The sequence below is a fragment of the Vulpes lagopus genome, chromosome 6, assembly GCF_018345385.1.
Source record: "Vulpes lagopus strain Blue_001 chromosome 6, ASM1834538v1, whole genome shotgun sequence".
Taxonomy (NCBI): Eukaryota; Metazoa; Chordata; class Mammalia; order Carnivora; family Canidae; genus Vulpes; species Vulpes lagopus.
In genome coordinates, this window is record NC_054829.1 from 100,272,924 (window position 1) to 100,386,798 (window position 113,875).

General features: G+C 37.7%; 2 protein-coding genes across 4 annotated transcripts; both read right to left on the minus strand.

Annotated features, from left to right (window-relative positions):
- Window positions 1-22,681: 22,681 nt before the first annotated feature.
- Window positions 22,682-81,341, minus strand: SLC9B2 (solute carrier family 9 member B2). Its single transcript, XM_041757653.1, has 13 exons — window positions 81,186-81,341; window positions 80,404-80,474; window positions 69,698-69,832; window positions 68,854-69,034; window positions 63,966-64,136; window positions 60,191-60,333; window positions 59,137-59,264; window positions 57,207-57,382; window positions 49,585-49,691; window positions 45,429-45,578; window positions 33,156-33,264; window positions 30,098-30,234; window positions 22,682-26,726 (listed from the first exon to the last, which is right to left on the minus strand). Exons 3-13 carry the CDS (start codon window positions 69,785-69,787, stop codon window positions 26,505-26,507), a joined length of 1,614 nt encoding a protein of 537 aa, XP_041613587.1. The 5' UTR covers window positions 69,788-69,832; window positions 80,404-80,474; window positions 81,186-81,341; the 3' UTR covers window positions 22,682-26,504.
- Window positions 81,342-82,523: 1,182 nt separating this feature from the next.
- On the minus strand, window positions 82,524-110,337 carry BDH2 (3-hydroxybutyrate dehydrogenase 2). 3 transcript variants are annotated; one of them, XM_041757656.1, is made up of 10 exons: window positions 110,238-110,337; window positions 107,238-107,329; window positions 106,290-106,368; window positions 104,389-104,485; window positions 102,533-102,641; window positions 91,404-91,464; window positions 90,097-90,210; window positions 87,130-87,188; window positions 86,483-86,575; window positions 82,524-84,481 (listed from the first exon to the last, which is right to left on the minus strand). In XM_041757656.1, exons 2-10 carry the CDS (start codon window positions 107,307-107,309, stop codon window positions 84,428-84,430), a joined length of 738 nt encoding a protein of 245 aa, XP_041613590.1. In that variant the 5' UTR covers window positions 107,310-107,329; window positions 110,238-110,337; the 3' UTR covers window positions 82,524-84,427. The 3 variants fall into 3 exon arrangements, with proteins under 3 accessions (XP_041613590.1, XP_041613591.1, XP_041613589.1); XM_041757657.1 differs by lacking the exon at window positions 110,238-110,337 and adding an exon at window positions 109,411-109,597; XM_041757655.1 differs by lacking the exon at window positions 110,238-110,337 and having other exon boundaries at window positions 107,238-107,339.
- Window positions 110,338-113,875: the final 3,538 nt, after the last annotated feature.

Genomic DNA, 113,875 nt, shown 5'->3' on the forward strand with positions numbered 1-113,875 from the left:
ACCAAACCCCACAGTATTTAAAGTATCTATATTTTTTAAAAGGCAAGCAATTTTAGTAATGAAAATTTTTAATGAAAAGGAGCATTAATATTTGAGTACCTACCACATATGCTAGGTGCTTTACATATATTGCCTCATTTTAATGGAATAAAATATTAGTGTGTAAAAATCTTATAAGGGATAACTAATTTATGACATTAAAACAGAAAATAACATTTACTTTTAAAATGTGATGAAAAAATTAGATCTCTAAGTCCCTTTAAAGTAAAATTCCATTTTAATGAAAGGGAATATAAAAACTACCTGGTCATTAGAATGACAACCTGTCATTAACTGTTAGACTAGAAGCTAAATGTGAGTAAGTTCCAAGTACAAAGAGGGTGGGTAAATCACCTAAGCTGTGTCAAGTTCTGAAAGGACAGACTGAGGGTTAGAATCATTAAAAAAATTAAGCTGGAGTGCATAAGAGTTGTGAGGTCAGGTCACAAAGTCCATCCACACAGTGATTATTGAATGTCTATTCTTTTGGGCTCTGAAGATAAAGCAGCAAAACAAAATAAAACAAATGTAGGTTTCTGCTCTCATGGATCTTATATTCTTGTTGGAAGAGGAAAACAATAAATAGTATTTTCAGATTGTTTTGAAGTACTGGAGAAAATAAACCCGGATGATATTACAGTGATCAAGGTGACATCTGAGCTGTGACCTAAATAAGGAGAAACTATGAGTCATAACTAGGCAGATGGACAAGAATAGGCAAACATAATATCAAGAATCATACAAAAAGCCAGGCAGCATATTTTAAAGTCTACAGCTATGTTGGGGACACATAGGTGGCTCAGTGGGTTGAGCGTCTGTCTGACTCTCGGTTTCCACTCAGGTTGTGATCTCAGAGTTGTGAAATTGAGTCCCAAGTCTGGCTCCGGACTTAGCGCAGAGTTTGCTTAAGATGGTCTCTCCCTCCCCGTCTGCCTTTCTCCCTCCTCCTCCTTTCTCTTTCTCTAAAAAATCAATAAAGTAATCTTTTAAAAAATCTATAGCTATGTCATGGTTAGGATAAGAGGACTGAAATTCAGGCAAGCAGACCATGCAGTAGAACTTCAAATCCTAGATAAGGAGTCTGAACAACAAATGTACATGTTAGCAGCTATAAGAGAAGATTGATGCTGTGTCAAGTAATATTCATGCCTGGCAACTACTCAATATTCTCTTTACATATCTGCCAAGACAGGAATTGGTAGGTAGTTGTAGGCTTGGTAACTAAGAGCAAGGAGTTTGGAGCTGAGATAGAAATGTGTTTCACTCTTCCCTTTATCTTTTAATAACTGTGAGAAGTGATTTATCTCCCTAGGCCTCAACTTCCTTATCTGTAATGATATAATATTGCTAAATTTATTGGTTATTGTGAGGATTAAATGATATAATAGCTTATACAAGCTGGATTATGTTAAGCACTTGACATGAATCATTACATTAGATTTCCACAACACTATGAACTATTTGTTATTCTCATTTTATAGGTGTTGACACTAAGACCCAGGAAGGTTTTCCCAAAGTCACACAGCTAGCAAGTGGCATAGTTGGAATTTGAACCAAATACTCTTTAATACTATTCAAGTCCTTATTAACCTTGGTATCTTCTTTTTCCTTTTAGTTATTCTGGTGATGTTACATTGTGGATTTAAGTTGCATTTTCGTGGTGACTAACATATTTTCACACATTTATTGGCTATTTGAATATTTTCTTTAGTAAAGTGTTCAAATCTCTTGCCCATTTAAAAAATGTATTGGCTATTACTGATTTTTTTGAGTTCTTTATGTATTCCAGAAACAAATCTTTTATTAGGTATATAAATAGCTAATACTGTCTTCTACTCCGTGGCATGCCTTTTTAAAAATTAATTTTTAATAAATTTATTTTTTATTGGTGTTCAATTTGTCAACATATAGAATAACATCCAGTGCTCATCCCGTCAAGTGTGTGGCATGCCTTTTCACTGATGTCTTTGAATGAACAGAGTTTTTATTTTAATTTAGTCTAATTAATCTTCTTTATAATTAGAGCTTTTATTGTTTTATGAGTCTTTGCCAATCTGAAATCATAAAAGTATTCTCCTATATATTCTTCTAGGAGCATTAATGTTTTGCCTTTTACATCTAGGTCTATGATCCATCTGGAATTGATTTTTATGTATGGTGTGAGAAGAGATACAAATTCATTTTTTCCCATATCAATATCAAATTGACTCAGTATCATTTATTAAAAAGATCATCCTTTACCCATTGCATTCCAGCATCACCTTTGTTGTAAATCAGGTGACTACATATATGCTAATTTATTTTTGGATTTTCTTATGTTCCACTGGCCTATTTTTCTTTTTTTAAAGATTTTATTTATTTATTCATGAGAGACACAGAGAGGCAGAGACACAGGCAGAGGGAGAAGCAGGCTCCATGCAGGGAGCCCAATGTGGGACTTGATCCCAGGTCTCCAGGATCACGCCCGGGGCTGCCCTTATTTTTCTATCCTTATACCAACACTACACTAGTACTTATATAATAGAAATTGTTACCTGGTGCTGTAAGTTTTCTAGTTTTGTTCTCCTTCAGAGTAGGATTGTCTCTTTGTATTTCCACATACATTTTAGAATAAAGTTGTTCATTCATACGCACACTCTCTCTCCCTGGTAGTATTTTGACTGAAATTGCACTGAATCTGTAGATTAATTTGGGGGAGAACTGACCATCTTAACAGTACTGAGTCTTTTAATCCTTGAACATTGTATGTATCTCTCCATGTACTTAGATTTTCTTTAGTTTATTTAATAGTATTTATAGTTTTCAGTGTAGATGTCTTATATATCTTTCATTAGACTTATTTCTAGATAGGCTTATTTCTAGGTATTGATGTTTTTCGGGATGTGTCAAACAGTATCATCTTAAAAAGTTTATTACTTGTTTTTTGCTGATAGACAAAAATACAACTAATTTTTATTTATTTACTTCACATCTAGGCCTTGATAAATTCACTTTATTCTAATAGATTCTTTTGGATTTTCTAAGTACCAAGCATGTGGTCAGCAAATATGTTTTATTTCTTCCTTTCTAAATTTTATATATTTTATCTTTTTCTTTCTTTATTGTACTAGTTGTAACCTGTCTTTACAGTTTTTTAATATCCCTGCTGATCTTGGTATTGTCTGTCTTCAGTATTTAATACAGATCTGTTGGCAATAAATTCCTTCATTATTTGTTTGCCTTAAATGTCTTTATTTCACCTTCACTTTTGAAAGAGATTCTCATTGAATACAGAATTCCATATTACAAGTTATTTTAAGGATTTTTTAAAATTTTATTTATTTGATAGAGACAGAGAGCACAAGCAGGGTAAGTGGTGGAGGAAGAGGGAGAAGCAGGCTCCCCGCCAAGCAGGGACCCAAAGCAGGGCTCAATTCCAGGACCCCGGGATCATGATTTGAGCCAAAGGCAGAGGCTTAACCAATTGAGCCACCCAGGCACCCCTATTTCCTTTAAGAATTTTAAAGATGTTCCATTGTATTCTGAGTATATACACAGAAGGAAAGCTTCTGGATCACATGGTAACTGTTTCATTTTAGAGGAAATGACATACTGTTTTCCACAGTGACTATGGCTATATCATCTTATATTCATACCAGTAATGCACAAGGGTTCTGATTTCTCTATATACTTGTCAGCACCTGTTATTTTGTTTTCCATAATAGCCAGCCTAATGAAGTGGTATCTCATTGTGGTTTTCATTTCGATTTTCCTAATGATTATTGAGCATCTTTCATGTCCTTACCGGTAATTTGTATATATTCTTCAGAAAAATGTATATTTTAGTCCTTTGCCCAGTTTTTAGTTGGGTTATTTATTTTTTGTTTTCAAGTTGTAAGAGTTCTTTATATATTCTGGATATTAATCACTTACCTGATATATTATTTGCAAATATTTTCTCATTCTGTGGGTTGCCTTTTCTTTTTCTTGATGGTGTTTTTCAACACACAAACATTTTTAATTTTGATGTAGCCCAATTTATCTATTTCTTTTATGTCTGTGTTTTAGCTATCTAATCAAAGAAATAATTGCCAAATCTAGTATCATGAAACTTCCCTCCATATTTTCTTACAAGAGTTTTATAGTTTTAGTTCTTACAGTCATAGTCATTTTAACATTTTTGTCTTCTAACTCTAACTAAAAATTCTCGGTCACCTTTGAGTCTGCTCCTATTTTCAATTTTCTCTCTTGGCTTGTAGTCATACAGTTTTATCTAATAGCTAGCATGGCTAATAATTTTTAAAAATATTTTATTTATTTATTCACGAGAGACACACAGAGAGAGGCAGGGACATAGGCAGAGGGAGAAGCAGGCTCCTTATGGGGGCAGGACTCCATTCCAGGACCTGGGGATCATGACCTAAGCCAAAGGCAGATGCTCAGCGACTGAGACACCCAGGCGCCCCTCATGGTTAATAATTTTTATTGAAAGCTTGACACCGTGTACAAAAATTTATAGTCTCTAGATAATACCTTCCAGAGAAATATTGGAGTGGGGGAGGGAGAGAGTGTTAATCACTAAGCAAATCAGAGACTGAGGTTGGTTGATACAGCTTTACGGCACTCAGTTTTACCTCAATTTGCCCCAGCTCCTAGGGAATAGTTTTCTAAGTATTTGCCTTGAATGATACTCCCCCCCCCCCCAATTATGGTAGCCTCATTTGTTTTTCACAGATCAGTATACTTTACCACTTCCCCTTGGTTCACTCCTTTTGTCCATGCTTTACTATCCTGGAATAGTTGAATTAACTTCTCCAGGGTGACAGTATAAATAAAGGAGTTGGGTGGGGCCAGAATCAGGCAGTCTGGTTCCAGAGCCTACACTCTTAAAACTAAAGGGCCTATAATATGTCAGAGACTGTGCCACATATAGACTAAATCTTTCACAACGGTTTAGATGCTAACATTTAGGAAATGGCCATAATAAATCTATTTTGAAAAAGAAGAAAAATCTATGAGATATCTAACTTTTTGGCTTTTCCATTTTAGAAAAGAAACTATTAAAAGTAAGGGTTTTAGAACTTCAAAATAAAGTATAAATAACAAGGGGCACCTGTGTGGCTCAGTTGATTAAGCATCTGACTCTTGATTTCAGCTCAGGTAATGATCTCAGGGTCCTGGGATCAGCCCCGTGTCAGGCTCCACACTCAGTATGGAATCTGCCTGAGGATTCTCTCTTCCTCTCTCTCTGCCCCTGCTTTCACTCTTTCTCTTTAAAATACATAAGTAAATCTATTTAAAAAAGTATAAATGATAAGTTATAGAAGGCTAACATCATTTAGAAATAGCTCATTGGAAGTCAATTATAAAGTGTTAAGATCCCTAGCCATCATTTCATCGCCTGTGATTCAGCCTTCTACATGCCCCTCATCCATCAACCCCTTTGAGTACTCCAGAACTTCTGATAGACTATTATCAAACTCTTGGTTTCTTACATTCTCAACCCATTTTCAAAGCATTCTCTTAAATTCTGTGTTCTGAAACCAATTCCTTCTCTTAAGGACACTGTTTCCCCTATAGTTCTTACATACTACCTGTTTATTTGCTAGCATTCCTTCTGACACCCTACTGCTATTTCTAAACATTATTTAAAAAAAACAACCTTGCTTCTTTGAGCTTATATGATTTGACAATACCACTTTCTCTCTCTTCTAGTCACTGTCATTTACTGACCTCATCTTGGTCCCTTTCCATTACTCACCAAAGGCATGATGAGCACCTGACACCGAATTTGTAATGCTTGTGAGTCTTAAACATATACTTGGATAATTCATCTGCTACCTTGGTTCCTCAGTTCTTTACTTCCTTTCTAATAAAGTAAAGGCCATGCTAGACCCTTCCATCATCTGAAATGTTCTATAATCAATAATCACGAATTCAAACATCTACCTCTAAAAATACTACTTTATCTTCCTTTAGTTTGCTTGTTCAGTTACCTTTGCTTCATCCCTTCCAATTATTCTTCAACCTCATCAGGATGTGTAGTGAAATGATACCTTTGGTTCAAGCCTTTAGCCCTTGCCCTCATTATTTCCTTTTGTATTCAATGTGTGATCTGTCATCTCCAAAATATTACCAATATCCTATACTCTCCTGAAATGTTTACTCATTGCACCTTTCTAGAAAAAAATTGATTGATCCTGAACCAACCTATTTTTTTCATTCACTTAACTGAGCAACTGAATACTGCCATAAAAAGCTACACTGGAGTAACCTGGCATCACTATAAATTCATAACCAACAGCCTTCAGTGAGCTTTTAAAATGTACCAATACTAAAAAATATATTCTCTGTCACTTTCCCCAATAACTATTCCAACCCTTTTCCACTCTTCTCAAACCACAGATCCTTCACATATTCCCCTTCTTTCTCAGTTGATAACCTTACCTCCCATTTCCACATACAAATCTATTTTCCTCTCTTTTCTCTCTTCTTACATTGAAGGAAGTGTCCTTCCTCCTATTTAAGGCAATCAAAGCACTTGTATTTTGGATTATATTCCTTTCTATAGTCTCAAGAATTTTATACTATCAAGGATCCTTCTCTGCCTGTACCAACTATTCCTCCCCTCACACTTCCTTTTAACTAGATCCTTCCCAATGACTTTTAAATGAGTTCATCTTAATAAAAGTTTCCCAGAAACCCAACGGCTCATCCAGTGATTGCCCCATCCATCTGTTCCTTTACCAATAACTTTTCAAAGAGTTGATAGTTCTCATAGTCTCTTTTTTTCTCATAAACTTCTCACCCCTCATTGTTTTCTAGTTGAAAATTCTACTCCTTTCACTCAAAAAAAAAAAAAAAAAGTTCTGGCAAAGGTCATAAGGAATCTCCAAGTGACCATATGGTGTGGTGAAACATTTTTCTTTTAGCTCTTGTTAAATAACTCTCTCATACCCATCTGCTCCCTATCTTTCTTCTTATTTCTTCTCTGTCTCTTTACAGGCTCAAGCTTCTCAATTACTATACGCCGGGTATCCTAAACGTTTCATTTTTCAATCCTCCACCAGTTCACTGGTTGAGTGCCCTAATAATCCTCACTGGCTTTAGGATAAATAAAGACAAAGATATTTAACATGATTGTCCTCGTTCAGATTGCCATAACAAAGTACCACAAACTGAGTGGCTTATAAACAGAAATTTATTCCTCACAATTCTGGAGGCTGCATATCCAAACTCAGGGTCTCAGCAAGTAGGCTTGAAAGTCTTCTTCCGGGTTACAAACTGCCAACTTCTTGTATTCTCACATGGCAAAAAAAGAGTAGAGAGCTCCCTGGGATTGCTTTTATTAGGGTACTAATCCTAATAAAGAGATAACCCCACAGGGGTTTATAAGAGATAAACCCACAGGGACCTTCCAAAGGTCCCACCTCCTAATACCATCCCATTGGGGGTTAAGATTTCAATATATAAATTCGTGGGGGGCACAAACATTCAGTCCATTGCAATGACCTACAGGATTCTACATAGTGTGGTCCCAGGCCCCTTCTCTAGCCTAATTTCATACCATTCCCCATCCATTTTTTCCCCACTGTTAGTAACTCCGATGTTCTTTCAGTTCCTTGAAAGTGCGAAGTTCCTTCTGCAGGGTTTAACATTTGCTTTTCTCTCTAATTTGAAACACTCTCCACCACCACTCTCCCCTATTTTGGTTAACTCCTTTTCATCCCTCAGCTCAAGGGCCATATCCTCATAGAAAGATTTGTAACATCACCTCTACCCTTAGGCTAAGTCAGGTCCAGTTTTTATATGCAGTTATAGAATCTTGATCATTTTCTTTAGAACATTTGTCTCAGTTTGTAATTATATATCCATTAGAGTGATTGTTCAGTGTGTTAGTCAGTAGACTCCCTAACAGTGTCCCACAGATTCTTGAGGCTATGTTCATTTTATTTTTCCATCTTTTATTTCATTCTTTTCTTCCTATCAGACAATTTTCAACTCTATTGATTTTCTTTTCTTATAAGACATTCATTTCCTAGTTCTTTGGTTTGTTTTTTTTAAATATTTTATTTATTTATTCATGAGAGACACAGAGAGAAAGGCTGAGAGACATAGGCAGAGGGAGAAGAAGGCTCCATGCCTTGAGCCGGATGTGGGACTTGATCACCAGACCTGGGGATCACACCCTGAGCCGAAGGCAGAAGCTCAACCACTGAGGCACCCAGGCGTCCCCCTAGTTCTTTGTATGTCAAGTACTTTTGGAGTATATCTTTAATATTTTGTTGCATAGACTCTGGGTCCTATTAAAATCTTATGAAGAATATTTAAATTTTTTGTTTCTTTCAGTAGGTAATCAACTTGGTTAGATGCAGAGCATAAGTTCTCTCTTACCTTCTGAGAGCACTGGTTCCAATGTCAATTGTTTACAAAGCCTTTGCTATGCTGTCTTTGGTCTGTCCCATACATGAGCCACTCAGGGGTTAGTCTATGATTTGGGCAGTGTTTCCCTCCCATTTAATTTAAAATTTTTAATCTTTAGTTCTTCAAGCTGTTATGCTGCTTTAGGCCTGTCTCATGCATGAACAGTTGGAGGTAACCCAAGGCACCTGGGTGGGTTCATAAACAGAACTAAGGAACCTCATTCTCCACCTTTTTCCTTTCCCGAATCTGCACCCTGCTATATCTCTCCAGGTCTTCTTTTCTGGTTTCTCTGGTCAGAAGATGGGGATTTTCTCTGATTTTTAGCTGCCCAAAACATTATAAATAGGACCTGCCCTGGAGGAAAAAACCACGAAAGGAAAACAACAATAACAAGGATTCCTCACACTCTTATTAAACTATGGAGTCCATTTTACCAATTATTAGGCCCCCAAATATATTTTTTTATTGTAGTTTTGGCCTCCTGTGCTGTCTTTGCATAGTTTTATGACTGGAGTCTGTCTTCAGGTCAAAGCTGCAAGAGCAAGAGAAATTCACTCTTGTAGTTTTGACCTTCCTTCACAATCCACTTGCTTTTGTTTACTTTTCAATCTTCAGGTAGTTGCTCTTCATAATTTGTCCAGTTTTTGACTGTGAGCAGTAAAAAAGAGGTTGCAGTGGACTTATCACATCTTGGAGGGAACTGGAAGGCTGTTTATTCCACAAGAGGAGGAGGTGGTAATCCAGGTGTCTAAGGGTTACAGTGACTGTATCCTGTTAGGAGTCCTCTCATTATATGTCTGGATGGCTGGCACAATGTCCAGTTTTACCTTTGATTTACATAGTACCTACCACATGGTGAGCACTCAATAAATATTTGTGGAATAAATATAGAGTGAACTGAGGATTTTAAAATGCCAGATACTCAAGATGACAACAAAAACAAAAACATTTCTGCACGTTAACAAGAAAGGAATCTTTCGTTGAAGAGTAAAATATTCCAAAGCCAAGAATAGGCTTTACAAATACATTAAGAAAAAGGAAGCAAATTATAGAATGAATAAGATCTTTAATGATTATGCTGCAAAGACAAACAAGAAATCAACAGGACAAATTAGAAAAAGGTTCCACATCTATAGAAAAAAAATCAATAGTGGAAGTTTTAAAGAACTAGGACTAATGTAGATTTTTGATACAAAAATGGAGGAAGATAAAGAGAAAAATACAGATAACTGAGTAATGTAAGGATCAGAAGCAGGCTAGGCAGGCTATATGAGCCTTAGCTCTCTCCCCATTGCCCCTTTTTCTCTTTTTTAATACTGTGCCTATCTGCTTTCCTCTTTGCTCTGAGTATCTCCTATTTTCCTTTGGACTTCTCACTTCCCCTGGAGACATCTTTCTCTTTTATAATCAATTTTTCAAATGGTCATTTCCTTAATACAAATTTTGTAATTTAAAATGTAGATAAACTCATAAAATTTATCTTTCTTTTAATAAATTTTTAGGAGTAAATTTCTTGACAGAATAAATCTTGTCAACAGCTCAATTATTTAAAAATAAATTTGATATAAGCAAAAGCCTACCTGTATAAATCAGAATTGTGGTAATCCAGGTGTCTAAGGGTTACAGTGACTGTATCCTATTAGGAATCCTCTCATTATATGTCTGGATGGCTGGCATAATGGAAAGAATGAGGGTTCTGAAATCAGAAATATACTAGTTGTATGATCTTGGTAAAATTATAGTATCTTGTCATCTTTTAGTGAACATAATACTATCTACTTTTCTTCCTTTTTTCTCACAGCTAGAGAAAGCAGGACAAAATTTGAGACTAGCCAATTAAATTTGATTTTACTAGACATTAGGGCATGATTTTCATATATTAACAAAAAGAAGACTTCATAGTAGTTTATATTCTAGTATCTTATATTTATGATCACCAGTTTTAAAATTTTTATTATATATTTATTTCAATAAGATTCTTTTTTAAAAAATATTTACTTATTTATTTGTGAGAGAGAGAGAGAGAGAGAGAGAGAAAGAGAGTGGGGGAGAGGGGCAGAGAATCCCAAGCCAACTCCATGCTGAGTGCGGAGCACAGTGAGAGGCTCAATCTCACAACTCTGAGATATCTGACCCGAGCTCAAATCAAGAGTGGGATACTTAACCAACTGTGCCACCCAAGTGCCCCTCAATAAGCTTCTTAAAAATCCTTTTTGGAACAAAACATAATAAATAAATACATATTACATATCTTACTATTATGCGGATAAAGTAAGATGTTTGTACATACAGTTCATAGCAAAAGCTATGGTATTCAACTGATAATTTTTATTAAAAATAGGTAATTTTATATTGTTAAACTTTTTTTTGTTGTTAAACTTATTTTTAAATAGTGGAAATTTTTGATGGATTTAAGAGGTTCTGGTTTTATTAGAATGTCTATTTCAGGGGCACCTGGGTGGCTCAGTGGTTGAGCATCTGCCTTCTGCTCAGAGCATGATCCCTGAGTCCTGGATTGAGTCCCACATCGGGTTCCCCATGGGGGAGCCTACTTCTCCCTCTGCCTGTGTCTCTGTCTCTCTCTGTGTATCTCATGAATAAATAAAATCTTAAAAGAATGTCAATTTCACTGTGAATATTAATAACAGACACAGTGTGGTATCACAAAGAGTTGGGAAATCTAAGCTTTCTGTTTTTAATCTGCTATAGAGTATTGAGTAAATTTCTTACTTCACCTCCCTGTACCTCAATTCCAAACTTATAAAATGAGGTAGAGAGGGGGGTGGTTAGATGAGCTAAGGTTCTTATCAGTTTTAATCTATGGTTCTTTCTATTCACTTATGGAACTACCAAGAAACAGCATATGAGAATACCAACACATGTTGCTTGGGAACTACCTACACATATTATATAAATATCATTATATATATGTGTATATGTATGTATATCACATAAGAGAAACAACTTCCTTGGTATGTGTTCTTGTACTATATACTGTGCTTTTGCGTTTATCATTTTGAAGCAATGTTGTGCAATGGTGACATCTAGTGACTGTATCACCCATCATTCAGCAAAATTTCTGGCCAATTCTTAGTTCTCTAAATATGGATGATTCACTCTGTAGTTCAGCTAAATACTTTAAAATCATCCCTTATTTTTCTTCTTTAAAGATTTTTAAAATATCAATTAAGTTTGACAGCAGCAATAATAATTGGGATACATAATAACTGAAATTTCTTTCAAAAAATCATAATACTTAGAGTTAAGTATAAATTATTCTAAGCGAGATTGCAATTCTTTTTCTTCCAATGCAAGCAGAACTGAGATTTGAATTCAGGTGTGTTTCAATATGTAGTTCATGCCCTGAGCCACCAGGCATTACTGACACATAATGGCCATTTAACATATATTTATTGAATGAATATTAGAAAGCATATGCATCAATATCTATTTTTTTCATCAATATCTATTTATATGTATTGCTTTAGGATCTTTGGAACTAATGTTGTCTTTCATATAAAGAAGTCTTTTTGAGTGTACATCAAAGATCATCAAGTAAAAACTACAGTATAAGCCTTTCCAAACAAATGAATTTGAGAGCTACATTCACAAAGAGAATATTCTTTATACAGAGAATTCAAATTAGAACAGGAATTTTTGTTTTGTTTTGCTTTTGTTTTAAGATGATGACTAGTTGGCATTATTATTATTTAATCGGGACAATACAAATCTGGGCTAAACTAGTGTTCCAATTCAAGTTGACTTTGCCACTGTTAAAAATTCCTATAGTATTTAGTGTTCATTCTCCTTAAACAGATATTATCTCGAATGTTTATTCTTTTCAGGAACCTAGATCTTGTTTCCACAATAAAATTACAGGGTTCAGAGCATGTTTTATATCCCTGTATTTCCCAATGGTTTGTCTCACCAAATAATAAAGTTACCAACAACTTACCCAGAATCCACGGTTTTCCACGATATGGCATCAAACTATCACGGCTTTCTCTCTAGTTCTCTTGACTCTACTTTTCAGTTATGTTAAACTGTTAATTATTCTCCCATGCATTTTTATTTTCATTGCTTGTAATACTTTACCATTGCATCTTTTCTTTGTAAATGAAATCTATTGCTTAAGGGACATTCCAATAGAACTTCCTGCAAGTCACAGCACAAAAGTAGAAGTCGCCTTCCCTTTTTGAATTCTCACATCACTTTATCACTTGGCGTACCTTCATTCTATCTCTCTGGTTGTCTTTTCTTGGTCTTCTTTTCCTCTATCCATCCTTCGAATGTTGGGGTTCCTCGGCATTCTTCCCTATGCCCTCTTCCTTCTTACTCTACATATATTTCTTAAGAAATTTATTATATTCTCATGGCTTCAATTATGACCAATATGCTGATGAGTCTGGCCTAGGAAGCGCTGTTGAGATTTTTAAGTAGTGTATTTAAGTACTTATTGGATATCTCTACTTCATTCTCTTTACAAGCATCTTAAACTCAATATATGCACAACTGGAATCAAGACCTTCCCCCACTAAATCTATTCCTTCTTCAGAGAATTTCCTATCTCAGAGAATGAAGCCACTATATACCCAGTTGCTAAAATTAGAAACTGAGGAGTCATTCCTTCTCCTTTCCTGCTGATATCCAGTGAGTTACTAAATCATGTTAATACAAGCTACTAAATAATTGAAAATTTTGTTCCCTTCTCTCATTATAAATTGCCACTGCTCCAGTCCAGGCCATAAGCACCTTTCCCCATAAGCTCTCTAATGGCCTTCCAACTGTTCTCCCTACCTCCAGTCTTGGTCCTCCCCTTGTAATCTCCACAATGCAGCAGAATCTAAAATGTAGCATGATTATGGCAACTTCCTGCTTAATATTCGTCAGTGGCTTCTCACAGAAGAAAAATGATCAAACTCCTTAATCCCAGTTTATGGAACTCACTTTAATAAGGGCTAACCCCTTCCCTGCTTATCTAATTTTTTTTTTTTGCTTATTTAATTTTTAACTTGGCTTTTTAAACTTCAACTAAACTATATTTTAGTTATTTAAACTTGCCAAGCCTCATATCTCTGAGACTTTATACATTCTGTGGGCTGTCTTCCAATCCTAAACCCCTGTTTTTTTGCACAACTAACTCTATAACAGTTTGAGGCCCTTCCTTTAGAAGTTCTCTACAGGATGCATCTTTTAATAGCGTCCATCCCTTATCACAGCAATTCATCCTGCTATTACAATCGCTTTTAACTAACATCATTCTATTATTTGACAAATATTCAGCAATAGCCCACTATATAACTGGTACTGTATTCATTCTCCTTTATATATAGGTTTACTTGATACAGGGTACTGTGGAAGCACATACAGTATGTGGGAGAGGGCCCAAGAAATGCTATTAGTGATTTGCATTTCCATCCACTTCCCTACTAGATTAAATCAGTGCTGATTTCATAATCATTTCTGAGTTCTTTGAATTACCTAACATAGTAGATGGTTGGTAATTATCTAATCCCATTAACTGTTGAGTTTTAAACATATAAAAAAAAGTTTTTGAATTGTAAAAGCCTCTGGCCAGCCATTACTTTCTAGCTAGCAGTTTTTCTTTGATATCACTTTGGATATAATAGAGTGTAAAAAGCAAAGAGGCAAACTACTACAGTAAAAAATATGGGACCTATTGTCAGAACACTGTGGTTAATAATTCTGCCATTTACTAGGTATGTGTCCTTGGTCAAGACCCTTAACCTCTCTGAGCCTCAGTTTCTTCATCTGAAAAAGGTAGTTATTAAATGAGAGAGAGAAAATAAAGCATAGCACAAAATGTAAAAGGCTACCCCAATGCTGTCTATTATTATTATTATTATTATTATTATATATTATTTTTATTATTAGAATAAATACAGATCATGTCTCCCTATTATGATCATCCCACCTCTACCAGCAACTGGATTTTCAAATTTTGTCCTTTATCTCCACTTTACCATTTAAGAGATAGGGTTTTGCAATTTAATAAACACATATTGATGGAAGTGGTTTAAAAAAAAAAACCCACAAGGAAAACAAACCAAAAAATTTAACAAGCAAATATTAAAGGGATAAGAGAGACAAAGCAGCAGTCTATGAAAATCTAGAATTTGGATATATGGATAAAAAAAATCAAGCCACATTTTTTTTTTAATGTCAACTGGAAGGGTAGGTGGCACAAAAGAGTACTGCTGTGACCCCTTTCTTAGTAAAATGGTAACCTATTGAGCTGGGAAGCCAGGCTATCTGGGTTTAAGAACTCACTCAGCCACAAATTTACCAGTAATAACTAGTAAACAGGTAGCCAACCCTTCCAACAGTCTGGTCTTATGGCTCATTGGCTCCGATGATCTTTTCTGCCACCTTATCTCAACTACCCACTCACAAGGCCACAAATCTCAAACAGGCACTTGATCCTGTTCAGCTATGCTACTATACTTCTCTAATATTGCTATAGACTGAATATTTGTGTCCCCTCAAAATGAGTATATTGAAATCCTAACCCCTAATGTGATAGTTTTAGGAGGTGGGGGGTCTCTGGTTTATGATTAGGTCAGGAGGCCAAAGCCCTCCTGAATGGGGTTAGTGACCTTAATATGAGTTCCTGAGAGCTCCCTAATCCCTTTTGGCTATCTGGGAGCCAGGAATAGGGCTCTCACCAGTCACTGAATCTGCCATCTCTTATCCCTTTAATATTTGCTTGTTAAATTTTTTGGTTTGTTTTCCTTGTGGGTTTTTTTTAACCACTTCCATCAATATGTGTTTATTAAATTGCAAAACCCTATCTCTTAAATGGTAAAGTGGAGATAAAGGACGAAATTTGAAAATCCTGTTGCTGGAGGGGTGAGATGATCATAATAGGGAGACCTGATCTGTATTTATTCTAATAATAAAAGTAATATATAATGATAATAATAGACAGCATTGAGGTAGCCTTTTACATTTTGTGCTATGCTTTATTTTCTCTTGACCTTGGACTTCACAGCCTCTAGAACTATGAGAAATAAAATTGTTTATAAGCTATTATAGCAGCCTATTTTTAAAAATTATTTTCAGGCAGCCCTGGTGGCTTAGCGGTTTGGCGCAGCGTTCAGCCCAGGGCATGATCCTGGAGACCCAGGATCGAGTCCCACATCGGGCTCCCTGCATGGAGCCTGCTTCTCCCTCTGCCTGTGTCTTTGTTTCTCTCTCTCTCTGTCTCAAATAAATAAAATATTTTCAAAAAATAAATAAAATTTTTTAAAAAATAAAAATTATTTTCATTTTATTGTATATAAATTTTTAAAATTCAATTATTAACATATAATGTATTACTGGTTTCAGAGGTAGAGGTCGTGATTCATCAGTCTTATAGAACACCCAGTGCTCATGGCATCACATGCCCTCCTTCATGTGCATCACCCAGTTACCCAATCCCCCCATCCTCCTCCCCTCCAGCAATCTTCAGTTTGTTTCCTATGTTTAAGGGTCTCTTGTGGTTTGTCTCTCTCTCTGATTTTATCTGGTTTTATTTTTTCCTCTCTCCTCCTATCCTCTGTTTTGCTATAGCAGCCTAAACAGATTAAGACAAGTATGACAGCCTTCTGCCCTCTAAAATGACTGTTTTATGCCTTCTTTTCAGTCCTTAAGCCTCCTACCCAAACATTCTTCTTCTCTCTCCTTACTGATCTTGCCTCAGACCTTCTAGTTTATTGAGAAAAAGAGAATCAGTCTCAGGCAGAAACTCTCTCCTGAAATCACTGAATCTATTCATCTATCTGCATCTATACCACTGTCTTTCATTACTATAAATTTTATGTTCATGTTCATGAGCCAACACTTCTACCTATTACCTGGATTCCATTCCCTTTTGTTTTCTAAAAGACTTGACTCCTAAAATATACACATTCTCTCATACTATACCTTTTTCTCTTCTCTACTGGATAATTCTCATTAACCTAGACATACACTTCAGTATTTCCATCTTTGAGAATTCTACTTTGACCCCACATATTCCTCTATAACCAACATTTTTCAGCTCTTCTTCATGAAATATTTTGAGATATCTATAGTGCTATGTCTATTTCTCCTTACATTTTCTCCTCATTGTGCTTGTCAAGGCACGTAACTACTACATGTTGCCAAAATCCAATGGTCAGATCTCTTTATTTTATTTGACTTTTCAGCATGTTTCAGTAGTACTGGCTGTGCTTTGTTGTCTTGGCTTTTAAGTCACCACACTCTTTATCGGTTTTCTTCCTACCTCACTGGCTACTCCTTTTCCAACTCCTTTGCTTGCTTCTTTTCCTCTGCTTTCTCTCTAAATCATTGGAATGCACTCTATAAATACATTTTCTCCAAGTAGTTTTTCCTACATGCTGATGATTCTCAACTTTGTATCTTTGGTTCCTTACACAGAACACATATGCATGCACATTTTCTTTTTTAGTCTTTTTCATTTGGTAAATAGCACAATCATTCACTCAAATTCAAGAGAAAAACCTAGGGGCTTCTCTTTTTTCTCACCCCTATATTTGTAACATCACCAAGTTTGTAGGTTCTGCCTCCAAAAAATCTCATATCTATCCAGTTTTATACCACTTTAGCCCAAATTATTGTCATTCCTTCCTGGATCCCAATTGTCTTCTGCTACTAATCTTGTTCCCCAATCCCTATGATCCATTAACCATATAATAGGCCGAACACATCTTTTTTTTCAGGGTAAATCAGATATTACTCTTTTCCAGAAGAACTCCCTGCTGGTTTATCATCACATTTTAAATGAATTCCTCCATGACTTGTTCAAAGCCCTATATGATTTGGCCCCTACCTATCTCTTCAAGGTCATATTATACCACTTCATCCATATTCCAGCTGTAGCAGTCTTTATGGTGTTTCTTGAAAAAGCCAAGTTCTTTCCTACTGTAGGATTTTTGCAATTGGAGTTTCCTTTAACTACAATACTCTGATCCTAAGTATTTCTATGGTTGGCTTTTTAAAATCACTGAGGTCTCAGCACAAATGTTAGCTCTTCAGAGAGCCCTTCCTTAACCAATCAATCTAAAGCAACTTCTTCCCCAGTATCTCTCTTATGTCATATTGCTTACTTCTTCACTACACTTAACATCATTCAAAACTTCCCTGTTCATATCTTCTTCTTTCACTAAATTTTAAGTTCCATGAGAACAGGAATCTTGCCATTGTTTCTTACCACTGTATTCTGAATAAAGGCAAGACAGTAGATTCCTTAAAGATCATTATCGGATGTCTGTTCCTGAGTCACTCAACCTCTCTCACATTTGCAAATTTACTAGTACTAAACTTAGCTCTGCATCCAGGCCATACAAAGGCGAAGAAGGCATGGCTCCTTGAGGATCTCATCCATTCATCCCTTCAACAAATCTTTACTGAATGTATATACTAATATACATATTATATACAGTTCCAGGTACTGTTTAATTTATGTCTAGTTCTCTCCTCAGTAAAATGGAGCTTTGTTAACCAACTCCAACTCACATAAGTGTATAAACAGGATGAGTATGAAAATAATGTTCAAAATGAGATGAAGCATATACATGTCATTTATATAGTACTGTTAGTGCGCTTGCCTCTTTCCTTTTGTCTGGTAATGGGCAGGAGCTCATGGCAAGAAACAGCCAACTGATAAAAACCGCTATATAAATTTTGTTACTCACAGAAGGCAATAAATATGAATGCCCTTTTCACAGGCACATAGTGACTAAACCATTTGGGGTCATGAATTCTTTAGCTGTGATAGAAACAAGTGTTAATTTTTCACAGTGTTGTTGCACAAGTAATCATTCTATTTACCCTTAAGGAAAATTAGGGAGTACTCAGGTCAATTGCTCCTTTCTATCATACCATCTAATTTTTCATAGGCCCTAAGGCACACAGAGAGGGGTGTCAGGGACCTGATATGGGCCAGCAGAGCTCTTATAACTCCTGAATGATGTACTGGACACATGGTACCTGTGCAATAACCGTCCTTAATCCTTCAAAAGCACTGATCGAAAAGGCTTTCCCTTTGTGATAAAGCTAACAGAAATCGTCCGGGGACCAAGGATCTGAGAGGTGGGTAGGTTAGGGAGGAAAGCCTTCCCGGGATAAGCAACTAGTCCTGGAACACACCTCCAGTCCCAGGAGCACGTGAAGGTTCATGTGCAGATATTCACGATTTGTACAACGGTGTGCTTTTAATAAAATTAATTTTGCGGTCAGTCTTGAGTGACCGACCTCTTTTTTCTTACTTGCGAGTTACCTGTAAAGTGAGAAAAACAGAGGAGGAAGGAAAATAAAGGGAAAATAAATAAGAGATGTGGGATGAGGAAGTAAAGAAACGAGTCAGGGGGAGGAGAGAAGAAGGTGTGTGGCTGCTTCCCCAGCCTCTGGCAAAGGAGCCCCTGTAGGCTCCCGAAGCAGGAGGAAAGGGGTTCCTTGAGCCTACAGGAAGGGAAGGACTGCGCGAGGCGAGGGGCCAGGAGTGCCCAAGGGCCTGGAAAGGGAGAAAGTTGAGAAAAATGGACCGTACCTACAATTCCTTCAGCATCCCTTGCTCCCCCGGGAGTGGCCCTGCCGCCCAGCAACCGCCGCGTGGACCACGCGCCGCGCCGCGTGGAGGACAGCGGCGGGGACCAGGCTCCGGTCAGGGCGGCAGGGCGGGGGCCTGGGCGGGGGCCTGGGCGGGGCTATCAACGTGGGCGGGGCCTGGCGTCGGGGGCGGGGCGTAGGCGGGCCCGACAGCGTGGGCGGGGTCTGGCGGCGGGGGCGGGGCTAGTGGCGCTGGCGCCTGTAAGTGCCCTGGGGGGCGCTCTGGCCAGCGGAGGGGAGGGTTTGGGGGTTCCCCGGGACCGACTGGTGTGCTTTCCCTCTGTTCGACCCTTTCCTTTTCACGTCGCTTGTGAACATTGACCTGTTGGGTTGTCGAAGTCCAGGGACAGAGTTGACATCACAGGGCCCTTCAGCCAAAAAGCACCGCCAGGGGCTGCACCTGCCAGAAGTGACTTGTCACAACTCGCATCATGTTTCCCCTTAAGTCAGCTTAAATATAGTGCGACTGTAAAAGAGAATAGTCCCTGGGGTTAATTAAGACTGTCTGGGCTCAAATTTCAGCACTGCCACTTTATAGATATGGAACGACAGACAAATACATAATAGGCTCTCTGGGCTTCAGTTTTCTCTTTTGCAAAGGATGTGGTTGGTGGTGGTGTGAGAAAAATTAATTGATACAAGTGTCTGGAACAGGACTTGTACAAAGCAAATACTCACTGTCCTGTTAGTATAAAACAGGTTAGTATAACCCCGCCCCTTTTTTTTCCTCCACATGAAATCTTATGTGGAGAGACCTTCATAATAAATGAAAGCAGAGCTACTCCAGTTGAGGGTGGGGGCTCCTAGAAGCTTTGCGTTCTTAGTCCTAAGCCTCCTCTAATGGAATCTCCAAGTGTCCTAAAAGAGGAAAACAGTTATTGGAGAGAGTCCAAACTGTTTATAAAAACAAACTGCTTTTTTCTAACTTTGCTCCTGATACTCCAAACTTCAACTCCCCATACTCTATCCCTTTTTTGCCTACCTTTTTTTTAAAGTACTTCTTCTTCTTCCTTTTTTTTTGGGGGGGGGGGCGCAGAGAGAGCACATGTGAGAGGGAATGGAAGTGTGCCAGAGGGAGAGGGAGAGAGAATTCCAAGCAGGCTCCAGGCCCAGCAGGTGCCCTAGGAGGAGCTTGATTCCCATGACCTTGAGATCATGACCTCACCTGAAATCAAGAGCAGGTCATATAATGGATTGAGCCTCCCAGGAGCCCCTAAAGTTATTCTATCAAAAGTATTCTTGGGGCTCCTGGGTGGCTTAGTGGTTGAGCCTCTGCCTTTGGCTCAGGGTGTGATCCTGGGGTTGAGTCCTGCATCAGGCTCCCTACCGGGAGTCTGCTTCTCCTTCTGCCTATGTCTCAGTTTCTCTCCTCTGTGTCTCTCATGAATAGATAAATAAAATCTTTTTTTTTTTAAGCGTTCTCTTTCCCCTTTTCTTATTTGTCCCTTAAAATCTGACTTAAGTTACAACTCTTTTTTGGGTGATCAAATACAAAAATTCTCCTTCATCTTCAGCATGGTATAGGCATCTCAACAAGGATTGGAAGTCATTTTCTTCCTTGTTTTAGGAGAGTAGACAAGATTTTTTGTGATTATAGAGTTAGGGAAATGCTTTGTTCTCATGGTAGGGAAGGGAAAAGCAGGGTACTGGTGTCAGCACAAATGGTAGAACTGGGAAGGAAGGCTTTTGAGAGGAGTCTGATGGCCTCCAGCACACTGCTCTGTGTTCCAGATGCAAGAAACTACTGGATAGTTTAGTGCTTTAGGGCACATCAACAAGTGGTGTTTTGGAATTCTCATCAGAACAGAAGGCTCAAGGCAGATTTAATTTGGGTTCATCAACTAAAACCTGTATTACTTGCTCCTAAAATAGTGCAAAACAATTCTCACCTGTTACAAAGAACCACATAAATTATTCATACAGAAATAGAACATTCTGAAACATTTCAAAAATGTCCTTTATTTAAAGATAACAGTGATGAAAATTTAATAAGGGTTTAAAAAACATCAATGTCGTTTCTTATAAAAACTCAATAGTAACTTAAAAATTATTAAGTTGATTATATTTGCAACCATTTAACTGAAAGCAAAACACTTTTGACGAATGAGAACCTTATTAATGACAGCATTTTTCACTAAGTTTGACATGATGAAATAACTTTAAAAATCCTCTATATAAATGACTGTACTTTGGGAAGCAATAAATTGCTATTGCTAGTAATAAAAATAGAAATGTGGTCAATGATCTACTTAGTACAATTTAACTGCAATTTTCTTTTCCAGTCCTATCACTAATTCTCTTTATCATCCTTAAGTGCCAATTATTTACTATATTCCAGGCTTTTCTATTTCAAACTTTTCTAATATGCCCGCCCTCGATCTAGTTGTTTCCTTTTTCACCTTACTCTCTAATATTAATCCATCAATTCAAATTGAAGGTCCAATTCAAGTTTTGCCTCCTTCAGGAAATTTTGCTCACTTAGAACACTTTTGAATCATTCATTTGGATTACAGCTGTTTGTACATACCTTGTTTCCATTTAAGACTCTTGAAGGCAAGTATCATATTTCATTCATATCTGTATTCTTCACAGTCTCAGTTTCCCACTAGAATTCAAGTTCCATTAAACAGAGCCCTCAAACATCTTGGTTATCACTGTATTCCTCAGCATTTAGCATAATGGCTGGCACACAGTAAGCATATTATAAGTGCATTTTGAGTGAGTGACTAAATGGATTTTAAAACATAAGCTCCATGAAGGCAAGGATTTGTCTGTTTTATTACCAGGTGAATGAATGATTATTTGGAAGGCTCGGTATTCTTTATATACAACAAAAGTACTTCAATATGTATATCTTCACAGAAGTCAAATACAAAGTATTTATGTTGCCTTTCACCTAATTCAGTGGTTGATGTATCTTTCTGAAAATAAGACATCCCCTAAAACTGTAAGAGCAAAATATAAACCAAAATAAAATGGTTATGGTTGTTTACATTAAGAGAAGTTTCAGTTTTGTTCCTTGTACTTTTCTGTGTTCTAAATTTTCTGCAATGAAAATGTCTTATTTTTGCAATCAGGAAAAAATAATACTATTTTTAAAGAATGGAAAGGATGAGATCATCTGCAAATGTGTGGCTGAGGAAACTTTAAGGACACCCGAGTCCAAACAAGGTTATTTGGAGTAAATACCAGAGAAAAAAATATTGGAATGTGAAAATAACTTAGAGCTGAAATCTCATCAGCTTGCCAAAATAAAATAAAATAAGATAAAATAAAAAATAAAATAAAATCCTCACAGGGAGAGATGGATGGCACTGACCATAGGAAAAAAAGGACACTGTAGAACAAGTGCTTATAGTGATTTTTTTTTTTTTTTAGCAGTGTCCTTAGTAGTGTGACATTCTTGCTGTGAACTGTTTTCCCCCAAATTCATATGTTGAAGCCCTAATCCCCACTGTGATCTTATGTGGAGATGGGGCCTTTGGAGGTAATTAGGTTTAGATGAGGTCATGAGGGTGAGGCCTTCATGATGGGATTAGTGTCTTTGTAAGAAAAGATACCAGAAAAAAAAACAGAAAAAAAAAAAAAAAAAAAAAAAAAAAAAAAAAAAAAAGAAAAGATACCAGAGAATTTACATACACCGCACCACCACCCTGGACCCCATTCTCATCTCTTTCCCTACTATGTGAGGACATAACAAGAAGGAGGCCAAAGCAAACTAGGAAGAGAGCCCTTATCAGAATCTGATTATGCTAGTACCCTCATGTTGGCCTTCCATCCTTCAGAACTATGAGAAAAAAATGTCTGTGTTTAAGTCACTTAGTTTATGGTACTTTGTTAGAGCTGCCCAAGCAGACTAAGACAGAACAAGTAGACTAAGATCTGAACTGTTATATGGCAAGTAGTTTTCTTTTTTTTTTTATTCTTTTTTTAAAAGATTTTATTTTTTCATAGAGAGAGAGAGAGAGAGAGAGAGAGAGAGGCAGAGACACAGGCAGAGGGAGAAGCAGGCTCCACACAGGGAGCCTGACGTGGGACTTGATCCCGGGTCTCCAGGATCACATCCCGGGCTGCAAGAGGCGCTAAACCGCTGCATCACCGGATCTGCCCGGCAAGTAGTTTTCTGTACTGGAAGAGGATCCCCTCAGTGATTCAGTCAATAAATGTTTATTAAATGCCTATTGTGTTTCATGCCCCGTGCAAAGTACTGAGGACAAAGATTATCAAGACAAGGCTCTCACCCCTAAGGAGCTGACTTCATAGGAAACAAGCATATAAACAAATTGAAAAAGGGCTATAAGTGCTTTGACAGAAGTATATATGGAGTACATACATCCCTTTTTCAGAGACTCAGAGGTTGGAGTAATTGTTCCTATCTGTGGTTGAGTTGGGGAAGTTTGGTTGGCTTGAGTCAACACTGTATCATGCTAACTCTGAGTTCGTCAACCAAGTCAACAGCTGTGGCTCACAATGTGGTGATAAACCAGAGACTTCAATGGTGAGCTCTGCACAGGCCCTTATGGGACAGCTACAGAGATTTAGATGGTGGCCACCTACCGAGGAAAGGGAGAACAGAACTTGCTGCATACTCTCCACAATGAAACAGGCTATTGGCAGCAGCTGAATGGCCTCTTCCACCACTTCTACACTGTGAATTTCCACTTCTCATTCTTCTTTGGGGTCTTGAATACTTATAGCAACATTCTCATTTACCTATATTAACTGTATTTTGTATAAGTTAACAAGCATTCAAAGCCTGTTTCTTTGACAAAAACTACTAGAAAATGTGGGACCTAGCATTAAGTGCAGCACCCTTCTGTGTTGCATGGGTTTTTCTGTCTCAGTCTTCATCATCCCTCACATCCTAGCCAAGACCCTACTTTCTCTGGAAACTGCACCACCCCTGGATTGGGTGGGTATTCCTGTTATGAGCCCCCTAACACTCCTGTATTTCCTGTATCATAGAACTTAATTATACTGTTTTGAAATGTCTTATTTAATTGTCTCCTCTATCAGACTGTCATATCCTTAAGGACAGAAACAGTAACAGTTCTGAGGATGAGCCTAGGTATTCCTAAGCTTTCACTAAGTATTTGTTGAATGAATCTGGTTTTAAAGCCTATAAAAGGAGAGGACCAGATGAGCATTAGGTTTATGTTGCTACCACCAAGGTGCACCTAACCAATTAAGTTTAGTTTGAAATATCCATCTGATTTTTGGTATAAATTAACCCAATCCAAATAAAGAGCATATACTATAAGGAGGGCATTCGATGCAATGAGCACTGAATGTTATACTATATGTTGACAAATTGAATTTAAATTTTTTTAAAAAGGGAAAAAAATAAAGAGCATAAACTAGAAGAAAGCGTAGTACCAAAGCATAACTAAAGTCAAGTTAATGTAAAAATTAAGCTGTTATATAGCTTCATATTATGTTAGCTTAATAAAAATTAAGCTGGTTTTGAACAGAGGTGAAAGTCATGGAGAAAGGGTCTGGAAGGTAGTCTAAGGTCAAGAGAGGAATGTACAGGCTTCATGCAGATCAGCTTAGTAGGATCAGAATATTTAGAATCGATTCATTTAACACATATATTTAATGTTTACTTCAAGATTAGACTCAACTTTGGAATCTAGATTAAAGAGTTTAGATGAGATATGAGTAATAAATGCTTCAGGTATACATACACCATGAGAAAAGTTGTGTACTATATTCAAACATGATTATTCTAGCAACTGGGCAGGAGTCGCCTTAGTGTCAAGAAGAACTTAAATGTGATGCACAAAAGCAGAGACGGTCTGTTGAATAAGTGGGATAAAATGTGATCTATGTAGAGAAGTCTTTTCTTTTTTTAATATTTTTATTTATTTATTCATGAGAGACCAGAGGGAGAGAGAGGCAGGGATATAGGCAGAGGGAGAAGCAGGCAGCTCCCTGTGGGGAGCCTGATGTGGGACTCGATCCTGGGATTCTAGAATCACACCCTGAGCGGGAGGCAAACACTGAACCACTGAGCCACCCAGGCATCCCATAAGTCTTTCTTTACTATCTTCTCACAGGCATGCCACAGTGTCTTGCCACAGAAATCACTCTTTGAGTTTAAGGTACAATCTGTAGAAAGCCTCTTAACATGCAAGATTATGCTACTAAGTGATGGTAACACTCAATACAGTGGTACTCCTATCTCCCAAATCTGATCTTTCCTTCCTCCTAGGAATCTCCCTAAAAAATGGTTAGTAGGAGGCAATACTCTGAGACTTCCTCAGAGCTGGGTGTTGTCATCACTAGTAGAATGCAAGAGGAGAGATGTGGCCAAATTCCACATCACTGCCTCAAAAATGAATTGCTTGCCTTGGATTGCCCCCTCCACTTCCTGAAGTCTAGAAAGGAGATATGGGAGAGATTCACCTTTAACCTACATCTTAAACTAGGGCTTACTGCATGTCAGAGCCTCAAGACAGAAGGACATGGATCTCTGAGCAGACACATGAGTCAAGTAATCCCATCAGCATCAACCAGTCAGTCAGTTTCATGAGAGGGAAATAAATTTCTATTGTGAGTACTGTATTTTTTCTTTCTTCATTATAGCAGCTTGCCGTACCCTAATTAATATTATGTTGATAAGTCTAGCATAGATTTGTAAATTAACTATCTCTTACAAAGACAAGAGGAAGAGCCCAAAGATGTGGTTCACAAGAAACAAGTAAGAAAGGGCTGAATCAGGGCACTCCTTAGGGGAAGGCAAACTCAGATGAACTACTAAAATGGGAGACTCTTGTGTTGCCACCTCAGAGAGAGGGTAAGGTCTTTTGATATCTAGATATGTGCAAGAGGAAGAACCAATGAAGACACTTCGCATACTTGAAAATTTTGGTGGGACAGTTACGATAATTCACAGAAAGGTAGCAAGAAAGGTAGAAATGGAGAAGAGACTGACTGGGACAGGAAGTAGGGGTAGAAACTGATGATGGGTTGCGTTATGGTATTTAAAAAGAAAAACAAGGAGCCAAAAACATTTCAAGGCATGACTAGTCAGGTGACCATTAATCATGAAACTATGACAATAACAGTAAGTTAGAACAAGCTATTGGCTAGTAGAACAGGACACTGAACTTGATCTTTTCCATGTTGATTTTAAATTGCGGTAGTACATTTTAGTGTATATGTCCCTAAACAAATTAAGATACATGATGAAGACATGTATTTGGGGGAAAAAAAAACGGTCAAGAAACCAGGTTGGAGATGTAGAATATTACCATCCACATAGAAAGGATAATGGCTAAAAACGCTCCTTAAAGAAACAGCCACACTTTTGGTTCTATTACATTTAAACTGTGAATATTACATATCTCAATATGCATCTAGATTACATAGCCTCTGCTAATTGGTAAAAGTAGCTGCTAGAAGCTTTCTGATCATTATATATTCAACATTCTCCCTTTTCACCTCTAAACTTGTATAGAAGTCTCTTCGTGAACTTCTTCACCATTATTTCGATGTTCAGCTTTCTGGAGAAGCCTGGGGCCCAGCAAACCAATGAGTAGACTTCCAATTGGGGCTGTGATGATGATGGACAAAAATGCCACTGTCAACACATCCATTCCGTATTCTTCTAACTGTCTTTCTCCATGTGATCTTGCTGTGTCCAAAGCCACAGATCCTATGGCAGCCTATAAAAGTTTAAAGGTAACATTGTAAACATAAGACAAGTGCATGGAGAAAAGGTGAATTATTTTGTCATTGCAAAAACAAATTGCTTATTCTTTTGCTCAGCTAAGTTACACTAGTCTTCTTTCAAAGTATACTGCAGTGAGTTTTGATTGTCTGAAAATGCTCCCTGCCCTTGCTTGGGGGAAAGCATAATGATTCATATGTACCTATTTGCATAAGGCAGAGTTACAAAAATATCAGGAAAATATAATTCAAAACACAAGGCAAATATAGACTTATGATATTAATTAACTATGACATGATCCCATTTACTAAATTCCCCCTGAGTAAAGATGAAAGCTACTAAAGCTACTAGTCATCTCATTCTTTCATCTTTGGTAATTTCAAAGTAAGAAAATATAAGATGAAAAAATTCAGTAATACTGAAAGATGGTGAAGTGCTGAATGTAAAAAAACAAAAACAAAAACAAAAAGACCCATAAGAATATGTACTGCTTTTAGAGACTGTTTTTTTAAAAAAATATTTATTTATTCATGAGACACACACACACACAGAGAGAGAGAGAGAGAGAGAGAGAGAGAGGCAGAGACATAGGCAGAAGGAGAAGCAGGCTCCTGAGCCAAAGGCAGATGCTCAACCACTGAGCCACTCAGGCGTCCCTAGAGACTAATTGTTAAACATTACGGAACTTGAAAATGTGAGGTATCTTCAAAAGTTGAAGTTAATCTTATTAGGTATTTGGTTAATTTTTGCCTCAGGAGTTGGCAAAACGTTTTATTTATGATTTATCTTTTAGAAAGTCTCATGGAAACTTGTTTTCTTTTATAGGCAAAACGCAATATTATCAGTGCACATGGAAAAATAATATAGTAAACAATCTGATTATTCCCTTATTCTACAGAACACAACAATGTTAGCCTCTAGAACAATGAAACAGGAAAGAAAATATCATGTGCATGAGACGCATGGCAGAGACTACTAATTGCCCACAAGTATCTGAATATACTCTTCTATAATAGAACTCTTCAGTTTCAGCTGGTCACATTGCTGTACAAATATAGAGTTTTTTAAGCCTTCTTTACAACTAGCTGAAGCTATGTATCTAAGTTCTTGCCACTGAGAGGTGAGAAGAAGTGATAAATGCTACTAGTAGCCTGTTCTGAAAAGAAATCGACACGTGAACTTTTTTCTCCCCACCCCTCTGGATAAGAAATGGTGAAAGGTGGACTCATGGATGGAAGACACACACTGAGGGTAATGGTCACCCTGCCAGCTCTGGAATGCCCAGAGAATTTATTGAGGACTCTCAGTTATAGCAGGTTACCTTGTACCATAGCTAATACAACATTTCAAGAATTCTTGGCAGGAATTGCACATATTATGATGTGTATTTGTATGCATGTATGTTTTGGGGTTTGTATGCATGCTGAGTTGTGATTTTAAAAATATTTTAAAATATTTTATTCATTCATTAGAAAGAAAGAGAGAGACAGAGAGAGGGCATGAGCAGGGGAGGCAGAGAGAGAAACAGACTCCCCACTGAGAGAGGAGCCCAAGTTGGTGCTTGATCCCAGGACCCCGAGATCATGATCTGAGCCAAAGGCAGACACTTAATGGATTGAGTCACCTGATGTCCCAATATATTTCTTATAGTATTACATGATTTAAAAAGTTTGAAAAACACTAAAGTAGAATAAGTATGTAAGAAAGTTTTGTTTCTTGTGCAGTGACAAAAAGAGAAAAAAAAAGTACAATACTTCACAGTACATACATTATTCAACACATTCTAGATAATGTTTTCTTATTTTAAATTGGCTTTGATAGCAGGAGAGTGCCACCTCTCAAATTTTAATGTTTCAAAACACATTTTTCATACTAAAGCTATTAGAGTGATTATTTTGATATTTACCCACTAAGGTTACCAAAGGTAGTGAAGGCACTCCGAGGGAGAAACTCTTCTACTTATTGTACTACTAACCTCACGGTATTCTTATCCAGTGTCTCAGACTTCTTTGAAAGTCTGTTGGAAATGGAAACAACTCGGAATAATGCCATAGCCCACAGCCATACAAAATCTGGCATATAGTTACAGAGCATAAATATCCCTAAACCTTCCTAAGTTAAAAACATCTGATTTGGGGGTGCTTGGGTGGCTTAGTTGGTTAAGCATCCAATTCTTGATTTCAGCTCAGGTCGTGATCTCAGGGTCATAAGACTGAGCTCCATCTTGGGCTCTGCACTCAGTGGGGAGTCTGCTTGAGATTTTCTTTCTCCCTCTCCTTTTGCCTCTGCCACCCCCAAAATAAATAAATCTTTAAATAAAAATCTGATTTTCATTTCATGAAACAGAGATTTGCATGTTTAAACAATTGCAAAATAATCAGGGAGGAGACCGTTAAATCTTGTTTGCTATAATTAGTTTGAAAATAAAGAATATAATCAGAAATATACTAAATTTACAACAAATAATAATCTATATAGTTTTAATTTCATTAGTAATGAAATTCTACCAAATACATGATTAATAATTTCAAGCACATATCTGTTCATGCTTAATCATTATAGTGAACAATTTTGGGGTCAATGTATGTGATTGATACATTTGACAATAGGTTTAGCTAGTTTGAAAAATTTATTATCAACCAATAATCTAGGAAATCAATAATATATTTCCTCAGGGTTTTTTTTTTAAGATTTTATTTATTTATTCATGAGAGATACACACAGAGAGAGGCAGAGACATAGGCAGAGGGAGAAGCAGGCTCCCCAGAGGGAGCCTGATGTGGGACTTGATCTCAGGGTCATGGGATCACTACCTAAGCCAAAGGCAGACACTCAACCACTGAGCCACCCAGGTGTCCCTCCCTGGTTTTTAAAAAATCTTTCTCCTTTATATATAAAGGCTGTAGTCAAGCATAACAGATTATCTATCATTCATTGAAATATCTCCAAATACTAAGATGGTCCATGCTATTTCTGTTTCACTCTCTTTTTGGAAGATACTATAATGAAAAGAGTTAACAGCTATTTCTCTGGGTGATTTAAAGGGCTCTGACTGATGAAAATTCCAAACTCTTCCTGTGACTACTGATTTCTAGTAGTGTAGGGAATTCTCAGATTTTTAGTTGACTTCAATAAAGCTGATGATCTAGATAAATTTAAATAAGCCATCATATTTAGGAAATCAATATGCCCAAAATAAAACTTTTAAAGAGTAGATTAGTATAAACCTTTTCATAAATCAAACTTTGATTAAATTTTCCCTAATGTAATCATTAGGAAAAAATTTGAATAAGCCCTCTTATTCAAAATTTCAAGGTATCATATAGACATAGGAGTTAAAATGCTAAGCCATCCTATCATCTTTACCTGGACTGTGGCCTTCGGAAGCCATGCAAAAGAAATAAATATCTTTTCCTTTATATTAAAGCCAGCAAAACACACCATCAGAAAGGTAGTCAAAATTCGTATCAATACTGCAATGCCCAGGACGCCAACACAAAGGCCTGCAAGAAATGCTTTCTTTTTAGACATAATAAAATAGTGAGAGAGAAACTGAATTTCATGGTTATTGATTCAAAATACTATCAATTGCAATTATCTAAATATATCAAAAAATTAAGAAGACAAAAATAGGCATAATTTATCAAAATGGCAATATCAATCAAACTATTTGTTTAAAAGAAGGTATTTTTCCTAGATTAAATCAGAAACTAATTAAACATATTTGATATATATTATAAAGGAGATTTGAATGTTATTTCTCTTATGCTTTACAGCAAGAACCAAACTTTTTTCTGTGTGTTAATTCAACATGAATTTATTAAATAACTATGCATGACAGGATTTGGACTAGATATTGGGTATACAAAAATGTATAATGTACAGACTTTGTTTGCCTCTGTAAACTTCAAAGCTGGAGGAAAAAAATAAATATAAACAATGAATACTATAGTACTATAGGGTAAGTGCAGTATGAACATACTGATAAGAGGTCACAGAAGAGGAAAAAGTTGGTATTTTCATCAAAATGGTTGAGAATTCTTTACAGAGTATAAACCCGAGGTGATATGAAAAATATTTATTAGCCAGTATGGAAGCAATTAGCCAGAACTGGCGAGGGACTGACCAATCAGAATAGACACTGGCAGTCTACACCTGTTTCACCATATTGGTGTATACACTGACTGCCCATTAGCCAGGTTGACACAGCTACTTTATTCCATCCTTTAGAATCCTTTGCTGAGAAAGATCAGTTCATCTTGATTGGCAGAATAAGGACTGACTAGAATACTGAACCTGAGAATGGCACAGCTAAGGTGACTGCTAAGGAATAGGGTGATTTTCTAAGAAGTAATTATTTGTTAAATGTTTACTGTGTGCCAGGTTCTGTATTAAGCTTTAAGTGAATTCATTAATCTTTTAACCCTTACAATCTGTCGGGTAATTTTTCTTATTTAACAGTTGAAAAAAGTGAAGTTTAAAAAGGATAAATGGCTTTCTTAAGCTCAAAAGGCTAGTCAAACAACAGATAGACACTGCTGGAGGATTTATTGTGAACCTGCAATATAGCTTCTTTACAGAAGAGTGTTGTGTTTTTTATTGAAGGATATTGCACCTAGGATGGACATTTCAAAAGTATTTGTTGCCTGAAGTATAAGAAACAAAAGAGATGATACCATTCTCAGGAGGGAGCATTGAAGGTTTGGGGAGAAGATGATTTACAAGTTTGGAACATATTGAGTTTGACGTTTTGTGAGATTTACAACTGGTCATGTTCAATCAGCAATTAGGTACATAGATTTAGAAATAAAAATTTTGGAATTATGTAGTTTATAATCAAAGCTACTAAGTGTAGATGAGCTCTGAAAAATAACATAGAGTGAGAAGCATTGAAGGCTTTGAAGAACTTAGATGAAGAACTATATGTAGTGTAAGTGAGGACTCAAAGTGCACTGAAAAATATGAAGTTTCAGAATTCAATGTAAAATGTGTTTTAAAGAGGTCAATAGTATCAAATGCTGCTGGGTGATCAAGTAAAAAAAAAAAGAGACTGATAAGTATTCATTGTATTTAACAATATAACCTTGGTGAGAGCAGGGTCAATTGTGTGATGGGCAGAGGCTAGGCTGAAATGTATTGAAGAAGAGAGTGAGAGTTGAAATGGAAAAGGGAGATATAAATACCTTTTTGGAAAAGTTTGAACAGGGGAGTAAAGAGGAAGTGTGGCAGGTGAGGGGGTAAGTTAAATGGAAAAAAGGAGATTTTATATACTTATATATATACACATATAAAATCATGGTAAAATATACACAACAAAATTTACCATCTTAACCATTTTTAAGTGTACACTTTAGTAGCATTAACTTAAACATTCACATTTTTGTGTAAACAAACTCCAGATTTTTTCATCTTGCAAAACTGATCTATTAAAGAACTCTCCCAAGTCCCGGGCAACCACCATTCTACTTTCTGTCTCTATGATTTGACTACCCTGGATACCTCATATAGATGGAATCATACAGTATTTGTCTTTTGGTGACAAATTTCCTCCAGGTGCATCCATGTTGTAGCATGTGTTGGAGTGGAAAGAAATTATTTTTTTATTTTTATTTTTTAAAGGATTTTATTTATTCATGATAGACAGAGAGAGAGAGAGAGAGGCAGAGACACAGGCAGAGGAAGAAGCAGGCCCCATGCAGGGAGCCCGATGTGGGACCTGATCCCAGGATCCTGGAATGAAGGCAGGCACTTAAACCACTTAAGCCACCCAGGCTGCCCGGAAAGAAATTATTTTAAGACAGGAGAGATTAGAGTTTGCTTAAATTCCAAAGAGGAGAAAACTGTCACATGGATATCTGAAGATACATGAGGACAGGGGAAGAATCTATGTGTGAGATCAAGAAGGAGATAGCAGAAGATGGGATTCCCAGTAAAGATGGACAAAAATGGAATGAGTGGAAAGGAGAAAATAACAAGTACATGAACACAAAAAAATTTTTAAGTGCAGTGTTATGAAATCAAAAGTTTTAATATGATTGCTTTTGAATGTATGAATACATAAATGCATGAATGAAAAAAGAAACATTTTTGTTCCATGGGTGTATATTATAGAACTGACGGGTTATCTTTACAATTCTTGCCCTTCATCAGAACAAGTCTAATTGAATATTTTTATCCTTGAAAAAATCTTTTAAGACCTGCATTTTTTGGATAGTAGTTAGCAGTGTTACTTTTCTTTACAATGAATAATATTAATGGTATAAAATTTATGCCTGAGATTGACAAATATTATTTTCTGACCTACTACTCTAAGACACTTAGATTATTATTAGCTTTTTATATAATTGTGACAAATACCTACCAAAGGTATTCCAAAGGTATTAACAAAAGTTAATTTTAGCAAGTGCTACTTGGAAATTCTTACCTACAGTTTCTGGTCTGAGAGATGCAATAGATACTTCTGCTCCGATCAGTCCAAAGAGAAGGGGCTGAAAGATGTACCAGGCACCTGCGATAATTTTTTCAACCTCTGCCTAAGGGAAACACACATATACATACCCCACACAGATTTTTATTATATGAAGTTACAAGTTCTAAGAATTTTACTCATTTGAAATTTGAGTCAATTTGACCTGAGCCAGGCTTTATTTCTGTGACATCGATAAATAAGAGGTTGGCTAAAATAAAACAAAAAATTATATAAAGATATTTCCAACATAGTTATTTTATGAGGTGCTTTAGAGTTGTTTGCAAATAGATGATAATGATAAAGAGTCTAGTAATTCTGTTAGACTCCTCTTAGGAGGACTTCTACTTGTGAATATACAATATGTATGTGTATACATATGTAATACTTAGTATTATTTTATAGCTTAAAATGTTAATTTTCATTCAACAATATGATTTAGACATCTTATAATAGTAAATATATCTAGATATATATCTAATTATCGCTATATAGTAATCTATGGTATAGAATTTTCAGTATATTCAATAATTTCTTTATTGATGGCCCTTTAAGTTGTTTCCAATTTTATCTTTTTATTTTATTTATTATTTTTTAATTTTTAAATTGGAATTCAATTTGCCAACATATAGCATAACACCCAGTGCTCGTCCCGTCAAGTGCCCCCCTCTCCAATTTTATCTTTATAAAAAACAGTTTAAGGTGACCTCAAACCATGCACAAAAATATAATTCAGGTATAGTAAAGTGCTGTGTTTATTAATTTATTACCCCTTGTTGGCTCTGCAGAAAATGAAACTGAGCCCTTTAAATATTTCTCCTTTGCTACCTGGCATTATATTAAATTTTGTCAGTAGAGGGTGCTGAAGAGATATTGCAAGGAAGATGCTCTTCCGGATTTTCAGGGCTCCTCACAGCAGGATCCTGTAGCACACTTGGGTTTCTTCAGTACACAGGTGGCTTCTGCCGTGCTGGGCTCCTATAGTGCACGGCAGACAGCACCACCAAGTGGCCAGAAGCTGCCCCCAGCTTACTGCAAGGGAGTTTCATAGCCAACCCAAGGGAGTTGGATTGCACCCTAGAGGGTGAATTTCCTGCACAGTGGAGTATAGATTTCCAGCAAATTGTCCAAGCCAGGCACCATAGGGGTCTTTTCTACCATCCAGTGAACAAAGGCTTTCTAACAAGATCTGGAATCAGGCCTGGGGGTGGGAGTAGGTGGGTGGAGTGGAGAGATGCCAGGGCATGGCTCAATCTCAGCCCTAGGAGTTTATAGTTGCTATTTCTATATTCCTCAGGGGTCTTTTACATCTTACAAGCCAATCCCTGGTTATCTAATCCCCTGGCATGGTTAATAATAAATTTTCCCTATTCCAGTTACTAGGTGATTTCCCTTTCCCCATAAGATCCTAACTAATACAAGTACTAACTTTATAACACATACTGAGAAATCCCTAAAAAAAAGATAGACACAATTAGGGTAGCACGACTAGAATGTCGTGTGGCAAAAGAAACCATAAGCAAACAAAGAACAATAAGATGACAAACCAGGAGAAAATATCTGCACTGTGTATAACAGAATAAGGAGCAATATCCAAGCAATAACAAAAAGGCATAGAACCTAATAGAAAAATGGGCAATGCATACCTACAAGTAATTTACAACTGAAAAAACACAAATCACCAAAAAATATAAAATGCTAAAATTCAGCAATCAATGAAACAAATTAAAATGATATGCCACATTTTTTTTTGGGGGGGGACACCATATTAGAAAAAATACTAAAAATTTTTATAATGTTAAATACCTGCAACTGTAAGGAAACTCACTAATTCTTAGAACAAATTAATGGTGCTTTTTTTGGAAGGCAATTTAGCAGTACTCATTACAGTATCTAAAATTTTATACTAAACAAATTTTTCTAATCAATTAATAAGAATCTGTATTTTTGGACAACACTTTTGCATTTATAATTACACGTCTTTGAGAATCTGGTTTTCCATATCTATTTTTCAGCAGTTTAACAAAAGACGATTACATTGTGTCTCTATTTTCTTTTTTTTTCTTATTAATTCTGGTATGTTTATTCAGATAAAGATTCTATTTCCTCTTGGCTTATAAATGTTGAGTGCATATGTGAAGGGGTTGGTTGATTTACTTATATTGTTCTATTCTTAGATCATGTAAAGAATTACATTTTTACATCATAAGGAATCAGATAATAACTTAGGTTCAAATTCTGCCACCTGCTTTTCTCTCAGCATCTTATTTTTTCTCATCTGTAAAATCAGAGGTTTATATTAGATAACATCCAAGATCCTTTATCATTTACTGCCAATGACTAGTTCTACCAAAACTGGGGTCCAGTGAACACCTTTCTACAAATATTTAAATTTTACTTTTTAACTTGGCTTTTAGAGTACACTGTAGATAAAACTCAGACTTTAGTTGATATCCACGTTAGTGTAGAATAAAAATCAGCTCTATTATTCCTAGGTTACTGAGCCTTTTGTTGCCATGACTAATTATTTAAGGGAAGGCCTCAAAAATATTTCACGTACTCAGAACTTCAATGAAAGCAGATGGCCTAAAAAGTTTTCTCTATCAAATAGTTCTTATCTCTAAACTGTAGACAAAAGTCACCATTTGTTTCTTGATTGTAACACTTTAGACTGGTTGAACATCAGACATGGACTTATATACTGTAAAACTTAATAATGGGTTGAGTCAAAATGTATCTTCTTAATGCTTTTTCATAACATCAAAAATAAAATGAATGTGCTTCATTCATTTTATGAATGGAGTCATCGAATAGGCTAAGTGTAAAAGAGAGAGGGGAATGAAGACTATGTTGCCCACACTGAATGTTAGGGCTACTTTACACATTTGTTTACACTAGTAGTAAGAATCTTCAAAAACATAAATCACTTTTAGGGATAGACAAAAGAAGAAAATGATCAGAAACAGAGGTTTTATCATGACTTCAATATGTACTTAAGCTGATACTTCCCTTCTCAGAGAGAAGAACATTTCAAAATTCAGAAGGTTCAAAATATGTCAGGAAAACCATCCCACAACTACAAAGGTCATAGCAGCAGCACTGGATTTTAAAATAGATAAAACAATATGACAAAGGCTTTCAAAAAGTGAGTATATTTGAGATAAATATGAAAAAATTGTTCTTAGTTCTTTCACTGAGTTGTGGTATTACACTGACCTAATAATCAGTTGGACTGCAGGCAATTCTGGCAAAATTATGACAAATGCAGAGGAACCAAATGCTATGTTTTGGTTTATAAACAATCTTTTTTATAACCCATATTATAGTTTTTCAAAGACTAGTGTGAATGGAAGTCATCAAAGTTTCCCTTTCCCTGCCTGTAGCTAATGTGCACTCACCATAGGCAATAGCCTCTCCCTTGATTTCCCTATTGCTAAAACTACTCTTTTTAAAAATATTTTATTTGTTTGAGAGAGAGAGAGCCACAGAGAGAGCACAAGCAGGGGGAACAACAGAGGGAGAAGGAGTAGCAGACTCCCCACTGAGCAGGGAGCCCTGACCTGGGGCTTGATCCCAGGACCCCGAGATCATGACCTGAGCTGAAGGCATATGCTTAACTGACTGAGTCACCACATGCCCCTAAAACTACTCTTTTATGCTCTATTCCAAATGCTGTGGTTCCCTTTAATTATTTGTTTTTTTATCCTATCATTTATGAATTTAGAGACTAATTTTAAAATAATGAAGCACAGCAGTATGTTTTTAATATACTTGGTATATGTTATTCAAATAGATGTCAAAAATATAAAAATGTGCCCTGCCCAATAATGCTATAGTTGTATTACAGATTAGTATACTTGGGAGTCAGGTAAGCCTGAGCTTAAATCACAGTGCCACTTTCTAATTTTGTGACTTTGGACATGTTATTTGTGTCTTTCTGATTTATAGTCTCTATAAAGTGGAAACGGTAATACTTTTTAAGGCTTTTGTGTGTGTGTGTGTGTGTGTGAACATAAATGAGAATATCCACGTAGTGCCTAGTGTAGAACCAACCATAAAGACTGGCAAAAAAATTATCAAAAAATGGGCAGAAGACATGAATAGACATTTTTCCAAAGAAGACATACAGATGGCCAACAGACACATGAAAAGATGTTCAATGTCATTGATTATCAGGGAAATACAAATCAAAACTATAATAAAATATCACCTCACACCTGTCAAAATGGCAAAGATTAACAATACAAGAAACAACAGATGTTGGCAAGGATGTGGAGAAAGGGGAACCCTCCTGCACTGTTGCTGTGTATGTAAACTGGCACAGCCACTCTGGAAAACAGTATGGAGGTTCCTCAAGAAGTTAAAAATAGTATTACCCTATGTCTCCAGCAATTGCACTATTAGGTGTTTACTCAAAGGATACAAAAATACTGATTTTAAGGGATAAATGCACCCCAGTATTTATAGAAGAATTATCAACAATAGCCAAATTATGGAAATAACCCAAAATTCTATTGACTGATGAGTGGATAAGGAAGATGTGGTATATAAAGTATTACTCAGTCACGAAAAAGAATGAAATCTTGCTATTTGCAATGACGGGATGGAGCTAGAGAGTATAATGCTAAGCTAGATAAGTTGTCAGAGAAAGATAAATACCATATGATTTTATTTATATGTGGAATTTAAGAAACAAAAGAACAAAGAGGAAAAAAAGGAGAGGGAGGTAAACGAAGAAACAGTCTGTTAACTATAGAGAACAAATAGGTGATTACCAGAGGGAAGGTGGGTGGAGAGGATGGTTGAAATAGGTGATGGGGATTATGGAAGACTCTTGTGATGAGCACCAGGTTATGTATAAAAATGCTGAATCACTATATTGTACACCTGAAAATAATATTATACTATATGTTAACTAACTGGAATTTAAATAAAATCTTTAAAAAATCTAATTACCAAAATCTGATTAGAAAAAGAAAGATTAAAAAAAGTTATTAGTTCCCTTCCCTCTTTACCCATTACAGTATAAAATAATGAGTTGATTGTGATTTTTGAGGATTTTAAGAGAGGTGACAACAGAAAAACATTTACCTGTAAAGTTCAATTTGAAAAATCTTATTATAAGCATTTTTGAGTTTTTCTGTTGAATAAATGAAAATATTTAAATAGTTTACAGAACTGTTGGTTTCAGGTGAAGGAATTGCAAATGATTTCTTTCCTTTTTTTAAAATTTCAAGAAGGCTCCACACCCAGCATGGAACCTAATGTGGGGCTTGAACTCATGACCCAGAGATTAAGACCTGAGCTGAGATCAAGAGTCAGATGCTCAACCTACTGAGCCACCCAGGTGCCCCTGTTTCCTTTCAGACTTTTTCCCCTCCAAAGTTTAAAAATGAGCATATATCACCTTCATACTCAAAAATAAAATTAATTTTCTTTTAAAAATTATTGTTGTGGTAATTTACTTTTCTAATGCTGAAAAAAGGGCAGCCCGGTGGCTCAGCGGTTTAGCGCCGCCTACAGCCCAGGGCGTGATCCTGGAGACCCTGGATCGAGTCCCACGTCGGGCTCCCTGCATGGAGCCTGTTTCTCCCTCTGCCTGTGTCTCTGCCTCTGTCTCTCTCTCTCTCTCTCTCTCTCTCTCTCTCTCGATTAAATAAATAAAACCTTTAAAAAAAATAATGCTGAAAAAAAGTTGTTACCATTAAGAAGTGAACAGTTTGTAAAATGCCAATGCCAGGCAAACTTCCCAAGTGTTGGACAAGGGTTCACAACTTGAATGTAGCAGCATCCTTCACTAAAGTAAAACTGTGACCTTGGTCCTGGAGCAGACAATAGTTTTGAGTGCTTCAAAGAGCTGGGCACAGTTGTCAGCAGCCCAGGAGAGGACTGAAGACAGACAGCAGTGAGTCCACAGAGAGAAGTGAAGGAGGAAGCACAGTCCTTCAGTCCAGAGCTGAGATTACACAGAAGACTGACCAGGGATAGGTGATAACTGTGCTTCAGCTCACAAGTAAAGTGAAGCCATGGGAAACAAATGTTTTGATAAGATCAAATGCTTAAAAGAAATGAGGGATGATGAGTACCCAACTTATAACTAGGAAGTTAGTTGACTCTATAGCTCTGCCCTTGTTAAATGTTAGGTTACCTGAAATCAAAAAGTAAAATTGAATAACATAGGTGCGGCTAGGAAAGAAAAAAGACTTGAAATAAGCCTTATAACCAAACCTCTTGTAAGACAGCAAACCCAGGTGTGCATCTAATAGATAGAGCAGGGTTTGAAAGGGACTTTCTCTTTTCCTTCAAAGCCCAATACATCTAGGCTCACTTCCTGTGTCCTCTATACCCTTCTCTAAACAATGCTCCAGGCAGCTCTTACTATCCCTCTTCTCTCCTCTGAAGCAAGACAATTCACTTTTACTTGTCTTAACTTAGTAATCACATCCTTATAGGGAGCCTCTCATCTGAGTGTTCTTTATTCACAAGAAAATTCTGTCTCTAGGATACCTCTGCAGAGATTCACTCAACTGAATTTAATTATATACTTGACCTCAAGCTTCATAACCGTCATTTATTTTTCCATATGGCATTATTTTAAGCATAATTATTTTGAGTAGTTGTTTCCAGGTTGTCTAAAATGATATATCTGCATTTAGTTAGGTCAGCTACAGATAATTTCTTCATTAAACAGAATAGCATGTGCTCCTGTCAAGTTCAAATTTATAAAGATGTAACTTGAAATTAAAGTTAGTAAATGGCCACCAACTGATTTCCATCATACATATCGAGAAATAAATAATTCAATAACCTTGAAAATCAGTAAGAAAAACCAAAACAATCTTTTAAAAAATGGGCACAAGCTTTTGAATGGTTTAGCAGGCATAGGAAAAGATGATTAGCCTCACTCATAAAGAAATGCTTTTCACCCATCATATTTGCAAAATATCTGACATTTTTAAAAAGATTTTATTTATTTATTCATGAGATACACACACACACACACACAGACAGAGACACAGGCAGAGGGAGAAGCAGGCTCCATGCAGGGAGCCCGATGCGGGACTCAATCCCGGGTCTCCAGGATCACGCCTGAAGACGGCGCTAAACCGCTGAGCCACCCAGACTGCCCCAAATATCTGATTTTTAATGATTTCTTCAGAAAAACATCCCAGGCAGAGGAGCAGGAGACCTTAGTTTTGTCTGGTCTCAGGCATTCAGCTAGATAGCTATCAAATCATTCTGAACACCTGTGAACTCAACAAGCAATCTAAGAAAAGACTTGCTGTAATTCTACAAAAAGCAAAGTAACCACTTTCTGCAAGGTAGGAGGTGCTGAGAAATTAATCCCAGGCAATATATGGGAAAGATAAATAAACTGCAGGGGGAGGGAGCCTCTGTAAACTGCTACTGGAAAGTGATAGAGCAGAGCACAAAATTGGAACTTTTACAAGTGTGCTCTGGTGAGGGACATCCCCACCTGAAAGGTGCTCAGGTGGCCAAGAGGGGTGGAATGCTAGGTGAGACAGAATCCCTGGGTCACAAAAAGAATAGGCTTGCCTGAGTTCAGCAGAGTTCTGGAAGCCTGCTACAATTAGCCCAGGGATGGGCTTTCTGCTAGGGGTTGCCATAAACCACAAATCATAGCACCACTGGGTGACTGCTCTCTAAGCAGGGCCTCAGCAAGTGGCAGAACTGCAGCGAGACCCCCCTGCTACCCTACCTCCACCACCCCCAGGACACTCCCTCCCCACCCCCCACCAAGGGGGAGGAGTGTGTGAGTGTGCTCTGCAGGAGTCTGCAAAGTTTGGAGACTCCAAATGGAGTTGCTGCCTGAAAAAAAAATGCTCAGTCACAGGCTAGATGAACACAGAGAGCAGACAGGAGCCAGGGAGATGAGAGTGATTGACTGCTTTTCCTTGAGGGTGCACTGAAGAGTGGGGGAGGGGGGCGTGAGTGAGCTTTCAGGTCTGGGGCTGGAGACTGGGAGGCTACCATTTTCATTCTCATCCTCTAAAGCTGTATGGAAAGCCTTCAGGGAACAAAAGCCACATGGCGCAATCCCAAGCTGCTTACTTAGACTGGCCACCTGACAAGGGTCGTATAATTCCAACCAGGGCAAAGACACATGAGAATCAGTACAACAGGCCCCTCTCTGAGAAGATGCAGCTCAGACCAAGTATAAGGATCACACAGACCTGCAAAACTCCAGGCTAGGGGGAAATAATATATAGAATTCATGTTTTTTTTTTTTTCTCAAGATTCTTTAATCTTTCTATCTTAATTTTTTTCCTTTTCCACCAATTTCTTATTTTATCAACTCTTTTTGTAAGTCTTATTTAATTTTCATTTTTACAGTTACATTCTATCCTTTCATTGTATTTAATTTTATTTTTGTATATATATATATATATATATATGTAAGTTTTTCTTTCTTTACAATTTTGGGATGTAGTTTCTTCTAACAAATAGACCCAAATATACCTAGAATCTAGTGTATTGCTCTCTTCTGTTCACCTATCTGATTATATTCTCTCTCTCTCTCTCTCTTTTTTAATTTTAATTTCTTTTTTTTCAGTTCAAGTCTCTTCTGATTTGTTTAGTGTCTATCTCTCTGGTATCATTGTTGCTATTTTAGTATTTTGTTCTTTCATTCATCTATTCTTCTCTGGACATAATGACAAGATGGAAAAATTCACCTCAAAAAAGAGAACAAGAGACAGTACTGCCTCCCAGGGATCTAATCAGTATGGATTAAGTAAGATGTCCTAATAAATAAGATGTTGGAAATATTTAGAATAACAATTATAAAGATATTAGCTGGGCTTGTAGAAAGCATACAAGACACTAGAGAATCCCTTTTTGGAGAAATAAAAGAACTAAAACCTAATCAAGTTGAAATAAAAAAGGCTATTAATGAGATACAAAAAAAATGGAGGCTTTAGCTGTTAGGATAAATGAGGCAGAGAGAGAATTAGTGATACAGAAGATAAAATTATGGAGAATAAAGAAGCTGAGAAAAAGATAACTACTGGATGGAATATTTGAGAGATAAGTGATACCATAAAGCAAAACAATATTAGAATAATTGGGATCCCAGAAGAAGAGGAAAGAGAGGGAGGGGCAGAAGGTATATTGGAGCAAATTATAGATGAGAACATCTCTAATCTGGGGAAGGAAACAGGCACTCAAGTCCAGGAGGCGCAGGGAATACCCTTCAAAATCAATAAAAATAGGTCAACACCTCAATATATAACACTGAAGCTTGCAAATTTCAGAGACAAAGAAAATCCTGAAAGCAGCTTGGGACAAGAGGTCCTTAACATAAAAGGGGAAAAGATTAGACTGGCAGCAGACCTATCCACAGAGACCTGGCTGTCCAGAAAGGACTGGCATAATATATTCAGGGCACTAAATGAGAAAAATATGCAGCCAAGAATGTTTTATCCAGCAAAGCTGTCATTCAAATAGAAAGAGAGATAAAAAGCTTCTAGGACAAGCAGAAACTAAAAGAATTTGTGAACATTAAACCAGCCCTGCAAGAAGTACTAAAGGATATGTTTTTAGCAAATGGAGAGCTCCAAAATAATATAGACCAGAAAGGAACTGAGACAATCTACAGAAACAATGACTTTATATGTAACATAATGGCACTAAATACATATCTTTCAATAGTTACTCTGAATGTAAATAAGCTAAATGCCCCAATCAAAAGACACAGGGTATCAGATTGGATAAAAAAGCAAGACCCGTCAATATGTACCTGTAAGAGACTTATTTGAGACTCAAAGACACCTCCAGATTGAAAGTGAGAGCTGGAAAACCATTTATCATGCTAACGGACATCAAAACAAAGATGGAGTAGTGATCCTTATATCAGACAAATTAGATTTTAAACGAAAGACTGTAATAAAAGATGAGGAAGCACACTATGTTATAATTGAAGGGTCTATTCAACTGTAAATATTTACAATTACATGGGAGCAGCCAATTATACAAACCAATTAAAAACAAAATTAAAGAAACACATTGATAATAATACAATAATAGTAGGGGACACCCTACTCACTGCAATGGACAGATCATCTAAGCAGAAGATCAACAAGGAAACAAGGGTTTCTTTCAAGATGGACTCCACAGATCTATTCAGAGTACTCCATCCTAAAGCAACAGAATACACATTCTTCTTGAGTGCACATGGAACATTCTCCCAAATGGATCACATATTGGGTCACAAATCAGGTCTCAACTGGTATCAAAAGACTGGGATAATTTCCTACATATTGTCAGACCACAATACTCTGAAACTGGGACTCAATCATAAGAGGAAATTTGGAAAGAACTCAAATTCACGGAGGCTAAAGAGCATCTTACTAAAGAGCAAATGAGTTAACTAGGAAATTAGTGAAGAATTTTAAAAATTCGTGGAAATAAATGAAAATGAAAACACAACTGTTCAAAACCTTTGGGATGCAGCAAAGGGAGTCTTAAGAGAGACGTATATAACAATACAAGCCTTTCTCAAGAAACAAGAAAGATCTCAAATACACAGCCTAACCTTACATGTAAAGGAGCTAGAGAAAGAACAGCAAATAAAGACTGAACCCAGCAGGAAAAGAGAATTCATAAAGATTAGAGCAGAAATCAATGAAATAGAAACCAAAAGAACATTTCTCCAAAGAAGATATACGAATGGTCATCAGACACATGAAAATATTCTCCACATCACTCAGCATCAGGAAAATACAAATCAAAACCACAGTGAGACACCACCTCACACCAGTCAGTCAGAACAGCTAAAATGAACAAGTCAGAAAATAACATGTTGGCAAGGATGCAGAGAAAGGGGAACCTTCTTATACTGTTGGTGGGAACACAAGCTGGTGAGGCCACTGTGGAAAACAGTATGGAGATTACTCAAAAAGGTGAAAATAGAGCTACCCTATGACTCAGCAATTGCACAACTGGGTATTTACCCCAACGATACAAATGTAGTGATCCAAAGGGGCACGTGCACCCCAATGTTTATAGCAGTGAGGTCCACAATAGGCAAACTATGGAGAAAGCCCAGATATCCATAAACAGATGAATGGATAAAGAGGTGGTATATATATATATATATATATAAATAATGGACTACCACTCAACCATCAAAAAAATGAAATCTTACTGTTTGCAATGACATGGATGAAACTGGAGGGTATTACGCTAAGCCAAATAAGTCAATCAGAGAAAGACAATTATCATATGATCTCACTCATATGTGGAATTTAAGAAACAAAACAGAATCATAGGTAAGGGAGGAAAAAAAAATAAAACACAATGAAATCAGAGAGGGAGACAAACCATCTGATTCCTTAATCATAGGAATCAAACTGAGGGCTGCTGAAGGAGAGGGGCCTGGGAGGATGGAATAACTGGGTGATGGACATTAAGGAGAGTATATTATGGGTATTATATAAAACAGATGAATCACTGACCTCTACCTCTGAAACCAATAATTTATTATATGTTAATTAATTGAATTTAAATTTTAAAAATTAAAGAAAAAGAAAAACAGATTACCTTCTCATACTGTTAGTGAGAATACAAACCGGTGCAGTCTTTTAAAGGGGTAAGCTGATATTATCAAAAGTATCAGTGTACATATTCTTTCATAGAGGAACTGTACTTCTAGAAATTTATCCTACAGGTAAACTCAAAGTATATTATATTTTGTTGACTCTTTTTCACATTTTCTCATTTCTGAAATTAGGATGTCATATCATAGTTTAATTGGCAGCATGGATTTTCTTTCTTGGTGGCATGTAAAATAATAGTGATCTTAGACTCGATAATGTCTTAGAGTTTATGAAATATGGCATTTGTAGGATATTTTATTGAAAGTTTTTGTCTTAGTAGAAAACCAGAAACAATCTAAATGTCTGTTAGTAGGAGAGTGGTTAAATATAGTACCACATACAATGCAATACTCTGTAGCCCTTACAAAGAATAAGGAAGGCAGCATGGAAATATAACTATGATGTATTTTAAGTAAAGACATCAAATTATAGATTGTTATATAAAGGGGAAGAGGACGCATGTGTATACAGTTTGGCATACGTTTACATATGCATATAAAATAGCTTTCATTTTAAATAATTTTAATAATTTGATATTAAGAAAGTATCTGGAAAGAAAAAATTTATCTGATCAGAAAGAACGTAAATGAGTAGAACTTCAAATGAAATTTACCTTTTCGCCGGCCCATTTCAAGCTTGCAAGGAAGGACATGACCAATGTGCATAGTCCTCCTGACCCAGGGAAACCAAAATACACACTACTGAACACAGCTAGCACAGACAGCCCCAAAACAAGAAATGCTCTCTTCCACACAAGTTTGTCCTTGAGGAGAGAAAAAAAGTTGATTAGGTCAATTATTTCATATAGCTGACTTTTATATTTTTATATTTTATTTATTTTTAAATATTTTAATTATTTATTCATGAGAGACAGAGAGAGAGAGAGAGAGAGAGAGAGAGAGAGAGAGAGAGAGGCAGAGAGAGAAGCAGGGTCTCTGCAGGAAGCCTGATGTGGGACTCGATCCCGGGGCTCCAGGATCTCGCCCTGAGCTAAAGGCAGATGCTTAACCGCGGAGCCACCCAGGTGTCCCAATATATAGCTGATTTTTAAAGATTGGTTTTTCTATATTCAGGATTTTAGTGGAAAATAAAAATGTCTGTCTCTGCTCATAAATGCACGCCATAATACTTTCTTTTCCTTAATAAAAGTAGAGTCAGCACATGTACAGATGCCAGCTCCTCTTTCAGGAACTCTAGTTACTTTCCTCTGCAGTTATCAAAGTGGAATTTCACAGGGCTGAATGCAACAGTAAAAAAAAGTGCATGGGCTTTGGAGCCAACAGACCAGAGTTAAAATTCTAACTCTTATTTACCCCTGGAATATGTAGTGGTCACATTATTTAGCTTCTAGTGGTCACATTATTTAGCTTCTTCAGGCTTTGTTTTCTCCTCCCTGAAAGCAGTTATGTTATAGGGTTTTTGTGAAGGTTAAAGATGTGATATCTCTATAATTTTCAGGCTATTTTCTCTTTAATGTAACACTCCCTTGGTTTTTCTTTCTAAACCCTTGAAGATTGGGACACGTGCGTGGCTCAGCAGTTGAGCATCTACCGTTGGCTCAGGTCGTGATGCCGGGGTCCTGGAATTGAGTCCCGCTTCGAGCTCCCTGTAGGGAGCCTGCTTCTCCCTCTGCCTATGTCTCTGTCTCTCTCTCTGTGTCTCTCATGAATAAATACATAAACTCTTTAAACAAAAAAATCTTGATAACTGAGATGCTTTAAGAGCCTATAGACTGAGAGTAGTTTTTTGTTGCTGCTGGTTTTTAAAGTCTAGGAAATGTGCACCTTTCTCCCTTTACTTTTTCTTCTTCAACTTTTTAAACTTCTTGATCACTTTTTAAAATTTTTATTTTTAATTTTTTTGTGCATAGTTGACACACAATGTTGTATTAGTTTCATTTGTACAACACAGTGATTCACTTCTCTATGTTATGCCATGATCACCACAAGTGTAGCTCTATCATCTGTCACCATACAACACTATTATAATACCACTGACTATATTCTGTGTTGTGTCTTTTATTCCCATGACTTACTCCATAACTGAAGGCCTATACCTCCCACTCCCCTTCATCCATTTTGTCCATCCCCCTCCTCTCTCTCCTCCAGCAATCATAAGTTTGTTATAGGCTTTATTCTGCTTTTTGTTTGTTTATTCGTTTTGGTTTTAGATTCCACATGTGAGTGAAATCATATGCTGTTTGTCTTTCTCAGTCTGACTTATTTCACTTGGCATAATACCCTCTAGATCTATCCATGTTGTTGCAAGTGGCAATATCTCATCCTTTTTTATGGCTGCTCAATATTCCATGTATATACTGTACCTTTTTTATCCATTCATCTATTAATGGACACTAATGTTGCTTTCATATCCTGGCTATTGTAAATAATGCTGCAATAAACATAGGGGTGCATAATCATTTCAAATTAGTATTTTCTTTGAGTAAATACCCCGTACTGGAATTACTGGGTCATATGGTATTTCTATTTTTAATTTTTTGAGGAACCTCCATACAATTTTCCACAGTTGCACCAATTTACATTCCCATCAAGAGTTCACAAGTGTTCCTTTTTCTCTACATCCTCGTCAACACTCATTATTTCTTGTCTTTTTTATTTTAGCCATTTTGACAGGTGTAAGGTAATGTCTCATTGTGGTTTGCATTTCTCTAATGGTGAGTTATGACAAGAATCTTTTCATGTGTCTGTTGTCCATTTGTATACCTTCTTTGAAAAACTATTCAGATACTCTGTCCATTTTTAATTGAATTATTTGTTTTTTTTGATGTTGAGTTGTAGAAGTTCTTTATATATTTTGGATATTAAGTCCTATTGGATATATCATTTATAAATATCTTCTCCGATTTAGTAGGCTGTCTTACAGTTTTGTTGATGGTTTCCTTCATTGTGCAAAAGCTTTTTATTTTGATATAGTCCCAATAGCTTATTTTTGCTTTTGTTTCCCTCGTCTTAGGAGACATATTTAGAAAAATGTTGTCATGGCCCAAACTTTATGATCAGTTTAGAAGGCAAGCAAGTACTTCTTTAGAAGTTCTTGATTTGGAGGCATGCAGGCTCTAGTGGTAGATTACCAGAGTTCATTCCCAGCTCTGCTGCTTTCCAGCTATGTGAACTTGTTCAAGTCACTTCTCCATAAATTTCAATTTCCTCATCAATAAAAAAGATTATATTAATAGTACTCTCTTCATGGGTCTTTTTCATGGTTTACACTAGACTACATAGATTTATATGATTGCTTTAGATCAGTGCTTTCCAAAAGAACATTCAGGGATGTTGGAAATTTCTGTATCTTGCCATTAAAATGTTCTCTATCTGCTATAGCCATATGTAGCTAGCTAGTGGCTTCCATATTAAATGGAGTGTCACTTTACTGTACTTACCACATCATTTTTATATATAGTAAGCAACAAAATGTAGGCCATAATTTTTCTCTTTATTTTGTTGTAATTAGAAAATCTCACAATTTTATTTTATGATTCATAAAATCTTTTATAATTTTTGTTGGAGTTTTTAAAAGCATTGTAAAAATTCAAATGAATATACCTTCTGGCAATGGAAATATTAATTTTCTTAAAATTCTACTTTAGTTGAGTTTCTAATTCCATTCAAAATGCCCTGAAATCTCAAAATAATACCAGTTCTTATAGAAAAGAAAGACTTTTATATGTTTATCTATCCCAAGGGACTTAGGAGGGTAAAACAAAACTAAACAAACTCTGTGAATATTAAGAAATCAGTGTGCATAATAAAGAACTTTGAAAAAAAAATAAAGAACTTTGATCTCCTTGGTAAGAAATATTAGATGATGTTATAATAAGATATTAAAGTTTAGGTATTTGATAAAATTAGAATCTAAGATATGCTGATACTAAAAAAAGAAGTCTAAAAGCTATTTTATATCTTGATTTAGCTGAACATTATGAATAATAGTAAAATAAAAAAAATAATAAAAAAGGCTTATGTATTTGGAATTGATGTTATTTATTTCTTGGTAAAATTTGAAGTTTACATAATATAAATTAGAGAAAAAATTCTAGGGTTGGGGATGCCTGGGTGGCTCAGTGGTTGAGCGTCTGCCTTTGCCTCAGGGTATGATCCCAGGTCTGGGGATCCAGTCCCACATCGGGCTTCCTGCAAGGAGCCAGCTTCTCCCTCTATGTCTCTGTCTCTCTCTGTGTGTCTCTCATGAATAAATAAAATCTTTCAAAAAGAATTCTAGGGTTGTATTAAAATCTTACACAGTTGACCCTTAACAACATAGATTTGAGCTGCACAGGTCTACTTATATGCCAATTTTTTTTGATAAATACAGTACACTACTATAAATATATTTTCTCTTCTTTATGATTTTCTTAATAATTTCTCTTCTCTAGCTTACTATATTGTAAGAAAAAGTGTATAATACCTACAACATACAAAACATGTTAATCAACTGTTTATGTTATCAGAAATGCATCCAGTCAACAGTGGGCTATTAGAAGTTAAGTTTTTGGGGAGTCAAAAGTTATACATGGATTTTTGATTGTGTAGGGGGTTAGCACCCATAATCCCTATGTTGTTCAAGGGTCAACTTTATCTCTAGCCCTCTTCATAAATCTCATGGATAGCACTGCTTCAGCAATTAACAATTTTAGAATGAGGAGCTATTTTCTAGATTATGTTCTTCACATTGGCTTTCAGAGGACTCTTCCAGAATGTTTTTCCAATGACATTTTAAAGCATGACTTTCCTATAAATTATTTCTTTTACCTGGTCACTGCTTGGAAAGTACTGAATAAAAAATCCAAGAAGAGATCCAGCTGCCACACCAATGACCACTTCTAAGATTCCTCTGAAAACATTAAAAACTGTAGAGCCTTAAAAACATATAAAAAGATAAACTTCAGACAGAATTTTAAATCCATAAATACTTAGACTTTACTTTAATCATCAACATAAAGCATCTAATTACATAGAAGGAAAAGTATATAGATAATTCCTGATCTCCACATTCTTAAATACATGTGACTTAAAATGTCTAATAAAATGGGCCTGTATTATAAGAAAGCTATGCATATTATTGCAGATAAATTCCAAAACAGGCACACACAATGATTTGGACGCCTTTTTGTTCATTTATTTCAATAAAAATTTACTAAAGGGCCTAGGAAAATATGAATAAAATAAAATTTATGAATCAGAGCTAATTTGTTCTACTATACAATAGGTAAAGGTTGAGTGAAAAGACAGATCTAGTTTTCAAATTGCCATTTAAGAGCCTAATTTTTTAAAATCATAATGTATTTTGATTTTAGTAGCTCTGATGTGTAGAATATAGTAACTTAAAATCAAGAATCTCTCTTTTTAAAAAATATTTATTTATTTATTTATTTATTTATTTATACTCTTTACACTCAACATGGGGCTCAAACTCACAACTCCAAGATCAGAAGTCACATGCTCTTCCAACTGAACCAGCTAGGAGCCCTAAGAATCTTTTCTTACTACAATGAATGTAGGGGACTTACTGTTTCTAAAAGTTATTTCTAAAAGTAAATCTGAAAACAAATTATTTTTTAAATTGTTCCCAGATGAGCCTTTATTAGTTGTATAGCTTCTCTGAAATATCATCATATAACTCATCGGTAATAATACAATAATAGTAAGGGATTTTAGCACCACACTTACATCAATGGACAGATTATCTAGGCAGAAAATCAACAAAGAAACAATGGCTTTTAATCACACACTGGATTAGATGGACTTAGCAGATATATTCAGAACATTTCATCCTAAAGCAGCAAAGTCCATATTCAAGTGCACATGGAACATTCTCCACAACAGATCACATATTGGGTAACAAATCAGGCCTCAACAAATACAAAAAGACAGATCATACCATGCATATTTTCCTATCACAATGCTATGAAACTTGAAGTCAACCACAAGAAAAAATTTGGAAAGACCACCAGTTTATGGAGAATAAAGAACATCCTACACTAAGGGCATGTGGGTGGCTCAGTTGGTTAAGCATCTGACTGTTGATTTTGGCTCAGGTCATGATCCTAGGGTTGTGAAACTGAGCCCTGCATTGGGCTCCATGCTCAGTGTGTCGTCTGCTTGAGATTCTCTCTCTCCCTTCCCTCTGCCCCTCCCCTTCCTCATGCTCTCTAAATAAATAAATAAATAAATAAATAAATAAATATCTTTAAAAAGAGAGAATATTCTACTAAAGAATGAATGGATCAACCAGGAAATTAAAGAAAAGAATAAAAAAATACATGGAAACAAATGATAATGAAAACATAACATTCCAAAACTTTTAGGATGCAGCAAAAGCAGTCATAAGAGAGAATTATATAGCAATACAGGCCTACATAAAGAAGCAAGAAAAATCTCAAATATATAACCTAGCCTTACACCTAAAGGAGCTAATAAAAGAAGAACAAATGAAGCCTAAAGCCAGAAGAACGGAAGTGATAAAGATTGGAGCAGAAATAAATAATACAGAAACAAACAAACAAAAAACCAGTAGAAGGCTCAATGAAAGCAGGAGCTGTTCTTTGAAAAAATTAATAAAACTTATAAACTCCTAGCCAGACTTTTCAAAAAGAGAAAATCCAAATAAATAAAATCACAAATGAGAGAGGGGAGATCACAACAAACAACACAGCAATACAGTAATTATAAGAGAATATTATGAAAAACTACATGCCAACAAATTCGGCAATCTGGAAGAAACGGGTAAATTTCTATAGACATAAACTACTAAAACTGAAACAGGAAGAAATAGAAAACTTGAACAGATTGATAACCAGCAAAAACAATGAATCAAGAATCAAAAATCTCCCAATAAACAAAAGTCCAGGGCCAGCTGGCTTCTGAAGGGAATTCTATCAGACATTTAAAGAAGACTTAATATCTATTCTTTTCAACTGTTCCAAAACATAGAAATGGAAGGAAAACTTCCAAACTCATATTATGAGGCCAGTATTACCTTGATTCCAAAACCAGACAAAGACTGCACTACAAAAGAGAATTACAGGTCAATATTCCTAATGAACATGAATGTAAAAATTCTCAAGAGACTAGCAAATCGAATCCAATAGTTAAAGAATCATTCACTATAATCAAGTGGGATTTATTCCAAGGTTGTAAGAATGGTTCAATATTTGCAAATCAATCAACATGATAAGAAAGGGTAAGAGCCATATGTTCCTCTTTATAGATGCAGAAAAAGCATTTGACAAAGTATAGTACCTATTCTTGACAAAAACACTCAGCAAAGTAGGGATAGAGAGAACATAACTCAACATCATAAAGGTCATATATGAAAGACCCCCAACTAATTTATCCTCAATGGGGAAAAACTGAGAGCTTTTCATCTACAGTCAGGAATAAGACAAGGACGTCCACTCTCACCATTCTTATTTAACATAGTCCTAGCCTCAGCAATCAGACAACAAAAAGAAGTAAAAGGCATCAAATCAGCAAGAAGTCAAGCTTTCACTATTTGCAGATAATGTGATACTCTATGTAGAAAACCTGAAAGACCATCAAGAAATTGTTAGGGACTGATACACAAATTCAGCAAAGTTGCAGGATACAAAATCAAAGTACAGAAATCTGTTGCATTTCTATACACCAATAATGAAGCAGCAGAAAGAGAAATCAAGTAATCAATCCCATTTATAATTGCACCAAAAACCATAAGATACTTAGGAATAAGCCTAACCAAGGAGGCAAAAGATCTGTACTCTGAAAATTATAGAACACTAATGAAAAAATTGAAGATTTCTTGGAAAAACATTCCAAGCTCTTGGATTGGAAGAACAAATATTATAAAATGTATATGCCACCCAAAGCAATCTACACATTTAATGCAATCCTTATGAAAATTACCACGAGCATTTTTCACAGAGCTAGAACAAAAAATCCTACAATTTGTATGGAACCACAAAAGTCCCTGAATAGCCAAACAATTTTGAAAAAGGAAAGCAAAGCTGGAGGCATCAGAATTCTGGACTTCAAGTTATATACAAAGCTGTAATCATCAAGACAGTACTATACTGGCATAAAAACAGATACATAGATCAATGGAGCAGAATAGAGAACCCAGAAATGAACCCTCAAACTCTATGATCAACTAATCTTTGAAAAAGTAGTAAAGAATATCCATTGGAAAAAAGACAGTCTCTTCAATACATGGTGTTGGGGAAACTGGACCACTTTCTTACACCATACACAAGAATAAATTCAAAATGGATGAAAGACCTAAATGTGAGACAGGAAACCATCAAAATCATAGAGAGGGACATAGGCAATAACCACCTTGGCATTGGCCATGGCGACGTTTTACTAGATATGTCTCCTGAAGCAAGGGAAACAAAAGCAAAAATAAACTATTAGGAGTTCATCAAGATAAAAAACTTCTGCACAGTGAAGGAAATAATCAACAAAACTAAAAGGCAACCTTTGGAATGGGAGACAATATTAGTAAATGATATATCTGATAAAGAGTTAGTATCCAAAATTTATAAGGAACTTATAAAACTCAACACCCAAAAACCAAATAATCCAGTTAAGAAATGGGCAAAATACATGAATAGACACTTTTTAAAAGAAGACATGCAGATATCTAACGGACACATGAAGAGATGCTCAAAATCACTCATCATCGGGGAAATAAAACTCAAAACTACAATGAGATAACATCTCACACCTGTCAGAATGGCTAAAATTAGCAATACATGAAACAGCAGATGTTGGCAAGGATGCAGAGAAAAAAGAACTCTCTTGTGTTGTTGGTGGGAATGTAAACTGGTGCAGCCACTCTGAAAAACAGTATGGAGGTTCTTCAGTAAGTTAAAAATAGAGCTAACCTAGGATCCAACAATTGCACTACTATGTATTTACCCAAAGGATATAAAAATACTGATTTTAAGGGATAAATGCACTGCAATGTTTATAGCAACATTATCAACAATAGCCAAATTATGGACATAGTCCAAATATCTATCAACTGATTGAGGGATAAGGAAGATGTAATAGAAATATCACTCAGCATGAAAAAAAGAATGAAATTTTGCCATCTGCAATGACATGGATGGCACTAGAGACTATAATGCTAAAATAATTAAGTCAGCAAAAGAAAGAAAAATACCATATGATTTCACTCACATGTGGAATTTAAGAAATGAAACAGATGAGCATGCGTTAAAAAAAAAAGAGAAAGGCAAATCATAATACAGACTCTTAATTATAGAAAAAAATTGAGGGTTGCTGCAAGAGAGGTAGGCTAATGGGTGATAGGTATAAAGGAGGGCACTTGTCATGAGTACTGGGTATTTTTTTTTAAGATTTTATTTATTTATTCATGAGAGGCAGAGACATAGGCAGAGGGAGAGGCAGGCTCCCTCTGGGGAGCCCGATGCAGTTACTTGATCCCAGTACCCTGGCATCAGGACCTGAGCCAAAGACAGATGCTCAACCACTGAGTCCTGAGTACTGGGTATTATAGGTAAGTGAGGAATCACTAAATTCTACTCCTGAAACTAATATTACACTGTATGTTAACTGGCATTTACATAAAAACTTGACATAAAAAATCAATCCAACAAACAAAAAAACCCCAAAAAACAACAAGAAAGAAATATAATGTATAGGTAAGTAGAATCTGTTTTCGTCCATAGCCAACAGAATTTAGAATACTTTAATTTCAAATAACCTGTTAGTATATTATACTGAAAATAAATTGCTCAACACATAAGCCACTTTCTCCCACTGTTGTAAGAAAAAATGTACTAACTAGTTATGTGGTTTCTTGTTATTGTAGTGTAGGGTAGCAGAACATACCATCCAAGATATGTCACTTTGGCATAAGGATTATTTCGAGCAGAAGACAACTGAGAAGCAGCAGAATCAAGAAAAGGCATCTATCTCCCTATATTTGCCTAAAAGGACATAAATATTTAAAGTGTTTTTCTCTCCTCCACCAGGAAGGACAGAAGTTAACCACTGAGACAATTTTGGATCCTTACCAGCCCAGAGACAGGACCAGAGTAATGTGCATAACAAATTTTGTTAAAAGCAGCCCTAGCTACCATTAGTTTCCCAATTTGCCTTTCCACAATTTGCTACCTTCGAAAGCTCAAAGTTCTTTTCCTTTGTCTTGGTCTTCTCTACAAAATTATTGTTCTTTGCTAAGATGCTACATGAATGCAGGCATGCACACATGCACACACCCAAAGTCTAACCACCCCTTTGAGTTAGTCATCACTGAGTATGCCCCTCTGTAAGTAGGGTGCACAGGATGACAAACTGCTTTTCTCTTGTTAATTTGTTTTTTGTCAGTCTGATTTACAGGGCCCCAGCTAATGGACTTAAGGTGGGTAGGGGGGCAACAGTTATTCCTTCCTGAGAGTTTCACTCATTTCTCTTATTTAAAAAAATAATTACCTCTGTAGTCATTTTATTAAGCTGGGCAGCTCTATGTTAGGTAATGGTGTGACTGTCAGAATCATCTAGCTGTGATAATAGCATATGTCTCAAGCTATTACAGTAAATAATTTACTATAAATGTGTAGAAAGTAGTTAATTAGTTTCAGTCTCTGGTATGTAAGGTTGCTTAAGAAAGAAAAAAAGACTTCTTGGACCCACCTCTAAAAATTCTGATTCAGTAAGCCTGGCAGGGCTTGGGATCCACAGTATAAAGAGGCTCGGCGGGTAGTTCTCATCCATAATGTCTACGGACCACATTTAGTGGAGCAGCACAGAGGGAACATAGCATTGTTGACTTGGAAAGTTCTTTATCTATAACCCATACTCTCCCCAGATTATGAAAACCCCTGTAAACCCACCCCACCCCGCCTCTCCCCCTCCTTTTCCCCCTCCCCTATGATTCTAAAGCAAGCTCTTGCTCTAATGCCTAGTTTCCATTCCCAAGGTTCTGATTTAATTGGTTTAAGGTAGTGCCCACAGATGAGTATTTTTAAAAGCATCCCAAGTAATTCTAGTATGCAGCTGAGGCTGAGAACCATTGTTTTAAAGATGTAAAGAAACAAAGTTGAACTCAGACCTGCCAGTAGAAAAGTGGTTGCTGGGGGGGGCGAGGGTAGGGGAAACAGGGAGAGGCTGGTAAAGGGTACAAACTTTCAAGTATAAAATGAAGGAGGTCTGAGGATCTAATGTTTAACATGGTAACTGTAACAACACTATATTGGATATCTGAAATTTGCTAAGAAAGCAGAACTTAAATGTTCTCAACAACAATAGGTAAATAGGTGAGGTGATGGAAGTGCTAATTTATTCGACAGAGGATCCTTTCACAATGTATGTATAACAAATCACCATGTCATATGCCTTAAATGTCTTACAATTTTATTTGTCAGTTATACCTCAATAAAGCTGGGGAGGAGAAGACAAAAAGGTAAACAAAGATGTATACCAGGAAGGCAGTGAGAACACAAGTTTGGATAGGTACAGTAGAATTAAAAGAAAGATGAGAGTGTAGATTTGACCTATTAGATAATAAGGAAATCTCATTGGTTCTTGTACCAAAAGGTAACACTATGAAAACAATGTTTTGCTAAGATTAATTTAATTACTGGATGTAAGGCAAATTTAGGGCAATGAAAGGGGTGAGGTTCTAAGTAATCAGCATAAATGTAAAATGGTAAGATAACTGTGGGGGTAGAGAGACTAAGAACACATAACTTTCCAAGAAAGTGTGTTCCCACAATAATTGGAAGCTAAATGTAGGCTACAATTACATTTTGTCAGTAATATGGAATTGCAAATCTTATCTCCCAATCTTGGACATGGATTAAAAATAAACTCCTGTTCCAAAGGAGAATAAAAGTATTAATAATAGTGTGGGACAAAAAATGCTTTACACCTTTCTTTTACTACTACTTAGCATAAAAGACATCCATATCACTTAGTAAGTATTAATAAGATAACCATCATTGCTGTATCGCCTGTAACGTGTTAAAGAGAAGAGAGCAGAAACTCTTCCTGTTTTGGAAGAATGCTATTCCTTCCACTTGGATGGCTCTCTAGTCATTTGTGCTTTTTGAAAAACCTACTAAGTGTGAAGTCTGCAAAATTTAACTTTCCCAGGAGGCTCCATGCAAAAACTATTCGAATCCTTCCTTAAACTTTGCTACTCTGGATCCCTAACTAATGCACTGACCAGAACACTGGAACAGCCCATGTCCAGAGGATGAAGGTAATAAAATAGGAAGCTACAGGTCCCTCCTTAGGTATAGAACTAGCTCTCAGAGTTGCTTTCCCTATTTTAGTCTGCCTTATTCAATTATCAAGCAAATATCCCTAGCTTGTAACATCATGATTAATGTCTTTAGATCACAAGAAAACAGCTCCTTGTTTACCTGTGGAAAAGGCCATGCCCAAGCATGTGTTGAAGCCAGTGATAGCCAGAATATCATCGAAACTGCCAGCAGCCATGAGCAAGGTCGGGATGCCTTTTTCAACCCCATAGCCTCCTTCCTGCAAAAGGAGCATGGAAGGTACCACGACAGCTGGAGATACAGCACCTAAAACAAAACTAAGTAGGCAGCACTTTAAAATGTGATAGCAGCTTACTCATTATTATTGTTGTTGAAATTATAGTAAAGCTATTGTTTTAGAGGTTATACTTTAGATTATAGTAAAAGCTATTGTTTGAAATTATAGTAAAGCTATTGTTTTAGAGATTATACTTTAGATTATTGTTGTTGAAATTATAGATAAAGCTATTGATTTAGAGGTTATATTTTATTTTATTTTTTTATTTTTTTTATTTTTTTTTTTAATTTTTTATTTATTTATGATAGTCACAGATTGAGAGAGAGAGGCAGAGACACAGGCAGAGGGAGAAGCAGGCTCCATGCACCGGGAGCCCGATGTGGGATTCGATCCCGGGTCTCCAGGATCGCGCCCTGGGCCAAAGGCAGGCGCCAAACCGCTGCGCCACCCAGGGATCCCTAGAGGTTATATTTTAGATAACTGCCATCTTTCAAATGGCAGTAAATCACTAAATCAGAAATACACACACACACACACACACACACACACACACACACACACAAGTTCTACACTGATGTCAAAATGTGGCCAGACAACCTATACTGGAGTTACTTGGGTTGCCCAAAAATATCTAATTATGGGTGGTACAGAAGACCTAATGGGGTTCAGTTCCAGGAATCTGCCTTTAAAAAAAACAAACAAAACTAAAGCATTCATGGTATGAGGGTTGAAAAACACAGCCACATGCTTTTTAAATTGGAACCAATCTGGGACACCCGGGTGGCTCAGTGGTTTAACGTCTGCCTTTGGTCCAGGGTGTGATCCTGGGCTCCGGGATTGAGTCCCACATTGGGCTCCTTGCAGGGAGCCTGCTTCTCCCTCAGCCTCTCTCTCTCTCTCTCTCTCTCTCTCTCTCTGTCTCTCATGAATAAATAAATAAAATTTTAAATAAATAAATAGGAACCGACTGATGTTAGACATTCTTTTGGGACTTGGTATATAAAATAGAAAACAGACTAGGAGAAGGCCATAGTAGCAGTGACGGTGATAGAACCCAGTAGGAGCAGTAACAGCAGAAAATGTTATACGGTGCTTACTGTGTGCCAAAGTCTATTTTAAAAGATTTACATATATTAGCTAATTTAATCCTCACAATAATCCTAGAAAGTAGCTATAATTGCTATCTTCATTCTGTAAATCAGGAGATTGGGATGAAGAGAGATTCATTAACTTGCCAAAGGTCACATACTGGAAAGTCACAGGGTTGGGATTTGAATCCAGGCAGTCCAGCTCCACAGTCTCAACCATGAGGAGTAAGAATTTCTTTTTTCTTCCCTAAATATTAATACTAAATTCTTACTAACTACTTTTATATTTATTTACTTCTCATGGCTATTAACCCATTAGAAGAACTGGCAGTGGAAGGAAGAGACAGTGGAAGCACTTAATTATAACTGGTGACAGAAAAAGGAGAAAAACAGTATTAGATGTGGACTACTGTTGATGTATTTATCATCCTTTCTACAGACTTTGAGGTGAGATATGACATTTCTCTCACTGGCATGGAATCAGGTGTAGGTAAAAGACCATTACTTCTTCAATACTTTAAATCACAATTGCTGTAAAAGTTAGACATATACTATATTTTGAAGTTACAATATTTAGATTATGCTGAAATATCTATGTTGTATTTTCCGATGTCCTAAGAAATGCTGTTATGCATTCTCTTGTATGGAATCAGAGAAAGCCCTAACATCCCTGCACTATTTTCATATGACAAAGAAAAATCATTACCCCAGTATAAATCCCCATTGCCACGGTAAACCCATTAGGAAGTGGGCAAGGAGAGCAGATGTGCAGGCCTCCACAAGACAAGGACACATGGATAATCTTATACAAACACCCTTCAACTTCTTCAGGGCCTGAAATATACAAATAGAGATACTAAAATAATCCTATAAAGACAGAAAGAGATTATGACATTAAATACTTTTTGTTCAAAACAAACAAACAAACAAACAAACAAACTTTTCTTCAGTATGCAGACCATGCCTGGGTTATCATGAATTTTCCAGGTAATGAGTTTTATTTAACAAACATTTCAGTGTTCTAAGTGTTTTGAAGATAGCTTATTTAGTCCTCATAGCAACCGTATGATATAGTTAGGGATTATAATGGGGATTATTTTTAGATGTCCTTATCTAAAAAGGTACAAGGTAAAGTCACTTGCCTAAGATCATGAAATTGATAAGTTATGCAACTAGGTTTGAACTCAGGGAGGATGTTCCAGAGTCTGTGCTCATTAATCCCCAAACTAGCTGATTTAACTTTCTAACTCTTAGTGTTAGCTTTTTTTTTTCTTTTTAATAATTTGTGGCCTCATAATGAAGCGAGGGTGAAAATATTCATCCTTAAGAACATTCATTCCGTAATTCAAGAACATATATTAGTAATAGCATAAAATAAGTATACTTGAGACTCACCCTATGTACCAAGCAGTTTCTTGAGCTGGTATAGTTAGCTCTAAACACTTGCATAAGGCTTTGCACATCAAAAATGAGATATCTTCTCTCTTGACCATTAATTTTAAGAATGATCTACATCTCTGTCAGAGAAAAGGGGAGCCTTTATTCTTAGTGCTGTCCCCAAACAGGAATTCCACATTACTCCAAGAAAGAATATAGCAACATCTTCTGGGAATAGTCAGTCCTGCATGAAATAAACTCCAATCTCTTCTTGAGATGTCATGCAAAGTATTTAAAGCTCAGTGACTACCACTAGTGACTACCACTAGCTGCAGACTACCACTACAATTCCTAGTCAATAATTAGAAATTTACACTGCAAACCTTTGAATCAAGCCCAAGGCCAGCGCGGACCAATATGACAGACAGGGCTATGCTTCTCAAAGCGGAAGACCACTTGTACTTGATCTGTACGTTATCACTGATGATAGGGATATTTCTGATAAGAAACCCAGCAAGCAGCATGCCTAAAATGGAAAAGTCAAATAACTCTTTAGTTAGTAGTTAAATATAGAAAATATTTTTGGCATTTTATTTATTTAGTTATCTTTTGAGTTCATGTCTCTTTAATATTGTTTTTTAGTTTTTATTTAAATTCCAGCTAGTTAACATACAGTATAATATTAGTTTCAGGTTTACAATATAGTGATTCAACACATCCATATAACACCTGCTCATCAGGACAGGTGCCCTTCTTAATACTCATTACCTACCTAATCCATTACCCCACTCAACTCCCCACTGGTAACCATCAGTTTGTTCTCTATAATTATGAGTCTGTTTTCTGATTTGCCTCTCTTTTTCCTCCTCCATGTTCATCTGTTTTGTTTCTTAAATTCCTCATGTGAGCGAAATCATATGGTATTTGTCTTTCTCTGACTGACTTATTTCACTTAGCATAATACTCTCTAGCTCTCTTTATATCCTTGCAAATAGTAAGATTTCATTCTTTTTCAAGAATGAGTAGTAGTCCATTGCATATGAATATACCACATCTTCCTTATCCATTCATTGGTCGATGGACACTTGGGGCTGTTTCTATAATTTGGCTATTATAGATAATGCTGTTATAAATGTTCGGGTTATAAATGTCCCTTTGAATTAGTATTTTTGTATCTTTTGGGTAAATACCAGTAGTGCAATTGCTTAGTTGTAGGGTAGCTCTATTTTTAGCTTTTTGAGGAACCTCCATACTGTTTTCCAGAGTGGCTGCACCAGTTTGGATTCCCACCAACAGCGTAAGAGTGCTCCCCTTTTACCAAAACCTTGGCAATACCGGTTGTTTCCTGTGTTGTTGATTTTACCATTCTGACAGGTATTTTTCTGCACTTGAGATGTGAAAGAGACTACCCTGTAATCCCAGAAAACACTTCTTTTATCCTTAGTCCCTAGATGAAATAATATTAAACTTTTAATAAAAAAATTAAAATAATATATTAGAAGAACTAAGACAAGGTCTTAATATGCAGATTTAAATGGTTAGAATTAGAGGTCCCTAGATGGCTCAGAAGGTTGAGTATCTGACTCTCTTGGTTTTGGCTCAGGTCGTGATTTCATGGATCATGGGATAGAGCCCCGAGTCTGACTCCATACTCAGTGGGGAGTTGGATTGAAGATTCTCTCCCTTTGCACCGGCCCCGTCTCTCTAAGATGAATAAATAAATCTTTAAAAAATGATTGCAATCATTAATCATTCCTAAATAATTGAACTTGAAAGGATGCAGTATTTGGACAGAAATGTGGTCAAATTCTCAACACAAAATGTTTTACTATAACGCCCAATTCAGTCACTCTTTTGTGTGCAAATAGCAAACAGTTCCTGAAAATATTTGCTATGTCAGATGACCTGAATTACCAACAAATATCTGTATGGGCTCTATTTTACCTTCAAGCCAGATAATTTAATAAAAATATATATAACTTGCTTTGCAAAGGCTTATTGGTGGCCAGCCCGGGTGGCTCAGTGGTTTGGCGCCGCCTGCAGCCCAGGGTGTGATCCTGGATACCTGGGATTGAGTCCCATGTCGGGCTCGCTGCATGGAGCCTGCTTCACCCTCTGCCTGTGTCTGTGCCTCTCTCTCTCTCTGTGTCTCTCATGAATAAATAAATAAAATCTTAAAAAAGATACAACTTACTTTAAAAAAAAAACAAAGGCTTTTTGGTGAGTTATGGTATGATGAAATAGACATTGCTATCATGTCAGCTGCTGACTCTTCTTTTGTTCAGCCATACAACATTTACCAAATGCCTTCAGTATTTTAGACATCATGGTAGGTATTAGAAATATAATGACAAACAAAAAGCTTGGTACTTTCACCTCAACAAGCTTTCAGTCTCTAGGGGAGCAAGTTAAACTGACAGCTTCAATTTTATGGAAACATAGGAAAGTATTACATGAGCTCAGGCAGGAGGGGTGAGTCAGAGGAATTCAAAGAAGGAAGAAGGGGCTAGGAAGTTGAGAAGTTTCTGGATGGGCTAGAAGTTTCTTCCAAGGTGTGAAGATCAAGTGTGACACATCTGGGAAGTATATGTAATTGAAGTAGCTGAGGAGTTTGTGAGGCCCCTTCAACAGGAAAGTCTCCTCCATCAGACATCATGAGGCTTTCAGACTCTGTTCTTCCCCAGAAGGATCCTCTTTTCAGCATGTCCTTAGAAGTACTACACATTAAATGATTAAACTAATTTACTAATATAACATTCTGTATGTAAGCTGTAAGAATAGAGGCTAATTACAAGCATAGTTTTTGTGACTTGCTCCAGACACTGTTAGGCCAGGAAGCATCACTGCCAGGCATCTCTCATTGCTGCCATTTAATCTAGAAAGTTTCTTAAGTTCTGGATTCTCCAGTTACAGTCTTTCCAGAATTGCTGGAAGTATGAACTAATTTACAACAGTTGTTTTTAAAAGAATAATATGGATAACCCATGCTGATGGTAAATTAAAACATTATCAATAAGCATAAAGTGACAAGCACATTGCCCTAACCCAAGTACAAATTTTCAACCTTCATTTACCAAAGGTATTCACTCTTAAGGGTTTTCTGTGCCTTTCCAGAAAGTTTCTATACCTATTTAAGCATGCTTCTGTATGTGTGCCATGTGCCTCATTTTCTAATAGTATCAGGGTGCCTTGTTGGCTCAGTTGGTTGAGCATTTGACTATTGGTTTTGGCTCGGGTTGTGATGTCAGGGTCTTGGCATCATACCCTACACAAGGCTCCATGCTCAGCATGGAGTCTGCTTGAGATTCTCTCCTCTTTCTGCTCCCCACCTCTTCTTGTGCACAATCTCTCTCTCTCTAAAACATAAATAAATCTTTAAAAAAATAGTTGTAATAGTATCTCATTGTTTGGAAGTACTCTAATTTTTGGATCAATTAATGGACTTTATGGAACTTTTCAGATTTTTCATTACAAATAGTGCTGAAATGAGCACAGTTCAAAGGAAATAATAACCTAATAACTCAAAAATATGTTAAGAGTTTCTGGAGGTTTCTGGTGGGGGGCAAGAAGAAGCATTTTTTATTTCCCAAATGAATGTGAAAACAACTTCTCTGGGATACTGTTTCCTTTGCTGATGGTCTGCTTTGACATGGCCACCTGATATTGATTTGGCAGATGACCCCTTCACCCCTTTGTCAATGATGTGAGTGACTTACAGTATATTAAGCCCTCTTCTGTATCATTAACTGATTTCTGTTTTATAGTTATTTCTACCATGGTTGGTGTTAAGCTACCAATATGAAGTCAATGAATGTGCAGTTGGGAAGAGCTAGCCAGTGGCACACCATTATATATTAATTATATGATTTTAAGAGCACTGATAAAGGGAAAATGCAGTAAAATAATTAGGAAGTGATCAGTTTTGAGAATCTATTGGTCTTGTTTTTATGCAAATTACTTAGTTGTAAACATATATAATTTATTTTTAAAAATTACTGTTTAACAACTGGCTCATCAAACTCAAAATTTAACAACTGGCTTTTGGCTTCAGCACAACAAATACAGAAATATTTTATATTTATTTCCCAAAGTGTTCCAAACTATAATTTTTAAAATATGATTTACCCTTGAAGAAAACAGAAAGTGTTTAGCACTTACCTAGAAGATGAGGCAGAGGAGGCAATGTAGGTAATTTAATCAACCCCAAAAGTTTACCTCCAATGATGGCACAATAGAATAGGATTATAATTCCAAATAGGTTTCCTCCAGGAAGACATTCGCTACCAGTAATTGACCAAACTACAGCCCAGAGAAGAACAACCATGGTAACTGAAATAAACCAAGAAAACTAGTTTCTACCAGTAACTTGTCATATGTAGGTTTTAATATAATGTAAAAATTTAAAAAAATTGAATATATACACACAAACATTTATAACCATGTGTAATTTTAAAGAACATCAGTAATATGAACAACTGGGTAATTACCAACTATCTTAAAAAACAGGATATTACCAGTGCCTTTGGATCCCTTATGGCCCCTCCTAATCGCTTCCCCCATCTCCTGCCACAAGGAACTACTACCTTGAATTCCCCTATTTTTCTTTATAATTTTACCATAAATATTCATTATTTAATAAAAAGGGAAACAATGGTTATCTTTCTCTCTTCATACGAATAGGAGAATACTTGAACAATCCCATTCCAGGATTTTAGTTCTGTCTTTAATTAAATGCTCTTATTGTTTCTTTTCTATGGTCAATGTTTGTTTAGAATCACCCACATACCTATTTTCTACTTTGATCATTATTCCTTATGTAACTCAGGCCTTTTATCTGGGACAATTATTTTGTTGCCTGAAGTATTTCCTTTAATAGAGGCATTTCTATTAGAATGTGAAATAGGTTTGCTTGTTTGAAAACCTTATGTTGTACTAAATTATACACTGAAAATACAGACTTATGGGAAAGCACTTGGGCAGACTACTCAAACTTATAACCAACTGTCATCAACTGTACTGACAAAAACAGTAAGAATCCTAATAAAAGTACCAGCATACTTAAATCTCCATTGATATTTGCATCTCATGGTCTCTTTTTTGTGGACTTAAACCCTGGAACCACACTTACTACTTCAAGATGTAGAATCCTGAAAGCATTTGCTTTAAATAGAAAGCAGTTTTATCCGAATCTGACCCAGATTATAGCCTTCTCCATCAATCAAATATTTGTTGTTATTGTTGATGTTTTAACTGAGGGAAAAGTGTTGGCAGCTACTTTATCTGTACTGTCAGCTTCTACATCCACATGTGGTTTCATTAGATAGTTCAATAGTGTAGAAAGTTGAAAAGTCTTTGAGGCCCCTAAACCAGCAATTAACTGCCTGAAAGAGTTCAGCTTTTTAGAAAGTCCTAATTTTAGGAAGGCTTTATCTTTAATTGTAAGAAACCATATACCTGATCTTTTTTTGTTTTTCAATGCATTTTGCATTCACTCGCTGTTGCTTGATGATGTAAAACATTAATGTGGCAGGAAAAATTAGGTACAAATGCAAACTTTCATATTACGCTGACACAATTCCTTATTTACCATCTTATATGAACTAATTCATGGTGTGGAAGCACTGTAGCAAGGCACACTATATTTCTCATGAAGATCTGTTGGTAGTAAATTCTTAGTTTTATTTATCTTTAATAAAGGTAATTATTCTCATTCTTAAAAGATTGTTTTTCAGGGTATACAGTTCTAGGCTGAGTCACTTTCTCCCAGTTCCTTGAAATATTATTCCTTGGTTTTCTGGCTTTCATTATTGTTTTTAAGTCTCTTTTTGAGAATTCTTTTTCTTTGGCTGTTTTGAAGATCTTCACTTTTTCTTCAGGTTTCTGCAATTTCAGTGGGAAATGTTCAGTACTTATGTTTAATTTCAGTATGATCTTTAGTTTGCTTAGGATTTGTTTTCCATCAATTCTGGAACATTCTGTCTTTATTTCTTCAAATATTTCCTCTTCCCCATTCTTCTTCCTATTCTCCTTTGTTGGAACTATGATTAAATAATTAAAGTCATAGTCCCTTCTCCATTTGCCTAACCTCAGTTTTCATAATGTCCATTTTTCTTCTGTGTGCATGGCCTTGTAATCTCTTCAGATCTTTGCTAGATTATCAAACTTCTTTTCACTTAATCGCTACCTAATCTACTGAGTTTTAAATTTCAATTACTGTACTATGTCCTTCATTTCTAGAACTTCAATTTGGTGCTTATCAAAATCTGTTCATTTTTGTAAATAGTTATTTGTTTTATACCTATATTTCCTACCTCCTCTTTAACTTCTTTATAGATATTAAAAATATTTTGTATTTTATTTTCTAATAATACAAATTTTTGAAATCTGCTTCCTTATACATGTTGTGATTTTGTTATTTGTCTTTTGTGGTTTTTTTGGCAACAGTGAGCTCTTCCGTGAAACTTCATCTTTGGGAATTGTTGGAGTTGAATGTGAGGTTTTCCAGATAGGATCTGAATTTGTTCCTATCATGTGCTTAGAATCTGAACAATCAAGGATGACTTTTAGATATATTTTCAGCTTGAGTTTTTTTCTGTGACTTTGGAACACAAATCAGTATGAAGTCACACATTTTTAGTAAAGACTCATTCCTCCAACCAACACTACAAATAGGATGAGACAAATAGGTTTAGTTGCAGGCCCCTCTGCAGGGCAGGTTTGCCTCAAATTCACCATCACTTTGGGTTCCAGCTTCCCAATGTGGGTGAGGGAGATTGATGTCTCCTATGAAACTTCTCCCAACCTGGGCAGACTCAAGCATAGCCTCTGATACGTTCATGGTTCTCAAAAAGAAACTCAAGTTCACTGGTATTTTACAAAAGCCTCCAGAGTAGAAGCCAGTTTGAGTGCTTATTTAACCCTTCTAGTCATACTGTTTTTGGTGTCTGACAACTTCCTGTTTTCTACAGATAAAAGATACATTTAAGAAGACTTAAAATATTGTTTTCAGATGTTTTCACTTACATAAATGAGAGGACGGTTGAGTCTCACCTACCATATTGCTGGAGATCAAATCCGATGTCCCATTTTTTAACCTTCACGAAATTATTATAGTTTTGTAGGCTATGATGCCATTACAGTGAAATGACTAAGAAGCTTTTGTATTTTTCAGTTGGGAATAGGAGCTGAAATTTCTATGTAGTACGGGAGGTGTAATAGGAAAGTAGGAACTGCTGGCTACTAAATTTTATTTAGTCACAGCATAAAAACAGTTTTGTACTAAATTCGGAAAAATAGAATAAAGTTTTCCACTTCAAGACCACTTTTCTGAGACACCTGGGTGGCTCAGCAGTTGAGCATCTGCCTTTGGCTCAGGTCATGATCCCAGAGTCCTGGGATAGAGTCCCACATCAGGCTCCCTGCAGGGAGCTGCTTCTTCCTCTGCTGTGTCTCTGCTTCTCTCTCTGTGTCTCTCATGAATAAATAAAAGATTTTAAAAAGGCCACTTTTCTTTGAAACTTCTAATGTTCCTTTCCTTTCTCATATTCAAAATGCAGTTCTAAGTACATAGTAAATGTACATTTACAAGGTTGCTCTAAATAACATTTAATTCAGTTAGTAATTCAGTTAGTAATTTTTCTCATTTATGATTTTGGAAAATAATATTTTCACATGTAAGATCTACTTCTTAAGAAAAAATAGTTAAGTATACTGAAGGAACACAGGAAGGAGTACAGGAAAACAAGTGAAGAGGTGTTTATATATCATGATTTCCCATTTCTCAGGCAGCTTTATGGATGATGATCATAGAATTAGAAAAAATGAATCTCCAATCACATCATTCATTTATACCCTTTCCTTAATGCAATCCCTATCTGTTTTACTGTAAATATTTTAACTAGAAATCTGCCACGATTTGAATGATGAAAGTTTAAAAAAATAATAAAAAGGACAGAAAAGGTATTAAATTATCTGTTGCCTTATCAACTGGTGTATATTTTGGAACCTGGTTTTTTCTACATGTTTTAAGAAAAGTTTGAGTTTTTTTTTTCTCATCCTAGTTTAGAGACTTACCTAATTTCGTTAAAAACATATAGAGCCTAAAGTATAATATATTATACTTAGCTTCCATCCCAGTTTAGAATGGTAAAAATGTCTTTCAGAGCTTACAAATAAAGTATAACAATAAAGAAGTGAGTCTGATTTTTAGTAAACAAAACTTTTAAATCTAATGTGTTATATTCTTCAACATATTTATTTTGAGAATCCATATATATGTACCCCAGTAGTGGTACTATTTTACATATTCTCCAAAGTACAAAATATATATACCCTCACACACACACACACACATTTCCTTTTTGAACAAAAAACAGCATTACTGAATCAGAACATGCATCTATTCATCAAATTTATATCATTATAATGTTTGGCTGCCTCCCAAAACCAAATCCATTCCTCAAAGACAATATTTGAAGTAGTGCTCAGATTACATTCCCAAAGAAAAATCCCCCCAGTATTTTACATAATAGTAGTTGTACTGGAATAAGTTGAATTGGAAACCAAGATTCTTACTTATAAAACGATGGATTCATTTGGAAGTATAAATTGAGCTGTGTTTGTTCAAACATTAGTTGCATTATTCAATAATAATTAAAACCAACATTTATGTAGTGGTTTTCTGTTTACAAGTGATTTCTCAGTAATTTTTCTCATTGGAGCCCAAATGTAATCTTGTGAAATTACTCAGATACAAAAAAGTAAAATGTCGTTGATCTCTGCTCTTTTTCCTCTTCCTGCCAGCTGGAATGGGTGGCAACTGCACTGTGGGAAGCCTCGTGTTGAAGATGACGAAACATGTCAGCATGGGCCCTTCAATGACTGTGGACCAGACCTATCTACCACAATGAATTGTTCACCCAGGAGTTTTTGTGTGTGAGAGAAGTCAACTTCTTTTTGTTCTTTAAACCATATCATTTTGGAATCTCTCATTATTACAGTTTCATCTTTTACCCTCTTTCTGAATTAATTTTTACCATTTACGTACCATTTGTTATTCCTCTATCCAGTAAACCATGTGGAGGGCAAGCAAATATTTGTCTTAGTCTTTGCAAATTATTTGATTCAGTTGGTCTTTCTTGTAGCCTTTTTTCACTGCTATTCAGTAGGTTACTTCCTTCTGTTGGTTCTTTTGCATCTATTCCCCTGGAGTTCATAACTGTTTCCTCCTGTGTGAAAGCAATTTAAGAATCCTTAAAACTATATGTTTGCTGTACATTTTTATAGTTACCGAGCCACCACATCACAGACCAAATTTCCATCGCTAGAATCAAGGCTAACACCCTATAGTGCTATATTAGTAGCTAATCAGTAAATGGTTGGAACAAGAACTATGTTAGGAGTATTTACCATTGAGTCACTATTGATAACATTATAAATGCTTGAATCACATACTGTTCCATTTTGTTTTGTAGTACTGGCTTTAAAAATCACTCTATTTAAGGTATTAATCAAAGTAATAGTTGGTAAATATGTCAAAGTAGTCCAGAGAAAGGTAACTTTTTGTGGTGAAAACAAATTCAAATTCATTAATCTATTTGAATTTAAGCAATAAAAAAAGAGGGAAGAACACAGAATTCTAGGGGTCAGGCTGGGAACACAAAGCATTTCACAGGCTCTCTATTTTTCTAGCCTCATGTGGGGCCAACTGCTAATGATAATTAGGAAAACTGGTAGAAGTACCTACTGTACGATTTTGGAGATTAAGAATGGGAGAATTGTTAACTGAGTGATAGAGAATGAAGAGAACACAATCTTATCATAGATTTGGAAATACATAGTCCTTTTTTTAAGGAAATGGTTGGAATATTCTACATTTGATCATAGGTTACCTGTGTTTCTTGATATGTAGAGGCTGTGTGATCCATTCCTATAGATGGTTCCAAATCTTCATGTTCAATTGCTTTATCTTCATCCCCCATGATTTATAATTAAAAATAAGATGACACAGAGAAAAGGAATAGGATCTGTTTTGAAGGAGAAATAGTATAGATATGGAACAACAACTTGAGATTTACATGAATGAATTAAGCAGCAATTTGAGCAATTTAAATGAATGAATTGCACTTATTTTTTCCCTTAGAACTCTAAATATCTAAAACACTTTAAATTAGTCTATTCTTAGCTTTAAATTGCTAATATTTTCTTTGATTACAATATAGTATACTAATTCTTTTTTTTAAAGATTTGTTTATTCATGATAGACATAGAGAGAGACTGAGGCAGAGGCACAGGCAGAGGGAGAAGCAGGCTCCATGTCAGAAGCCTAAAGCGGGACTCGATCCCGGGACTCCAGGATCACACTCTGGGCCAAAGGCAGGCGCCAAACCGCTGAGCCACCCAGGGATCCCCCTAGTATACTAATTCTTTTTTTTTTTTTTTTTTTTTTTAGTATACTAATTCTTATTTACCTTTACCTCTCTTGAAAAAACTTTGTTTATATTTTTATATGATTTCTTTCCCACCCTGTTTTCTGGGTTATATTTCTAATATTACAAGCAATATTACTGTTAAATTGTTTTCTCTAATAGGTCAACTTGATGAAACAGGAAAGTTGTAGGCAATTTTTCAATGCTGAAATGAGTGACCAAAGAGAAATCGGTGGATTCCATTATTTTCAAAGAAACTAGAATCACTAATTCCTTTCTGGTTCATATTTCTCTTTTTTTAAAGATTTTATTTATTTATGTATGAGAAACATAAAGAGAGAGAGAGGCAGAGACACAGGCAGAGGGAGAAGCAGGCTCCATCCAGGGAGCCAGACGTGGGACTTGATCCTGGGTCTCCAGGATCCTACCCCGGGCTGGGGGCAGCACTAAACTGCTGAGCCACCGGGGCTGCCCTCTGGTTCATATTTCTAAATTAAAGTTAAAATAATACAACACTGATTGAATAGCCACAATGTCTTCGACACCTAGTCTCTTGGGAGTCATTGTGAGTAATTAGACGATTGCCAAAACATTTTTTTTTCCCCTGCAGGCTGACAATATGCCAGAAAAAATAAACTTACATAAAGTAACAAAAAAATCTGTAGGACAGACCTATAGGTTGACTCCATAAACAACTAAATTAATCTCTTCTCCCTTGGATTCCCATGCTATTGGCTGAAAAGCCAAAAACTCCAATTCCTATTCATTTTTGAAGCTATAGATGACCATATATAACAGTTCTATGTAATGAGATATACAATATAGATATAAAAGCCCACCCCTGAGGTGGCTTTTATTCCCAGACAATAAGCCAAGGCTTTTTGAGGATCATACTCTTGGGCAGTATTACTAGAATCACCTCCTTTATCAAATTTCAAAAATCAGTCAATTCTGCCATTTAATGAAGAATATTTTTGAACAGCCAACAAGTATAAATGATTATTTCTAATAGACATAAGCTATTGGCTAAAATGAAGTCTTGAGAACTTATTATTCTAGTCTCTTTTAATGAAAAAAATCAAAACCTGACATTTTGCATAGCATGCTATTTACGGGAATTTACATAGGTTTTCACATTCCAAAAAAATTCCCTATTCTCCTAAAATCTCCATCATGGATGCAAAGTACTTATTTGAGATCAGAGAGGTATTGCAGAGAGAAAAGGTAAAATAAAATACTAGTATTTTAATAAAGCCAGGAAAACAACTTACAACTGGACAGTTGTTTATTCTCTGCTATGTTTCCATGTCTAAAAGAACACTTATACCATCTGTCTCACTCTAGAAACCCGCTTAAATTTAGGAAAATGACAAAAATGTAACCTTTATCGTAAAGCACCCATGTTAATGGCACTTGCTGTTCACAGTCATTGAATCTTAAAATTACAATAGCGTATCCCCTACCAAGAAGGCAGTTTTGGCAAAGAAATCAGAAAATTCACAAAAATGACCATTTATGGAGTCTAGGAGATGTCATGAAATCCATTAAAAGGTAGAAAGTTTAGGGACACCTGGGTGGCTCAGTGATTGAGCAATCTGCCTTTGGTTTAGGGCATGATCCTGATTTCTTGGATTGAATCCCGAATCGGGCTCCCTGCAGGGAGCCTGCTTCTCCCTCTGTCTATGTCTCTCTCTCTCTCTCTGTCTCTGGATCTCTCATGAATAAATAAATAAAATCTTTTAAAAAAAATAGAAAGTTTATACTCCTTGCTTATAGAGAAGCTCTCAACTCAGCGCCCATTAACTCTTACTTTGAAACAATTCAAATGACTTTGCTCATCTGGTTTCTAAACTCTCAGAAGATAAGATGTTATAAGTTAAAATGTAGGAAGAGACTGTTAAAAAGGCAAACTGAGAGCAGCATAAGTGATAGGTGACAGGAAGGAGATGGAAAGACAGAAATTTAAGGCTATACAATGTGGGGATTAATATCTTTCCTATATCTCCAGTTTTGGCCTGCCAAGCATCTTTCTCCCTGACTTTTGGTAACAGCATATTAATTTTCTTTTATGTAATCCACATCTCCTCTATTCTCCACCCATGCGGTTCATGTGATACTCATGTCCTCCTCACCTTCCCAATCCCTGTACTCTATCAATGCTCTGGAGATGAGGATAGGCCTGGCCAATGAGGACCTTCTTTCCCAGTCACACTGATTGTTTCGGGCATGAGCATGTGATCCATTGGTGGCCAGTGAGAGTCAGCTTTAAGGTATTTACTGGAATCCTGGAGAAAGCTTTCTTTCTGTTGGGGTTGCTAAGCCCACACTCACTATTGACAATTCTTTTGACATACAGAAAAGCCTTCCAAAGAATGAAGTGACCACAGAGCAAAGCAGATCCTTAATATGGAAGGAGAAAAAGGGAAAGCCCCATATTAATAACCACATTGTTGATATACCTTGAAGCAGTTCCTTTTCAGTTATAGGTAAGCCAATAAATTCCTTAAGTTTGAGTTAGATTTCTGTCACTTGCCACCAAATGAATCCTCAATAAGAACCTTTACACCTGAATTGGCTGAAGGATCCCCTTTATAATAACAGATGTTTAGGAAGGTGATTTTACATCTTCAAGAAAATGGAAAGAAAAAAAATTATGTGCTAATATTTTCTGTTTTAAGAGTCATTAAAATATATTGTATGGTTTAGAAATGTAAAGAGAATGTTAAAAAATGTGGTATTCAATAAAATAGGTGTTAGTTATCTAGAAAGTTAATTTAAATGAAATGCTTCATTTTCAACAATGCTATTTAAATGAGACAATTATTTTTTCATTGTGTTCATGAAAGTCTTTTCAAATCTTTCATTCCACTAAAGCTTCAAGGAAGCTGTTAAACTGAGATACTTGGGTGTCTTGAATGGAAAAATTAAAAAGTGGGGAAATATGGAGAAACTAGATGGTTTCCTAGTAATTAAGAATCATAGTTTAATGGAATAATAAAAGTTGGAAAGGCCTTTAGAAATTACCTGGTTCAATCTCTTTAATAGTCACATGAGAAAACTAAAGCCTAGAGAAGTGAAATAACTATTTTCAATCAACATAGCCAGTATCAGCCAAGTCTCATAGTAAAACTGTGTAAAAACTTGTGAAATGATAGAATTCTTTAATCTATATCTTTGAGTCACATGAGAAAACTAAAGCCTAGAGAAGTGAAATAACTATTTTCAATCAACATAGCCAGTATCAGCCAAGTCTCATAGTAAAACTGTGTAAAAACTTGTGAAATGATAGAATTCTTTAATCTATATCTTTGATTTCATGTCATTTCTACCAAATCACTGCATTATATTTTTTTGCTGTAATATTTTGTTTAAAATCTCATATATAGTTATAATTAATTGTAAGTTTGAAAACACGTTCTATTAGAAGTTTGGAAACACATCCTATAAGAAAATATTTTTGTTTTCTATCTTGTATTATCTTCAGCTTTATTCTTTCCCATTATTATGACTGTTACAGAGTTTATTATAATAAAAAAATGTTACTAATCTATTTAGGTTGCACAACATTGGTGACAAAATAAATGAAACTAGAACTTTTAATCTGTTCCCACAACAAATATTATTTACATATTCTGAATTATTAATTGGCTGACAACTTGCCATTTAAATATGCCTTAAGAGTCTAAGGATTAAAAAAAAAAGAGTCTAAGGATTAAGGAGCTCTTTTTAAAAAGAAATTCAGTTAAACTAAGATGCTTTGAGAGATTTCTGTATATACAAAATGATACCGAGGCAGCTGCTCTTTCTGCCCTTGGGTTCTGTCCCTGTGCTTTAACAAAATCTTAAAAAAAAAAAAAAAAAAAGGACACCAAAAAGTAGGAAGGCAAAACACATCTTAGATAAATACTAAAAGGGCCTATAAACAGAAGCAACAGTTTTTTCTGCTCTTCAACCAAGATGTTGCATTATTCAGACCAAAACACAACAGTAAGGCATATTAGAAAACATTTATTCATGTCAAATGGTGGAACTTTATAGGTTCCAAATTTAGTAAATCATGTTAATTTAATGAAAGTTATATGACTCAAATATAGAATTCAACAGAAGAATGTGTTTGACCTAAGCCAAAGAATGTGGCTGTTATGATTGCCACTTGCTAGGAGGTTAGCAGGTCAAGGGTTTTCTAAAAACTTATGCAAAGGTTGTTGGCCACTCATGTCTCTCTTTAGCATTCCCAGTATTTCTCATAGAACTGATCCACATGCTTAGAAACCATATTGGCTTAGTTTGAACTTCATGTTGCAATACTAGGGACATATGCCACCAAAATCATAGCGCTATGGACTTGAAAAGAGCAGTCTCCTATATCTTTCCTCCAAACTTGAGAGAAAATTGTACATCAAGAATAACAGATCAAGAATATGAGCAATTATGTATATGCATATGTATGTAAATGCATAGAAAAAGTCTGATAATAGTAGTTGCCTTTGGGGAAGGAAATGGAATTAGAGTGATTGGAATTTCATTTTTATTCTCTATATTTTTACATTTTTACAATAAGGATTTTTATAATAAGATATTCTTATGCAATTCAAAATTCATTTTTAAAAAGTTATATAATCCTTAAAGCTTTAGAGAAAAGAAAATGATACAGCTTTCCTCAATAATTATATTTTTCAGAGATAAAATCTGGTAATTTCATTTTAGATAACTTAATCCCACATACAATTTAAGGTCTTTTTGTTTGTTTTTGTGGTTTTCAAAGAAGATGGGGGAACTGCCTAACATCTTCTACAGCAGTTTTCAAATATTTTTTAAGCCCAAGGAAATCTTTTATCAAATAAACCCTATCCTGAAATCCAACACATGAGACAAATAAAGATGGAGCTGAGGAGCCCTGTCCACTGACCCCTATTCCTCCTGGCAAGTGAAGCAAAGCACATTTTGAAAATCACTTCTGTAAATAAGATTTCATATACAGAAAGATGTCTGCAAAATCAGCCTTCTCTTTTTCAGAGTACTTTATTAATCTCAATGTTTAAAAGTGTTTTCTGTAATATTCCAGAGGAAATAAAAGAACTCTCAATTTGTGAATGTCCATGGGCTCTTGGTCAAGTAAAATATGCTTACTACTATCAGGTAAATTACACTAATAGATCTTTACACAGATAAAGCCTGGTAATTCTTGTTTTTTTTTTCTGTGTGTGTCTGAGCTAGGAACAGACCAATACTTCATGGGGTAATCTTACTGAGAATTTATATATATGGCCGGAGTACTATATGTGCTATATTCATACATTTGAAAGAACATTTCCACGATTGTTCATTAAGTGCTCTGTAATGAAAAACTCCTACCTTCGATGTTTATCCACTCATGTGTTGAAAGTGGAGGTTCTCAGTCTGATACAGTATGTTTATGTAGAACATACAGAAACCTTTCAGTTTTTGGATTCTCTGTTAATCAACTCTGATCTAATATTCTTTCCTTCAAAAGGATACCTACCTAGCAGTGAGGTCAAGTGAAGGGAGGGACTTAAAATTTCCTTGAATTAATTATTAAAATGTCTAAGATGTTTCCCTGAACAACATGACCTTATCTGAAAGTGTTAGGTGTGCTGACCACACGAAACCAAGGAAAACAACTGCTATTCTATTTGGCTAACTGATACAGTGATTTGGCTGAATCACTGTGAAGTAAAACACTACATAATGAGATATGAATACAAGGAAATTACCCTTCGGTAAGAAGGGGCCCAATACTTGCTTTCTCCTTTCTAATTTCTCTCCCTATCAAGGACAAATGCATTTAATTGAAAGTTTAAAATATTACCTCTAGGCCTAGTAAAATCAGAATTTCCAGAGATTTAATCTCCCCAAGTGCTGCAACACAACCTATTACCTACTAAGAGCTATTGCTCAGGTATGCCAGTGTGTACCTTCTCCACCCCTACAGATAAATCATGCTTGGTCTGAATCAGTCTCTATAACACCATTCCTTTATGCCAGCTGTTGGTTTAAGACTGAGCATGATTCATATCTTGCCAATGAAATCTGTGGGAAGGGCTGTTGGGCACCACCGGGTATGATTCTCCTTCCTCCAAAGAGAGGAAAGAACACTCTCCTTTTTAAAAAAAATATTTAATTGTAAAACTTAATTTTTAAAACTTTATTTATTCATTTATTCTTCTCCTCTTTTTGCCTTTAAATGGTGTGTATGTGTGTGTTGGAGGGGATGGAGCTGAGGATAGGACCTGTGTTTCTTGGAGCTCTAGTGGCCATCATTTACTCATGAAGACAAAGTCAAGATTAGCTCATAGAAAGCAACATACACCTTAATATTTTGGGGCTATTGAACAAACCCTGGGTCTACTTACCTCTAGACATCTCGTGTGAGAAAATAAACTTGTATTTTCAAAGGCAATTTTGGCTGAATGTCACGTTACCTGCCACCAAAAGCATCCTAACAAATACAACAGGTGATTTTGATGCAGAGCCAGCTCAGAGCAGTCATGAGGAACCTTTGGCTTATACGTGCCTCCCTAGCATCTTGACATGGTGCAAAATCTTTATGGAGGATGAACAATCAGAACACTGTCTCTGTATTGATATTTCTCAAAGATATTCAGAAAATAATATTTAATAGCTAAAAAAATCAGTGCCAAGGTTTTTAGTGCCATTCTTTTAGTTAATAGAGATTATATAGATTGTAAGGTTATATATTTTTCCTTCCCTGTTCCTGAAGTTCAGTTTTAATATTTGAATACTGAATAAAAACAAAGTTGAGCTTATAAACGTCTGATTGTGTTCTGTTTATTCGTGAAGCAAATAAAACCACAACAAAACAGCACTACTATCGCTGCCTGGGGTTTCATTTTTTGTTTTTTTCTACCTGGTAAAATTCTACCAGTCATTCAAGATCTAACTCTAATGTCACTTTCTCAGTTACTATTTCCTAACTATATGTAAATAACTCTGTCCCTCTTTCTTTCTGAGGACTCATTTATCCATTCAACAAACATCTATTAAGCTCTTGCCAGATTTTAGCCCTTGTTCTGGGGATTCAAGAGTGAAGAGCTCAAGGGATGAAAGGTAAAGCATAGGGAATATGCTTTATATTAGCCAATGGCATTGTAATAATGTAATGGTGATAGTGGTAGTGACAAATGGTACTTGGGGGTGAGCACAGCATAACATATAGGTTTGTTGAATCATTATGTTGCACACCTGAAAATAATGTGACATTGTGTCAATTATCCTTCAATTAAAAAAGAGCCAATGGCATTGTAATAATGTTATGATGACAGTGGTAGTGACAAATGGTACTTGGGGGTGAGCACAGCATAACATATAGGTTTGTTGAATCATTATGTTGCACACCTGAAAATAATGTGACATTGTGTCAATGATCCTTCAATTAAAAAAGAAAACAGTAAAAAAAAAAAGTGAACAGTCAGACATGGTTCCCACACTCAAAGGTTGCAACCTAGTCAGAGAATGATAGATCACTCCTTAAACAACCATAGTAAAGCATCATAAGTTTTTATATTAGGCACATGAGATAGCAACTCCATCCCTTCACAGTTACTAAAGTTCATTAGATTTTTACTGATTTTCTATAATGTGTAAAGCACAAGAGATACGAAGATTAGTGAGATGTAGTCCCTGTTCTTTAGGGAGGGAAGGAGACCGGTATGTTTCATCAAATCAGTTTCCTGTGGTGCCTGGGCACACATGTAGAAGACATTTCCCAGCTTCTCTTACATGTCAGTGAGGCGTGGCCAAGGGGATGTGAGAATAATGCATGCTACTCTTATTTCTTACCTATAAGAAACCTCCATGCAATATGCTACATACCCTCTCCTTTCTTGTCCAATGCCTGGAATCTAAGAACTTTTAAAGTCTTAGGGGATGACAAAGCCATGGGTTCCTCAATTACTGAGTAGAATGCCATCAGCTGAACACTTGATTGGACTTTACATGAATAGAAAGAAGCTTCTACTATGTTAAGTTACTGAGATTTTGGAGTTTATAAGTTATAACAGTATTATCTTAAGGTAATTTAATTATGATATGAGAAGTGCAGGCACAGAGCTGAACAGAGAGAGGAGATATTGCCCAGTGTAGCTGGGGTCAAGTGATATTTGAGTCAAGTCTTGAAAGATGACAGCCTTATAAAAAATAAAGATCATTACAGGCAAAGGAACCACATGTTTAAGGATGAGGAGTGGGGTGCTTTGGTGGCTCAGTGAGTTAAGCATCTGCCTTTGGCTCAGGTTATGATCTCAGGGATCAGCGCCACCTGCTCAGCGGGGAGCTTGCTTCTCCCTCTCCCTCTGCCTGCCACTAGCCCTGCTTGTGCTTTCTCTCTCTCCGTCAACTAAATAAACAAAATATTTTTAAAAAAATAAAGGATGATTAGTGAAAAGGAAAGTGCATGAAGGGAATTCTATGCATATTTATATTAATTAGAGTATAATGAGCATAATGGTGCAAAATGTGCAGCGATCAGAGGAAAATGGAGATGAAAACCCTGAATGTAAATCCTTGTGTCACTGCCTCCCAGTTGGGCCATTTTGGGCAAGTTACTTAACCAGTCTGGATAGTTTTTCCCAACTATAAAATGGCGATAATGCCTATGTTGCAGAAAATTGTAATATAGTATTAAGTACATCATAGAGTCCCAATAAAGTACTCCCCCATGCTTTATCTTCCTTTTATAATATTTTCCTTAAGGAAAAAAAAGCATACATATACTGTACTGAAAAGCAAAGAAAAGGGACACTGCCAAATTCAAGCCTTTTAGTCCCTCATAAACTGCAGAAAAAGAAATAACAGATTTCTAAAATAGGTAAAGAGCTTTTATTATATTGACAAGAGATATTCAATGACTTTATAAGGCTGTTAACTCTTTAAAACTTATCATAATTATACTCTTCTTAACCTGTATGACACATGACTACAATACTGAGGACACTTCCTCATTACATAAGTGCACATATACGGAGCTCCAATTTTCCACATACAATGTTCCTAGGCTTTGTGCGGACAAAGATATAAATCCTTTCTCCCAGAGGAAAGATCTGTTCTGTTATTGGTGTTTGTGTGCTGACCAAGAGTCGCTGACCTGCCAATTATCAACAGGACTAGTAAATAGTTGGTCATGAACCAGATACTCATCAATCCTTTGTCACAGAACATATTCTATAGATGTTTTAAATGAAGTATTTTATGTTACATTTGTAACATAAAGAGAATTCAGAGATAATCTGAATTATCTCTGAATCTCTGAATTATCTAATTATCTCTGAATTATCTTATTACCAGTCAATGGGTAACAAACTCAAATAAGCCAAACTCAGCTGTAAGGGGTCTATGGCAACTGCAGAGGGAGGAGCCGAACTGAAGGCATTCACATCACTGCAAGCCCCTGAGTCTAATCTCATGGTTTCATGTCCCATTTAAAGAAATAGAAGAGATTTGGTTTAGGTGACTCTTAGAAGCCACATGGTAAACATATTAATCATTGCATAAAATTGAAATCACATCAGGTATTTTAAACAGGAAGAGAGTTTTATACAGGAAATTAAGTGAATTGTTTAAAGGCTGAGAGATTATTGAAAGGGCTAGAAGTGCAGGTTCTAGGCTGGGCCTCCAGGAATGACATCTAAAGCACTAATAAATGAACCACAGGGGGAATGTACTACTTTCGTTACAATCTGAAGGCCCTGCAAGGACTATGTAGTTCGAGAACACCATTGTAGCTGTGACCCCGGAGAAGCTGGGATCTGGAAGCTGCCTGGACAAGGAACACTATGAAGAAGAATATGGTCACTACCTTCCTCATTTGCTTCTTGACAGCCACAGAGGTGGTGATACAACATGACAATGTTGAGTCTGGCCGTCACCACTGCTGTTAAGGCCCTTCCCACACCCACAGTTCTGAAGACTAGGACTGGCATGTCCTGGACCTTTCCTGCCAACAGAAAACAGCCAAAAATAGCAGGGAGATGGCCTTTGCCTTCGAAATTTCAGACAAGTTCATCATCTACTTGCCAGATCCTAATTTTACATCTAGAACTCTAGCTGGAATGGAGTCTAAGAAGCGTTTTTAGCTTTCCAGTTTGTCCTGTACATACTAGAAGTAGGTAGGAATGGATGTGAGTGCCAACCTTCTATATCCGGCACAGCAACTTCTGGAGCAGAGTTCTATCACTGACTTTTTCCCGCTTCTACAGCAATCCTGAAAAACAAAAAAAGCAAAAATCTAGTCAGTAGGATTATAATGCTAAAGATCTTAATATTCAAGAAAATAGGTGAATCTGGCGTTTTGCTCACATCACTAGTATAGCATGAATCACACTAATTAAGTATATTCTGATTCATTGGATTTTTTTTTTTTTCTGAGGTGTTGGATGACAGAAACTGTATTTAATTCCTACTTGGATTTCCTGTCTCCATGCCAGCTTGGCCCAGAGAAGACACACAGATATCTGCTAAAGTGAAATGCCTCATTCTTAGCTTAGAGAGAAACAGTAAACCAGAATTTCATGAGAGCAGTTGGTGGCAGCAACAATGTCACGTGGAGGCCCCCTTACAGAGTGGAAGCCTGGGGTGTGTGTCTTGCAGTGAACACAGAGGTTGACCTGGCTAAGTGGGGTACCCGCCTTGTCTCTGTCCACTGGTGGTGCCCATTTCTGGACGGGAGGCTAAAGGAAACGGTGGCTTTCTGATACTAATCTTTTAGGGCAAGAAATCCCCACGGTCTAGCGTGAGATAATAAGGATGAGACGACCAGCTGATGGCTGGGTCAGCAGGATCTGAGGCTCTCAGCACCTCGGTGGTGCTAACGTGGCCCACAGTAGCAACACCGTCTGGCTGAGAGGAGAACGGAAACACCGGCCACCAAGAAACACACGCCCTGGGCCCTTAGTGTCCCCTGAGGGCTACTCACCTCGCGGTCTCCAGCGCAGGAGGCTGCGCAACAGGGTAAACGTCTGCAGGTGAGCCTCGGTCCGCCCAGCGCGCAGCGCCTCCCGGCAGCGCATCCCCGCGGGCGGAGCCCCGGGCTGCGAAACCCGCAGAGGTCGGAGCGCTCGGCGCCGCGGGTTTCCGAGGCTCCGCCTCCCCCGCGCGCTCCCGGCGCCGCGGCCCCCGGAGCCAGCCCGGGAGGGAGGGTCCCGGTCCCGGTCCCGGTCCCCGCGGCCGCCGTCCCCGGAGCCAGCCCGGGAGGGAGGGCCCCGGCCCCTGCCCCGGCCCCGGCCCCGGCCCGCCTCCCGAGGCCTCGGCGCGGGCCCGTGGGGTTTCGGCCGTGCGCCCTGGCCGGGAGCCGGCGCCCCTGCCGCCCGGGGAGCGCGTGGCCCAGCGAGCGCAGACCCCGGTGACGAGGCGACCTCGAGACCCCCCTGGCGGGGAGCAGCGCCGGCTCCTCTGCAGCCCGGACAGGCCCCACAGCCCGTTACCAACGTCCACATTTTGGGTTTAAGCGCCACCTATCCGCGTGCTCTTAGAAGCGTCTTCTCCGGTACGGTGGGAAGAGCGGGCTCTTGGGTCTGGGTGACCAATGAGGGGAGGGAAGACTTGCCCCCCTCGACTCTTTATTGCTTCTTTAACGCGAGGCCTTCTTACCGCATCATTTTGGATTTTAACCTTCCCATCAACAGTTACTTTCTGCTTTAAAACTCCCTTCCGTTTCTGGGTCTTCCTTTCCTGTGTTACCGCCCCCCCTCCCCTCCCCTCCCCTCCCCCCAGAGTGAGTGTGTGTATACGCACATGCCCCTTGCCGGGTAATCTTCATTTCCTTCAGAAATAAAAATTCTTACCTGTTTTTCACTCCTCAGGCCAGTTTTAATCACCACTTTTCAAGCACGAGGGACAACGTCAAGGAAATGTCCCCACCAGGTAAAAACCATTCATTCCCTTCCCTCAGGTCTTACTTTGTGGGTAGGATGGCTTAACCTACATTCCATCCAATAGTCTTCAGAGCATCCAAGTGATTACTGTGTTCAGAAGAACTGAACTCTCCTTCTCCTAAAGCTTGCAGAAATTTCTAGTGGTATCCAGCTTCCTCTTACCACAGGAATGAAATAGATTTTTCCTTTTCTTTCAGTCATACGATCTTCATTGACTCATCACCGGATTTGATTAACATGACTTTGGAGAACATTGAACTTTTTGGTTAGATTTTACCTCTGCCTTTATTGTTTATAATGTTTTATTGTTCATAATTAGGTGAGAGAACTCTGAGGAAGCGTTTGCTAATGTTAGAATTCATTTTGCAGAATTCATCGTGTGCTTATTTAGAATTTATTCGTCCGTCATAGCTATACATTCACATGTATGTCACTCACAGTATAAAGTACTTCATAACATAATTATAAGCTTCAGTGTCCCATCACTTCACTTGAGGAGAAGTACAGCATTTTGGTTACGATACACCAAAAGAAACCTAACTCATTTTGTGCAACTCCCTAATTTCACAAACCAGAAAACTAAAATCCAAAGTAAATTGGATGACTTGGTCTAGATAACAAACCAAGCTATCTGTGATGCGGTTGTGGAATAGTTGGTCCAGAACCCCGAAGCAAACCTTCTAATCAATGAACTCTTTGGGAATGCTAGTCAAAATATTTTTTGCTGTCAATTTTAACTTTTTCATCAACCACATAATATTCTTCCTCACACATAAAATGTTATCCTTTCATTGTCCATTTAAAAATTTTCCTTGTTAATATGGATTAATATTAATGAGGTTCTAAGAGGAAAGACTACATGCTCATTTACTGAGTTTATGTGCATCATACCATTTGGTCTTTTGAAGTAACAACAAATAAAAAACAAACATAGAACCTTAAAATTAAAGGAACAAGAAAAAACTTCTTATTCTCTTACAGAATTATCATCCATGAATCTGCTTAAGCTTCTTCTTGAAAAAAAATTTTAAACCATTTTTTATTGAATTATAATTAACATACAATGCTATATTAAATCCAGGTGTACAGCATATTGATTCAGTAATTCTATGCATTATTCAGTGCTCACTATGGTAAGTGTAGTCACCATACAATGTAATTACAATATTATTAACTGTATTCCCTATGCTGTACTTTCTATCTCTGTGACCTATTTATTTTATAACTGGAAGTTTGTATTCCTTAATTCTCTTTATCTATTTCAACCATCCCTTGCAAATTTTATTTTCTTTAATTTTGTTTCCTGTTATATGATTCACTTATATTTATTGATCCAGAGATTGCTTCTAAATTTCATGTCCTCTTACTGTTAGCCTGGAATTTGGTGAAAAAAAAATCTACACTTAATCTAAAAAATATCACTTAAACTAACAATACTGCTAGTTCATTGTAAGTTTTTAGGCGCATGCCAAATGTCATTGCTTGTTTTAAGAAAGATTTTTTTAGTTGAACTAAGAAAATAGTACTTATGGGTAATAACATTGGTTAAGTATCAACACTTGATGATTATTTTTCTTTTATATAACAGATCAACAGTATAGTTCCGAATCTAAATTCCTTTTAATATAAGTTACTGAAGCTAAATTCCTTCCTACCTTGTGTTCATTTATAATGGTGTAAAATTTTAAAATTAGAATCTATGTAAAGGGGATCCCTGGGTGGCGCAGCGGTTTGGCGCCTGCCTTTGGCCCAGGGCGCGATCCTGGAGACCTGGGATCGAATCCCATGTCGGGCTCCCAGTGCATGGAGCCTGCTTCTCCCTCTGCCTATGTCTCTGCCTCTCTCTCTCTCTCTCTCTCTCTCTATGACTCATAAAAAAAAAAAAAAATTTAGAATCTATGTAAAGACCAACGCAGAATCATACAAAATGGTTGAATATTAGGAAGAAGTAAAATACAAATTAATACCTTTTTCTTAAAAACTTGCAATTTCTCAAATTCACACTTTAATTTTATATGCTTGCAAACTGTGGTTTATTTTAAAACTTTTCATTTGCAGTGAGTTCATTATCTTTTATGTCATCTCCCTATAATGATTTCAGAAGAGGTTAGAAAGAGATTAATATATTTAAAGAATCTGACTTTTGTGAACAATGGCATCATTAAAAAGGGCTAATTGTCATAAATAAGCCATGACTGGGAAAGACATGATGGCTGAATTTTCTTCATAACCAGTCTCACTGTGGGCAGGAAGGGCCTGTTCTTCCAGCAAACAGATTCTAAAATCACAAGGTCCAGCCTCCATCAATGATGACAGGATTACCTGTTATGTAGGCAGACTGCAATGATAAACACAAGGAGACAGAACAATTAACCAGGTTTAACACAGATTGTGTTTCTTCAGTTTTCCCATGACTGAGATAGCTAAACAATGTATTCATGGTAATAGGAACACTCACCTAACACAGATTTTTAGGAAAATCTGAATTAAATTTTGGATGATTTGAAACTGCTGCATGTTATTGTGATCTAGTTAATTAGCCTCTGGCTAGTGTTTGAGCACATGTCACATTCTAAGCAGGTGTTTGGTTTCAGGATCAGAAAATTAAGTTTAGTGATATGAAGCCATTCCCCAAATTAGGATAAAGTATAAGCTAAAATAGTACATTTTCATTTTGAAATTCAGAACTACTCTAAAGTACCTGAGCTTTATGCCATTAATAAATTTTTGAACATCATCAAGTATGTAAGTCATAAAGTGACTTACCAAACAGAATTTTTTTTAATATAAGATATTGTATAGTTGATCAAAATACATAGGTATTTCCAGGAGCTGAGCACACTAAATGTGTTTTAAAAACTTAAATGAATAATAACAATATATATATTAAAGTATGAAAAATATTCTATATTAGTTTCAGATATCCAAATCTGTACAAAACTAGGGGAATTTTAAAAATTACTTTTTTCCATAGAATTTTCCATTTTCCAAAGAAATAATGTTGAAGTAATCCTTGTGGGAGGGGTTTAAAAATCTTTTAAGCATGGATGTTAAATATGTGTTTTTTTAAATTTATCTAAAGCCTAAGACAATAAGAAAAGCTGGGAGGCAAGACACCATAGTATGAGTACAGAAATTTTTGAACTTCAATCTATGAAAACTGATCAAATACTGTAGATAAACTAGGAGGTTACTAGTCATTTTACCAAGAAATGACCCCAACTTCCTGAAGTTTTTATTTTTAAAGCAAGCTTTCTGTTATACATATGGACTCCTCTATAAAAGTCCAAAGGTCTTTTTATTGCACATTTCAAGCCAGAACATTTCCAAATATTTGGTACCCTAAGCCCTGGCTAAACGAGGGCAATTTAACTTAGCAGCAGTACCCTCAAATCAGATAAGCTCTGTAGATATCGATTCAGAGAAGCCACAAAGGCCAATGAACTTGTTCCATTAATTTGTTTAGCAGTGTCCCTAGCTGCTAAAAACTGTTGTTAACAGTCCAGAGAAGTGGGAACTTCTATCACTAAAACATTTCAACCAGTATTTGTCACATTCACCAACCACCTGATGTACACCAAGTTACTATAAAGAAGTGCTAACAGATTAACAACACACCTCCTCACTACTGCCTGTGTCTCTTTCTCTCTTCCTCTCTTATACACTGCAGTTCCTTGGTCATGGAATATTCAAACACATAAAACAGAGGGGGATGTTCTTGTGCTCTGTACCTTTATAAATATAGTTTCTGCTTTTGTAGTTTAATTCCATTTAGGAATATATACAATAGCTATCAAGGAAGAAATTGATGACTAAATAGATGCAAAGTGGAAAGAGAATTAGGAATATCCATATGTGATGACCAACAAGAATTCATAGAAAAAAAAGCAGGATTTTCCTGAACTGGTCACAAATAAAACTAAAAATACCAGATGCCAACCCTGTGTCTATTAGAAACAATGACATCTGCTTAACTCTCTCCCCATTTCACCTGAAGCTCTCATAGTTTTGGAGGTTCGTTGCTTGACTTACATTTAATCAGGCTTTCCCCAATTATAATTTTTGAAAGCAACTGCCTCTCATAAAATTAAGCAATTTAATATTTTCAGTCCTCCATGTCATTTGCTACAAGATTTAGTGACCTGTAGAGCTGAATGAAGAAGAGTTGGTGGGTCAGATCAAGTGGCCTTTCTTTGAGCAAATTAAATCACAGCTTATCCCTATCTTATAAATGCAACCTCTTAGCATATATATGTTGTAACTCTAACATGACATTATCTTGATAAGCAAATCATGGCCAAATGAGGATAATGAATTCCTTGGGAAGAAGAGTGCTTACTTCATCAGAAGCCAAATACACACAGAGCAGGGCTATTTCTTCTGCGGTTGCAAACCTTCCAGTTTTCTGTCGCTTCAGGAAGTAGTTCAGTGCCTGAGACCAGAAAGCCATACCATGATATCAGTGATGTAAGGTGAAGTGTGAACTCACCTGCAGCTCCTACAGGAGGTCAAAGGCAAGAGGAATCTACAGAGGTACCTTTGGCATGCTGCTTTATTATGTATGAAACGTGATACATGAAAATATCATTAATCTCATTAATTGTGGACCAAGTAGGACTATGGTGACTTCCAAGCTACTCAAACTATGTTATGCTAAAATCTACAGACAATATATCAGATCAGTTAAAGAGGAGAGCTTTTTTTTTTTTAATTTTTGAAACTGTGGTAAAATATACATGTTATTCATCATCTTAACCATTTTTAAGTATGTTTCAGTAGTGTTAAGTACATTTACATTATTGTGCAACAAACTAGAACTCTTTTCATCTTGCAAAACTGAAACTCTATACAGATTAACCAATAACTCCTTGTTCTTTCCTCCCCCCAACTCCTGGCAGCCACCCTATCTGTCTCCATGAATTTGTCTACTCTAGGAAGAGGACATTTTTCAACCAGAAGCTTTAAACACATTTAAAATAGTTATACCTCTTCAGGATTTGGTCTGGCTTGTATTCTTTCTTGCAGGGATGGGGTATCAACCGTTGCTAAATCAAAGGAAGACATTTGGCTTGGTTAATTATTCAAACTGAAAAAGAAATTGACAAACTTTAAACTTCCTTTCTAATACGATACAACATCAGTGAAATCCTTCTCCATGACTTCGAATGATCATTTCACCTCCAGTTTCTATGATTTTTAAAAACACAGATCATAATTCTTTGTGACCCGAAGCAAGGACTCTGGGTGAATCACTCAGCATTCCAAGATGTATTTTGATCACAGTACAATGGTATGACACTTTATCAATTTTAAGCACATTTGCATGCATTATCTCAGTTAATCCACAAAACAACCCTGAGATGTAGGTACAACCATATAAGTACTTTACTTGTACAAGAACCCAGGATGCCTTAAAAGAGAAAAAAAAAAAATCCCTGAGTATCTTCAGGGACAATGCCATGCCTGTCATTGGTCCTCAGTAATTTAGATGGTTCTACATTTTCCTCATTATCTTGCCTATTTTCACTGGTTTTGAATTCTATTTTTAACCACTGTTTCATGTTTCTCACAAAAAATGTAATTTGAAATCATTTCACTATAAAAAAAGTAGAAATGATGCTAAAATTTTTAAATTCCACTCAGTTTGAGCTCCTACAGAGCAAGTAGGACTCCACACTTCTTGTTAATTTATGTAATTTGTAAATTCTCTTTAGAAGCCCTTTTTGGGGGGGCAGGGGTTGCTGACAGTACTCTGGGCGACCATATGATACTTGTAGGTTCATAACAAATGATTTTATAGTCATATCCTCTAGTCCTGAGAGTGTCTGAGGTCAGTGTTTACCAGAAACTATTTTTTAATTTTAGCATCATTTATCATTTCTCTGGAGAGGTTGGGATTCTTCAAAGTCAGAAAGTTTCGGCTCTTTCGTGTTTAACACTCTTTTCTTTAGCTTACCTGTATCCTCTCACATTTCACCATAAGCGGGCAGCCCTGTCCACACTCAGTGGAAGCTGCCTTTACTAGATCACTCAGTTCATTAGGAACACTTTCTACCTTCCACATGACTGCAGGCAATGGTGTTGATAAACTTAACACATAACAAAGTTCTCTTGTACCCAGCTTCCAATAATATTTTCCTCACTTCTCTCATCCATACCCTCCTTATAATCCAGGATCCTACCAACAGTATGCTCAAGACATCTTAAGCTTTCACTTAATATCCTCAAAATTCAGTTTTAAAATACAACTTTGATACCTTCCTGTGTCACTCAGGAGAGCAAGCATCATCTCTTTCCTATGGCTGGTATTCATGGCTGGTAAATGAAACTACAGAGCAAGCCTATGCCTTCTACTTAATTCCATTGTCCCTACTCTACTCTGTCCTCTGTGGCACAGACTGACACAGCATGCCATAGTCTATACAAGCCTGGTTTTTAAGAGTTATGACTATACCGCCATCAGCGCAATTCCAGGTACACTCATTCTTTGTCAGGTTCTTTTGCGACTGGCTCTTGAGTCACAGCTAGTTCCTTGTTCCAGACAGTTTGATAATATATTTTCCAATCTTCTAAAAAGTCCAGCTGCTAAAACAACCACATTTTCCAGATCATTTTGCCATTTATTCCATTGGGTAAATGGCACCAAAAATAGTTACAGTCAAGTGTCACCAGTGGGCATGCTAAAACCCAGTGAAACTGTCTTCCTGTATGCTTTTTCTTAGTGTTACCTATGTTTGCCATTCTAGTCCAAGAAAAATTAAACAGAACACCTCAATCATGGAAATTCTGCAGCTTGCAGGGTATTTTGTATTTCTCCTTTAGATTAGTAAGTCAATGGTTTCTAACCTGAGGGGAGACCATGGTGGAATATACAGTCTCGTATGGAACTTTCCAAACTACACACAGTTTTTCCCATCAACTCTTTCCCCAAGTTCTAGCATACACTTTAGGTTTAGAAAAGTTCCATAGGTAAGTGTGAAGTACCTCCTCTCCCCAAACCCCCAATACCAGTTGTGACCACCGAGAGCAACCTTGATTCTGGAAATGTGATATTTAATTCATTTTCAGAGAAGGAAGTTAGTGATTCTTCTTAGGCACCTTGTGTTCATTTTGGGTTAGTGGAACCAGGTGAAAGGGCATATCTATTTAATAGGCATATCCATAGTTATTGAGAAAATGAGAAATTATTCTTATGAAATAAGTTATAGGATGCTTTTATTTGGACAGATTGAATGTCCTTTCTACTAAGTTCTGCTTTTCTTCTTTCCTTTATATGAGAAGTCGGCATACATTTTGGTAAAGAGCCAGATAGGAAATACTTTTAGCTTTGAGAAGCATTTGGTGTGTTAGAACTGCTCAACTCTGCTTGTAGCAGGAGCACAGTCATAGTCAATGGATAATGCAAGTCGGGTGTGGATGTGTTATAATAGGACAGTATTTACTAAACAGGTGATGGGCTGGATTTCTCCTGCAGGCCATAGTTTGCATAAAGGAAGGTGCTGATCCCTCCTTTTAATTTATGGGTCATCCCAGGTGATTTACAAAATTCAGTAGCTCTCTGTGTTTTGGGAGTCTCTTACTTTCTTCCTGTGGTTCTGTGAGCATGGCCTACTTTTCCTCTTTCCTCTGACAAGGCCATCTCTGGTCTGCTTCCAAAACACCCAAGTTCTGGCCAGTAATGTGGCTTGACCACGAGGTTTGGAATTGTGCCACACGCATAAATACCATTTAAACCCTTTGCATCTGTGGTTCATTCCTAATGACTTAGAATCTCATTCCCAACCTACTGTTGGACTATTATCTTAATAAGCCTAGACCCTTTTTCGTTTGAGCTTTTTCCCAGTGACAGGATACAATATAACATGTGGTTAACAAGCTTCTGTAGGTAGATGTCACAGTGGCAACCATAGTGTCAGAAGGGACAAGTGCACAGCCTTGTAGAGCCCACCTCACCTGGACACACGCAGTTGCACCTGATCCCCTGCTGGATGAAGTCTGTGGCCAAGGACTTTGTGAGGCCAATCACAGCTGCCTTGGTTGTACTGTACACACATCTGTTCTCAACTCCTGAGGGTGAAGGGAAGGTTCAACAGTTGAAGGAATAAAACAACAGTCTCCTTTAGAAAGGAAACACAAGGGGATCCCTGGGTAGCTCAGCGGTTCAGTGCCTGCCTTTTGCCCAGGGCGTGATTCTGGAGTCCCGGGATCGAGTCTTGTATCGGGCTCCCAGCATGGAGCCTGCTTCTCCCTCTGCCTGTGTCTCTGCCTCTCTCTCTATGTCTATCATGAATAAATAAAATCTTAAAAAAAAAAAAAAGGGAACACAAATAGCTGTCCCCAGTAACCACTGTCATACCACCTCCCATCCTACCCTTTAAAAAATTTGGTATCAGGTTTTCTCCCTGAAGAGGGCTAGTGTCTGAATGTGGGAAAATAATATTCCTGACACAACCCGGTCAGGGCTTAGGTGTTGAGAATCTGCACTTAAAGATGGCAGTGGTCTTAGGTTTTCATCATCGGTTGGTAGAAACCTTGGGCAGATTCCAAATGAAAATCAAGGGAAAGAACAAAACAAAACAAACCAAACTTACCAAACCAAGTAAGTCAAGAGGACTGCACATTTTTTTGCCTTCCTGTCTTGGGCAGGCTCATGTGTGTTCTTGTAGAGAGAAGGGATGCTATTTCTGCAGTAGCTCTTTCATTTTAAACTCACAAATCCATCTGCCAGACTGTGATGGTATTTCCATTTGGCACTGCAATCTGGGTTCTCTGGCTGGACTTCTTGTTTAGGGCCTAGATTGGTTGTCTTTGTGAAGCACTTCCTAAATTGTTATGCTCCTCTGAATCGAGACAGCACTTTGCAAAAGCCTGTGTTGTAATACTGTCACAATGTAGGAGACATGCATTTGCCTGACTCTCCCCCTTTCAGACTGAATTCTTTTGTGGCAGGGGCACATACTGCTCAATACATCTCTTTTGGTTAATTAAATGGATAAATATTTCCTTCTTTCAGCTTGATTTTTATTCCCATATCCTTTAGGAGGAATAAAAGAAAGGGAAAATGAAACTTATTTTTTATGACTGGTTTACAGTGAAGGCAAAAAGGACTGGTGGTAAGGAACCTGTTACTAATTTTTTAAAAGATGGTTTTGACATTATTTGTGGGTTTTATAACCTCTGCTATGCTTGTTGCGAAAACCCATAGCTGGTGAAGGTACGGGAGTATGTGCATCCTGATTCCCAGAGGAAGACAGACCTACCTTTGATACTAGAAGCCACAGATGACATGTTGATTATGTTGCCAGATTTCTGTGCAAGCATCTGCCGAAACAAAACAAATAGAAGACAAAAATGCCACTCTGCAAGATAAAAATACTACCTCTTTAAAAGGTTTGCATTTGCTTATTATGGTTTGCAGAAGCATCTTATTAACTATTAACATTAAGCCTGTTAGGCAGTTTTAATGTCTCACCCAGCCATCGCTGGGAGTGGATGGCATGCTTACGCACTTACTGGCAGGAATATTTCTCAGGAGGATTACTGCCTTCCTCTGGCACAAGAGCATCAGCAAGACTAAGAAGGTACTCTGAGCTAAATGAAAGTTAATGAACATTAATTGTTACTTTGTATTCCTGATGCTGGAAAACTCTTTACTTTATTCAGTGCGTATCTGTTGAAGGCCTACTATAATCAGATGCAGCACTAGGTCCAGGAGTTTGGAAGACAAATGCCACACTCCCTGCCTAGTGAGAGCTGCCAGTGGACTGGAGGGGTTGACGTGACCAGGATCCAGCGGCATCAGAGACCTCCACAGGGGAGGATTGGTTGGCAGGAAGGGACAAATCCAGGTTTCGGGACACTCAGAGGAGGGCTCCTAAGGAGGAGAGAGGTTGGATGGTTTTTGAAAGCTAGAGTGTTAGGCTGTAAAGTGCAAAAGAAAGGTGTTTTAAGGAGCAAGTACCACATGTATAAAGGCTGCATCACGGATCTGGGAGGAAAGGATAGGTCTGCTTAGAATGCCAAGGCATGGGAAGAATGAGGCTGCAGAGGACAATGGGGGCTGAATTTAGGAATCTGGGCATTACCCAGGCAGTGTGGTGACGATGAGTTGTTTAATGCAGAGAAGTGCCATGTTTATATTTGGGGAATACTGTGATTACTGTGGTGCCATGTAGAGGAGACCCACTGGAAGTTGACAGAGTGATTTCAGATAGGACTGATGCAGAAATGTCTGTGGGCAACAAGGGTGGAGTTGATTGAGATGGTTAAATGCAGGATGTGGTAAATGGTTATTCACAGTGAGGCCTGCTTCCCTCAACAAGGAAGTGTTTCCTAAGAACCCCTCCCTCAGAATTCCCCCACTCAAAGTGTGAATGGCTGAAGAGGAGGGTCTGTGGCTATTTTGTCCTCCTAGAGATGGTACCCAGTAGGTGGTCCATATACTGTGATGCATCAAAATCTCTTGAGGTGCTAGGTTTTTTGTTTATATTTATTATTTTTTAAAGATTTTATTTGTTCATGAGAGACACACAGAGAGAGGCAGAGACACAGGCAGATGGAGAAGCAGGTTCCCCACAGGGAGCCTGATGAGGGACTTGATCCCAGGACTCCAGGATCACACCCTGAGCCAAAGGCAGATGCTCAACTGCTGAGCCACCCAGGCATCCCAAGGTGTTAGGGTTTTCTTTCAAAAAGATTAATCTATTTAGAGTGCAAGTGGGGGAAGGGGCTGAGGTAAAGGGAGTGAGAGAGAATCTTAAGCAGACTCCATACTGAGAATAGAGCCATACACGAGACTCGATGTCACAACCCTGAGATCATGACCTGAGCCCAAATCGAGTCGGATGCTCAACTGACTACCACAGAGGCACCCTGAGATACTAGATTAAGGTGCAGATTGCTGGGCCCTGTCCCAGACCTACAGGAATAATATAATGGATGAAAAAGCTGCTATGAATTCACAATGTTTTCAGATGAACTTATACTTAAGTATAACATGTATGTGTGTTTTCAAGGGTATACAGGTATGTCCAGGGGCATGGGGACTCATGAATGCTTTGGGGGAAGAAGCAAGAGGTGGAGGGAATTCCTGTCTGATGGACATTACCTTCTCATTGAAATCAGAAGCTCACAGGATGACCACAAAGAACAAGGAGAGGATGGTGGACATGAGGAGGAGTGAAGAGTTAAAACAAGGTTTGAAAGGAAATGGAAGACCACCACCAGAGAACGGAGGAAGGAAAAGTAGGATATGCTGTGCCATGAAAGTCAAGTAAAAGAATTATTAAAAAAGTGTCCTAACAGTAAGTGTAGAGAGAGAAGTCTCTTCTGCTGGGGTGAGTTGCTCTAGCAGCTTTCAGACAGAGAGGTGAAGGAATGGAGGTGAGTGACTGGTCCAGGGATGAAGCTACCAAGATGACAGGTCTCTCTACAGTATTTTTCTGCCTTTGTTTTGATACTTAGTTACTATTTGTACCCAAAAGCATAGGATCTACAACAACCTAAAGCATCGTGCTGGATGGATTAAAGGGTACAGGGGAGGCTGAGGTTACCCAACCAAGTCAAGGTGAGTCAACCAAGGCTGAGGTGACCCAACCAATACTTTCAGTATTGGTTGCAGTAGGGGTGAAAATATTTAACCCAACTTGTTTGTCTTCGTGATAAAGAGGATCATAATGAAATGAGGTCCTCATGGAAAAGACCAGGGATATGAGTCAAGTATAATGGTGTTGAAAATGAAGCCTTCACATTATTCTTTTTTATCCAACTTGCAAATAACCTGGTTTTACTTATTTTTTCCCCAGTTTTATTGAGCTATCATTGTCCCTACATAACCCATTTTTACTACCTAGAGATTACATATACCCCAACTGAATATATAAAGATTAGGTATTAAGTTAGTTCAGTCTATAATCTTTTGAAATGCAGTAATTCTTCAAGCAAAACTTTAGAATATAGTCACCTGGGGTGGCAGCACCTGGGTAGCTCAGTCAGTTGGGTGTCTGCCTTTGGTTTAGGTCATGATCCCAGGGTGCTGGAATTGAGTCCCAAGTCAGGCTCCCTGCTCAATGGGGAGTCTGCTTCTCCCTCTCCCTCTGCTTCTTCCTTCATTTGTGTTCTCTCATGCTCTCACTCTATCTCAAATAAATAAATAAAAATCTTTAAAGAAAAAGAATACAGTCACCTAGGAGATGCTAGTGCTGCCCCCAAGCACTTGTGCCATCCATTCAACCAGGTCTTTCTGCTGGTTCTAGAGCCCTGTGCCAGCCTCCTTCCATGCAGCCTTCTCAATGCTGGCTCAGTACCTCCTGGTACAGGTGCATGCTCTTCCTGGCTTCCCAGGCTAACAGTCCTCTGTTGTAGTCAGGCAAATATGACTTGGCAAGTGTAAAGTGAAGTGTCTAGTACACAGTATTCCTATGTAGGATCAACCTCCCAGAAGCTCAGGCAGGGGCTAGAAAGAGCTCTGAAAATTCCCTCTAGCTGTAGATCTAGTTAGTCCTACCCTGATCCAGCTCTTTTGTCAGCTCCTAAACCTGGCAGACCTTGGTTTCTTGGGTCTTTGGTGAGTCCATGTCTGACCTCTACCTGGATTGGCAACCTAGATTCATTTATTCATTCAACAAATACTTGCTAAAGCATTTCTATGTGCTAGAGTGTCTTCTAAGATACAGCAAAGGGGGAAAAAAATCTCCACATATTTGAGACTTCCTTGACTTTGGATTTTGCATTGATCTCTATTTACAGTATTTTCAACTTGTTCTTTGCCTTTTGACTCATATTCCAGTTTTGGAATGGTTTTCTGTATGTCTACCCATGAACAAAAATTTTCTACAAGTGTTTCTATGTTTTGGCCACCTGACTTTTCAGATCTGCCTGGACTCCAAATCCTGGCTTCCCCTAGAAAGTTCTAACCTGGTATATGTGCATCATACTTAATGAACCCAGAAGATCCCAGACAATTAGGGATTGTGTAATCTCTCACCCTCATTTTATTTTTTATTTATTTTTAAAAATATTTTATTTATTTGGGATGCCTGGGCAGCTCAGCAGTTGAGCGTCTGCCTTTGGCTCAGGGCATGATCCCAGAATCCTGGGATCAAGTCCCACATCGGGCTCCCTGCTTCTCCCTCTGCTTCTCTCTCTGTGTCTCTCATGAATAAATAAATAAAATAAAAATAAATATTTTATTTATTTGAGAGAGAGAGAGAGTGTGGAAGACCACAAATGGTGAGGAGGGGCAGAGGGAGAGGGAGAAGCATACTCCCTGCTGAGCAGGGAACCCAATGTGGGGCTCGATTCCAGGACCCTGAGATCATGACCCGAGCTGAAGGCAGACACTTAACTGACTGAGCTACCCAGGTGCCCCCTCACCTCCATTTTAAATAGAATAGAGTACAAGTGCCATCTCCCATGGCACATGGTGAAGTAGGTGCAGAGTTCAGGCTGTGATGCCAGAGTCCAAAATCTGGGGTCAGGTTGGTTACTGTTAAAGTAACCAGGTACTGGTTAATAAGATTGACTCTATCTGATTGCCTATCCCAGACATTAATATCTCCTGGGATTTTTTACAAATCAGTGTTACTGGTTCATATGGTTTATTGTTAAGATGCTTTAAATCATAGGTAAACTCACTAATTTGCAAGTTCATGTTTGTTTTTTTTTTTTTTTTTTTTTTTTAGAAGGTAGAAGTCCAAGATCAAGGTTTCAGCAGGTTTGGTTTCTCCTGATACCTCTTCTTGGCCAAAGGATAGCAGCCTTCTTGCTGAGGGGTCATGTGGACTCTGGTCTGTGCACACACATCCCCCCCAGTCTCTCTTTGTGTGTCCAAAATCCCTCTCTTTTTTTTTTTTTTTTAATTCATGAAAGTTACAGAGGAGAGAGAGAGAGGCAGAGACACAGGCAGAGGGAGAGGCAGGCTCCGTGCACCGGGAGCCCGACGTGGGATTCGATCCCGGGTCTCCAGGATCGCGCCCTGGGCCAAAGACAGGTGCCAAACCGCTGCGCCACCCAGGGATCCCGCAAGTTCATGTTTGATACTTCAAAAGTTAACACTTGGGATGCCTGGGTGGCTCAGCGGTTGAATGTCTGCCTTCGGCTCAGGTCCCGGGATTGAGTCCCTCATTGGGCTCCCTGCGAGGAGCCTGCTTCTCCCTCTGCCTATGTCTCTGCCTGCCCCTCTCTCTCTCTCTCTCTCTCTGTCTCATGAATAAATAAATAAGATCTTTAAAAAAATTAACACTTACTAAAAAAAAAAAAAAAAAAAAAAAAAAAAAAAAAAAAAAAAAAAAAAAAAAATTAACACTTACTGACATGTTTATTTTAAAGGAAGAGTAACTTTTTTTTTTTTTAAGATTTTATCTATTTATTCATGAGAGATACACACAGAGAGAGGCAGAGACACAGGCAGATGGAGAAGCAGGTTCCCCACAGGGAGCCTGATGAGGGACTTGATCCCAGGACTCCAGGATCACACCCTGAGCCGAAGGCAGATGCTCAACTGCTGAGCCACCCAGGCATCCCAAGGTGTTAGGGTTTTCTTTCAAAAAAGATTAATCTATTTAGAGTGCAAGTGGGGGAAGGGGCTGAGGTAAAGGGAGTGAGAGAGAATCTTTTTTTTTTTTTTTAAAGATTTATTTATTTATTTATTTATTTATTTATTTATTTATTTATCTATTCATTCTTGAGAGATAGAAGGAGAGAGAGAGAGGCAGAGACACAGGCAGAGGGAGAAGCAGGCTCCACGCACCGGGAGCCCGACGTGGGATTCGATCCCGGGTCCCCAGGATCGCGCCCTGGGCCAAAGGCAGGCGCCAAACCGCTGCGCCACCCAGGGATCCCCGAGTGAGAGAGAATCTTAAGCAGACTCCATACTGAGAATAGAGCCATACACGAGACTCGATGTCACAACCCTGAGATCATGACCTGAGCCCAAATCAAGAGTCGGATGCTCAACTGACTACCACAGAGGCACCCTGAGATACTAGATTAAGGTGCAGATTGCTGGGCCCTGTCCCAGACCTACAGGAATAATATAATGGATGAAAAAGCTGCTATGAATTCACAATGTTTTCAGATGAACTTATACTTAAGTATAACATGTATGTGTGTTTTCAAGGGTATACAGGTATGTCCAGGGGCATGGGGACTCATGAATGCTTTGGGGGAAGAAGCAAGAGGTGGAGGGAATTCCTGTCCGATGGACATTACCTTCTCATTGAAATCAGAAGCTCACAGGATGACCACAAAGAACAAGGAGAGGATGGTGGACATGAGGAGGAGTGAAGAGTTAAAACAAGGTTTGAAAGGAAATGGAAGACCACCACCAGAGAACGGAGGAAGGAAAAGTAGGATATGCTGTGCCATGAAAGTCAAGTAAAAGAATTATTAAAAAAGTGTCCTAACAGTAAGTGTAGAGAGAGAAATCTCTTCTGCTGGGGTGAGTTGCTCTAGCAGCTTTCAGACAGAGAGGTGAAGGAATGGAGGTGAGTGACTGGTCCAGGGATGAAGCTACCAAGATGACAGGTCTCCCTACAGTATTTTTCTGCCTTTGTTTTGATACTTAGTTACTATTTGTACCCAAAAGCATAGGATCTACAACAACCTAAAGCATCGTGCAGGATGGATTAAAGGGTACAGGGGAGGCTGAGGTTACCCAACCTCAAGGTGAGTCAACCAAGGCTGAGGTGACCCAACCAATACTTTCACCCCTGCAGTAGGGGTGAAAATATTTAACCCAACTTGTTTGTCTTCGTGATAAAGAGGATCATAATGAAATGAGGTCCTCATGGAAAAGACCAGGGATATGAGTCAAGTATAATGGTGTTGAAAATGAAGCCTTCACATTATTCTTTCTTATCCAACTTGCAAATAACCTGGTTTTACTTATTTTTATTTTTTCCCCAGTTTTATTGAGCTATCATTGTCCCTACATAACCCATTTTTACTACCTAGAGATTACATATACCCCAACTGAATATATAAAGATTAGGTATTAAGTTAGTTCAGTCTATAATCTTTTGAAATGCAGTAATTCTTCAAGCAAAACTTTAGAATATAGTCACCTGGGGTGGCAGCACCTGGGTAGCTCAGTCAGTTGGGTGTCTGCCTTTGGTTTAGGTCATGATCCCAGGGTGCTGGAATTGAGTCCCAAGTCAGGCTCCCTGCTCAATGGGGAGTCTGCTTCTCCCTCTCCCTCTGCTTCTTCCTTCATTTGTGTTCTCTCATGCTCTCACTCTATCTCAAATAAATAAATAAAAATCTTTAAAGAAAAAGAATACAGTCACCTAGGAGATGCTAGTGCTGCCCCCAAGCACTTTGTGCCATCCATTCAACCAGGTCTTTCTGCTGGTTCTAGAGCCCTGTGCCAGCCTCCTTCCATGCAGCCTTCTCAATGCTGGCTCAGTACCTCCTGGTACAGGTGCATGCTCTTCCTGGCTTCCCAGGCTAACAGTCCTCTGTTGTAGTCAGGCAAATATGACTTGGCAAGTGTAAAGTGAAGTGTCTAGTACACAGTATTCCTATGTAGGATCAACCTCCCAGAAGCTCAGGCAGGGGCTAGAAAGAGCTCTGAAAATTCCCTCTAGCTGTAGATCTAGTTAGTCCTACCCTGATCCAGCTCTTTTGTCAGCTCCTAAACCTGGCAGACCTTGGTTTCTTGGGTCTTTGGTGAGTCCATGTCTGACCTCTACCTGGATTGGCAACCTAGATTCATTTATTCATTCAACAAATACTTGCTAAAGCATTTCTATGTGCTAGAGTGTCTTCTAAGATACAGCAAAGGGGGAAAAAATCTCCACATATTTGAGACTTCCTTGACTTTGGATTTTGCATTGATCTCTATTTACAGTATTTTCAACTTGTTCTTTGCCTTTTGACTCATATTCCAGTTTTGGAATGGTTTTCTGTATGTCTACCCATGAACAAAAATTTTCTACAAGTGTTTCTATGTTTTGGCCACCTGACTTTTCAGATCTGCCTGGACTCCAAATCCTGGCTTCCCCTAGAAAGTTCTAACCTGGTATATGTGCATCATACTTAATGAACCCAGAAGATCCCAGACAATTAGGGATTGTGTAATCTCTCACCCTCATTTTATTTTTTATTTATTTTTAAAAATATTTATTTATTTGGGATGCCTGGGCAGCTCAGCAGTTGAGCGTCTGCCTTTAGCTCAGGGCATGATCCCAGAATCCTGGGATCAAGTCCCACATCGGGCTCCCTGCTTCTCCCTCTGCTTCTCTCTCTGTGTCTCTCATGAATAAATAAATAAAATAAAAATAAATATTTTATTTATTTGAGAGAGAGAGAGAGAGTGTGGAAGACCACAAATGGTGAGGAGGGGCAGAGGGAGAGGGAGAAGCATACTCCCTGCTGAGCAGGGAACCCAATGTGGGGCTCGATTCCAGGACCCTGAGACCATGACCCGAGCTGAAGGCAGACACTTAACTGACTGAGCTACCCAGGTGCCCCCTCACCTCCATTTTAAATAGAATAGAGTACAAGTGCGATCTCCCATGGCAAATGGTGAAGTAGGTGCAGAGTTCAGGCTGTGATGCCAGAGTCCAAAATCTGGGGTCAGGTTGGTTACTGTTAAAGTAACCAGGTACTGGTTAATAAGATTGACTCTATCTGATTGCCTATCCCAGACATTAATATCTCCTGGGATTTTTTACAAATCAGTGTTACTGGTTCATATGGTTTATTGTTAAGATGCTTTAAATCATAGGTAAACTCACTAATTTGCAAGTTCATGTTTGTCTGTGCACACACATCCCCCCCAGTCTCTCTTTGTGTGTCCAAAATCCCTCTCTTTTTTTTTTTTTTTTTAATTCATGAAAGTTACAGAGAGAGAGAGAGAGAGGCAGAGACACAGGCAGAGGGAGAGGCAGGCTCCGTGCACCGGGAGCCCGACGTGGGATTCGATCCCGGGTCTCCAGGATCGCGCCCTGGGCCAAAGACAGGTGCCAAACCGCTGCGCCACCCAGGGATCCCGCAAGTTCATGTTTGATACTTCAAAAGTTAACACTTGGGATGCCTGGGTGGCTCAGCGGTTGAATGTCTGCCTTCGGCTCAGGTCCCGGGATTGAGTCCCTCATTGGGCTCCCTGCGAGGAGCCTGCTTCTCCCTCTGCCTATGTCTCTGCCTGCCCCTCTCTCTCTCTCTCTCTCTCTGTCTCATGAATAAATAAATAAGATCTTTAAAAAAATTAACACTTACTAAAAAAAAAAAAAAAAAAAAAAAAAAAAAAAAAAAAAAAAAAAATTAACACTTACTGACATGTTTATTTTTAAAGGAAGAGTAACTTTTTTTTTTCTTTTAAGATTTTATCTATTTATTCATGAGAGATACACACACAGAGCGAGAGAGAGAGGCAGAGACACAGGCAGAGGGAGAAGCAGGCTCCACGCAGGGAGCCCGATGCGGAACTCGATCCCAGGTCCTTAGGATCAGGCCCTGGGCCAAAGGCGGTGCTAAACCGCTGAGCCACCTGGGTTGCCCACTGACATGTTTAAATTTGAGTACCACTGGACCATACCACACACTTGCTGCCTTCACTAATGTTTGTAAAGCATTCCAGACATGGAGTAGGCTGGTTATGCACATGTGACAGCTTTACCATTTGTGACTTTCTCCTTTTACCATAGCTTCTGCTTCTCTCCTATATCCTAGGTTAAGAATCAGTCTTCAAAAAATAATCCAAGTTCCAAATAGCATAGATTCTCATGAACTCCAAATAAGCACAAAAAAAAAAAAAGAAAGAAAAAAAGAAGAGATTTATATTTTAAAAATGTGCTACTTCAACATCCCATGGACTCACTGAGAGATCCTTTCTAGGTGCTAAGCAGATTAAAACAAATTGCTTTTTTTTTTTTTTTTTAAGATTTTATTTATTCATGAGAGAGAGAGGCAGAGACACAGGCAGACAGAGAAGCAGGCTCCATGCAGGGAGCCTGATGTGGTACCCAATCCTGGGACTCCAGGATCACGCCCTGGGCTGAAGGTGGCACTAAACCACTGGGCCACCCAGGCATCCCAAATTCCTTTGTTTCTAAGTCAGTTTTTCGTAATTTTCCTTTTAATGTTCACCTGGATCTTTTAGGTTGAATGTTCAGAGCAAAGCATCAGCCGTGCCTTGCCATTAAAAAGCTTTTCTCCATGCTGGGTTGGCGGCATTCAGTATGTCTGTCATCTAATCCATCTGGGATGGAAGAGAAGAATAGCTTCTCTGCATTTCACTAGGCTTCGGTTTACAACCTTGGACTGAGTTGGTTCTGTACTCAGTCAACCCCTTTCAGTGTCTGAGCTTGTGCTGTCTGCTTACTATTGGCTTATGAATTCATCTGAACTCAATATTTTTCATATTTATGCTCCCCTCCCACAGAACACCTAGTGTATGTTTTATATCAAAAGGCATTTAATGCTTGTTTGTAAAATAAAACGAAAAACACTGACAACTTGTGTGAAAGCTGTGGAATTCAAGGGTTAATATATCAAGAGGAATGCTCTCTCTTTAACACATGCTGTGACTCACCTCTCTGGTACCTCTGTGGCTCAGCTAAAAACAAGAAGAATGATCAGGGAACAGAAAAGCTATGGGGTACATCCATCTTGAGAGCCTGTGCCTAGACACTGAAATTTAAGAAGGGGCCCAACTCCAGGTTTCAAATCCTGTTTTTTTTTCTTTTTTTTTTTTTTTAGGATTTTATTTATTTATTTATAAGTCAGACACTCAACCACAGAGCTACCCAGGCGTCCTTCAAATCCTGTTATAACCACCTGCTAATTATGTGACCTTGGGCAAGTTACCTCACCTCTCAGTTTTATTATCCTCTGTACGGTGGATGTGATAAAGTAGTATGTACCTCATTACCTTCTTCTGGTCCTGCATGCCTCCTTGCTGTCCCTCTCCCTGGGTCCCTCTTCCTTAAATACCTGCATAGCTAGCTCCCTCATTTCACTTGGGCCTCTATGAAAATTTCAGCATGTCAGTGAGGCCCTCCTGGGCTTTACTGATATCCTAGCTGCTTTTTATTCATAGTACTTCTAATCACTTCCCAAGTTATATTTCCGATTCATTGTTATCCTGTCTTACTCCTCAAAAATGGGATATCTCTTATAGAAGGGACTTTGTTTAGTTTTCTGATGTGTCTTCTGCACCTAGAGTGGAGATTTGCCAATAGAAAGTGCTTAATATTTCTTGAATATTTCTTAACTGAAAGGTTAAATCAATTAATTTATATTAAGTGCCTTGATATAAACATTCAGTACAGGTTAGTCATTATGTTAGCTACTGTCACTCTTCAGCACATGTGAGGACCCTTTCTGGATGCCCAGTGTGGAGATCTACTTATCCAGTAGTGCTTATCCTAGTGGTGGTAGTCCTTACCTTAGGAAGAAATGCCTTGATCATCAAGTACATGCTGCGGATATTGAGATTCATTGAGAAGTCCCAGTCTTTCTCCTCGCAGTCCAGGATAGTTCCATGATGGACAAAACTGGAAGAGGAATTAAATAGCGGGGAAAAAATGATCATTTAAGAAGATCTGTATTCCATTTCCTTATCATTTTTTTATTGTAATATATTAACTTAGATCATTGACTCTTGTGAAGATTTTAACAATTCTGATATCACCTAGTACACTAGGTTAATGAGTATCCAACAACTTAAGCTAAATAAATTTATTTGAAAACAATATCCTTCTTTTAAAAGAGAAAGGCAAAAGTCTGGGGCCACCAAACGTAAGAAGCTTGATAGCGACTGCACAGGAAATATCAAAAACATGAGACTAGGACGCCTGCCCTGACTACTTTTTCAAGAGCAATAGTGCCCTCAGGTGGCACAGATTTAGTGTTTTCAAAGGGAAAATCAAATTGCAAGGGAAACCATTGTCTCAACATCTCAGGATGGCCAAGTAATATGGTTATCATACAGTTCTAACATATTGAGTAAACAAAGCAGAACAAAACAAACTCTTAAAGCAGCCTTCACTCACTGCCTTTTAAGTCACACTCATAAATAACCTGCTCATCCTTTGTGTGACAGCAAGAACCACGTGCTCTATTTCTGTATCCCTTACACTGCCTAAAATTTAACATGTAGATGTTCAAAAACTAATTTTCCTGATTTATTTTTGTCATGGCTCTGAGTATATTCTCATATAAGGGATGGAAAATTTATAAAATAGATTGTCAAAAATTGTTGCTTTAATTTAATTTTCATGTAATGTAACATGACAAACTATAGATGGATTTTTTTTTTTTTTTGCACTGAAACATGATTAAGGAGAACAAAAACATATTAGAAAGCTCTGGAGGTTTTCTACCAATGCAGTAGTACAAATATCTCACTACATAAGAAAGGTGGAATGTCACTTGGGTCCTGTATAAACCTCAGTTGTATTCGTCTCTACTGTCACACCTAAGCAGAGAAAATACTGGCACTAGCTGTCCTATGTGCAGCTGCTCCACTTTCAGTCTCCTCTCTTTCACACATAGTTCCACGTTTGCTGCTACCTAATAAGTTCAATTAAGCCATTCTCTTTGTCCTCTATACAGAAGTGCAACACAGAAACTTCTTTTGATGGATGGGACTCATTGTCCCACTAAGAAACCCTGAGCTTGGGAGGTTGTGCCAAAAAAATTGGGAACACCTGCATTTCAAGAAGCTGAGTACTTGGTTTCTGGTATATATACTTTGTTTTAGAGACATCTACTGGAAAATAGTTTCTCATTTATAAGTCTTACTGGAGCACTCACCACGAGTCCATTGGTGTGAGCTGTTGCTAGCCTTAAGAAATCAACAGGTTCAGATTAATACCAGTTCTCTTCGGTAGATCATAACTTCCCTTAGGCCTCAAGCCCATGTCCACTTCTTTTTTTTAAAGATTTTATTTATTTATTTGACAGCGCACACATGCAGGGGGAATGGCAGGCAGAGGGAGAGGGAGAAGGAGGCTCCCGGGGGGCACAGAACCCAATGCATTTATCTAGGACTCCGGGATCATGACCCGAGCCAAAGGCAGGTGCTTAACCAACGGAACCACCCAGGCATCCCTCTATGTCCACTTCTATGGCTTTATTACTTGCTGAATCTTGGAATAAAAATTCTGTTAAAATATAGCTGTGTTTCCTAAGAAATATATTATGGTTCATGATGAATAATTTTGCCATTTTATCAAAAATCATTAAATAAAAGTCATGGAAAACTTTCTGTAAGAACAGTGAAATTAAAACATGAATTACCCAGCAACATTAAAGAGAACATCAAGTCTCTCAATTTCATTGGCAAACTGATCAATTTGTTTCTTCTTTGTGACATCAAGGGTCCGAGTTTGAATACCTGAAAAATAAAACAAAGGAATCTATCTGTACTCATAAAAATGTTTAGCCTTGAAGATATAGCTGTTTTAAAGTGTGAGGATTGCAGTCTTTGTTCAGTTAGACTTCATAGGATTGTTGGCCATTAGAGAGTCTTAGGAATATCTGTCTATCTATCTATCATCTATCTATCTATCTATCTATCTATCTATCTATCTATCTATTTATGATAGAGAGAGAGAGGGACTCGATCCCGGGACTCTAGGATCGTGCCCTGGGCCAAAGGCAGGTGCTAAACCGCTGAGCCACCCAGACATCGAATCTTTTTTTTTTTTTTAAAGATTTTATTTATTTATTCATGAGAGACACAGAGGCAGAGACATAGGCAGAGTGAGAAGCAGGCTCCCTGCGGGGAGCCCAGTGAGGGACTCGATCCCAGGATCCTGGGATCATGCCTCGAGCTGAAGGCAGATGCTCAACCACTGAGCCACTCAGGGATCCCTGAGGGTCTTAGGAATCTTAAGAATCTTATTAGTAAAAATCTGAAAGTCCTCCTCGTCTTGACCTTTATATTAGATGCCTCTCAGTAAGCCAGCAGGAATAAAGCAACTGGGCCCCTGTAGCCCTTTCTTTCCCTAAAGGTTGAATTATTGCTACAGTGATGCTTGTGAGGGAAGGGCAGGGGAATTCTGCCTGTGAGGGAAGGGCAGGGGAAGTGGAATAAGAAATTATTTCTATTTGTGCCCTTTACCTTTATGCCAATTCTTTTTTTTACTAGAAATAACTGTTGGTCATGGGTACCATCATTTATTTCTGGACTAAATTGCAAGAAGAAATGAGAGGCCAGAAGAAGGGATGAAAACACTAACCAGGAGTGATCTGGTGTGGGATCTGAGAGAGACACACTATACTAGCTACTAAAAAACCCCAAAACCAAAAAAAAAAAACCACCCCAACAAATCTGCTTTAATGAAAGAAGCAGTTATTATTTTTATGATTTAAAAATATATAGTTTATTTTATTCCCTTTTGGATATAGAAAAGGTAGATTATAAATAAAGAAAGGGAAGACTAAATTTGAGTTTCAGAAGAACTTCCTTTGCTTTGTGCTTTTCCAGGGCAGCAGCTACCCCTTAGACTTGTTGAAATGATAACTCAACATAGTCTAGCTCAGTTAACTAATTCAATGAACTAAACTGTGTTTGCTCATGTAACCTGTTCTATTTTGCTGAAACAGTTAAATTTCAAGTGACTTCTATGTCCTGATTTCTTTCTGAGTAATACTGATTGAAGCTGTCTGATGTTGGAATTAGGTTTGGTGTGGTACACTAAGGGGCAGCCAAACAAATTAGTCTTTGCAGCTGCTGCTTTTTTTTTTTTTTTTTAGATTTTATTTATTTATTCATGAGAGACACAGAGAGAGGCAGAGACATAGGCAGAGAGAGAAGCCAGCTCCCTGCGGGAAGCCTGATCCGGATCTCGATCTCAGGACCCTGGGATCTAAGCCAAAGGCAGATGCTCAACCACCGAACTACCCCAGGCGACCCGTCTCTTACAGCTTCTGATCATATGTCATTTTAAGGCTAAGCTGTTTCGGTTATGGTAGCTACTAGCCACATGTGGCTACGGAGCATTTGAAATGCAGATAGTGTGAATTGAAATGTTCTGTAAGTGTAAAATACATGTGCATTTCAAAGATTCAGAATAGGAACCCTATAGTGGTTTAGCGTCTGCCTTTGGCTCAGGTCATGATCCCAGGGCCTGGGATCAAGTTCTGCGACACCTTGCTGAGTCTGAATTCCAAGTTCACACTGCCGAGTTGCTTACCGGGGTACTTTTCCAGTTCCTGAAGTTTGGACTCATTGATATCGGTGGCAATGACTTTGGCACCTTCTCTTGCAAAAGCCTGAGAGACACAATGTACAAGTAAATCCTTTGTCTATTTGATTTGATTCTGTTCTCATGAATGGAAAGTCTTTTAGCCTTTTCTCCCTTATCTTATTTTCATTGCTTTCCCTATAAAATAGGTAGAATTTCAAGCTCTCTTTCACTTCACCCATCCCGTTATTATTTTCATTAGTTAGAACGTGACATACATTGTGCTTGTCATCTGACTTTGTCCCTTTAAGCATTATCAAATAAAATAGTGTTTTTAAAAACGAGGCCTCTGTTATTGACACTTCTCAAAATACTATTCTCTGATGTCATGGCCTGTATTTATTTCATTTTTGAGCAAGTTCTTACTGTTTTCTATTTCTTATTATATTCCAAATAATAAGAGAAAATGGGTTATTTCAACACTTTTTTTCTTCTGAGTATATTAGTTTCATAAATGTCAAACCATACCGTACTATTACACTTTAAATGCATTAATTAGGTCAGGTGGGGGTAATAATGTGCAAGAAATTGATATAAATTAGGAAGGTAAAGGTAACCTGACAGTCTCGTAATTCGAGTCTTATACCTGAATTGATGTAATTTCAGAAAGCTCTGCATTCCTGTAGGGCCACTGTAGTAAATATATCATAGTGCAGAGAAACTGAGACAGAGAAGTCTCTCAGAGTCAAAGATTATCAGTAATGTCGCATAATAAACATGTGAGGTGTTCATTCCTTCATCTGCCTGGGGTCAGGAATAGGGACTTTTCTTTTGTAACGTAAGACAAGAGAAGCACAAAATTAAAAAAAAAGTAGAGCAGAATCAAGTAATCATAGGATCTGTCCACATAATTCAATACCTCAAAAGGTAGTAAGTAAACAAGAGATAATAACTTACTAAGGCAGCTGCCCGGCCAATCCCCTGAGCAGCAGCTGTCAGGACGATGACCTTCCCATCAAGTCGACCCATAATGGAACCTGTGGTTAAAGCTAGAGACATATATTTAATGGCTTACACTGTAGCACATGGTCCTGTGCAGTGACATCTAGAATGAACAGTTCAACGTACTCTCTAAGAACTTAATGACAGTTTCTGTACAAATAGTCCCATCATCTGAATTCTCCAAGAATGCTGACACTAGATACCTACCTTAGTGTATCAGAAATATTTAGCATAACCCACTTAAGTGGTAACAGACATTGGACTTTAATCCACCATTCGGCTTCCTGAGTACTTAGAGAAGACAGCCTTTGATACTGATATAGCAAGGCTGGAGTCCTTCCCTTCACTACCACCACCATTGTCCCCACTGTCCCTATACAAACTGCTATGGCATTCTCGATTTCTCTGCTGTAAACTTTTGTTGGGGGTTTGTACTATCAATTATCTGTGGCTTTTCCTTGTCACTGGAAAGATTTCATGGTTGGCCTCAGAGAGTCATTGAACAAAAGAGCTGGAAAAATCAAATCATATCCAATACTCCCATTTTATAGATGAGAAAACTGATCTGATTTACGCAAGGTCACAGAGCCAGTTAATGACAGAGACAGAACTATGCTCAGGCCTCCTGACTCCTTCACTATGTGAAATTCCACCCCACAATACTGCTGATCCTTTCTTAAAGTTTAAGCATGCAGGGGTGCTTGGGTGGCTACATCAGTTAAGCGTCTGCCTTCAGCTCAAGTCATGATCCCAGGGTCCTGGGATCTAGCTCTGCATTGGGGCTCTCTGCTTAGTGGGGAGCCTGCTTCTCCACTCTGCTGCTCCCCTTGCTTGTGCTCTCTCTCTCTGTCTTTCAAATAAATAAGAATCTTCAAAAAGAAAAGTTTAAGTATGCAGTAGTAACACTTTAACAGATACTATCTGTAATTTTCAGATCGGAGGACTGAGGAATTCTGACCTAGGGAAAATAAGATATGCATAAGAAACTTGACTGGTTCTTGAGCAGTAGTTTGCAGGATGAGGGGAATGGCTAATGATGAGGTTGGGGGTAGTTAAATGTCAAATGATGGTTAACTGAGGCTGTCTTCAAGGAACTGAGTACATTTGCTCGCCTTGCTGTCCTTAATGGGGGTCTTTGGGTGTCTTTGATTTCACACCAAGGTACACAATGTCTGCTTTGTCCCAAGGCATCACATCCCCATTCCAGGCAAAAAAAAAAAAAGGTAGTGGAATAAAAGCCAAAAGCCTTTCAGAGTGTCCTCTCTTTCTATTCAAGAAGGAAGCCCTCCTTAGAAATTCCAGCGTTCATTTCACAGGCCAGCTCTAGCTGCAGAGGTTAGGAATTTGAGAGTTTTGTTTTCTAGCCTCTGTAAAGAGAAAAGCTAGGGGAGGAGGGTAGTGAGCCAACTTAAAAGGTACATGTACAGATAACCTACACAATCACCCTACTCAATTATCCGCCTGATAGAAAACAGGTAGCAAGTCTGGCTTAGAAGGCTCACATGATCTAGTCCTTTCTTTTTGAACCAATCTTTGTTCTCACTATCCAACCTTGGTTTTTTGCTGTAACCAAGCCTCCACGCTTTATCTAAGCTCGGAATGCTGAGGGGCCAGTTACTCCTGTGGGCAACGGACACTAAAGGATTGATGGAAAGAGTGTGACACAATCAGACACGTATTTTAGCTCACTGTGGAGCAGGCCGCGGGAGGATGTCTTTGGGAGGGTGTGCAGTGGTCTGAAGGGCCTCAGGTGAAACAGCAGAGAGTGAGGGGATGGAGAAGGGGGCTGGACCAGAGCAGCGTTTAAGACAGGAGACAGGGCCTGGTCAGCAGTGCACTTCCTTCGGAGGTCATAAGTGGTCTCTCGCGGCTGTGAATGCAAACCTAGGCCTCCGGGTTGCAGGTGCAAGAGAAGACCTCGTGGGTGGGCTCTGCGTGCCCCTCTCCCGGCCCTGGGAGGCCAGCGGGGGTGTGCGGTGGGCCCTAGCCCCTGCCCCGCGGTGGGTGGGCTCCCCCCAACTCCTTCTCCAGCCCTCTCCCCGCCATCCCATCCCTCCCTTGGGGTCTGACGGCCAGTTCACTCTCCTTGACCCTCACACGGGCTTCTCCCCTGGTAACACTCATGCACCTTTAACTCTGTCTTGGAGTTTTGCTTCTCAGAGGGTCAGGCTAGCAACTGGCTCCCGGAGCCTGTTTACAGCTTCACTGAAGTTCTCGAAGTTTGAAGTTCGAAGTTCGGATGAAGTCTGCATTTGTTATGCGCCCAGGAGGCTGAGCTTTTCCAGTGCCTGACCTACTCTGAGGCCATGGAGTTTCTGTGGCTTTTTATTTTTTTTCTTTCTTGCACGAGTCATACATTTTCACTTTAAGCACGTAAAGAGTTGAGAAATATATGCTTTAGAAAGTAAGAGACTCCAATAATCAACCCCCCCCTCCGCCCCTCCCCAGTGTTGGGCATGGTGCATTAAAAAGATGTTATTTTACACCACTGTCCCTGCTGGCTTTGGGCGCATGGCACTGAAAGCATGTACCAGTACCAAAGATGTCCCTAGGAATCTTTGAAACCCAGAGAAGCACTTACTGAACAACTATTGAAGCACAGCTGCTTTGCTCGCTCTGAAATCTTAGCTGGTCTTGCCTTTCTGGGATCAGATTTTGGTCCCAAAGACTTACTGTTGGAAAAAACTATACTATCAAACTAAAATGGATTTATTTGGGAAAATGTAGTACAAACATGACCTGAAATGGTAAAATGAGGCAACTCTCCATAAATCCAACATGAAAACCACATTGAAAAACTTATATACTAGAGTTTTAGACTTGTTAAAAACGCACCCTTATACTGATCTAACGGCTGAAATTAATCTTGAAATGGGTAACTTGCAGAACGCAAAATCTAAACCTCCTCCTCTCCCAGTCTGAAGTGTCATTTAATAAAATAAAAGGAAATCTTACTTTACAGCAGCAAGTGGACGGCGTCCTTCAGATCCGTGGGCGAGACACAAACTTGAGACCTTTGTGCAGAAGCAAGTCAGGCGCTTAATAACGCATGTTGGGATTTGTAGTTTCCGTCAGTTTTAAGAAAGGAGGAGCACATTTATATACTACGTATGTGCGTGTGCTGCCATCAAGTGGAGCTCAGGTGGTACAGTTAACTCCAAGGAGGTGAAAAATGGAAAAGCGCCTTACAGCTTACTTAGGATATGGAAATCATCACCTTCACTTTAACCTAAGTCTTTGTTATTTGTTCGTGCCTACTATGTGCTGCTCTAGGATATTAAAAATTTAATGAGCCAGAAATTTCATATAAAAGAGAGTAGGGCAATAAAATAGAAGGACCCTAGGTCATTTAAGATAGCGGAGGCTTCCTTCTAGGCCATTTCCCAAGATTGTTTTGAGGGAGGGAAATAAAAATTCCCTTGTGTTTAAAATCTAGTTATTTATGGTTGTTTTGTCACACTCTAACACTTGTATATGTTTAGTGGCAGAGTGCAGGCATCCTGAGTACTGAGGGGCAAGGTCCGGGTAGCACTTTGAACTTGAGTGTGGAGGCTCATGTTGGGCAAGAACAAAAACTCAAATTTGGCTGAAGAGAACAGAGATAGTAGAGATTGAAAAGGACTAGGTCATGTGTGCTAGGCTTAGTAAGTCATACTTAATCAGGTGCATAATTGAGCAGAATGATTGTGGAGGTTATTTTGTGCATGTACTATTTGCCTTCGTTCACTCAACATCCCCTCACCTCACTTTCCGCTGCCTTTTATTTTATAAAGGTCAGAAAACCAAACTCACATTCCTAGCCTCCTTTGTTGCTAGAGCTGGCCAATGGAAGGTAAGTTGAGAGGATTTCCTTCTTGAATAGAAACGCAAGGCCACTTTGAAAGGCTTTCCCTTCTTTTTTGCCTGGAATGTGGATCTTCTTTGGGACATGGCAGCCATTGTGTGACTTTTGAGGTCAGAGGCAGAGCAGGGTGAGGGAAGGAACCGGATTTCTTGAAGACAGCTTCTATGCCACAGTTCTAGACCAACTCCTCTGGATTCTTTTGTGAGAAAAAGTTAATTTCTTTGAATCACATCTTTCTTTAGTTTTTTGTCTTTGGAGCCAAGTATATTCATAACAGTCATGGCAGTTCAGAACAAAGACTGTGTAGTGAGAAAGACGAAGGTTAAGTCTCATATCCTTCACTAGCTGTGTAAATCACTTAACACTCCAAGCCCCAGTTTTCTTATCTGTAAATAAAGGTAACCATAGCACCTGCCTCAGGCATGTGAGAAGGAAGGACAAGGCATGCACAACATTTGTTACATTTGTACTTAATAAATGTTAATGATTATTAAAATTCAATTAGATACCCACCATTTGCTTCGACGTGGATGGAACTGGAGGGTATTATGCTGAGTGAAATAAGTTAATTGGAGGACAAACATTATATGGTCTCATTCATTTGGGGAACATAAAAAATAGTGAAAGGGAATAAAGGGGAAAGGAGAGAAAATGAGTGGGAAATATCAGTGAGGGTGACAGAACATGAGAGACTCCTAACTCTGGGAAACGAACAAGGGGTGGTAGAAAGAGAGGTGGGCAGGGGGTTGGGGTGACTGGGTGAGGGGCACTAAGAGGGGCACTTGACAGGATGAGCACTGGGTGATATGCTATATGTTGACAAATTGAACTCCAATTAAAAGAAAAGAAAATTCAATTAGAGTAGATGGCAAAAATGGATTTAAAAAAAATCCCTGACCTAATTTTCACATATATAAACATGCACACAAAGTCTTTGGTAAAACTGTCCCTTATTGCCCACGATAGCTTGTAGTGGAGTCTAATGATCTCTAGTCACACCTAGCTGTGCTTGTTGCTTTACTAACAATCTCCCTTTAACTTTTGAGAATTTTAGAATAGATTTTATACAGATATGAGAATTCTCTAATCAAGGTCAAATCTAATTCTTCTTTCTTGATGCAGCTTTCTTCACCTTCCCTTTGTCTGGATTTTTAATAATCATACTCTGTGACAGCCTAATATAGTGTTGCAAAAATTCGCTTACCCATCTATATTTTCCATGAACTAAATTTCTTTAAGGCTAGGGACCATATCTTTTTCACCCTTATATTACAATCAGCCCATCTTATGAGATATTTAATTCTAAACGTGAATTTTACAAAGGCAGTATCTTTTGGTGCCTAGATCAGTGCTTGGCACAGTAAACAGCCATTAAATATTTAGAATATGCATGGTAGGCTCTCACTAGGTTTCTTGGATATAATTTTACCAGGCTCTCAAGAAAATATTTCCTACAAAAAAATAATTTGTCTTTTTTAGTCTTGTCTTTACTTTTCAGACCACTTTCGTGTTGTCTGGCCATATTATTTCCTTTAAACATTGTTGCATGTTTCATTGTTGACTTTCATCATTGTACCTTCACAGCCGTTTATCATGATATTGAAACCCAGATCCTAAAAGGGAGATGTCAACGACATGGAGGACCAGAAAATTCCACCTCTTTCTCCCAGAGACAGATTTAAAACAATATACAGACCAGACCAAAATACCTTTATGAGAACTTAGGCTAGTTAAGAAGTCGCAGTACCCTAGGTAAGGGGAAAGCTGAGAACAGCTGCAATGACATGGGTAAGAAGAATCATTTCATTTTCTTATGGCTCCACCCACCTCACCCCTTGCCCAAGCTAGCACATCTCAGCCTCTGGCTCCTAGTTTCTCCAGGGGGAGTAGGGGGAAGAGAAGAGTAGAAAACAAATCCAACGTTCTGGCTTTTTATATGGGAGGCCAAGGGACTGGTTTCTGTCTTGCCTGACTTGGGAGTGCGGATGGAACTGGTGATAGTTGGCACAAGAGGGCCAGTGCTCCAGGTGGAGGCCAGAGTGGTTCAGCACAATTGGGAGAGAGGGAGAAGAGTAGAGCAAGGGCTTGGTATTCCAACTTTTTGGAGGGCTGTCCAAGACTGCTGTCTTGCCTACCTGAGGTGCTAAGGGGGAGCTGAAATACTTTGGATGCCTGAGGGCCAAGGAGAACAGAGAGTGGGGTGGCCTCTTACCACAAGAACATGCTTACTGCAGACAGACACCAGAGGGAGCCAGAGATCTGGCTCCTAAGAAAATTGGTAAGCCTCTCTAATTGGCAACTTATACACACAGCCCAGAGAGGTCACATCCTCCTAAAAAGGTTTCAGAGATTCTGAGAATCTCCAACCAGGCTGATAGATGAACGTGTTCCCCTGTATGAATCAGTCTGTAGTGGTGGCTGCTTTTTCAAATGCATAAAGCTCAGAAAAAAAAATCAGTACGCATGCACATTCACACACAAAACATGACCCAAAGGAGCAAAATGAATCTCCAGAACCCAAGACCATGGAAGCAAATTACCAGAGGAAGATTTAAAAGTAGTTTTTAAGAAGCTCAATGATCTACAAGAGAATGCAGATAGGCAACTACATGAAATCAGGAGAACAATGTACGAACAAAATGACACTATTAACAAAGAAACAGAAACTAGGGACACCTGGGTGGCTCAGAGGTTGAGCGTCTGCCTTTGCCTCAGGATGTGATCCTGGGGGTCCGGGATCGAGTCCCAC

Bases quoted from the DNA above. Each gene is read 5' to 3' on its own strand.
- SLC9B2 (XM_041757653.1), bottom strand. From the start codon at position 69,787: ATGGGGGATGAAGATAAAGCAATTGAACATGAAGATTTGGAACCATCT. The intron at 30,235-33,155 runs GTAAGAATTTCC...CATTTCTTGCAG, and splicing joins TCTCAGACCAGAAACTGTAG to GCCTTTGTGTTGGCGTCCTG. The intron at 26,727-30,097 runs GTAAAGATGATA...AAACTTTTATAG, and splicing joins TTCCGAAGGCCACAGTCCAG to GCTGCCATAGGATCTGTGGC.
- BDH2 (XM_041757655.1), bottom strand. From the start codon at position 107,339: ATGTCTCTAGCTTTAACCACAGGTTCCATTATGGGTCGACTTGATGGG. The intron at 104,486-106,289 runs GTAAGCAACTCG...TTTATTTTTCAG, and splicing joins GGAACTGGAAAAGTACCCCG to GTATTCAAACTCGGACCCTT. The intron at 84,482-86,482 runs GTAAGCACTCTT...TTATCATTGCAG, and splicing joins TGTATTTGGCTTCTGATGAA to TCTGCCTACATAACAGGTAA.